Consider the following 144,179-nt stretch of genomic DNA (forward strand, 5'->3'; position numbering starts at 1 on the left):
AGAGTTGGACACGACTTAGTGACTGAACCACCACCAGCACCACCACAGCAGTGACTGAGTGGAATATGGGGCTAAAGGTCTGGCCATTTCAGCTCTATGTGGTCCACTTTGATGGCCACTATTTGCCCCATGGCTTACCCCCAGGCTCAGTGGAGGTGGGCAGAATGACAGTCCCTGGTGTGAGGTGGTGACCAACTGTTCAGACTTCCATGGAGTGAACTGGGAGTGGTATGTGGGGAAGGGACACATTAGCAGGAGCAAAGTATCAGGTTGCGATGGACACAGAAGAGTAGTTATAAGCATCACTACATTGTGGCTACTGCTAAAAGACTGATTTTCTACAGAAAGTAAACAGCTAGGACAAGCATCAGGCACTTGGTCAGGAATGAAAGCCAAGAGCCCCTCTGGCTGCAGACAAAGAAGTTCTCATGTGGCAGGAGGCAGATGAAGCCTGAGGCTCAAAGTGTCAGAACTTCAAAGGTGGGGGCTTCCCTGGTGGCTCAGCTGGTAAAGGCTCAGCCTGCAATGCAGGAGACCCCGGGTTGATTCCTGGGTTGAGACATTCCCCTGGAGAAGGGAAAGGGTACCCACTCCAGTATTCTTGGGCTTTCCTGGTGGCTCAGACAGTAAAGAATCCACTTGCAATGCAGGAGACGTGGGTTTGATTCCTGGGTTGGGAAGGTCCTGAGCTCCCAACCAAGGGAGCATGTTATGCTACAGTCAACAGCTACCAGCTGTTGTGCTACAGCTGGTTGGGACCTTGACAGTGGGGATGGGGTCATCTGGGTGCTCTCCTCAATGATGTTTCCACTTTTGGGGCTATTGTGAGTAGTGTGCGTATTACTGTGAGTAATACTATGGCCATTCATATTTGAAAACCTACTTTCAATTTTGTTAAGTACATGCTGAGAACTGGAATTGCTGGGCCCATGTGGTAATTCTGTGTTTAATTTTTTAAGGAAGTGCCAAACTGTTTTCCAGAATGGTTTCTCCATTTTACATTCCCAGCAGCAATGTATGAGTCTGGTGATATTTTCATTTTCTTTGGGGAACCACCTTCCTGTTTGGGCTCATGTGGATTAGACAATATTGACCCCTCTGCGTCAGCCATGTGCATCCAAGCAGAGTCTAGCCAACCAGCATGTGCCAAAGAGACTGCTTCAAGAATGGGCGTGTGCCCCAAGTCAGGGCAGTGAGATTCAACTCTGAATCTAGAACAACCCCTGGGCTTTCATTACTTGTACCAATAAATCGACCATCCTTCATGTATCAGGCCAGTCTGAGTTGGGTTTCCTGTCACTTGTGACCAACTGATTACACTGTATCTTAAGATTTGCTTGTAGAAAATCTATCTGAGATATTTGTCTCCACTGTGTGTTGGACATTTATTGAGCGTCGACTTTACATCAGGTACAGCTACAAGTTGATGCTGGAGTTGGGCTCGCGCCGTGAGGGTGAGAATGGATCAGTGAAAAGTTAGAGCTGCGATCTTGCAGACAAAAGGGAACTTCCGGCTGCAGGTGTTATCATTCCATGACCTCAGAGCTGTGGGGGGTGGGGGTGGGGGGAAGCAGAGACTGTGTGAAGGTACACCTACCACAGTAAAAGTATCCCCACCATCCCACCAAAGTAAAAGTCCTCTCCCATACGCCTGGTGTCTACACTGGCATCCCTTTCTTGCTGATGCTTGATGGGGCTGCTGTCCAGCCTTACTCTCTCCTAAGGCTAGTGTTGACTTGCTATTGTGGAGAGGCAGGACAAGCCTCACTCAGAGGCTTGACCCAGCTCTGACTCCTAGGCTCCCAGACGGCTCCCAGAATAGCAATTTGGTGTTCCATGCCTCCCTCCCCTAATCAGAAGAAGAAAAAGGAGCAGTTCAGTGTTTGGATCTGGAGTAGATATCAAAATCCAGCTCCATAAGTTGCTTGCTGTGAAAGCTCAAACAAATCACTTAACTTCTCTGAGCCTCAGTTTCTTAATCTGTAAAGTGGAAATATTAATAATTTTTATTTCTCAAGATTGGTATGAGCAGTGATGATGTTCATAATGATGGTGATGACTGCTGATAGCACATGCAAACCACTGTAGTCACTTTATGCCCCTTATCTTCTTTTTCCTTCCCGTCAACCCCTTGAGTTAATGGCAACCCATTCCAGTACTCCTGCCTGGAAAATCCCATGGACAGAGGACCCTGGTAGGCTGCAGTCCATGGGGTCGCTAAGAGTCGGACACGGCTGAGCGACTTTACTTTCACTTTTCACTTTCATGCATTGGAGAAGGAAACGGCAACCCACTCCAGTATTCTTGCCTGGAGAATCCCAGGGACAGAGGAGCCTGGTGGGCTGCCGTATATGGGGTCGCACAAAGTCGGATACAACTGAAGCGACTTAGCAGCAGCAGCAGCAGCCCCATTTTATGGATGAAGAATCTGAGGCACCAAGAAGTTGGCTACCCAATTTATAAGCGGTGGAGCTGGAATTCAGACAAGGACATTCAACTCCAGAGTCCATGCTCTTGCCACTAGGCTTATCAGCTGTATTTCCTTCAGTGCTCAGAAGAGCCCTGTGGGTAGGACCGATGATTAAATCCATTTTATAGACAAGGAAAGCGAATCTCAGAGAGAATAAGCTATTGCCTCAAGCATGCAGAGTTAGAACGCAACAGGGCCAGGACTTCCGCCCGACTGGGCACGCTTTTCACTACTGCGCCTGCGCACTCCTCCTGGCTTCCGTCTGTTCTAATGTCTATGAGCGCGAGCCACATTTAGTGCGTTGGTGAGCTGATATAATAGCACCATCCTTTGGTCTCTATGCAAGTTTCTTGCTTTCTTTTCATGCTTCTGTCTCTAATGTCTTTTCATCCAAATCACAGTTTGCATGTCAACAACACACCATTAATTATTATTTAAAATGCATCCACCACAGAGAATGGCCACGTCCGTAACACCCGCAAGGGACCTCTGGCCACTCTCCAAGGTGTTGAATAACTCACAGTGCCTCGACCATCCCTGGTGCCTCCCAGCACCCCTGCAAGAGCCCTGTCTCAGGGGCACCCACCGCTGGTGGGCCGGTACCATATCTGCACGCAGTCCTCCTCTTCTGGGTCTGCATGGACACCGTCGTCCGGCTGGCTCCCATCCCAGTAGCTGTAGTCATAGGGTGAGCCGTCCGTCCATTCAAACTTCCCTTCCTGGGGGGTCGCAACCAGGAGCAAGGAAGCAAGCCAAGGAGAGAAAGATCAGGCATTCAGGCCATCTCCAGCTTGGAGTAACATCTAATGCCTTCATATCTAACAGTGCAGAAGCCCTCGCTTTTATATGATATACTATTATTACCACCATAATTGGTAATGGTGAAACCCTGTGGGCACAAAAGCCCCTTCATGTCCCCTGCCTCTTGCTTGTAGAAAAGCTGTAGTCTCCCAGGCCTCTCGTGAGTCACAGAAGAGCAGGTTCAAACAGTTAATGATTAGGACACTGGAATCACAGAATCTTTAGTTCCTCCCTGAAGATAGAGATGACAGTGTCCAATGCACACACCTGAGCTGTTTTGCAACCTACTGAAACTGGCACAAGAGGGGAAAAGCTGACAGCATGAGGACCAGACTGCAGCTCTGACAAGCTTCTCCATCTTGGGCAGTACTGGATCTATGGCTGGCACAGTACCCAGAACTGGCTTCAAGGAAATAAGGGCAAACTGATCCTGGAGTTGAAGGATCAAGATGATGCTGATCTGACCACTGTGTGACAAGTTTCATGATGACTGTGGGAGCTGATTGTGCTGTTCTGCATGCAGCCCCCTGCCTGTGCACTCCTGAAACTCCCCTTGAAAACCTTTGCCTCCTAATCAGCAACTGGGAGACAGTTTGGGGGACCCATCCGCCATCTCCCCAGGTTTTCAGAATACAGCATCTTTCTTATCCCACCAACCCTGTCTCTCAAACACTGTCTTTTGAGCAATGAGCAGCCAAGCCTGAGTTTGGTTCCAGCTCTAGCTGGGAATATTACTAGCTGTTGTTTGTTGAGGGTTTATTATATATCATGCCAGGTGGGCATTTTGTCCTCACCATCCGGCAAAGCAGAAATTGTCATCTCCATTTTATAGATGAAAAAACTGGAACTTAGATTAGTCTACCCAAATTCACATAGTTAATAAAGCATTAGTGCCAGGATTTAAGCCCAGGTCTATCTGACTCCAGTACTCAAGACCCTAACTATTACATTAAAAAATTTTTTTTTCTACCAGTGAGTGGAAATCATCCTTCATCTTTTTTCTATCTGTCCAAATAGCGTGTATTTTTCTTGTCTGCTGTGGAACCACTCTGACCAATTACAAGAAAAGTCCTGTTGGGAATCTGATTGGTGTTGCAATAAATGTGCAAATTAACTGTGGAAAGAATGACTTCCTTGCAATGCCCTGGAACAAAAGTCATTTCTCCATTTATTCAAGTTTTTAGAAGGGTCTCTACTGAAACATCAATGATTATGGAAGCCACGTTGTATAATGGAAATTGCATGCACCTTCTGGGAGAGAGACTAGAGCCTGGGATTCCAGCTCCTCTCACTTCCTAGCTCTGCAATCTAGACAACTTACTTAACTTCTCTGAGCCTCAGTTTCCACGCCTGTAAAATGGACTGAATATCTCCCTCAGAGAATTATTGTGAGAACTGAATGAGGTTAAAAGCACTAAGAGATTTAACTAGTGCCTTGCATGTGGTGCCTAGGACTGAAAAGAAAAATATAAAAGCAAGTCCTTTTACTGTATCATTTGTTATTCTTATTCTGAAGTCTTGTAATACAAGTTTCTTAACTCTAAGTGTATTCATAAGCCAATTTTAAAATTACTATTATAATGGGACATTTTAGTTCTTTTTTTAAGTTACAACATCTATACAAGTTCTTGCCAGGTGAATTCTACTGATTGTTAAACTATCTTTACTGAGCCTGGCCACTGCTGTTACTTCTGCTTCACTGATAAGCGAGTTCAACCACCCTAAATGAGCTCTTGTGTCAAGAGAGCTTGTGCGAAGCGCAGGCTAAATCCTTTACATATATTGGTCCATTTACTTTGTACAACCAGGCACTGTTACTATCACTCCATTTTATAGCTGAGAAAACTGAAGCCCAGAGATATTAAAAAAAAAAAAAATTGTCTCAAAGTCACCTGTGTGTGTGTGCTAAGCTGCTTCAGTCATGTGTGACTCTGTGACACTGTGGACTGTAACTTGCCAGGCTCCTCTGTCCATGGGATTCTCCAGGCAATAATAATGGAGTGGGTGGCCATGCCCTCCTCCAGGGGATCTTCCCAATCCAGAGAATGAGCCCATGTCCCTTACATCTCCTGCATTGGCAGGTGGGTTCTTACCACTAGCGCCACCTGGGAAGGCCCGAGTCAGCTACCATAAACTAAATGGTAGAACAGGCGCTGGAAATGGAATCCTATTCCCTGCGGTGCTCTGAGGCAGGGTTGGAGGTGTACATATGGGAGCGAGGCTCAGGATGCAGCCTGCCCGGGGTAAGTCAGCAGACAACATCTCCAGGTGGAGTCTGCTGTGATATTGCCAGGTATGCGATCTGGCCCAAGCTAGCCCTCTTTGGCCTTGTTCTCCCACCATCATTCCACCTGCTCCTGCCCCACTGCCTCCCAGACACACTGGTCTTCAGTGTCCTTGAGTGTGCTGTGACTCTCTCACCTCAAGACCTTTGCCCATGCCTAGCTGCCTGGAATGCTCTTCCTCTGACTGACTCCTATTTGTCCACTGGACATTAGCTTAAATGTTTCTTCCTCAGGGAGGCTCCAGCAGCTGTAGACGTGCCCTGCTCAGAGCTCCTTCAGGAAGATCTGTTGAGGGAGCATGGCTGAGGGTGACAGCTCCTTGGACCCAGCACTGCATTCACAGGGAGAACATGCTTCCTTCCTGATCACAGGTATTTGTGCTGGCCCACTCCTGCCCAAGTGGGAGTCCTGGAACGGGCATCCTCTGCCAGGGGACATCCCATTGGCTTAGCCCAGACTTTCCAGAGTGTTCTGCAATCTGAGGCTCTCCCCATCCCACCCTCCCCCATCTCCTTTCACAGGGCTCGTCATGGGCTGAAAGTCTTCCCTCCTGCCACATACCTGTCTTCTTTTTCTCCTTTGCAGATATTTTCCCTCAAAAGCCTCTTACCCATCTAATCAAGTTTTTGTGTCTGTTTTTTTGAGAATCCAAACCTAAACGGAGCCCATCACTGCCCATCTGATATGTTTCCTTTCTCCTCTCTTTCACAACGTTTATCGTATTCTAACCGGGGTGTCTTGGCGTCTGATTTCTCTGTATGCAGGACATGTGGCAGGGACCCGGCACATTTCATGTAGGTTCCACGTGAAAAGCTGGTTAAATCAAAGTGGAATCTTGGCTGGAGCTTCCAAGAGGGCCTGATGGCCAGCACTTCCTCACCTGCCTGTGATCGTGAAGCCCTGTCCAGATGTCAGCTGGGATCCCAGGAACACAGCTGTTCACAAGGTCATATACAAAGACATTCTCCTCCCAGCTGCAAAGGTAAGAAACCCAGGTACATGTTACTCGTTGCCTCTTGGCGCAGGATTGAGTTACAAATCGACAGCAGCCTTTGTTAACCCTTCTGCTGCTGCTGCTGCTGCTGCTGCTGCTAAGCACTTCAGCCGTGTCTGACTCTGTGCGACCCCATAGACGGTAGCCCACCAGGCTCCCCCGTCCCTGGGATTCTCCAGGCAAGAACACTGGAGTGGGTTGCCATTTCCTTCTCCAATGCATGAAAGTGAAAAGGGAAAGTGAAGTCGCTCAGTCGTGTCCGACTGGATCAAAGTAAATAGAGGATGTGATGCAACCTGGCTTTCTCCTTTTTTCTTTTTTAACTAGGGCACCCACACGGGCTGTCCTGTCAGGGGCATTTCTGCATTTTTTCCATGCCAGTGCAAAGCAGGACTCAGCACTGTTATTCATCCTATAAATTTAAGTCTGTCTCAAAAACACTAGCAAATAAGGTAGATGATATTGAAGAGACAAAAAAAGGCATTGACATTGTATTGCACATACCAAATAACAAAAATCTCCACTGGATGTTCTGCTCTTTCTCAAAAGCCCCTGCCCCCTACAGTGCCAGTCCTTACATAGCCTCCTCTCTCCTAATTTTTTTTTTTCTCACAGAACGTCTTCAAAATCTTTGAGTTTGCTGGAAAATTCAGCTAGAGGCTTGAACTTGCAAAATCGACTCACTAAAACCAAATCCTGCAATTAACCATCCACCCTCTTCAACAGGTGTCTTAGGCCATTCAGGCTGCTACAACAAAATACCACAGTCTGGGTGGTTTATGAACTATAGGAATTTATTTCTCGCAGTTCTGGAGGCTGGGAAATGCAAGAACAGGGTGCCAGCATGGCCAGGTGAGTGCACCTCTGGGTGCATACTTCTTGCTGTGCCCCCTCATGGCAGCAGGGGAGCTCTGTGGAGCTTCTTTTATAAAGGCACTAATCCTATTCATGAGGGCATCATCCTCAGAGCTTAAGCATCTCCCAAAGGCCCCACTTCCTAACAGCATCACATGGGGCATTAGAATTTCACCATATGAATCTTGTGGGGACCAAAACATTTAAAACACAGCAGAAAGCATTGGTGCAATTCTCACCTCCTATTTCAAAGAGCTTATAAAGTAATTTACCTAACAAAAGAAATTGGTGGAGGACCCTGGAAGTAGTCTGCTGCCTAAAAGAACACTTAATCTATAACTCCTTTCAAAACAGGATTATGCTGAGGTATCCTTTATGTTGCAACAGATTACATCTGCTCCTGATGGCTTCTTCTAAGTGGCCACTGTCTATAGGCTGCCACCTTGTCTAGAACACCTGCCCATCAATTTCATTTTGCTTACGGTTTTGGTAGCAAGTCCAAGCACACATAACACTGTGCTGTGCTGTGTGTGCTTAGTCATGTCTGACTCTTGCAACCCCACAGACTGTAGCCTGCCAGGCTCCTCTGTCCATGGGATTCTCCAGGCAAGAATACTGGAGTGGGTTGCCATTTCCTACTCCAGGGGATCTTCCTGACCCAGGAATTGAACCCAGGTCTCCTGCATTGCAGGCAGACTCTTGACTGCTGAGCTATAAAGGAAGCCCTAAGCACACATAATAACACTCCTTAATTATGTGTTTGTGGAAGACATTACTAATCCATCCCAGAAGCACTCAGAATTCTGGTTCTCAGAATCTTTCTTACACAGTATTCTAGGCAGTCTCATACTAGGAGTTGCTAATCAAAATTGTTATAAATTGAATGTGCCCCTCCCCCAAATTCATATATTGAGATGCTAACTCCTGATGTCACTGTATTAAGAGGTGGGGCCCCTGGGAGGTGAGTAGTTCATGAGGGTGAAGCCCTCATGAGTGGGATTAGTGCCCTTATAAAAGAGGCCCTAGAGAGCGTCCTTGCTCCTTCTGCCTCGTGAGGATGCAGCGTGACGATGACCAGCTGCAAACTGGGGAGTGAGCCCTCACCAGAACTTGACAGCACAAGGCGCTCTGATCTTGGGCTCCAGAACTGTGAGAAACACATTTCTGTTGTTTATCAGTGACCCAGTCTGTGATATTTTTGTAACAGCAGCCTAAATGGGCCAAGATAGATATCAGAAGCAGTGGAGAGGAAAGATGGCGGGTGGGGCAAGGCTTACTTGCCCTCAGAAAGAAGATCTGATGTGGGCACACTAAGTAAGTGCTGACCTCTTGAGACATCCATGATTAAGTGAAAGTGAAGTCACTCAGTCGTGTCCGACTCCCTGCGACCCCATGGACTATATATATATCCCACCAGGCTCCTCCATCTATGGGATTCTCCAGGCAGGAATACTGGAGTGGGGTTGCCATGTCCTTCTCCAGGGGATCTTCCTGACCCAGGGATCGAACCCAGGTCTCCCGCATTGTGGGTAGAAGTTTTACCTTCTGAGCCACCAGGGTAGCCCATGATTACAATTAATAAAAATAATTAACAACTCTCACTATGAAGCATTGTGTTACCTGAGTGCTTGTGTAAGAACGTCAGATCCATTATCTCCTCTAAAATCCTCAATCTTAAAAGCTCAGTGTAACTATTGATGTTTCCCAGCTAAGGATTCTGACTCAGAGAATTTATGTGACTTGGGTAAGATCACCAGGCAGGAAGTGGTGGAGCGGGGACTAGCCTGTGGCTGCCTAACTCTAAAGCCCTCTTAATTTTTTCCTTTATAACATCTGCTGTTCCCATCCCCTAAGCTTCCCAAACCTTCAAGATCCTGATTCAGGACTAGTTCTTCCAGGAAACATTCTGTGAGCACCCTCTATATAATACTTGAACACCTGTAGCAGAAAGTTTCCATGCTCCCCAGGGTGGGCTGGATGGCTTAGTTTTCTGCTTCTCAAGGTTGTGTGTGCATGCTAAGTCACTTCAGTCCTGTCTGACTCTTTGTGACATTGTGGACTATAGCCTGCCAGGCTCTTCAGTCCATAGGATTCTCCAGGCAAGAATACTGGAATGGGTTGCCATGCCTTCCTCCAGGGGATCTTCCCAAAGCAGGGATCGAACCCGTGCCTCTTATGTCTCTTGCATTGGCAGGCAGGTTCTTTACCACTAGTGCCACCTGGGAAGCCATTTCTCAAGGTCTCTTCTCTACAAATGGGCTGCAAGGACCACATGGACCAATCTCACACCTTATTTCTATATGGCATCTTATCTCACACCACCACCAGTCTCTGCTCAGTGTTGATGTTCCAAGACCATGTGTTTTGTCTAACATTAGAGTGGTATGATTTGGGGGGGAGGACAAAGTATTCTTCAGTCCAATGTGTCTTTGCTGTTGGTCCTATCCAGCGAAGCACAGGCATTCCCATGTGCCCCTCTCATGCACAATTCATAGTGTCCTAGATTAACTGCTGAACATGTGTGGTGAGTGGTCATCTAGGGGAGTGGCTGCCCTGCCATTAAAAGGGCACTAGATCCACCTGGGCTGGATGGATGGATCCAACGCTGGGCTGGAGGAAGCACAAGCTGGAGTCAAGATTGCCAGGAGAAATATCTATAACCTCAGATATGCAGATGATACCACCCTTATGGCAGAAAGTGAAGAACTAAAGAGCCCCTTGATGAAAGTGAAAGAGGAGAGTGAAAAAGTTGGCTTAGAGCTCAACATTCAGAAAACTAAGATCACAGCATCCAGTCCCATCACTTCATGGCAAATAGATGGGGAAACAGTGGAAACAGTGGCTGACTTTATTTGGAGGGGGGCTCCAAAATCACTGCAGATGGTGATTGCAGCCATCAAATTAAAAGATGCTTACTCCTTGGAAGCAAAGTTATGACCAACCTAGACAGCATATTAAAAAGCAGAGACACTTTGTCAACAAAGGTCCGTCTAGTCAAGGCTATGGTTTTTCCAGTAGTCATGTATGGATGTTAGGGTTGGACTATAAGGAAAGCTGAGCGCCAAAGAATTGATGCTTTTGAACTGTGGTGTTGGAGAAGACTTTTGAGAGTCCCTTGGACTGCAAGGAGATCCAACCAGTCCATCCTAAAGGAAATCAGTCCTGGGTGTTCACTGGAAGGACTGATGCTGAACCTGAAACTCCAATATTTTGGCCCTCTGATGCGAAGTGCTGACTCATTTGAAAAGACCCTGATGTTGGGAAAGATTGAAGGCAGGAGGAGAAGGGGACGACAGAGGATGAGATGGTTGGATGGCATCACTGACTCAATGGACATGAGTTTGGGTAAACTCCAGGAGTTGGTGATGGACAGGAGGCCTGGCGTGCCGTGGTTCACGGGGTCACAAAGAGTCGGACATGACTGAGTGACTGAACTGAGAGCCACTTTTGTTCAATGGCACCTGCTTGGAAAACTATTTCAATATTTTATTGTGTTTTCCCCATATGTGGTCAAAATAACTGGGAGATAGAAATGCCCGAGGTGCTACTGTAAGTAATAACGAGCGAAAATCAAATGAACTTAATTCAATTCAACTGTCACTTGAAGCAAAGATGGAAATTATTAGGTAAGCTGAAACGATGAGAAACTTAAACTTTAATTAGATGCTCCATGAACATAAGTTGATTGTGCGTTTAATTATGAAGGAAAAGAACAAAATTACAAAGCATGAAAAAAATGCCAGAATTAGAGAATTGGATTGTGTCTCAGAGACAAGATGTAATTAGAGATTTTATAATATTGTCTAGCTTTATGGGAACTGAACTTGGTTAATAACAGATGAATGTGTTGTGCAAATTCAACTTTTCTACATGTTTTCAGCAAAGTATCATATGCCAGAGTGGAAAACTACCTGTATAAGATAGGAGATGCTAGCATAAAATTTGAGGAACATTTATATGAGAAAAAAAAAGAGGGATGTCAGGAATTCAGAAGAGAGAAAGGAGGCAAGTTGAGGCAGAAAAGAACAGAATTTGAGTCAGGGGCTGTTGGAAAACCCCCAGATCTACCTGGAATCCTTCCTAGTACCTATTAAGCCAAGGGATCCATGGGGCAGGCTGGGCTGTCCTTCCTGTGGACCACCAAAGGGAAATCATGTGGAATCACCTTTAAATTTCCTCTTTATTACATATATTTAATTTTCCTCTATAGGCCGGGAATTTGGGGGAACTTATTTTATCCATCCTTATACGTGCCAGTCATATGCTGCACTGAGCTCTGTATCACAGGGGATTTGACTTTGAAGACTGCCTTGCTCAGGCTTCCACGTCAGCTGCCCTCCATGCAAGGGGAGGCACTGATGGAGGCTGGGAGGGAGAGAGAAGCCAGGGTGATTCGTTCTCTCTCTGCCTGGGGAGGTGCTGGCAGGGGCTGCCTGGTTTCTGCGGCTCCAGCTCTCATAGGACTGAACTGCCCTCCAGTTACAGGTAGAGCTGGCTTCCTGCTGGTGTGAATCTCTAGAAAAACTACTGCATCTTTAAATACTCAAGAGTCCATCACTTGCGAATGTATGAGACTCCATGTTAAACATTTGTAGCGGTTCCTGTTTTCCTGGTCAGATGTTGATTGCCTCACTATATTCTTCAGCACCACCCAGGATACAGTGGATACACTGGTAGATGAATCAATGTGAGGACTCAAGAGTTTGTTTGTTTGTTTGTTTTTAACCAAGATTGAGGACCCCTTCCCCGTTTGTAACCAAACTTGGCAACTCTGAAGCATAAACAACCAACCAGGGTTCTAACTTCAAGGCTCGGAGATTCTTGGAAAATCAGGCAAGACTGTAAATTTGTAGCTTAGTGGCAATGGAACGCATCACACCTGGCTTCAAAGAACCCACAAATCAGCAAGGAAATCATATGTGAAAAGAAGTCACTAAAGTGATGAAGAAAGTGCTCCTGGGGAGGTGGATGTGTGCGGTCAGTTGCTACCAAGTCTGGAGTGACTTCAGTGCAGAGATGGCAGAGCTGAGTCTGGAAGGTTAAGGAAGAGTCTACCTGGAGAAGACAGGATGGGAGTTCCCAGTTGGGGGAACAGAATGTGCAGATATGCAGGAGTAAATGGGCTAGACCACACTGGAGAATGTCAAGATGGTCAGTGTGGCTGGGGCTTGGGAGGCATGGAGGAATGTTGAAGGAGGCTTGGTGGGTGGGCTATGGAACCCAGCTGCTCAGGTTCAAATCCTGGCTCTACCACTTCATAGCAAGATACCTTCTTGGAGCCTTAGGTTCCTCTCTGTGACATGAGGGTACCAACCTAATATGGTTTGCAGGAACTTGATGCTTAGCATGCATGCTAAGTCACTTCAGTTGCGTCTGACTCTTTGCAACCCCATGGACTGTAGCCTGCCAGGCTCCTCTGTCCATGGGATTCTCCAGGCAAGAATGCTGGAGTCTGGTGCCAGGGGATCTTCTCAACCCAGGGATCAAACCTGCATCTCTTGTGTCTCCTGCTTTGGCAGGCAGATGCTTTACCACTAGAGCCACCTGGAAAGCCCAACTCTTAGGAAATAATTGTCAGTTATTACGCTTTATGTTATGCTATTTACATGTATATTGTATGGATTGTTTCATTGGTTCAACCCCCCTGTGATACTGGAAAAGGCATGGCATAGTTTGGCACTTATAAAAACAGACCTTCCAGCCTGCTGTTTGCAACCCTTGCTAAATGCTTTGTCCTCTACTTCCAAGGCCAGTTTCAGTGACAATAACAGCTGAAATTACCAAAGAGAAATACCAATGGAAGACACCATTCTCTACATCCCTTTCCAAGGGGGTGCTTGACTGGGCTACAAAGGACAGAGGAGTCCACTCACCTGTGGATGGAGGCCAGTTTGGCAGACTTCCTGCCAATGGAGAACTCTGAGCAGTAGAAGTCAGCCTCAGCCCAGGTCTTATTGAGAGGGAAAAATCTGTAGCAGTGGCCTTTGAACTCCATCCAGAACAGTGGGCACAGGGAAGCCTGGGGCAGCTCTGGCATGGCTGGGGACAGAGAGAAAATGGACTGGGAAGAAGGCTGGCCATGTGAACATTGATACTATGGCTTATGACATCTTTTAAAGTATAAAAGTAAAAAGTGATCCCAGTATGATTAACACATGCCTAAAATTTACAAAATAGTAAAGGTAATATGTATTCGTTATAGAATCCTTGGAAAACGTTACTGCCTTGGAGTGTTTTTCTTCTTGTCATGTTGAAGGCAGTGATTTTTCAAAATGCAGTTGTGATTATATTGTCCATAAACCCCCATCGGTATTCTGATTTCTAAAAATTAGAGTATAAGCATTTCCCCTCATATCATTATAAATTTTTGTAAACATTGTTTCAAACAGCTCTTGAATACTCCCCTGAGTGTCCACCCCACCCCCCCCCCAAGTTTATTTAATCATTCCCTATTTTGGTCTAATTATATTGTTTCCTCTTTTTAAAAGAAACAATTAGAAAAAGTGCTGAGATGAACAGCCTTGTCTACAAAGCTTTTGCAACACTTCTGATTTTCTGGGGAGAGATTTTTAAGGCTTTGATATAATTTGCTAAATTGCCTCCTGAAAGCAATTTCTACTCCCACTGTGATGTCTGAGAATGCCCATCTCATCGTGCCCTTGCCAGCACTGTTACCACTTTAATGGCAATCTTTGCAAATGTTATAGGCAAAAAAAAATGATATCTTATTTCAATCTGCAATTCTGGACCCTCTGGCAAAAGCGGATATTTCCCTACATGTTTAATGACAAAGGACAGCCAAGATTATTTATATCTTTAGCCCATGACTACTGGGGTTCAGGACGTGTTCTTAATTCTGAAAGGGGACAGTAAAGTTCTCCAAACTCTCAGCCCCTCTGGGGGCCTCTTAGCGGGTTTGGAAAACCACGATTGAAGATGGCCAAGCCGGGGAAGACAGGTGTGCTGAGAATCTGCCTGGAACTTGGATGTGTGGTTCATCTGTAAGAGCAGGTACCAGGCAGTGGTGAAATTGTTAGACTGGAGCCCAGAAGCCTGGGTCCCAGCCCCAGCTGTGCGTCTCAATGCCATATAATGCTAGCACCTTCCTTTCCTTCTCAGCGGTCAGGCTGGCACCTCTTGTGGTGCCCAGGGTGTGGATCTTTGCCTTCAAAACCACTCTGTTAGCTGGCTGGGCTCATGAATAAGGAAGTAGTGGACCCCATTTACTGAGCATTTATGATGTGCCAAAGACTGGCTGGGGCTTCCCTCGTGGCTCAGGGGTAAAGAACCCGCCTGCCAATGTAGGAGATGCAGGTTCAATCCCTGGGTGGGGAAGATCCCCCTGAGAAGGAAATGGTAAGCCAATCCAGTAGTCTTGCCTGGGAAATCCCAGGGACAGAGGAGCCTGGTGGGCTACAGTCTGTGGGGTCACAGAGACTTGGACACGACTGAAGCTAATGAGTACAGGCCCAGTGAATGTACACATACAACTCTATGAGTTTTTCCAGGAAGGAAAGGGACAGTTGCTTTAATCAACAGAGCTGAGTTTCCCTGGTGGCTCAGACAGTAAAGAGTATGACCGCAATTCGGGAGACCCAGGTTCAGTCCCTGGGTCAGGAAGACCCCCTTGAGAAGGAAATGACAACCCACTCCAGTATTCTTGCCTGGAAAATCCCATGGATGGAGGAGCCTGGTGGGCTATAATCCATGGGGTCGCAAAGAGGTGGACACGACTGAGCAACTAACACACACACGTAGGCAGGCAGCTTCCAGCTGGGGGCTATCTGTCCCCAATGAAAGCCACTGGGCTTTTCTGTTTGACCAGAACCAGCCCTCCCCTCATCCCAGGCTGCTGTACTGGTCAATCCTGGCTTGTTCCACCCCTCCCCGCCAGTCCTGGCCAATCGTCTTTCAGAGTGCCAGTATCCAAACTGGGGTCAGCTGATCCAAAATCTGCTCTCTTAACCCTCCCTTATATGCAAAGGGCGTTATGGACTTAGTGGGCTCAGTACCCCTGTCCCTTCCCTGCTCCTCTCTGGACCTCAGTCTCCTTTCTCAGTCGAGAGCACTGGTCTAGGAGGGCATTGCCTCGAAGCTGAGAGGGCTGAAGGACCCCTTGTGAGGCTGGGTGTTGCTGAGCTCCCTGTGGGGACTTTGCCAGTGCCTTCCTCACAGAGAGAGGCAGCTGAATCACTCCCAAGGGTCTCCTTTTGGAGCATTTCCCCCTTTGCATGAATGAGAAGCAGCAAGCCATTTCCATCTACCATTCACCCATCACTTATAACCAAGGACACACATTGGTGAGCACTTGGCCATGTCTGTGCAGGAGTTGGCTGGAACAACTGGCCCAAGACGATATTTGCTGATGCTAAATGACTTTCCCCACTCTCACCCATCCTACAATTACTTTACATACTAAGTATTCATACTAGAGATGGAAGTAAAGGATATAACCATCCCAGTTTGCCCAGGACTGTCCCAGGTCTAAATCTGAAAGTGGCACATCCCAGCCCCCAACCCCCAACCCTTATTTGATCTCCTGGAGCACTGGTTCTCAACCAGGGGTGATTTCGATTCCCAGGGGACAGGAAGCAATGCCTAGAGACATTCTTGGTGGTGGGCCTATTGGCATCCAATGGGTAGAGGCCAGAAATGCTGCTAAACATTCTACAATGCCCAGGACAGCCCCCACAACAAAGCATTTTCACACGTGAAATGTCAATAGGGGGACTTCCTGGTTGTCCCCCTAAGGGGCTAAGACTCCACACTCCCAATGCAGGGAGCCTGGGTTCAACTTGCTGCAACTAAATATCCTGCATGACCCAAGCAAGAGCAAAGACCTTGCATGCTGCAGCTAAGAGCTGGGGCAGTCAAATAAATAAACAAACATTAAAAAAACCCAAAACCAACAACAAAATGTCCACAGAATTCCTGCCCTAGATGGAAAGCCGAATTCCAAAATGTAAAATAACCTCAGGGAGCCACAACACAAAACATCACAGCAAATGTCCACACTCCTCGGCCCATCTGTAGTTTCTTCAACAAAAACGCACCAGAAAACTGATTAGAAGTAGAGTTCGGGTTCTTTCGCTAATTTTACAGTTAAAATGTAAAACTGTCACAAACCCGTGGCTTAAAAGCCCAGGGCCTAGAACACTGTGGTTAAATTTAACCGTACAGACTTCACGGAAGGATGGGGCAGAGGCAGAGGGCAAGCCTTGCTTTTCATCCCGAGTCTGAAAGAGGTGACAAACTCTTTGTCATCTCTCCCACAGCGGGAGGATTCCCCGCTCCTCATCCGGTGTAATCTTCCCCCGAAGGTGAAACTTTTTACCTTCTCTCTGCTCTATGAGGGGATCCCGCTCTCAGTGTTCTGCTTCAAATGGCTCAGCCGTCATCCCCCGCGCCCCGGGTGGATGTAAAACGCTAGCCTCGTTATTAGGGAGGCCGACTCCGCACCCAGAGCGCTGCTGCGCATGTGCCCACTGCTTTGGTTTCTTTTTTTCGTTTCCTGCCCTTGGGCGCTCCAAACACTTTCTTGGAAGCCCAGCTTACTTTTCAGTGGATGTTTGTAAAGTTTATCTGCATTTCTAGATGTCTATAGGGGAGCCATTTTCTGCTCTCCAATTTACCATAAAGTCTGATCTGGAAGTTTCCACCCTCATTGTCCTCTCTTTTTTTTTCATTAAAAAAAAAAAAAAAAACAAACCACAACTTTTAATTTGGAATAAATTTAGCTTTACAGATAAGTTGCAAAAATGGTATACAGAGTCCTTGAATATACTTCATTCAGTTTCTCCTAATGTTACTATCTTAACATTTCCATGGTACGTTTGTCACAACTGAGAAATTAGCGTAGGTACGTACTCTTCGGGGCTTCCCAGGTGGTGCTAGTGGTAAAGAACCTGGCTGCCAATGCAGGAGACGTGAGACTAGGGTTCGATCCCTGGGTGGAGCGGGTGCCCTGGAGGAGGGCACTGGCAACCCGCTCCAGTACTCTTGCCCGGAGAATTCCATGGACAGAGGAACCTGGCAGGCTACAGTCCGTGGGGTGACAAAGAGTCAGATGCGACTGAAGCAACTTAGCATGCATGCACTCTTCACTAAACTACGCGTTTTATTCAGATTTCACCAGTTTTTTCTTTACCTGTTCCCAGATCCACCCTAGGAAACCCCATATATTCACTCTACCTTTGTGTTTTATTTGATATGAACTATTTTTGATATCAAATACTATCACTGTCTTGATTAAAGCAAGTGTTCCTTTCTTTCTCTAGAAACTTGCCCAGTGATGTGTATACACACACACACACACACACACACACAGTCTCCCCCCATTATTTTTGGCCTCACTGTGTGGCATGTGGGATCTTAGTTCCTGACCAGGCAATGAACCCTTGCCTCCTCAGTGGAAGCAAGGAGTCTTAACCACCGGACTCCCAGGCAAGTCCTATATACACACACACTTTTGATTAGACAAAACTGACAAGAATTGGCTGGAACTGGCCAGAACTGTCTGGCATTGTTGGATATTTCCCCAAAAATCATCTTTACCTCTTCTCTTTCCCTCTCCTCGTATCCAATCAGTTTTTAAGTCTTTTTGTTCCACCTCCCAGTGCCTCTCCAATTCCTCTCTTTCTCTCCTTCTTTTTCTTTCTTCCTTCCTTCTTTCCTGTCTTCCTCCCTCCTCCTTCTCCTTCCCTCCTTCTCTCTGTCTGTGTCTCTCCCTTCCACATTCTTCCTTCCCCCATAGTCTCTCACAGAAACCTCCTCAATTGTCTCTTGGCTGTTCTTTCTGCCTCATCTCACCTTGCAGATCCAGAGAGATCCTTCCAAAACCCTGAGCTGGTCCTCACAGACGCCCTCCAGGAGTGCCCGTCGCCTTTGGGAACAGCGCTCCCTCCTGCCCCTGCAGCTTATGCCATCGCTCACAACATGCTCCAGATTTGCTTCAGCTCTTGTGTGTTCAGCTCTGCAGACACTTGCCTTGGCCTGTCTTCAGCCGATCTGAGCTTCTTCCTTGAGTCTTGGCTGTGCAGTGGCTTCTTTAGGGAAGACGAGGAAGGAGCCTCTCTGAGAGCCCCTAGAGCCCCTGCCCCCGCCGTTCACATATCCCCAGGAATTCTTGTTCAGTCTGGCCTCCCCCTGCTCAAGGTCTTCTGTGATTATCCCTCTCCCCAGTGCCTGGCACATAGGAGGTAACTAGTTTTGAATGACTAAATGCATGCCAGGGAATCAAACACTGCTCCTTTGGGTCAACTGTCCCTTTGAGGGGTGGGGGGACAGTGGTGAGAAGGGTGTGGGCACCACCCATGTGTCCTGATGCCTCCAAACTGGTCTATCTTGACTCTAGGATGGCGTGGCTAGACTTTTCCAGCTGAGCACTGAGGGCATTGACTGACCCTGGTTTTCCATACTGTTTAGCACAATGGCTGCTGTGAGAAGCGGTACCAGCCTCACCAGGGAGCTCGTTAGCAATGGAGAGCCTCAGCCCCCACCTTCCCGCCCTCCTCCCCACTCCTGGTCCCTTTGATTTTCTCCACTGAGCAAGTGGTGGTTATGAATGCCTGGCGTGAAACCTACCAGAAAATGGGGCTGTGACAGGTCACTGCTCAATTAATCCCCTTTCCACCTGGGCAGGCAAAGGCCTTTAATTGGGAGGGCTTGGGAGGCAAAGGAGCCGCTTGCCTGCACTGGGATGGTAATGAACTCCACCCTGCCTGGCGTCCCCCACCCCCCCACCTCTTTTACCTCTGGGATTTTAGAAACAAGCATTAGAAGTGTTTCAGAGGACTTTCATCAACCTGGAGCTCAAAGTAGCCTTGGCTAAGCTGTGTCTCTTTTGTGAAGAGATGTCTATAGCTTTACAGCTTGACAGGGAGTGATGGCAACATAATGGCCAGGGCCCACCCTACTGAGCTTCCACCCGAGCCACGCAATGTGCCAGGTGCTCTGTACATGGCAATTCATTTAGCCTTCACACATCTTGTAAGGTAGGTATTCCCCGCCTCTGGCCTCATGGATCTGACATTCTATGGAGACTGACATTAAGAAAAATAAGCACAGAAATAAAATGTCATTAATACACAGGTAATATGGCTTTGTGTCATGCAGGCAAAAACTTGAGGGAGCAGCTCCAAATTATTTCAGAAATTTGTCATTTGTTTGTCCCTTTTCTCTCCCGAGTTGAACTGGGTGCCCACTGGTGATTACGATGACACCAGAGTGAGTCCCCTTCCCGGACGGGGAAAATGCAGGGTGTGTAACACCCGTTATACAGGATACAGGATCACCTGAAAGTGGTACATAATCCAGATTCAGAAACCCAGAGAGCTTCCTGGAGGGGGTGATGTGAGACCCCTACTGGGACCTGAAGGACGAAGAAGAGTCAGCAGAAGAGTGTTCCAAGTGGAGGGCAGAGCATGTGCAAAGGCCCAGAGGTATGAGAGAGAAGGGAGCATTTGGCGAATTGCGAATGGTTCAACCTGGCTGGGAATTTGAGAGAGGGATGAAGCTGGAGGTGATGCAGAGGAGGGGTGGGATATGGGGGCGGGATGCACAAGGAAGCTTGTTGCCCTGGAAACCAAGAAGCCAAACTACATGGTATTTTACCTCAATTAGCAGCACCGAAGGCCCCCAAGGTCTCCCAGCTGGGGTGGGAGTCAAAGCTTTTGGAAGCTTTGAGCTTGTTAAGGAAAGAGGACACGCCAGCAGAGTTTGGGGCTCATTTTTTTTAATCTCTCTTTTTTAAAAGAATAAATTGCCACCTTCCCACACTATCTTGCTGTTCGCTCCCCTGGCCCCAATCCAGCCTCCCACAAACACACTACCCTGCTGCCTGCTACCCAGATCAGCCTTGGGAGCCAGCCGGGAGAGAAGGGGGCTCTGGGAGCTACATTTGCCCCCCTCCACAACACTACTGGGCCCCAGATGTCCCAGGGGGTCAGAAGTGTCTCCCAGTGTCTGGGAAGGTGGCCCTTGGGAGAGCTCAGTCACCTTCAGTGCCTCCCTGGTCCATACACCCCACCCTCAGGGGGCCTTCCCACTGAGTCCTGGCTGTGGTGTGCAGAACTACTGGCCCCAGGCCTCTCATGCCTGAGCATTGCTTTCCCTTCTCCAGGGCTGCTCTTGTAGCCATATGATACAGAGGAGACAGCACTGGGTGGTTTTTTATTTTGCTTATAACGGTGGCCATTCATTGCATGCTAGGTATACCTGTTGAGACCAAACTGGGTGTGGGTATCTGTATCATCCCCCCTTTACAGATGCAGAAACTGAGGCTCAAACTGGGGGTGCATATCTGTATCATCCTCTCTTTACAGATGCAGAAACTGAGGCTCAAAGAGGTTAAGTTCCACTGCTAAAAAGTGGCAGTGTCAGGATGAAACTCAGGACTGAAGCACTCCAGTGCCTCCAGAAAATATCTTTTTTTGGTCTTGTTTTCTCATTTGTAAGACAAACATATTAAACACCAAATTTAACAGTGTAATGGACTGAATGTTTGTGCCCCACCCTCAGGTTCGTATGTTGAAATCCTACCCCCTAATGTGATGGTATTTGGAGATGGGGGCCTCCAGGAAGAAATTAGGGTCATAAGATGTCATAAGGGTGGACCCCCGTGATGGGGTTAGTACCCTTATAAGAAGAGAAGAGACAGAGCTCTCCTCTCTGTGGCCATTTGCAAGACAGGGAAAGAGCTCTCACCAGGAACTGAATTGGTCAACACCTCAGTTTTGGAGTTCCCAGGCTTTAGAACTGTGAGAAAGAAATTCCAGGGCGTTAAGCCTCCCAGTCTACGGTACTAGGTTCCTTTGGGATTTTCCAAAATGTCTTACAGAAAAACATGAATGAACTTTTTGGCCAGCCCAGTATTTTGTGATAGCAGCCTGAGATAACTAGGAGCATCATGATCAAGCAAATAATTCAGCGTTTCCTGGGTGCTTTTTTGGCTTGAGGTCTGTGCCCTCAAGTCACAGTCTGGAGGGAGGAACACGCTGCACAGCTGGCCATGAGTCCTTACAGGCTAAGGGACATTCTAGAAGTGTGCAGAGGGCTCTGGGACCATATAGCGGGGGCAGGGAATAGGCTAGAGTGTCCAGGTCGGGGCGAGGGGGGCACTCTAGGATCCAACTCTATGATCCAGACTAGAGGGTGCAGAGGGATGTACTCTGGGAAGCAGGGACTCTCTGTTGCCCAAGCCTCTGTGTGCCAGCCTCAGAGCTTAGACTCTGGAGTTAGATTACTCTAGTTAGAAACTCAACTCTTTGTGCCTCAGTTTTCTTCTCTGTAAAATGGGCATGATGATAGTGCCTACTTCACAGGTAAGCCAGTGCCTGACTCATAGTAGGCATTCTAGTAAACATGACATATTATTACAGCAGAAACAGCCTCGGCCCTGGAATATTCCTGGAGCTGGGAATATTCCTGGTGCAGGAGAAGAAGATGAACCAGGCCCACTGTCAATAAGGATGGGTTTTGGCCGTGTGCCCACCTTCATGGTCTGCACTCTCACCAAGACCCCAGCTGAGCGCTTTCTAGTCCCACATCAACACACACACACTCACACATCCAAACACCATTCCACAGTGCCAGCTCTTTGGAGGGGAGAGGAAAAGGCTACGGAACGTAACTGATTCTCCCTCCCCAACCCTGAAGCCCTGTAGAAGCAGGCTCTGAGCATCGAAACACTTTGTTAGAATTTCCTTTGCTGTGAAAAGTTCTTGGCTCATGAGCCAAGGAAAGGAAGCTTTTTGATGGTTATGCTTGAAGAATCATAATAGCAAATGTTTTGGTAGACATTACCAGGTGCCAGGCCCTCTTTTAAGCACTTAATATTTGTGAATCCACATAAACTAGGTGATCAAAGCCAGGTTCTGAGAAAGGTTTTAGGAAAAGGATCTAGTCTGGCTAAATCCTCCCAAGTCTCTCAGAATTGTCTAAAGCAGGAAGCATGGGTCCCCAACTCGTAGGGCATGGACCAGAACCAGCCTGTGGCTTGTTAGGAACCAGGCTGCACTGCAGTAGGTGAGCAGTGGTGAGTGAGCAAAGCTTCATCTGTATTTACAGCCGCTCCCCATCACTCGCACCACTTGAGCTCCACCTCCGGTCAGATCAGCGGCAACATTAGATCCTCATAGAAGCTCAAACCCTAGTGGGAACTCTGTCTGTGAAGGATCTAGGTTTGCGCGCCCCTTATGAGAACCATCCTACCCCTCCCCAACACTGCCTCACCCCTAGTCCATGGAAAACTGTCTTCCAGGAAACCGGTCCCTGGTGCCAAAAAGATTGGGGACCGCTGGTCTAAAGGTTTGTTTCCAAAGCAGATCTAGAGGTATGGCTGAGTTGTACAATTTGAATATATTTGCATGTTCATGAAAGATCCAGAGCAGTGGGATTAAGGGGGAATTTTACACCTAAAGGCTAGGGGTGCAGGAGAAGAAGACGAACCAGGCCCACTCTCAATAAGGACGGGTTTTGGCTGTGCGCCCACCTTCATGGTCTGCACAGGCTCACCAAGACCCCAGCTAAGCACTCTCTAGTCCCACATCAACACACACACACTCACACTTACAAACGCAAACACTTAGCTCACACATTCTCTTCCGAAATCACTTTGCTCTAGTGGATTTGTCCACTCAGGCTTGAACTGGGCTTTCCGCTGGGCTGGATGGATGATGACCTTGGCCAGATTATTTGACTTCCATAGGCCTCAGTGTGTACAACTGTAATGTGGAAGGATCAGGCTGAGCAGACTTCTGGGACCTGTCCTTCCAACTCTGACTCTGAGGTCTCCAAAGTTGCTGGGTTGGCAGGGATCTCAGTCTCCCTATCAGTACAGTGGGACTGAGGCATGGGGCTAGAGGTCAGAAGTGCCTTTTTGAAGGCATTTCTGTCACAGCAGAAAACTGTGTCTTCTGGCCAATTCTATCATAACATCAACAACCACCGTGGCAGAAGTAGTAAGGTAAAAGCTGTTTTTCAAATGCTTACTATGTGCTAAGCTTTTCACTTGCGTGATCTCCTTGAAGATTCTCTAAAACCATTATTATCCCCACTTTCCAGAGGAGAAAACTTTAAGCTCTAAAGAAAGGTCCCATGGGCACAAACTAGTGAGAGAGGAGGAGGACTTCCCTAGTTGCTCCCACTCTCAAACTCAGCCTCAGGCCTTTGCACTTACTGCTGGGCAGAAAGGCAAGATCTTGGAACACACAAATATCCTTTGAAGATATTCTGTCCAATTTCTCTCCTGTTCACCCATTGCTCAGATGAGAAAACTGAGGCACAAGAACAAGGATGCAAAGACACCATTATGGGCTGAATGTCTGCGTGCCCTCCCAAATTCCCATTGCAAAGCCCCACCCCCCAGTGTGATGGTGTTTGCAGGTGGAGCCTTTGGAAGATGATGAAAGTTAGATGGAGTCATGGGGTCCCCATGATGGGATTAGTGGCCTTATAAGAAGAGGAAGAGACCAGAGCACTCTCTCTCTCTCTACCATGTGGCCACTTGCAAACCAGGAAGAAGGCCCTCTCGAGGTAACAGATCAGGTGGCACCTTGATCTTGGACATGAAGCTTCCAGAATGCTTCTTGTAGTTGAAGCCACCCAGTCTGTGGTGTTTTGTTATGGCAGCCTGAGCTGACTAATACAAACACTCAGAAAGTTTATGGCAGACCAGAGCCCCCAATGCTTGCCCAAATGAACTGACCACCCTTTACATCCCCCATCACTAGGGTTGCTAGATTAAAACATGTCCAGAAAAATTTGAATTTCAGATAAACAAGTAATTTTTAGCATAACGTGTGTCCCATGCAATATTTGAGACACATTAAAAAATGATTTATTGTTTACCTAAAATTCAAGTTTACCTGGACATCTGTTAATCCTATTACCCTTCTATTTAGATTCACCCCAATACTGTAACAGCTCAATAATATGGTTTTATGGGGATCTTACGGATGTTTTATTACAGTATTAGTTCCATTTTAATAGAGACAGAAATAGTATCTAAGCCATAGAGTTATTGTGAGGATTAAACAATTCCATATATAAAAAGTGCTTAAAACAGTGCCTGGCATATAGTGAGGGCTCACAAGCATCAGTTGTTGTTATTGGTATTATTAATAGTTTTAAAACAATGTTTGGAAAGCACCCTCCTGGTAGAGGTGACAGGCAAGATCCTCTGCCTTGAAGGGATTAAAGGCCTCAGGACTCTTCCTACCCTAGAGTCAGCACCCCGACCTCCCTGTTGAGTTGAAGCCCAATGTCCTTCAAGTGGGACACTGGGAGGCCACATGCCTGTGTCTGATGGTTCCCAATCCCAGGAGATCCAAAAAATTTGCAGAGCTGAGTGTCATTAGGCCAGGCGCCAGGGAGGTCACTAGAGGGACCCCCATGTCCTCCTGTGTGCCCAACGCTATGGCACAGCAGCAAGTCTGAAAGCTCCCTGGGAACAGCTATCACAGCCAAGGTGAGGGTGGGTAGCTCAGATGCCAAATCCCTAACAAAAACATCATTTTCAGATCTTATAGTGCCAGGCACTTTCCTCACATTATCTCATCTTCCTTGCATAGTAGCCCCAGAGGGGGCCATTGTGACCACTGTTTTCTAAAGGCAACCGAGGCTCAGAAAGGTCAAGAAACTCGTGCTAGGTCACACAGCTTTCAAGATGCAATGCTGGGCTTTATCACCAGGTCTCTTTGGGTCTGGCCCTAGGACAGTGTCCATCAGCTGGAGGGAGAGGAGCTGGATGGGGGCTGTCAGGAAGCTCGGCTTGGCCCCCCAACATTCCTTGGGTCAGGCAGGCCTGCAGCCTAGTCAGTGAGGCTTCAGTGACAACTCAAGTATTTGCAGATGTCCTCCTGTCCACCTGCTCCCGGCCCTGGCCCCAGTACTCACCTGGGCTGATGTTGATGTCTGTCTGTGGAAAGGCCTGTGCGGAGAGAAGGGTCAGGACGGACACGGTCCACAGCCCCCACTTCTGCATCCTGGGCCCCGAGAAAGCCACCTCCCAGCTTGAGCAGGGGAAAGAGGCCCTGCCGGGTCCGATGGCTCTCCTGCTCGGAACTCAGGAGGACTGGGTAGAGAGACCCCAGTCTCCGCCCTCTCCCCTCCCCTCCTTCTCCCACCTCCCTCCTTCCTGCACACCGAGTTCAGCTCAGAGTGACAGCCCGAAGGCTGCCCCTGGCCGGCCCGCTTCGGAGATCTAAGAGGAAGCACAGTCCTGCTTCCAAGCCACGAGTGACCTTGGGCCTGGGTTTGCATCCCTTGGGACTGTAAGATGGGACAATAGCAACATGCACATCCCAGCCTGGCACAGGAGACAAAGCATCTTGGTGCCCTCAGACAAAGTGAAAACATAAGCTAGCATCTAGAGCTGAGGTCTCCTGGGGCAACTCAGCCCTGGATGTGATTTGTTGGGTCCATGCTGCGTTGGCAGCGCTAGTGGTAAAGAACCTGCCTGCCAATGCAGGAGACATAAGAAACGAGGCTTGATCCCTGGGTCGGGAAGGAAGATCCCCTGGAGGAGGGCATGGCAACCTTCTCCAGTATTCTTATCTGGAGAATCCCATGGACAGAGGAGCCTGGCAGGCTATAGTCCACGGGGTCGCAAAGGGCGGGACACGACTGAATCGACTTAGCACACACACACATGCGGTGTTTTAAAATTTCTAAAAATTTGTTATCGGGGTATACAATCAGGAGATTTTAAGTGTAAGTCCAAATTTATGCACTTTGTTGAGAATCTGAAGATCTGACAATACTTAAGCCTCATTTGCTCACAGGAACAATTTCGCGGAAGTCGCTTTAGTTGTGTCTGACTCTGTGCGACCCCATAGACGGCAGCCCACCAGGCTCCTCTGTCCCTGGGATTCTCCAGGCAAGAATACTGGAGGGGGTTGCCATTTCCTTCTCCAATGTATGAAAGTGAAAAGTGAAAGTGAAGTTGCTCAGTCGTGTCTGACTCTTTATGACCCGATGGGCTGCAGCCCACCAGGCTCCTCTGTCCATGGGATTTTCCAGGCAAAAATACTGGAGTGGGCTGCCATTTTCTTCTCCAGGGGATCTTCCCGACCCAGAGATCGAACCCAGGCCTCCTGCACTGCAGGCAGATAATCTTGACTGTCTGAGCCACCAGGGAAGCCCCCAGTAACAGTGCCTAGCTCACCAAGTTTAAATGTAATCATTTGTCTGAAATACTCAGCATAGAAGCTGGCAAATAGCAGGTGCTGAACGCATGACAGCAAATTTTGCTGTGATTGTCATTGATCTTGTGCAGGTCTTTACCTGGCCTTCTTTGAACACTCCCCCCTTTCTCTCCTGAAATGCTCAGCCAGGTGCCTTGACACTTCGTGTGGCTGGCATTCACGGGGCACAAACGTGTCCCAATCACTCACTTTCTCTCTGCAACACCCGGCTGTGCCTGCGAGGAATAACTTAACTCGTGCCCACATAGCATGCTTTGCCAGCCCACGCAGGGCTGAAAGCCTGCCAAGGCCTGACTCACGCTAGGAGCACAGCCCAGGCCCGTTTTCAGCCACAGCAGAACTCTTGTCTACCCCTGTCTCCAAGCTTTGTGGGGGTGTGCCCCGGAGCATGCACATTTATTCATTTAGAAATGACATGTTTATTATATGTGATATGTACATACAACTTACTGTACTAATATACCCTGTTACAAAACAGCCCTCCCTGAAATTGACTTATTTTAAAAGTTGATACAAAAACATAAACACGGAAGACAGTTGGGATGCTTTCTCCCCACTCTCCATCATCTGGTGCACTGACTGTCCTTCGGGGCCCCTGCTGTCGTGTCAAACACTCTCTGTGTGAATGGACCAGGTGGACAAGGAGGGTCATCAGACAAAGGCCACTGGGAATGCTTCTGAAAAGTGGAGGGTCCTTTCATTTGGCAAGTAAACCTCCTAAATGATCCGTGTTGATAATATGTGGTGGCTGGAGATTTTGGTAAATGGGATCATGACCCTGCTCATGGAAGGAAACACGACAAGTACTTGTGACATGCTCAGCCCAGCGTGTGGTTCATGGACGCGCAGCGGCGGCATCTCCTGGGAGCTCATTAAAAGTGCATAATCTCAGGCCCCAGCCCTGACCTGCTGAATTGGAACCTGCGTTTTGACTAGATCCCTGGGGAGTCATACGTACATTCACGTTACTTTGCTCTAGACAGGGGCAAACAAACTTTCTTAAAAATTCTATTTTTTAAGAAGAATGAAGAATTCTTTTAAGAAGAATATATTTAAGGAGTACAACATGATGATGTGAGATATATATATATATATATAGATATATATATATATAGTGAAATGATACGGCAAACTAATTAACATATCATCTCCTTTTGTGTGTGCTGAGTGCACCTGAAATCTACTCTTTGCAAATTTCCAGCATTCAGTACTGTGTTGTTAAATATAACCATCATGCTGTACCTTTGATTTCTAGACTTATTCATCCTACATAACTGCAACTTAATTTTTTTTTTGTAAAGAGCCAGATAGTAGTGGCTTTGCAGGCCACAACTCTGAATCTTAGGAATGAGCCTGACTGGGTTCCAGTAAAACTTTATTTACAAAAAAGAACAGTGGGCTAGATTTGGCCTGTAGGCCATAGTTTGCACCCCCCACTCCAGACTTCAAGTTTACTGTCTAGAACATAGACAATTTATTCACTTAACATATAGGATCTTTGCTGCCATTTGGAGGTGGCAATGGCACCCCACTCCAGTACTCTTGCCTGGAAAATGCTATGGACAGAGGAGCCTGGTAGGCTGCAGTCCCATGGGGTCGCTGAGAGTCGAATACGACTGAGTGACTTCACTTTCACTTTTCACTTTCACACATTGGAGAAGGAAATGGCAACCCACTCCAGTGTTCTTGCCTGGAGAATCCCAGGGATGGGGGAGCCTGGTGGGCTGCCATCTATGGGGTCGCACAGAATTGGACACGACTGAAGTGACTTAGCAGCAGCAGCAGCAGCAGCAGCAGCAGCAGAGATCTCTGTAACACAAAATATATTTTCTGGTTTCTTAAAGACATTACTCTCCCCTCGACCCTCTACATGCACACATACACCCACTGTGCTCACGGTGGCCTGCGGGTTCAGCAAAGATCTATTTCTTTCTTCCTATCATCTATCTATCATCTCCTTTAATTTCTTACCTTTTAAAAATTGTCATTTATTTACTAGTAAGTAAAATAAAGTTCCCTGCCCCCCACCACCAATATAAAAGGGACAGTAGAGGCTAGTTTATTTCATACTTTCTAATTCAGGCATATCTGTATCTGTGTTCAAATTTCAGACCTGCTTCTGTGTGACCGCACACTGATTATTTAATCCCTCTTAACTTCAGTTTCCTCATCTGAAAAATGGGAACAAATCAATACCTTCCCTCATACAAGTGCTTAGAACAATGCCTGACACTTAAGTGCTCGATACATGTTAAACTACCATGAGATCACTATAGGACCCTCAAAAACACTGAATTGGAAGGTATAAAATTGTAGCAAAATGACCTCCCAAAAGATAACCCCCGCGACCTTCAGGGCAACGTCTTCCAGTCTTTTTTCTAGGCATAAGTTTAAAATTTTTGCTTTGTGGTGCTCATTCCTAATTATTTTAAATGGCATTTTTGACCCTGAAAAAAGGAAAGTGATCCCATTGGCAGTGGAAGACAGGCCACCCAGAAAGGAAAGGAATCAGGAGGCGTGGATGGCTGTGACACCTGTGTTTCACTGTTCTGTCTATAATCAGCAAACACTGCCCGATGCATGTCCCGTAGGAACAGCCAGCAAGTGCGGTGCGTTAAGACCTTGCCGGCATTATCCTGGCTCATCCTCATACCACCTGCAGGCTTGCGGGGTAGAAACTGTCATCCTATTTTCAGGTGAGTCAGTCCAGTACAGTGATGAGCCACACTGGCTCTGAGTTAAGTGTGTTAGAGCTGCTGCAACTAAGTTCCAGAGATGGGGTGGCTCAAATAGCCCAGCTTCACTGCCTCACAGTTCTGGAGGCCAGAAGTCCCAAGTCCAGGTGTTGGCAGAAGCGGGTCCTGGGAAGACGCTGTCCTCGGCCTGGGTCTCCAGGCCTCTCTCCTTGACTTGTACATGCCGCTTTCTCCCCATGTCTCCGCACATCGTCTTCCCTCAGTGAGTGTCTGTCTCTGTGTCCTCACCTCCCCTTAAGGTAAGGACACCAGTTGTATTGGATCAGGGCCCACCCTGATGACTTCATTTAACCTCAATCACCTTTAAGGAGCCCCATCTCTCAACACAGTCACACGCTGAGGTCGTAGGGGGGGTTAAGGTTCCAGTACATGAGCTTGGGGGAGATACAGTTTAGCTCACACCAGGCTCTAGAGTCAGCAAGGCCTTGCCTGGCATTCTAGCTCCACTGCTTACTCACCACTTAATCTCATGATGCCTCAGCTTCCTCATTTATAAGAGGGAACTAACAACATCTCCCACGTGGGTTGCTGCGGGAGGATGAAATGAGACCCTTAGCACTTGGCCTGGTGCTTGGTCAGCCCTCTAGTTATCGGGAACGAGGGTAGCAGGTGCTGGGGATGCCCCACCTGCAACCCTCAGTTACCCAAGTGCCCATGAGGCTGCCGTGGGCTGGACCACCCATGGGGACAGCTCACCTGCTCGAGCACACCCTCCTTCTCTGCCCGGGGAGTTCTCTATGCTACCCAAGTTGGCTCAGCCCAACAGGACAGTGCTAAAGTGTCCAACACTGAACGCCAACGGGGGCACCCCTCAGGCCCTGAGCAATAAGATGCAGTGGTTAAAAAGTCCAGTTTCCCTGCAGCAGTCACTCTCAAGTGTATTCTATTAATATCTGGGTCCCCAGCATGACTGAGCCCTAGCTGCCCACAATGCCAGTTAAAGCAGGCTTTGACGGTCTTCCTCCTTCCCCTGACTTATCCTTCCGTTTATGATTTCTGGGGTCATCTCCCAAATAAGCCATTACACCCAAGTCAATCCTAAAGGAAATCAGTCCTGAATATTCATTGGAAGGACTGATGCTGAAGCTGAAACTCCAATACTTGGGTCACCTGGTGGGAAGAGCTGCCTCGTTTGAAAAGACCCTGATGCTGGGGAAGATAGGTGGTGAGAGAAGGGCATGACAGAGGATGAGATGGTTGGATGGCATCACCAACTTGATGGACATGAGTCTGAATAAGCTCCAGGAACTGGTGATGGACAGGGAAGCCTGGTGTGCTGCAGTCCATGGGGTGGCAAACAGTCGGATACGACTGAGCGACTGAACTGCACTGAACTGAACCCAAGTCCTTCCCTCAACATCAGCTTTGAAAGTGCCCCATGTAAGATAATGAGGAACCTGGGGCCCAGAGCAGCTCTAAGACTTGATGAGGGTGCAGGCAGGGAGTGCTGGGCCTGAGGTCTGAACCGTGGCTTCTCTGGCTCCAAAGCCAATCACCATGTAACCTCATCTCTAGTCCTGTCTTCCCTCATTCTGTTTATTCTCTCCTATTTCTCTCCTCTTCTGTGCAACCATGGGCAGGAAGCCGTTTCATAAAGAAGGAAAAGCTTCTCCTTTTCTCTCCTTAGAAACATAACCTAAGGCAACCTCCCTGTCTTTCCCCCTTGACCTTCATGCCACCTCCACCCCAGAGCGGAAGGCACCAGAGGACCCACGAGGGGACCCTGGAAAGCCCAATGCGGCCAGGAGTGGACCCAGCTCAGCCCACGAGGTTTACCTAGGTCAAGCCCCTTTTACTGGGCACGGCCAATAGAAAGCTAAGTAGCCATGGCTCTTGTCCTGAACAAGTGAACAGTTTTATAGGAAAAAACTCTTCCTTTCCTCACCTGGAAAATGGGGATAATAGCTCCTTTGTCAAGAGGTTGTTGTGAGAATTAAATAAGGCTGTGCTGGCATTGGGCTTAGCACGCAGTAAGGCCTCAATTAGAGGTAGTTGTTGTTACAAAAGTTAAACAGAAATAAAAGCTTCTTGTGGGGAGGACAGGAAGGAGCTGTCATTTCTGTCTTGGCAATTGAAGCTGGGTCTTAATGATGAGTATGAGTTGAAATCATTAAGCTGCTGGTAACCATGATGCTCCCTGAATGGGGAAAGCCTGTCCAGGAGTGATAAACAAAGCCCTGATTACTTCATTTGAGCCCCTGGATCCAGCTATGCCTAAAGCCAGGACTCCCTCTGTGGCTTGAACAGAGTTCCCATTGATTGCAACAGGAGGGACCTAACATAACTCCTTATCTTCTTTTACGCAACTTCTGTCAATTGTCAGATGAATATACCTTAACGTTTCAACTGTTCTTTCTGCCTAGACCACACACAAGTCTTACCAACAATGTCCAGCATGATTGGCCGTCTGGTTGTACCCACTGTGGCCCTCGAGTGTTCCAGCTGAGACCCTAGGTATCATGGGGCAGGGACAAGCCATCCCTGTGCCTGGTCTGAATTCTGGACCCATGAGATCTGTGAGCATGATAAACACCAGTGTTTTGAGTTTTTACACAGAGACAGTAACTGAAATACCCTCCTACCCTCCATGCCCGTGTTCATGAAGAAAAAGATAACTCAAATGCATGGCACAAATAAATAATCTTTAATTTCAATAAACAACTCTCCATTATACCAGACAATACGCTGTGAGAAAAGATACAGAAGCATCCAACAGAGAGAGAGAGAGAGATCTATTCTAACTACACTAATTTCTTAGCATGAGAGAAATGACTTTGGTTCACACACAAAACACAGCGAGACCCTCAGAGTGTGACAAGGAGGGAGACTCAGGTGGGGGCGTGGTGGGAGTGGTGGCCTTTTTATTCCATGTCCTCTGCAGGTCTTCTGGGAGTTTCAATCACCATGATTCGCTCAAAAAATGTTTCGTCTGCTCTATCACATTCTATTAACTTGCTATTCACACACGCTACTGTTACTGAAGGTGGGGTCTTGACACACAAGAGGGCGGTGGGTGAAAACTTCACTGACGGGCAAGGCAGACAGTGCTCAGGCCTGAGGTCCCAGCCAGCACCTTGCTCACCAAGGGGACACACAGGCACACACACACACACACACACACACGCTTACCTGAGGGCATACACGCCAGAACATCCACACACATACCCACGGGGAGTCCCCACGGAGAAGCTAACACAAGGACGGCTTCAGTGAAGCCAGGAGAGGCTTCTGACACCGGACTATTTTTTGTTGCGGTTTGGTTTCTTCAAATAGTCTAATCTATGTATCACACCCACAAAGAGGAGACAAAGTACTTACACGATGGGGCAAAGGTAGCAGGTTCGAGGAACCTCTGGAACAGCAGACTGTTCAGGAGTCACCCAGTGGGTGCGCATTTTGGGTTTGGGGGGTCAGGCCTCCCAACACTGGCCAAAGTGAAAGTGAAGTGAAAGTGTCAGTCACTCAGTCGTGTCCGACTCTGAGACACTGGCCAGACTCTTGGAAAACTTCATCTCAGTGGAGGCTGGCACCCTCGGGGAGGTCTTTTCTCTGGCCTGAGGGTTGAAAGAGCATTTGGGGGCAGAAGGATCCACAAGAGCAAGCACTGCCCATAAGTCTCAGGGCAGAGCCCGCTCAGCTCGTGGCTGATGGATGGATGGGGCTTCTGGAAAGTTCTCAGGCCTCGCTCCTCAAGGGCGGCCAGTGTGTGATCAATAGTCAGCGTCCTCTTGGTTCTGAGAGGAGCTGGGTGTGCATGGGTGTGTGTGTGTGTGGTGTGTGTGTGTGGATGGAACGGTATACACATATGGCATTTTTTTGGTCCTAAGTTTTCTTCCTTGTTTCCGCAGACGACAGCTGCCGTCCCCGCGGCCCTCAGGTCACCTCCAGCGAGGCAGGGGACACGCGGTCGCACTCGGCCCGGGACCGCAGGCTGTGCCACTGCTCCACGGCCGTGCGGTGGGCGCTGAGCATCCGCCGCCAGTGGTTCGATTCCGAGGGGCCGGAGGAGTACTGGCCGATGACGATCCTCCCGATGAAGTCGTTGCTGCTCTTCATGTTGTGGCCGAACACTAACCAGAGGGGCGGGGGGGCAGGGCAGAGTGTTAGTCTCCATAGGCTTCGACGGCGGGCGCGAGCCCTTGTTTTCAGGACACTGTCTCTTCTAACCCCTGAGAATCCCCGATTCCCTCCTCATCCTCCCATAAGTCCCTTGGCTGCAGCTTTTGACCTCTGACCCGGCAGCCTCACCGCGCTGCCCTGGTAGTCCCGGTGGAACCGCGCAGCCATCACTGGAGTCCGGCTGAGTGCTTGAACCGGGTTCTGAAGGCCGCACTGCTGACGCCAGGGCCTCGATAGTTCTCTGTGGGGGCAGCCTGTGAGCTGTAGGCTGTCCAGCAGCACTTCAGGCCTCTACCACCAGCTGCCATTTGCACTCCCAGCCCAGAGGTCACAATCCCCAAATCTCCACACAGGGCCCAGTATCTCTAGGGGGTCAATTCACCCCAGATAAGAACCACCTGGTTAAGCTGTAGGTCATGAGAACAGACATCCTAGGTGAATCCTAGGGCTTCCTTCATAGCTCAGTTGGTAAAGAGTCTGCCTGCAATGCAGGAGACCCTGGTTCGATTCCTGGGTCAGGAAGACCCTTTGGAGAAGGGATAGGCTACCCACTCCAGTATTCTCGGGCTTCCCTTGTGGCTCAGCTGGTAAAGAATCCGCCTGCAATGTGAGAGACCTGGGTTCGATCCCTGGGTTGGGAAGATCCCCTGGAGAAGTTTGGAAAGGCTACCCACTCCCGTACTCTGGCCTGGAGAATTCCATGGACTATACAGTCCATGGGGTCGCAAAGAGTGAATCCTGGCTCTGTCATTCGACAGCTCTGGGACCCCTGAGATAAGCAAAGGAGCCCCTCTGACACTAAGTTTCCTCCTCGGTTACACGGGAATCTTAACTGCCTTATGAGCCTGCAGTGAGATTCTGGCACTTACTGTTGTTCAGTTGCTAAGTTGTGTCCGACTCTTTGCAACCCCATGGACTGTAGCACGTCCGACTTCCCTGCCTTTCACTGTCTCCCAGAGTTTGCTCAAATTCATGTTCATTGAGTAGGTGATGCTTTCTAACCATTTCATCCTCTGCCACCCTCTTCTTAGTAAGTGCAACCTTGACACTTAATAAGTGCTCAACAAACACTACACTGCTCTTTCAATCCTCAGTTTCTACCTGTTGACCTTCATGAAAGAGACAGGCTGCAGAGGCAAGGTTCCTGAGAGAAAGGGCTCTGGCAATTTCTTCTCCCTTTGTTGTGCTGTATGTCCCTTCAGAAGGCTGTTAATTCCCATACAAGCTTAATTCGTGTCTTTCAAGCCTAATGAGATAGCTTGATTTATCTTCCCAGCCGGGTTCTGCCTAATTCCTTATCTGCATGTGGGGAGTCGGGGCATGCCATCTCGCTGACGGGAAAGCAGGCTGTGTTTGTCTGTGTTATAAATGAAGGACTACAGAATGGGGACTATCAAAGATTCACCCAGCGTGAGCAGAGCACAGGCGAGCAAAATCCCAGAAGGGGTGCCCGTTATCACACAAACCAGCTAAAATATGCAACCCAAAACAGACGCTGAATGCTAACAAATCTCTGTTCTCCTCTGTGGGATTCACATCAAGAATTCCAAATGACAAAAATAAGGGGAAAAGAAGAAAAGTGGAAAAACAAAAACTCTATCCATTGTTTTAAGCCCCAAAAGACCAAGAGTGAACTGGGCTAAGTGACAGCTCCATCAACAGTGTCCCATACCTATCAGGTGCATGAACAAAAATTGGACCATGTTCATTTTTCGAACATCCGATAAAGTGGTCACTATGCATAGGTAGACCTTATTTATAGGGAAACCCTTTACAGAAGAGAAGAATTAGGACTAGAATCTTTGCTTAATAGAGGAAATTGCTGAGAAGCTCTCTGATGCATCTGAAAAAACAAACAAGCGCAACTTTTTTGAATAGGCAACATGCACGACTCTTGAATCACACCTTGTAGGGAATGGAAGGTTAAACTTTCACCAAATGAAAACAAGTTACCAGAGTCTCTTTCCCTGTAGGCCTCACATCTAAAGCAAGATATCAGGAGACCATTTCAGGCCCCATTTGGACTTTTCCCCTGGGGATAAAATGTTCTATCTTCCTCTGCCTCTCCAAAACTCAAGAATGAAAATGGAGAAACAGCCTAGCGGTTTTGCTTCTTTGGGAAGTCTCAAATGTTCTCAGGTACTGTTGGTGAAAGAGGAAGCAGTTTCATCTTTTGGGCAGAGTATCTGCTCAAAATAAGAATGTCATTGCTTAAGACCCAGCAATTCTACCTCCAGAGATCTGTCCCGTAGAAATACCTGCACGAAGGGACAAAGATACACATAAAAGAATTATCCACTGTAGCAGGGACTGACAAACTGGAGCCCTCAAGCCAAACTTGGTCTGTACCTGTTTTTTGTAAATAAAGTTTTATTAGAATCCAGTCAAATCCGTTTTGGTTCACACAATGCCTGCAGCTGCTTTTGTGCTATAGCAGTAGAGTTGAGTAGCTGCAAGAGGGACTGTGTGGCCTTCAAAGCTGAAAATATTTGCTACCTGGTCCTTTACAAAGACGTTTGCCAATCCCTCCTCTAGAACATCATTTATGAGCATGAAAAATGGAAACAACAGAAACACTTCATGAGCAAGTGTGACTGAGGCTGTTGATGTCCTGCCCACCCTGGAGGCTACCCCTAGCCTTTGTTGCTAGCATCCTACCATGAGCGCCTGCTGCTCTCTGCCTGGGACATGCCCGTGTATGCTGACCACGTGACTTTCGTAGGGGCCTGGGGCCACACAAGAGCAACTTGACCTCAGAAAAGGCTGGGGACTAGGGTCAACCACCCGGACTGTCAGTCATGCTTGCAGGACTGACCCCTAAGCCAAATTCTAGACACAAAGCCTTCAGTGAGCTTCCCTGGTTGGTGATCGTTATTGGGAGAATGAAATGCTGTCCACATGACATTTGTAGCTCATGCCTGGTCTCTCCTGGACTCTGCCTTTTGCTGGTTTGAGTCTGTATCTTTTCACTGCTATGAACTGTAACCATGAGTATAACAGCTTTTCCAGGATCAGTGAGCCTGACAGTGCTCCTGCCTCCCAAGCTCCAGTTACCCACTCATGGATCATCCTTCACTGGCCTGCCTCTTTCTGGTCTCACTTGCCCAATCTCTTATCAGTATTTCCTGGGATCACCTTCCTAGTAGCCTGCTTGCACCCAAGTCTTGTCTTAGGATCAGCTTTGGGAGCACCCAGACGAAGCCTGGCGAGGACTAATTAAATAATTTCTGATGTGACAATACCATGGAAACCAGCACCATGGTTAAAAATGAGACAGACCTATATATACAAGATGGAAACGTCTCCAAGACATATTGCTAGGAGACAAAATCTAGTTGCAAAATAGTATATGTAAACACAATCTCTTTTTGCTTTGGAAAAAAAAAAAAGTGATATTGGGTTGGCCAAAAAGTTCATTCAGCTTCTTCCATAAGATCATATGGAAAAACCCAAATGAATATTTTGGTCAACCCAATATATAGATTAGAAAACAATATCTGGAAGACTATTCACAAAATTGTTAAGAGCAGCTCTCTCTAGGGAGGGGAAATGGAACTTTCTACTTTCTGTACTTATTATATAAGTATGTACAGTTTGAGCTTCTAACAAGAATATACAATTTGGGGGGAAAAAAAACAAAGGAAAAAAGTAAGCTTCTATTAGAGAATCTACATCGAAATCAGCAGAAGGGGCAGAAGTATGAACGGAAATCTGATAGCCTACGCTTCTTATCCCAACGTGCAAAGTAACTTGGCTTGGTGACTCATTCAGCTCTTGAAAGGTGGTCGCTCTTCAGCGATTCAGCCTTTCTGAAGGGAAGCAGTCGTTGCTACGGCCATCTGAGCTAATTGGCAGGCTTCGGGACTTGCAAATCACTTGGAAAAGTTATGGCAATCTTAACAGTCTTTTAAAAGCCAAACATTTAAAATGCAAATTGTAATACCCTGAATAAAACTAATGACTTCTATCATAAACGTTGCCTGGGAGAACATCAAGTTTGCCATCTCTATCAATTCCAGGGATTGTGCTGGTGGAGAGCATAGGGAATGACACTGGATATTGACTGAATCCAGAGAGCGGCTCAGAGACAGAAGGCTAAATATCCCTGCCCCCCTCCACCCTGTACATAAGGAAGCCAAGTCACTGAGCGAGCTGGTGGTAACATGCAGTATTTGCGGCAAAAAAAAACCCCTGTATACGAAGTGAATTCCTCATAACTAGATCCCTATATTTCTCCTTTTCAAAAACAATAATATCTAGGAATTTTACTGTGAAGCACCCCAAATATCCACTGACTGTCATGGGGACTCATTTTACTGCCGTCATTAGCATATATCTGCACAATGTATATGCTCTAGTTTATCCTCATCATCTGGAGGGATTTTCCAAACAACCTGAATAATCCAGAGAGTGACAGAAAGGCACAGATGTCAACAAGGACCTACTGTAAAGCAATAGGGAACTATACTCAATATCTTGCAATAACCTATAATGGAAAATAATTGAAAAGAATGTGTCTGTATGTGTATAACTGAATCACTTTGCTGTACACTTGAACTTAACACAACACTGCAAATTAACTATATTCAATGTTTTAAAAGTTATAGATGTCACAAAGTCTAAGCACAAAACCTATGTAGAGGGGGCCTCAAGTTTTCTCTTAGATCTTACTCTTCATAAATTTAGACATAATTCAAATATACTTGGTCATCTGCTTTCCCCATCTGGAGTTCAGTTCAGTTCAGTTCAGTTCAGTTGCTCAGTCATGTCCGACTCTTTGAGACCCCATGAATCGCAGCACGCCAGGCCTCCCTGTTCATCACCATCTCCCGGAGTTCACTCAGACTCACGTCCACTGAGTCCGTGATGCCATCCAGCCATCTCATCCTCTGTCGTCCCCTTCTCCTCCTGCCCCCAATCCCTCCCAGCATCAGAGTCTTTTCCAATGAGTCAACTCTTTGCATGAGGTGGCCAGAGTACGGGAGTTTCAGCTTTAGCATCATTCCTTCCAAAGAAATCCCAGGGCTGATCTTCAGAATGGACTGGTTGGATATCCTTGCAGTCCAAGGGACTCTCAAGAGTCTTCTCCATCTGGAGTAACTTTAATCAATTTAGCGGACCATGACTACCAGACAGATACCAGAACTTAAAAAAGTACAGTAGTGCAGTCCATTCTAAAGGAGATCAGTCCTGGATGTTCGTTGCAAGGACTGATGCTAAAGCTGAAACTCCAATCCTTTGGCCACCTCATGCGAAGAGTTGACTCATTGGAAAAGACTCTGATGCTGGGAGGGATTGGGGGCAGGAGGAGAAGGGGACAACAGAGGATGAGATGGCTGGATGGCATCACCAATTCAATGGACATGAGTTTGAGCAAGCTTCGGGAGCTGGTGATGGACAGGGAAGCCTGGCGTGCTGCAGTCCATGGTGTTGCAAAGAGTCGGACACGACTGAGAAACAACAACAACAAATATTCCACTGTATGTATGTGCTACATCTTCCTTACCCATTCCTCTGTTGACAGACATTTAGGCTGCTTCCATGTCTTGGCTATTGTAAACAGAGCTGCAGTGAACATTGGGATGCACGTATCCTTTCTGATCATGCTTTTCTCTGACACATGCCCAGAAGTATGGTAGCTCTGTCTTTAGTTTTTTAAGAAATCTTCATACTCTTCTCCATAGTGGCTGTACCAATTTACACTCCCACCAACAGTGTAGGAGGGTTCCCTTCTCTCCACACCCTCTCCAGCATTTATAATTTGTGGCTTTTTTTATGTTAGCCACTCTTGCTTGTGTGGGGTGATATCTCATTGTAGTTCTGATTTGCATTTCTCTAATAATTAGTGATGTTAACATTTTTTTCATGTGCCTATTGGTCATCAGTATCTCTTCTTTGGAGAAATATCTGTTTAGGTCTTCTGCCCACTTTCTGAGTGGGTTATTTGTTTTAATAATGTTAAGCATCACGTGATCATTTGTTTTTATAATTTAAGATTCTGAATCTGTAAGAAGGCTCAGTGTCCGGGTTAATGGGTCAAATGAAGTACAAACAGTTTTCTATCAAACAGTTAAAACTTTAAAGCCTTTTTAAAAGTGTAAGTGGAAAGCATCTGTGAAGTAGAAAATTTACTCAAACCCCTTTACTTCTCCTCCCTGCCTGATCACAGGAGGGTACCAGCTGTGCCAGGAACAGCTCTGAGCTGTCACACTGCTCTCCCTTCAACCTCAACAGACCTCAAACACCCTGACAGCCACAGTCTCCAAGCATCGCCCTCTGTGTGGACCAGTGAGTCACCGAAGTCCATCTCTCTCCACCCTCAGATGCAGAGTAGACACAACCGGCACATTACACTTTCTGGAATTTCTCTCTACAGAATCACCAACATATGTGCCTCTGTGGTGCCAGTCACCATGGCCATGCAGCTGAGGAAGTCCCAACTGGCAAAACCAAAGCAGGATGAGAAGCTCAAGGCTTTGAAGGAGTGTGGAGAGTACCACTTCTCTACTAAGCACCTACTATGCATATAGCCAGGACTAAGCACATCACATGGATTAACTCACTTAATCTTCACACCAACCCTCTAGAGTGGCACTTTCTACCCTTTGCACTGCTGACATTTGGGGCCAGATCACTCTCTGTGATGGGGGCTGTTCTGAGAACTGCAGGATGCCCTGTAGCACCCCAGCCTCTGCCCATGGACGCCTCTAGCAGTCCTCTCCCAGGTGTGACAACCCAAAGCAACTCCAGACTCAGCCAAACATAATCTACCCCATCCCCTTCCACTGAGAAACACTGCTCTAAGGCAGCTGCTGTCATCGGTCCATTTTACAGTTGGGAAGACCGAGGCCCAGAGGTGCAGGGAGATTCCTGCTCCAGTCAACATCTAGGTGCCCCGAGTGAGTCAGGGACAAGATGAGGCTTGCACATGTTGATATTTGCTGTAAAAACGATTTTGTTCTTTCCTGAAAGAGCTAAACTCTTGGTTGCTAATTTAGTTTGCCAAGGCAGACGGTTCTGGGAGGGAAGCTAGATGACTTAAAAGTGTGGGTGTGATAAACACTGCAAATGGAAAAAAAAAAATCTTGATCTTTTACCAGCAGGAGCAGACTTGGCTGCTCCCCACTTTGCATGCTTGGTTCACAAGGTGATGTCCCCATAAGCAGGGAGGGCCCCACTCATGGAACCCCACCTCTTGGGTGATGAGTGGAGCTGCTCCCCCATTTTTGAAAAAACTGCACTAAGCGATAAAAACCCATCCTCACTGTTCCACAGTCCTCCCAAACTCTTCACTGGGGAGGGATCCTCATGCTTCATCAGGCTGATGTGACTTAGCTCTTGGGGGAACCCAAAGCAGTCTACATGTCCCTGCTTCCTCTCCTTCCCCCTCCCCATGGGTCAGCACTGACACCCCACAAGTGTGGTACCCATTCAACTTCTGCAAAACCTCCTCAAACTTCAGTTGGTCCCCTGCATTTGTGGACATGGAGGCTGAGCGTACTCCACCATATAGTATAAGGGGCCTGAGCATCCACAGAGTTTGGGATTGGAAGTGAGCCTGGAGCCAACAGTCTGCAAATACCTCTTTTTTCTTCTCCCTGAGACCTAGAAACTGTTCCAGGTTTTTCTTTAAAACCAGGTAGACCATATTCTTTTCTGGGGCCTTGGTTTCTCCATTTACACAATAAGTGGGGGTTTAAGGTCCCTTTCAGCTTTGAGATGTCTTTGGTTCGAAGACGTTTCATCCATGACTTAAGGATGATGTTTTTTACCCTTTCTTGGCTCATTCTGTGATTCACAGCAGCTGCTCGGACAGAACTTTTTCTCCATGTTTTCATTTCTAACAGTCATCATGACTATTTAGATAACAGGATTACAATAATTTAAAATCAGCAATGCTGAATCCTGACTTCCTTTTACTAGGCACTGAGTAAATATCAATACCTTACTGACATTTCTGACTTAACACCACTATCCTGTTAGGGAAGGTGCTATTTATAGCCCTGTCTTACAGATGGGGAATTAGAGGCTCACAGGGCTTAGGAAACCTCCAAGCATGGGCCCAGAGGGAAGTGAAACTCAAAGCTCATTTCTTCTCCTCCCATCTCAGAAAGAAGAGACGTTTCACCCATTCCTCCCTTCCACGGACCCTGGCACAAGACAAACACAAGATGAGGAGTGAAAATATTCACAACAGGTCCTCAAGCCTGCATGTCAAGGCCAGAGGTGCTGAGAGTCAGAATAGCCCTAAATCCCCTCATGATGGTGCCTGGCTGGAGACCTTCACACCACCTCTCTGAGGCCCAGCAGGGCCAGGTTCACCTCCAACATCTGAATGGATGGCTGCTTCTTCAGGGGCACAGCAGCCAAGGGAGCTGTCTCATGCTTAGGGACTCTTGAGAAGTATAATAATAGCAGTTAACGCTTATAGAGAGCTTATCATGTGCCAACCCTGTTCTACAGACTATCAATACACTGAATTATTTTGTCCACACAGCTCTAGCTACAAGGAGAGGATTATTATTATCTGCTCGGGTCTAGAGGTCACACACTGGCATCATGGCCTGCCTCCCAGATGGACCTGGACAAAGCCTTAAGCAGGCTTGGGTCATTTGGGTGAAAAATTCTGGGATACCAGTACTCTGAATTGATCTAGAAAGGGAGATGTAGACACCAGGTGGGGACAGCTCCTGGACTCCCTAGACTCCTTGCCTTCAGACCTGTCACCCCATTTAAAGTACAAGGCTTAGGAGAGAGGCTCCTCTTGCCCAGGTGTGCAGGCGATGCTGGCTTAATGTGTTGGATTCCTTTAATGCAACGGTTCTCAGCTGAGGCCAATTCTGTCCCCCAAATTTGGCACTGTCAAGAGACAACTGGTTGTCACAAGTAGGGGTGAGAGGTAGCCACTGGCATCTAGAGGGTAGAAGCCAGGGATGCTCCTAACCATCCTACAATGCACAGGACAACCCCCCAGCAAAGAATTGTGGCCAGAAGCTGGCCCCAAATGCCAACAAGTGCAGGGGTTAAGAAACTCTGCCTTAAGGGAAAAGCATGTGTTTGGGGTTTCCTTTCTTTAAGACCGAATCCATCAACATCAAAGGAAAGTCACTGAGACCCAAGAAGCTACAAAGATCTGCAGGGAAAGAGAGCTGGGAGGGGAGATGAAGGGAGAGAAGCCACCTCATTGAGCTCAGGAGGGTTTGGGAGCTCAGCAGAGAAGAAATTTCAGAGTAAATTCAGGGAAAGAGGAAACTGAGGTGAAGGGGGAAGGTGCTGCTGAGAATGTCGCCGTGGCTTATGAATCAGATTGTCCTCCTTTCCCAAGAGAAAGAAGTCAAGGTTGAGATTTGTTTGACAATTCCTTCAGACCACAGCTGGACCATTTCTTCATGCCTATGTGGAAACTGAGCCATGTGGAGCCCGCATTTACAGGGACAACATATGGGTTGGAGAATCACATTCCGATCTGTGTGTGAATCACACCGTCTAGGAGGAAGCATTTAAAAGTGTGACTATAATGTAATGTGCTTGTTTTTACATGAACAACCAAAACTTACACATCTGAATGAGGATCATCTTTGTATATTTGTCTCAGAGATGCTGGCCCTGCTTTGGGAGAAAATGTTCACGGCAAACTGTCTTCTGAGCTGGTTACGAGACACCTGTTAAAGCTTTAGAAGATGCCCCTCGTCTTCTAAAATAATTGAGGAAATAAAGGAGAAATACCATGAACATGATAATCACTTGGAAGGCTTTTAAAGAGACCAGTGCCTGGGCCTCACCCCAAGAAATTCTGTTGACTGGTTCAGGAGTGGGAGACTGGATGCCAGTGTCCTAGAACTGTTCCCCAGAGGATTCTCACGTGTGGTCAGGTTAGACACTCTGTATCAGAAGCAGATCAAAATATTCATTGGATTGGTAGCTGAACTGGGGAAAAAAATCCCACGTTTGGTGTCAGAAATGTGAGTATGGAAAGACGGATTTTTGTTTTCACTGTGTTCCAATAAAACTTTATTTATAAAAACAGGAAGTGGGCCAGATTTGACCCAGGGGCTGTGATTTACCTATCCCTGATCTATATGAGGCAGTGATGCTCAAAGTATGGTCCCCAGACCAGCAGCTTCATCATCACCTGGAGCCTGTTAAAAATGAAAGTTCTCAGGCTCCATCATGGATCTACTGAATCAGACCCTTGTCCTATATAATTTTTCTTGTTTCCCAACAGGCACTCTTCCTTAACCTACAATGTGGGTCAATGCTGCATGTGTCTTGAATCCTAGAACAAGACAAGGTATCAAATCCTAGTGACAGGTGGAGGCCTACGTGGGATCCAGCCAGCATGACAGTGGTAGAGCTGGGGGTGAACTCAGGTCCTGATGACCTCCTGGGTCTCTATTCTTAACTTCTCTTGGCACTTACAACATCCCAAATTATGCTTTGAAAGCCATGACACTAATTTGAATGGGCACATTCATTTTTTTTTGCCACACCCTGGCATATGGGATCTTAACTTTTCTAACCAGGGATCGAACACACTCCCCCTACATTGGAAGCACAGAGTCTTAATTACTGCACCACCAGGGTAGTCCTAAGGGCACATTCTAGTATGTTTAAATATCACTCTACTTTTAGAATAGATACATAAATTGTTGTATAGTTACACACTGAAATACTATATTAAAAATGTGATGAAAAACTACAAGTATACATAATTATATGAATAAATTTCATAAGGATAATATTGAGTGAAAGAAGTGGTATGATTCCATTTCTATAAAGGTCAAAAAGAAGCAAAATGAATGTATGGTAAGAGAAGTCATCACAGTGGTTCCCCTGGGGAAGGAAGCAGTAACTGAAAGGGGCCCAGGAAAATTTCTGGGAACATTCTCTTTCTTGAGCTGAGTGCCAGTCACATGGGTGTGTTCATTTTATAAAAATTCATGAATTGTATGCTTAAGACTGATGCACTTTTTCTATATGTATATTACACTGCAACAAAAAGTCAATTTTAAAAAACACGAAATGGGACTAATGTCTATAAGTGACCTTGAAACGCATGAAAGAAAATGAATTAAGAGACAGAGAGATGGAGATATGTGATGATAAAGCAAGCAGAAATCTAGGTGGTGGGAATATGGATGTTGATGAAACATTCTTTCAAAATGTTTAAAGTTTCTTAATAAAATGTTGAGATTTAAACAAAGAACCCAGGGACTTCCCTGGTGGTCCAGTGGCTAAGACTTCATGCTCCCGATGCAGGGAGCCTGGGTTTGATCCCTGGTCAGGGAACTAACCAAGACCTGGTACAGCCAAATAAATTAAAAAATTAATGAAAGAATTGAAAAACAAACAAACAAACATATAAACAACTCAACTGTCCTACTTTTATATTTCATAGCCTTTACTCGCTTTTTTATAGCACAGAAATATCAACTTCCAGGTCTGGATGACCACGTGGTTCGTAGGCTGGTCACAGGGGCTCTGGATCCTGCAGCAGGAAGGCAGCGTGGTGACTCACTGGGGACACAGACAGGAGCAGGACAAGACTCCCTAGGGAGGTGGTGAAGAGCCCCCAGTGGGTCCTGCCAGCTTGTCCCAAAGACCACAGTAACCAGACCCCACTCTGCCAGAAACACTGTCCTGCACTTGAACTGAGGGGTCCCGCCGCCTGAGGATCTGTCCACTCACACCACCAAACAAAATTCACGTTGACTTTGGACCACTGACCACAGAGCACACCCCTGCCTTCAGTGTCTTCCTCCTTCCACATGAAAAGCTGATCCACACCATGAGTCACTGGGGAACTGCAAATCAAAATCACAGCCACTTGTTTCATTCAAAAAAATCACCTACGTAGAATAAAACCCATCCATTTAAGTATATCAAGTTTTCTCCCTAGCACTTAACATCATTTCTACCCGGCATAATTCAGCCATTTTGTTTACTGCCTGTTTTGTTTACAACGTTAGCGCATTCACCCGGTGAAACTTGACTTTGTGTCTGATTTGTTCATTGTTGCAAGTACAGCACCTGGCTCACAAGAGAGACTCCATGAATGTTTGCTGAATGAATATATACATTAATATGGAAAATATCCAAGATATATTATGTGAAAAGAGCAAGTTGCAGAAAAATATATTTTATATTCTGGATGTTAACAACAGAGGATGGAGATCTATACACACACACACGTGCACACATATCACACACACACACACACGTAGGTGCACACATTCGTGGAAAGAAAGCTACAGTAAATTGTTGAGTTGTGACCTTTAAGTAGGGGGACTGAGGGACTTTTATTTTTTATTCTACTCTCTCCTGTATGTTTGTATTATATACACATATGTATTATACATACATATAAGTATATATATTTATACATACATAACAACATAAAAAAACCTCCTGTATTGGCAAGGGAGAAAGAGAAAGATATACTCAAATGAATGCAGAGTTCCAGAGAAGAAGGGATAAGAAGGCCTTCTTAAATGAATGATGCAAAGAAATACAGGAAAACAATAGAATGGGAAAGACTAGAGATCTCTTCAAGAAAACTGGAGCTTTCAAGGGAGTATTTCATGTAAGGATGGACATGATAAAGGACAGAAATGATAAGGACCTAGCAGAAGCAGAAGAGGTTAAGAAGAGGTGGCAAGAATACACTGAAGAACTATGCAGTAAGGTCTTAAAGACCCAGATAATCACAATGGTGTGGTCACTCACCTAGAGCCAGACATCCTGGAGTGCGAAGTCAAGTGGGCCTTAGGAAGCATTATAATGAACAAAGCTATTTGAGGTGACTGAATTCCTGCTGAACTATTTCAAATCCTAAAAGATGATGCTGTTAAAGTGCTGTAGTGAATATGTCAGCAAATTTGGAAAACTCAGCAATGGCCACAGGACTGGAAAAGGTCAGTTTTCATTCCAATCCCAAAGAAAGTCCAGACTACCATACAACTGCGCTCATTTCACAGGCTAGCAAGGTTTGCTCAAAATCCTTCACGCTGGGCTAAAACAGTATATGAATAGAGAACTTCCAGATGTACAAGCTGGGTTTAGAAAAGGCAGGGGAACCAGAGATAAAATTGCCAACAGTCATTGGATCATGGAGAAAGCAGGATTTTCCAGAAAAATAGCTACTTCTGCTTCATTGACCACACTAAAGCCTTTGACTGTGTGGATCATAACAAATTCTTAAAGAGATGGGAATACCAGACACCTTACCTGCCTCCTGAGAAACCTGTATCTAGGACAAGAAGCAACAGTTAGAACCAGACATGGAACAAGTGACTGGTTCAGAATTGGGAAAGGAGTTAAGACATTGTATATTGTTACCCTGCTTATTTAACTTATATGCAGAGTATATCATAAGAAATGCTGGGTTGGATGAATTACAAGCTAGAATCAAGATTGCCCGGAGACATATCAACAACCTCAGATATGCAGATAAAAGCACTCCAATGGCAGAAAAGTGAGGAGGAACTAAACAGCTTCTTGATGAGTGTGAAAGAAGAGAGTGAAAAGGCTGGCTTGAAACTCAACATTCAAAAAACTAAGATCATGGCCTCTGGTCCCATCACTTCATGGCAAACAGAAGGGGGAAAAGTGGAAGCAGTGACAGGGTTTCCCTTCTTGGGCTTCAAAATCAGTGCAGATGGTGACTGCAATCATGAAATTAAAAGAGGCTTGGTACTTGGAAGGAAAGCTATGACAAACCTAGACGGTGTATTAAAAATCAGAGACATCATCTTACCGACAAAGTTCTGTGTAGTCAAAGCTATGGTTTTTCCAGTAGTCATGTACGGACGTGAGAGTTGGACCATAAACAAGGCTGAGTGCTCAAGAATTGATGCTTTTGAATTGTGGTGCTGGAGAAGACTCTGGAGAGTTCCTTGGACTGCACAGAGATCAAATCAGTCAATCCTAAAGGAAATCAACTCTGAATATTCATTGGAAGGACTAATGCTGAAGCTCTAATATTTTGGCCACCTGATATGAAGAGCTAATTCATTGGAAAAGACCCTGATGTTGGGAAAGACTGAAGACAGAAGGAGAAGGGGGCAGCAGAATATGAGACAGTTAGATAGCATCACTGACTCAATAGACATGACTTTGAGCAAACTCCAGGATATAAAGGAGCCTGGCATACTGCAGTCCATGGGGTCGCAATGAGTCGTACTTGACTTAGTGACTGAACAACAACCAACAGCATTCCATGTCCCGTGTGACCCTGTCCCATCACCACACGAGAGTGACAGGGACCCATAAGCCACAATGTGGGGTGGAGTAGAGACCAGAGTGAAAAGTACTGCACTCATCTTCCCAGGAGGGTCACCGGGCCCCACCTCCCACTGAGTCAGGCTGCAACACCTGTGACATGGGGCTTGTTTGCAGAGCGAGATATTTCTGTCTGACCCAATGTTGATGAGCAGAAACAGGAAAGCCGTTTGCAATTGCACAGATGAGCAAGAATTCAGCCAACATGCCCTGCCTCAGAACTCTTCACACTCAGATGGCTAAAACAAAACCTCGAAGAATGATGAGAGGCCACAACGCCATAAGGAGAAGAAACACGCCCCGAACAGGTGCATTACAGGAGCGGACCGGCTCCGAGTCCATGCCAACCTGCCCTTCACAGTTCCTGGAGGCCACGACCCCACCCACAAACCCCAAGGAGACCAGCAGAGTCACTGCCTCCCGCTCAGCGTGTCCCAGCCTCAGCACCCCTGATGTCCTCCCCTGTTCTGTGCACTGTAGGATGTTGAGCAGAATCCACGGCCTCTGCCTCCTAGATGCCAATAGCTTCCCCCAAGTTGTGACCACCAAAACTGCCTCTGGACAGCGCCAGACGTCCCCTCAGTGACAAAAATTAGCTCAGCTGAGAACCACCAGTCTAACTGCTTTTCTAAGTCAGTAGGTGCCCAGGGCCAGCCAGCCAAAATGTGTTTGGTGAATTCAGTGCAAGAACTGCTCTTGTTAGGCTGAATTCCCCAAACCTGGAACTCGGTGGTAGGGGATCTCCTGCTGACACTGGCCATGAACCCAGAAGTACACGTGCTTAGGGAGGTAGAGGAGCGGGGAGGTCCAGGGTCTGGCTCGCTCTGTGCTTTGCCTCTTGGGTGCCTGCGGCAGAGATAGCCGTGTGGTCTCCAAAGCCTTTTCTCCCTTGACAAGCAACTGGACTACATTTCCCAGCGTCCTCTGCAGGCAGCTGTAGCCAAAGGAGTCTGAGCGGAAGCGGAAGTGATAGTCGTAACTTCAAGGTCCGCCTCATAAAAACCTCCCACGCAAAGCGCAATCCTCAACTCTCTCTCCCCCAACCACCAGCTGGAGATGAAACCCTCCAAGGCCTGAGAAGATGGCAGAGCCCCAAGATGGAAGGGGTCTGGGTTGCTGAATCACTGCATGGAAGGCCACAGGGGAGAAAACCCACAAAGGACTTGCAAGCAAGAAATAAGGACCACAAAACCTTGGCGGCTGATCTATTGGCAGCTGTTACCCTTAAGTAATAATGGCACCTTTTAAAGAGCGGGTCACTTGAGCTCTCCAAGCTTCAGTTTCCTCCTCTGTAAAATGTGGATAACACCAGTACCTTCCTCATTTGGTTGTGAAGACCAACTGAGAGAGCACTTGGGACAGTGCCTGGAGTACAGTAAGGCCTGACGTGTGCATGCTCGGTCATGTCCGATTCTTTGCAATCCCATGGACTGCAGCCCGCCAGGCTCCTCTGTTCATGCGGATTTCCCAGGCAAGAATACCACACTGGGTTGCCATGCCCTCCTCCAGGGGATATTCCCAATCCAGGGATCAAACCAATGTCTCCTGTGGCTCCTGCACTGGCAGGTGAATTCTTTACCACTGAGCCACCTGGGAAGCCGGAGCCTAATGATTAGCGCGGAGAAGAACCACAGCTAAACTCTTGCCCCTCACATTATTCCTTCCATGAATTCTCTTCCAAGTCACACTCAGCCACACTCCAGATCACTGGAGAATGATCTGCCCCGTCTTCAAATGCCTTAGGGACACGTTGGCATTTTACGGACAATTCTTGGGCTTCCCTTGTGGCTCAGGTGGTAAAGAATCCGCCTGTAATGCCAGAGACCTGGGTTCAATCCCTGGGTTGGGAAGATCCCTGGGAGAAGGGAAAGGCTACCCAATCCCGTATCCTGGCCTGGAGAATTCCATGGACTGTATAGTCCATGGGGTCACAAAGGGTTGGACACTCATGACTGAGTGACTTTCACTTTCACTTTTCTTGTAAGGAGGCTAGGGACCCTTGTTTTATCACATGGTTGTCCAGGCATTTCTTAAGCATCTTGGCCCCTCTGTACCAAAGGAGCCACTGAGAAGTCAACGTGACCCTGAACAAGGATGGAAGAGAACCTCACCCATGAACCAACACTGGATGTCTCTCCTCTGCTTCTCCAGCCCCAACGAAACGAGGCAGAATAAAATCTGAAAGCAGACACATAATGGGGTCTTTGGCACCAAGCCAATGGACACCCTTCCTGGATGTCTGTAACTCGGGATCCTAAGGGGAGTGGCTGAGAGTTAAGCCCCAAAGACACCCCTCCCCACCCTGCTGCTCCTCTTCTCCAGCCAGTGTAGACACCAGCTCCTGGAGACAGAGGGAAGGCTGAGCCTTTCCGCCCACTCTGCCTATTCTTCACCCACTTGTGTGTTTTTTTTTCTCCTGGTAAATCATGTCCTTGCCTAAGGCCATCTCTAGACATAATTGCCATTATAAGTCAACTACAGTCTGTCCTGATTTAATGCAGGGGGTGGGGGTCAGGCAGACACCCAGGGAGGCAGTTTTCATGTCAACTTACAAACAGGGAAAGAAAATTACACCCCCTGTGCATCTGCTGTGTGCCAAGTGTCCTGCACTCGTGTCAGCTCACCCACCCTCCGTGAAGGCAGGAGCCACATCTGCCTTGCTCACCTTTGCGTCTCCAGCGTCTCCAGTGCTGCACAGCCTTGGGTGTGCGGGAGGTGGTGAGTAAGTCCTTATCCCCTAAGCCCCCTCCCTCGGCCCCTACTTATCACTGCCATCACTGCATGAGTTACTCCCCTCATTAATGTGCTCTGGTCACTTTACCGTCCTTCTTTTCTTTGAACAAGGTCATTGTTACCTCAGGGCCTTCGCATATGCCATTTCTTCTGCCTAGCATGTCCCTCTCTCCCATCTCTGCAGGGCTGGTCCTCTCTCAGCTTCCCTGGTGGGACTCTGTAGCTCCCAAAACAGGGGGTCTGGGTTCGATTCCTGGTCAGGGAGCTAGATCCCACATGTCACAACTAAAGATCCTGCGTGCTGCAACTAAGACCCAGCTCAGCCAACTAAATAAATATTAAAAAAAAATAATAATAAAGTAATGCTCCAGGTCCCCTCTGTTGCCTTCCTTTACTCTTCTTTAGGTGTGTGTTTGTTTCTTGTTTATCTCACCCCAACTAGGATGCCAGCCATGAAAGGATGGATCATTTCTACCTTTCTGTTATTTCTCTAGCAACTAAGCACAGCACCGCAGCACAGTAGGGGCTTGATAAATATTTGAGGCAGTGGAGAGCCCAGATTCTGGATCCAGACAACCCGAGTCTGAACGCTGGCTCCAGGGTCTCGAACCCGGTCCCCATCCCATCAGTCAGTCTCCTCACTAACCTGATGACGACTCCCACATCTCAGTGTTTCCGTGAGGATTAAATAAGTTAATTCATGTGAAAACAGTTGGAGTAGCTCCTGGCATATAGGAGATGCTATATGTGCCATTATCCTTGTTAAAAACTGAATGAACAGGGTTGGGGAGGGGAGGGGTGAGGAAGAAGGCAGTCAAAAGGTATAAACTTCCAGTTGGAAGATAAATAAGTACTGGGCACGTAACGTACAACATGATGACTATAGTTAACACAGTATGATACACAGGAAAGTTAAGAGTTCTCATCACGGGGAAATTTTTTTTCTTTTATAAAATTGTATCTATAGGACATGATAGATGTTAGAAACCTATTGTGATCATTTCACAATTTATATGTAAATCAAACCATCCTGCTGTACGTCTTAAACATGCGCACTGATGTATGTCAATTACTTCCCAATAAAACTGGGGAAAAAAAAAAAAACAAATTCAAAATAAGAAACCAGGGGGGAAAACGAACAACTCCAAGATAGTTTCTATATGCGTCTGCAAAATGAAGAATGGCAGCTCAAAGATATTAAAAGGCATACAGCGACCAAACTCTGGAATCTGGTTTTCTGATTTTGAAGATACAGCAAATAGCTCAGGAAATGTCACTAGAGCAAATGCTTTCCCTGAAATATAGAGAGACAGCTTGTGCTCTGCAGGCCCTGGCATTTTAAAGGTTAAGCCTTCTCCAGCTGACTGGAAGCTCTGGGTTGGCAGGGCCAGGAGGAGGCAATGGACAGAAGGGATGTCTGAAAGGATACTCTCGATTTCTGCCTTTATTCCACACACAAGCCCACTCCCTCTCCCAGTTGCTGGCCTCGGCTGCCGAGCCTGAATGCTTGCAGCCAGCACTGAGGTACAGGCGAGGCTGAACCTGGCCTCCACTGGCTCCCCTTTCTCACTCCATGTAGCTCAGGCCCTTAGGGACACGGACGACTGGATAAATCCCCAGCCCCCTGATGGTGGCCCTCATGGGGACTTGTCAGGAATGAGGCTTCATCCAAAGGCACCAAAACCATTAAATAGCCATGCAAGTGGAATAAAGGTCCCCAGGAACTCGGGCAGCTGGCCTGGTCTTCAAAGGCTGCCACTGCAATCCAAAATGAATGTTTAAGATCCAGCCAAGTTATACCCCCTGAGTGGACTCTGGTAGCCTCAAGGAGCTCTCTGGAGAAGAGGTGAGGTGGGAGTGCTGCTGGGGGCTCCATGTCCTGCCAGGGGAGCCCCACTATGACAGGTCTTCACCCCCACCTCCTGATGACTTGGCCTCTACCCATGTGCAAGGTCAAAGCCACAATCCACAGAACCCCCACCAGGCACTGGGCCAAGCATGCTGCAAACACGATTTCCTTTTGTCCCTGCAACAACACTCTGTGAGGTGGCAGCTGAGATCTACAAACAGGGAAATCCTAGTTCACAGTCAAGTAGCTTGCCAAGATAGCGAATTGTCCTTTACATCTAACCCACTGGCATGTTTTGTTGTCTCTGCCAATGTAATTACATCCCATGGCCTCATTTCTCTGAAACCCTTCTGCCACCTCCCTGGCCCAAGCCACCTTCACCCCTCCCCTGGATCATCAGCATACAGCCTCACACATGGACTTTTCACTCCCTTACCAGCTCCTGACCGCCCATTCTCAACTCAACAGCTGGAATGAAACTTTAGAACATTATCCAAATCCTATCACTTCCCGGTCAACACCCACCCCCGCCCCGCCCCCGTCCCCGCCCCGCCCACGCCCCGCCCACGCCCCGCCCACGCCCACGCCCAAAAGTGTCGCAAAGCACCTGGAAAAAGTTGCAAGCTTCTGGCCCTACAGGTTCTATTTGATCTGCCCCCTCCTGCTTCTCCATTACTCTTGCCTGGAAAATCCCATGAACGGAGGAGCCTGGAAGGCTGCAGTCCATGGGGTCTCTGAGGGTCGGACATGACTGACCGACTTCACCTTCACTTTTCACTTTGATGTACTGGAGAAGGAAATGGCAACCCACTCCAGTGTTCTTGCCTGGGGAATCCCAGGGACAGGGGAGCCTGGTAGGCTGCCGTCTATGGGGTTGCATAGAGTCGGACACGACTGAAGCGACTTAGCAGCAGCAGCAGCTCCTGCTTCTCCATGTATTGGAGTAATGTGGGAGAACAGAGGAGGGTCTTCTTGCTATTCAAACTGTGGTCCTCATACCAGCACTGGTGCCATGCAATGTATTAGAAATAAAGATGCTCAAATCCTATCTCAGACTGATTGGGAATCTGCATTTTAGCAAGATTCCCCCAGGTGATTCATACACACATAAGTGTATGCTGAAGAGTCAGTTGGAACCAAACAGACTGAGTGGGAAGCTTGGCTCAGCCACTCACCAGCTGGGTGACTTGGCACAAGTGACTAGTTACTTACTGTGCAATGAAGAATTCACTTACCGAAAGCGAGGTCTGGTCTAAGCCCTTGGCTCCCGGGAGGTGATCTCCAAGACCCTGGAATGTCCGGCAGGCATGCCTTTGTGTGCCTGGGGGCTCTGGCCGTGGGACTAACAATGTGATTTATGAAGGGAGCTTTCAGTCGCTCAGTTCAGTCAGACCCCTGATGATTGAGGCACAAGTTGGACCTCCAGGCGGCACTGGAGACGGAAGGTCGGCCACTGGACAGAGTGTGATCAAGCCCCAGTTAAAACTCTAGATCAAAGGCTCCTTGGTTGGCAATATAATGCACACTGTCACCCCCTTGTGACCAGGTGGAGGTACTGCCACCCATGACTCCACACGAGGAGGATGACAGGACCCTCTGGACTCTGCCCTGAGCGTCTCTTTCCTCAGTTCAGGTCAGTCGCTCAGTTGTGACCCCATGATGCGCAGCACGCCAGGCCTCCCTGTCCATCACCAACTCCTGGAGTCTACCCAAACCCATGTCCATCGAGTCGGTGGACGGATTTTAATTTGCATCCTAAGGCAATGGCACCCCACTCCAGTACTCTTGCCTGGAAAATCCCATGGACAGAGGCGCCTGGTAGGCTGCAGTCCATGGGGTCGCTAAGAGTCGGGCACAACTGAGCGACTTCCCTTTCGCTTTTCACTTTCATGGATTGGAGAAGGAAATGGCAACCCACTCCAGTGTTCTTGCCTGGAGAATCCCAGGGACAGAGGAGCCTAGTGGGCTGCTATCTATGGGGTCGCACAGAGTTGGCCATGACTGAAGCGACTTAGCAGCAGCAGCAGCTATCATAAAACTGTAGTCGTAGGTAGTGCTTTCCTGAGTCCTGTGTGTCGTTCTGGTAAATTATTAAACCTGAGTGTGGTCACAGGGCTTGTGAATTTGTAGCCAACTGGCCTGAAGTGAAGGTGGTTCTGGGGATCCCTGAGCTGGGTGTCTGAATCGAGGACAGCCTTGTGGGGATGCTCTCTCAGTCTTTGCAGTTGATTCAACTCATCGCATTTCCCTTCTCTGAGCTTCAGTTTCCCCAACTGAAAAATAGCCATCAAACAGATCATACCTTATATGGTGTTGAAAGATAAGTGAGATATAGGAGGCTCACGATAACTACAAATATTACTGTTCCCACTGTTCAGACAAGAAAACTGAGGCTCGGAGAGGTAAAGCAACTTGCCTGCAATCACACAGAGTGTGAAGCTAGATCTAGCTGACCTTGTCCACATGCAATACTGTCTACTCATGACGTGCTGATGCTTTCTGGGAAGGGAAAGACAGTACTGGTTCTGTTGAGCTGGAGTCATTCACCCCCATCCCAATGCTCCCCACTGTTTCTCTTCTCTTCTGAGATTCATGTGACATGAATATTAGACTTTTTAATATTTCTCCATAAGTCATTTTTTCTATTCTTTCCCTCTCCCCTGCCACCACGCAGAGAATTTTTTATTCTCTGTTGTTCAGATTGCCTAATTTCTCCTGATCTCACTTCAGGTTCACAAACTCTTCCCTCTGTTATTTCTATTCTGCTATTGAGTCCATCCAATGAATATTTTATTTCAGTTATTGTACTTTGCAGCTCTAAATTTTCCATTTGGTTCTTTTTTATACCTTCTATTCTTGTATCTGCTGGTCTGCTGATCTTCTCTATCTTATAGTTCTTTTCAAGATGGTTCACCCTTACTTTCTGAAGCATGGCTATAATAGCTGTTTTAATGTCTTTGTCTGATCATTTCAACATCTGGGTCATCTTGTGGTTAATGTTTGTTGATTATATTAACTCTAGGAATTTGTCAAATTTTGCTCAGTCTTCATACATCAGGTAATTTGGGATTGCAACCTGGGTATTTCAAATCTTATGACAGTATAGGTGTTGTCCCAATTCTACTGAATATGTTGATCTTTTTTACTTGTAGCAGGCAACTGATCACAGGCTAGGCTCAGAGCACAAGTTCTAACCTGCCTTCCTGTGCCGTTACTCCAGTGACAGGCCAGTTTTCAAAGCCTTTGCAGTGTTATTACTATCTGCCCATCACCTGCATCCCCCAGGGGCCAGCTCAGGACCTGGGTGGTGGTCTACCCTGCGGTTTTGGGCTCAGCCTCCGATACACTGTGTGGGGTCATCTCCGCTCCTGCACAGCCTGAGGATAGGTTTAGGAGTTCACACACAAGTTCACTGGATCCCTTCTGGAGCTGCGTCCTCTCTGCATCTTTCCCACTCTGGCTCCCAGGGATCCACTTTCAAGCCCCTCTGGCTAGAAAGCCGAGGCTCTAGTTTCCCCACTCTGCTGCTCACTGCCCATGACCAGGTCTGGGTGGAGCCAAGTGCCCACTGCCAGCTCCTCACACACTTCCACCCCCAGGGCACTGCAGGCAGCACAAGCTGGCCTGGTTCTGGCGCTGAGTCCACACAGCTTTAGTGTCCAGCCCTGGCTCCCGGACACTATAACTTCTGGCAGATGCAGGATGCTGATGTGTAGGTGAGGAGTCAGATGCTGGGCTGAGCGGCTAACCTCAAAAATGTCAGCGTTTTGATTCTCATGCACTTTGCAATGATTAGAACAGCAGATATGAATTTCCAAGCGGTCATTTCTGGATGGAAAGGTCCACAAGCTGACCTGTGTTTAACTCCCATAATAGGAATGACGTGCTGGATTTTATACAAGAGAAAGCTGGCATTCAAAGAGGTGGAGTAATTTTCTTGAAGTCACACAGCTGGTTCATAGTGGGGCCAAGGTTCAAACCCAAGTCTGGGTCATTCCAGGGTCCACTCACCATCATCATCATAATCAATCTGGGATTTATTGAGCAATAACTATGTACAAGGCATTGCCCAAAGCTTTTTACCTGAATTGTTGAGACTGGAAGAGACAGAGGAGGAACCTGAGGCTCAGAAGAGAGATCTCAATTGCCCAAGGTCACACGCACTTGCTGAGTGGTAAAGGTGACATCTGAACCAAATTGCACACTTCAATCCATACTCTGAGCAACCATCTCTCTAGGAGGCAGAGATGGGCCTGCTGCCCAGTGAGTAGGTCTTGGAGGGGAGAAGTCAGAGCATGCAGGAGGCTGCAGAGAGGAGGCAGAGCATAGGTGGGCCAAGGCCAGATGTTGGGGAACATGTGTACCCTGGGACAAATCCACAGCATCTTGATCTCAAGGGGGTTTCTGGCTCTCACAGAATGGCTATGCCCCTCTCAGACTGGCTGGCCCTCCTCTCTCCTCCACTGGAAAACCACTGCCCCACGTCCCAAACCCTGGCACCTTTCCAGCATGTCCTCTGGTGCCCATTCAACTCTGAGGTCTTTCCAGGCAAGAGGGTGGCACACTGCGCTCCAGACCTCCCTTCTCATTCTCCTCCATGCCTCTCTACCCGTCTCATCTCACCAGCAGATTCAATTAACCAATTTGATGCTACAGCTGCAGAAAGCCAAGCAATTATGGAAAACAGACCAGGTGCCTTGGAACTCACTATCAGAGAGGGGTCTGGGAGGCCTCCAAGCAGACAGCGGGATGGGGAGGGAGGCAGAACAGGAAGGCAAATGCTTGCCAGTCCAGACTGCACAAGAGATCCACTTAGGGAGCTTTGAAAGATATACCCACCCCATCCAAGATACAGGTGCTCTGGCTGATGTAGTTGCTCTGGGCCTGGGCATCAGGATATTTTTAAGACCCCATGTAATATTAACATAGAGATGGGGTTAGAAAATCTAATGATGTGCAGAGGTTAGGATCACTACTGGAGAGTTTGATTCTTTCTAACACAGGCAGAAAGATGGTCACTCACCCTAAAGCACTTCCTGGGTCTCTATGTATCTCTTCCCCAAAGTGTGGTCTGCAGACCTCAGCATCTGCATCACTTGGGCGCTGTCAGAAATGCAGAATCCCAGGCCCCACCCCAGACAGAGTCAGAATCTGCATTTTAACAAACCCCTGGTGAATGCCTGTGCATGTGAAAGTTTGAGGTACCAAGTTTTCTAGTTCTCACTACAGACGCTGAGAGTTGGTAAAAAGCTAGGAGTGTCAGTCATTGCCTGGTTTCCCTTCCCAGGTGCTGTGCAGCTGCTCAGCACTGGTTATTACTGAAGGCTCCCTTTCTAAGCCTATGTACAGGTCAGTTCCTGTAGCAGCTGCCTTGAGAAACTCTAGCAGGTTTGGGGGGTCAGCAGGGCACGGATCTTCCCTGTTGACCCCTGGCAGCTCGTGAGCACCAGGCTGCCGTGTGAAGTCAGGCTCGGTTTCTCCTCCAGCCCTGCCTGACCTCGCCTCCCTCCCTACACCCTACAGTTCCCAGCCCCCACATTGCCTCCTCTCACTGCCCAGACTGACTCGGGCACTCTGCAACAGGCCCTGCTCTCCGCCTCATAACTCTCAGACCAATTCACAATGAGTTTGTTACTGATGTGGCATTTGATTAATGTCCCTCTGCTAGAAGTAAGCTCCGTGAGAACACGTGTCACAAACGCCTGGTGGTCTACTGAGTAAGGAGCATCTAGCGGCAGAGGATGAGATGGCTGGATGGCATCACCGACTCAGTGGACGTGAATTTGAGCAAACTCCGGGAGATAGTGAAAGGCAGGGAAGCCTGGCATGCTGCAGTCCGTGGGGTCACAGAGAGTTGGACATGACATACCGACTGAACAACAGCACACAGTATTTGCTCAAACAAAAGTCACTCAGTGGGGACGGATGCCTGGATGGCTCCTGGCCCAGGGAGCTGCACCCTGCCGGTCCCCAGCTCTGGCATCAGAGGCCACCTGTAGGCAGTGGTCCCTACGGCTGCCCCCAGGTGCTGGGAACCTTTTCTAAGCTAACTGCCTCTTGACTACAGTCACCAGATGAGGTCAAGCTTTAAATGCTTTTCAGAAGGCCGGGTCAGAGGATCAGGACATGAACTTCAGTTACTTCTAATCTAGTAAGCGCCCCCAAACTTCACCTCCAAGCAGACAGACGGTCTTCTTCTGGAAGTGACTGGAAGAGGAGAAAATACCCCACCCAGGTAAGTCTAAGTCTACGAAATAAGTGCTTCCTTCCCTTTTTGAGCTTTCCACAGAATCTCAGACTCCAAACTGACGAAGTGGCTAGAACAAAGTATTTATTTATATATAATAACCCATCTTCTTTCAGAAGCTTTAAGATGGCATCTAGCTGCATAAATTTGGTGTCTGTCTAGTAGTAATAATAGTAGCCAATACTTAAGGAGCATTTTCTCTGAGCTGACCACCATTCTAAGCCTTCGTATGTATTAATTCATTTTGGGCTTGACCACAATCTACTGAAGTCAGGACCACTGTTCCCATTTTACAGATGAGGAAGCTGAGGCAAAGAGAAGCTGAGAAAAGTGCCAAGATCACGGAGTGAACCCTGGGAATCTTGCTCAAGGATCTGGCCCATAACCACTGTTCTTAACCCTTCAGAGAGGACAGTCTGAGAGGGTCCGGCCTCAGCCTCCAGGAAATACTCAGAAACCCTGGGGTTCTACGGAGCTTAAGCTGCATTTCTTCTCTTTCTCTTGCTTTTTAAAATTGTGGTAAAGTGCATGTAACATAAAATGTACCATTTTAACCATTTTAAGGTATGCGTGCATGCACAGTTGTTTCAGTCAAGTCTGACTCTTTGCACCCCTATGGATCACAGCCCAGCAGCCTCCTCTGTCCATGGGATTCTCCAGGCAAGAATACTGGAGTGGGTTGCCATGCCCTCCTCCAGGGGCTCTTCTTGACCCAGGGATCGAACTCGCATCTCCTGCGTCTCCTGCACTGCTGGCGGACTTTTCACTGCTGAGCCATCCAGGAAGCCCCGAGGTATACAGTTGCATTAAGACAATCCACAAGGTGCAGCCATCACCACCATCCATCTCCAGAATCTTGACATGCTCCCAGACTAAAATTCTCTACCCATTAAACACTAACTTTCCATTCTCCCCTCCCCTCCACCCCTGATAACCTATGCTGCTTTCTGTCTCTTATCAGTTTGATTACTCCAAGTACCTCATATAAGGGGAATGATACAGTATTTGTCCTTCTGTATCTGGCTTATTACTTAGCATAATGTCCTCTAAACTCATCTATGTTGGAGCATGTATCAGTTTCCCTTCTTGTAAGGCTGAGCAACATGCCACTGTATGTATACACCATGTTCTTTTTATCCATTTATGCCCCCATCAGTGGACACTTAGGTTGGCCACTCCTCAACCCCCACCCCTCCTCCTCTGCTCTTTTTAGCTGTTGTAAATAAGGCTTCTATGAACACGAGTGTGCAAATGTCTTGAATTCTGCTTTCAATTCTTTTGGGCATATACCCAGAAGCAGAAATGCTAGATCATATGGCAATTCTATTTTTAATTTTTCAAAGAGCTGTTATCAAGCTACATTTCTTTTTTTCTTTCCTTTCTTTTTAGCTCCTACTTTCAATAACAGGCCAATAACCTCAGTGGCCAACTCCACTTTACTTTCTAGAAGGTCTCTGGACTGCACACTGCTGTCTCAGGAATCAAAAAGCCATTTCCCCCCTCTTTTCTTTTAAACTTCAGCTGCAAAAATTACCTGATTGAAAACTGCTGAAGAACCTCATCCCACACAGGAATGAACTGCTCAGAAAGCCCAGCCCACCAGCTAATTACAGGCTTTTACCAGGATTCTCGGCAAATGCTTAAATTGCAGATCAACCTTCCCTTTGTTAGGAAGTGTTTGGAAACATGCTAATGGGCTGGGTTTCAGATCCTTAGCCTGGAGGTGACAGCTCTTTCCCCAGCTGATAAATAAAGCAAGTTAGAACCTCATGGATTTGAATTCCGGAGAGTCACAGTTTTGCTGAGATAGCTCCCAGCTCAATCCACATTTCTCTATTATTCCAGCCAGTGGTCTTTCTGCAAATGCCACCCCAGCGGGGATTTTCACTCAAAGCTGTGTGTGGTTCGGAACCCTGACTGAGCATTAGAACTGTCTGGGGTGCTTTAAAATACAGATATTTCTAAAGAGCCCAGGACCCCAGCTCTGTGGTGGGATCTGGCCACTGGCAGCAGGTGAAAACTCCTAGCTGATTCCAAAGCACACCCAGGCTTGAGACTCCCTCGCTTAGGAGGACACAGAAATCTGCCATCCTTCCTACTCTGCAAAGAACATTTTCAATGGGCTTTTAACCTGAAAAATCTGAGCTAAGGCCTTTGAAGGAGAGAAGCAGGTCTCCCACGAATGGAGAGTACAGCCCTTGTCTGATGGCCACAGACGACAACAGCCCCCTGGAGCTGGGGGTGGGGGTGGGGGTGTCAAAACAGGGATGCAGGGCGTGAGCTGGGGTGGGGGATGGGAGTGCCGCTACGGTTTGAGACTTCAGCTGTATGGGCTTCACATATGGGATCTAAAGTGGCACAAAAAATAAATAAACTCAGAACTGTATGCAATATTTTTCTGTCCTTCTGTGTATTTTTCCGGGGAGGGTCCTCCAGAGTTCCTATCACGGGCTCTGATGCTCTGTCGCACACTTCCATCCCTGCTCCTTGGCTTTTTTTTATCATAGTCTGCCACATGATGCTATATGATGCAGTTATTAAAAATAAGGACTTAGACCCATCCATATCTGCATTGATCTGGAGGGACTGAACACACTCACTGTTGCTGAAACAGGAGCAAGTGTCAGAATGGTCCAGAAACCTCCACAAGAGAGCAGGGATTGCTAAATACACAGTTTGGGAATTAATGAATAACTCTTTAAAAGAACTGACTCTTCCATATGTGGATGACATTTGTGTGAACAAGGAGAAAAATGTGGAGTGGGACACACCAGGGCATTAAAGGTGGTGACTTCAGGGAGAAGGGCCTGGAAGGAGGTGAGGAAGAGAGTATAATTTCCTGAGGGCTGAGGGCTTGCTCTGTGCTTGACAGAGTGCTCAGCACTGATTATGAATGGATCTCTTTTAATCTAGGTAACAATCCTTTGAGGTCTCCTTGTATGGTTTCCCTGTTTTAAAGATGAGAGAACTGAGGCACACAGATCTCACCCAAGGCCATAAAGTTAGGACCCAGGCTGTGCAGTGAACCCTTCTGTTCTTCTGATTCTCCATTCAGACACTTCTTTCAGTTGTATCACTCACAAGCCTGTGATACTTTGGTCATAACATTTTAAGTAAAATATAAAAGTGTCAGGACTTTCCACATGGGCTCTCTCAATGCCCCTGCCCCAATCCCTTCCTAATCTAAACATGCAATAAGTCCTTTATTCTCGGGAGGGAGGTAGGATTCGCATTCCATGCTTGGATCCAGTCTGGGTCAATATGGTTCCCACTGCCCGCTCGCCACCTTTAAGGACTCAATGGAATCCCTGTCTTCCGTCTTGACCTGAAACACTGTGGAGAGCGGGGTCCCTGTCTGTTGGTAACTCAATCTGGACAGAAGCCATCACAGGTTCTATCAGAAATCATTACCTCTGCTAGGGCAGGCGGCCCTGATTGGATGCAGACTCTCGGGGTGACAGGTCTTGACAAACCCCAGGCCAGCCTGCCTGGAGGGGTCTTGGAACATGGAATATCTGCAGTCTTGTGGATGAGAGGCAGTAAGGTTTCAGTGCAAGGACTGCACGTAGGATTTTTCAGTTATGGCCTGCTTTCTTGGGAGACCTGTAAGCCAAGGATTCTAGACTGGATCTAAACAGATGATGGTTTCCAATTACTCTGGAGCAAGACTCCTCAAAATATGAGGTCAGATCCCTAATGCCATCATGACCTTAGTGCTTGAGGAAATGCAGATCCCTTGATCTTAGGAGCTAGCAAGATCAGAGCTTGAATCCTGTCTACCAGCTGGAGTCCCTGGGTTGATTGCTCATGTTTTAAGCCTCAGCCCCTTGCCCTGTAAATTGATGAGGATGATGTTGACTTGACAGGGTGGACTATGATGAATATTTGCAATAATACAGGTGAAGTCTGTGAAAAGGACACAGGAAATAGTAACCATTATTTCTATTCAATCTATGTTGTGGTGGTGGATGAGGGCAGCTTCTAAATGGCTTCAGTGATCCTTACCTCCCAGAATCCACCCCCTTGTATAATCCCCTCCTCTTGAATGTAAGCTGGACCTAGTGCGTTGCTTCTAATGAGTGGAATATGGCAAAAGTGATAGGTTGTCACTTCCAAGACTAGGTTACAAAAGGACTATAGCTTCCCTCTTGCTCATCCTCTCTTACCCCCTCATTTGCCCACTTTAAGCCAGTTGCCACATTGTAAGTTGCCCTAAGAAGCGGACCATGCGGTAAGTAATTGGGCAAGGTCACTGGCCAACATCCAGGAAGGACCTGAGGCCCCAAGCCAACATTCTGCAAGGAACTGAATCCTGCCAACAACTATGTGAAGAAGATTGAAAACAGATCCCCACCCAGTCTTCAGGTGAGCCTTCCGATGAGACTGCAGTCCCAGCCAATACCTTGGCTGCAGCCCTGTCAGAGAGCCTCAGCCAGAAGCACCGAGCAAAGCTATGCCTGGATTCTTGACCCACAGCAAATACGGAATAATAAATATTGATTGTTTTGAACCACTAAAGTTTGGGGTGATTTTGCAGCAGTAGATAACCAATACATCCTGGAAACAGTAGATGAAATTATACTTTGGAAACAATAGATTCAGCCAGAGTGTGGCACCTGAAGTCTTTACTTAAATGCCATGTCCCCTGGGAAGCCTTTCAAAATCCTCCTCTCTGAGTTAGGTGATCGTTTATGTTTCCCTATTAGACCATAAGCTACGTGAATCATCGTATCATCAAACTCACATAGTACTTAGGATTATCTCAAAGTCATAAGTCACTTCATCTTCACAACAAACCTATGAAACAAGTACTATTATTGCCCACATTTTGTAGATAACAGAAACTGAAGCTCAGAGAGGCTAAGTAATTTGCCTAAGACTTTAATAATTATGTGGAACTGCCAGGAAATCTGGCTTCAAATTTTGCATTTGTAATGATTATTGTTTTCGGTTCTATAAATCTTTTCCAAATTCACAAATGGCGAGTTCAAACCCAGGCAGTTAAATACCAGACATGAAGTTCTTAAATATCACCCTCTTGAGATCACCTTCTATCCCTAGGACAATATGTTGAACATGTCTCACCTGTAGTTCTCAATGTCTGGAACACTACCTACCTGTAAACACTAGGCTGGCATTTTCCAGTTCTTCTTGGGGAACTTTGAAGCTGAAGGATTCATTGTAAAAGGGATCAATTGTGCCTCTTAAGAAGGATGTCTTCTTTGTTTTCACAAGCTTGAGTCCATGTACCAGCTGAATTTTCACAAATGGGTCTGAGAATAGAGTGTTGGAGATCATGAAACCCAATCCATCCATTCACCTAACTTTCCAACCATTTGACCCAGTGGCCTACCCATTCTTTCATCTTTCATCAGTCCATCCATTCCAGGTTTCCACTTCTTTCATTCATCCATTTCCCCATCTATCCACATATTTTTTTCTTTTTTCCATCCAGCTTCTTCTCTGCTCACCCTTTTCTCTATTTCTCTAAGCCATGCAAGAGTTACTGAGCTCCCCGCAAGTGTTAGGCATTGTGTTCATTTAACAGATGAAGAAACTGAGAACTCAAATAGGAAACGATTTGTGTTAAGATAAGACTAGTGGAAGAATAGCCAGACCCAGAGCCTGTTCTAGTTTTTCTGCCCTTAGAAGCCCATCACCATGTCATGAGCCCAAAGCCCATACAGGGGGAAACAGAGATGGCAGAATTATAACTATTATTCTTAGATCACTTTACAGCTTACAGAGAAATTCATGTACATTATCTAATTTTATGTTCGTCTAAACAACCCAACGAGATAAATACTGTTATCTCAATTTTTCAGACAGAGAATTGAGCTTTATAGAGGTTAAGTAACTTCCCCAAGGCCACATCATTTATAAGAAGTAGAACTAGGATTTGGTTCCAGGCAGTTTTACTCAGGAGCCCTTAATCATCCTATCATATTGACTCTCCCACTGTGGTGAATCTGAAACTCTCCAGCTTTAATACCATTCCCTCCACTGGCCCCTTCAAAATCTGTTTTTAATATGTGGTTTTTGAGAATACAAGTTGTCTTCTAAATTCAGCTGTCACTTTATAGCAAAAGTAATTTATTTTAGCTATTGCACTTAGAACAGACTCTATTTCCACCACTGAGCTGAAGAGATCCCAGCAACCATGACTACTTTCATGATAATATCCTTCGCTGTCATGGGAAAGCTACATGAGGAGGGAATGTAATCTGTTCTATTTCATTAAAAGTCACGTTCAGATTGGTGTGTTATAGACACTTGAAATACAGCAGTGTTTTCAGAGCTGGGATTTATAAAGATGTATGCTACACTTGAAATGAGCTAGAAAAAGAACCCCAGAGGGTGTCCACTGGTCTCACGGACTAGAAAGCATCGTCAGTGCACACTACGGCCACCTGGATCATGGTGTCTCCACCGGCATAGCATCTGGAAAGTGAAAGTGGCTCGCTCATGTACCACTCTTTGCGACCCCATGGACTATGCAGTCCTTGGAATGAATTCTCCAGGCCAGCATACTGGAGTGGGTAGCCATTCCCTTCTTCAGGGGATCTTCCAGACCCAGGAATCGAACCGGGGTATGCCGCATTCATTGCAAGCAGATTCTTTACCAGCTGTGCTACCAGGGAAGCGTAGCATCTGGACAGGCAAGTAACTTCCTCCAGGCCGCATGTGTACAAGGAGGATCTAGATTGCAATAGTTACCACACTTGCTCTCGATCAAACCCCCATTTCAAATGGAATGGTATCATTTACCTGCCTCATCCTAAGAGACATCTGATCATTTATTTTATCTCTTGAACTAACAGACTAGATCAGGATACTATTTTATCCTCATAAGGTCCTATTAATCAACAGCATCCAAGATGCAGAAAATCAGGTCCCTTGTGTCAAACAAACATAGATGCCTTGTTAAAGCAATGGCAGAAGGAGGGGCCACACTGTACCTGAACCTTGGCTCACATCTGTCTGAAGAAGTTGCTTGGCTCGAATGACGTCAACATTCAGCCTCCCAGCACTCGGGAGATAATTCAGCGACAGAAGCAGCTCCCCGAGTTCTACCTCATTCTGTGGAGAAAGGATAGAATCAGGAAGCTGCATTTTCTTGTATTTCTTTTGCACCTCTCATGCAGGAAATTGATTCCAGCAGCTCACAAATGGACTTCTATGGGTGGATCAGCTGACAGAGGGTACCTCTTTTTCTGACTTCTTTTAGCCTCTTTCCCCAATTATTTTCTTCCATCCATCTCAGAAAGTTTGTTCTGCTTTTAGAATATTTAAAAGCAGCAACAACATAGTAAGAACAAAGGTATCAATAATGATAATAAATAAATGCCACATGCCAAGTACTGTGCTGAGTACTTTACATGAAATTATTAGTTCAATCTTCACATTTAACAGAAGAGGAAACTGAGGCTTGGAGGAGACAGAGGCTCAGAAACAGGTCCCAGGCCACACAGCTAGAAAGCAGTAGTGCGGACACTTGGACTTAGGGAGGCTGATTCCAGACTCTTTGACCACTGTGCTATTCTGCCTCCCAGCAGGAAGAAAGCGGTAGTGCGGACACTTGGACTTAGGGAGGCTGATTCCAGACTCTCTGACCACTGTGCTATTCTGCCTCCCAGCAGGATGCCGGGGAGGCAGACCAGCCTGCAGGGAAACCATCCTGCAGGTTCTCATATTGTTTTGAAGTAATTCCCAGACACTATATTATTTTATCTGTAATATTTTACCGGTTGAGAAATCTGTTCTCAACCTGCAGGCTGAGCCCACAAAAAGCCTGTGCTTTTAAAGCCTCACCACAGCAAGCTCGGACTGGGACGTCACTTGTTGAAGAGCATCCGTTCCTTTGTTGTTAATACAACCAAACTGTGGGAAGCTGTGGGCAGTTCACATACGCACCTAGTACATGACTCCATCCTCCAACAGTACCAAGAAACAAGAGGCCCCCACTTCTTTATCCCTGTAAACATTCTTCTAATTGTAGAAAATTTCAAATGCAAGTTAAATAGTCCAGTTTAATTAATCTCCATAGACCCATCACCCAATTATACCAGTTATCAACACGTTGTAACACGTTTCATCTTGTCTTAGTCCATACAGGCTGCTGTAATAATAAAATGCCACAGACTGGGGAGCTTATAAACAACAGGAATTTCTCTCTCACAGTTCTGGACGCTGGTAGATCAGGGTGCCTGCGTGGTTGGGTGAGGGCCCTCTTCAGGGTGGCAGACTCCTTAGCAGAGGGCTGGGAAGCTCTCTGGAGTTGTAATAAGGGAACAAATCCCATTCATGGTGGGCTCCACCTTCATGACCTAATCACTTCCCAAAGGCTGAGCATTCTAACATCTGTTACATTTCACATTAGGATTCCAACATGTGAACTTCCCAGGGGCTGGGGGGAGTGGACCACAGACATTCAGACCACAGCACATCTATACCCTGACTTGTGAAAAACCTTAGCTGCATATTTTAAACCAAGTCCCAGACATGATGCTATTTTACCTATGTATCTTTTAGAGTGCTTTTCTGATAAGGACATTAAGACAAATATTTTGGACTTCCATCATGATTCAGTGGTTGAGAATCTGCCTGCTCATGCAGGGGACACGGGTTCGATCCCTAGTCCAGGAGGAGTCCACATGCCTCAGAGCAACTAAGCCCGAGCACCACAGCTACTGAAGCCTGCACCCTAGAGCCTGGGCTCTGCAACAAAAGACATCACAATGAACAGCCCGTGCACCGCAACAAAGAGTAGCCCCCATCTGTCTAAACTAGAGAAAGCCCACGAGCAGCAACGAGGACCCAGCACAGCCAGAAGTAAATAAATAAAAACCCAAGCATTTCTAGTATGGGAAATTTCCAATCACACTTAAAAGAAAACAGAAGCGTATAAGGGGCTTCCTCATAGCACTGCCACTCAACTTCAATAATTCCATCAGATGGCCAATAATTGATTCACCTAAACCTTCATCCAACTCCTCATCTTTTTCTGAGTAGTAGTTAGTCGCTCAGTCATGTCTGACTCTTTGCGACCCCATGGACTGTAGCCCACGAGGCTCCTCCCTCCATGGGATTCTCCAGGCAAGAGTACTGGAGTGGGTTGCCATTTCGTTCTCCAGGGGATCTTCCCGACCCAGGGATTGAACCCAGGTCTCCCGCATTCCAGGTAGACGCTTTAACCTCTGAGCCACTGGCGGGGGGGGGGGGGGGGCGCGGGGGGGCTTCCTCATAGCACTGTCACTCAACTTCAGTAATTCCATCAGATGGCCAATATTGATTCACCTAAACCCTCATCCAACTCCTCATCTTTTTCTGAAGTAATTCCCAAATATCACATTATTTTATCTGTAATATTCTAGCATGTATCTCTCAATGATGAGATTGATCTATCTGTCTATCCATCCACCCATCCCTTGTCCACCCACATACTCACCCACCCATAATCTCTTATCTCTTTTGGTATCAGTCATTTGAACAAGTCAATACCAAGTGGCAGCTCTAGAACAATGCTTGGTACATGCAGATACTCAGTAAACATTTGTTGACTGGATGAAGAGTCAAACCGAAATATTTCTGAACCCACTGAGTTAGTCACCAAACATGAAACAACCTTGGAAATCAACTCAGAGGATGCTGACTGGCAGCCTATAGATATGTTTTGTTTGGTTCACATCATGTTTAAACAGATAATTTGGAGAAGGCAATGGCAACCCAATCCAGTACTCTTGCCTGGAAAATCCCATGGGTGGAGGAGCCCGGTAGGCTGCAGTCCTTGGGGTAGCGAAGAGTCGGACACGACTAAGCGACTTCACTTTCCCTTTTCACTTTCATGCATTAGAGAAGGAAATGGCAACCCACTCCAGTGTCCTTGCCTGGAGAATCCCAGGGCTGGGGGAGCCTGGTGGGCTGACATCTATGGGGTTGCTCAGAGTCGGACACGACAAGTGACTTAGCAGCAGCAGCGAACAGATAATTACTTCCTAACATTTATAAAATTCAAGAATCAAGATTTTTCACACATAAAAAAGCCTAGATTTCTTGCCTTTCTTGTAAAACAGGAAGGTCTGGCAAGGCTGAGCCCACATCCCGACCTGGCAACACCTGGGCACAATGCAGTGCCCTCCAGACGGGATCTGTCTCTTCATGTCACAAGGTTCCCACTTGTCTTCCTTCACCTTTTACATTCTTGCTGTCCAGCTCTGGGCACACAAGCTTGCAGATTTTTCAAGAAAGAAACGGCCAACTCAGTGTCTTGAGTAATCAGAGACGTTCAGAGTCCTTTACACATTTGCTAAGGGTTTCCTTCCTGTTCTCGAAGCCCTGGAATATGTATTTGTCCCCAGGCAACGAGTGCTGTGCATTATGCTGGTGCCCAGGCTAGGGAGAAGCCATCTGAAAGTCCTGTGGGCTTGGTTTCTCCCAGGTTCGTAAGTCAGAGTGATGCCTTCCCTGCTTCTAAAATGAACCAGCATCTCATCTCATAATGCAACTGTATACACAGGGATCAGGATTTGTAATTCAGTCAGCTGAGCTGCATAAACAGGACCAAAAAAAAAAAAAAAGACAGATTCAACCAATCTAGTCATCGAGGATAGTTTAGAGATGGGCTCAACTGAGGAACAATTTAGGATGGCAAGAAATTAGCCTATGTCTCAACTGGGGACAATGTTGCCCCAGGGCACTTTTGCCAATGTCTGAAGACATCTTAGGTTGTCACAGCTACGATGGGGGATGCTCCTGGTACCCCCCCTTTGTAGAATACCCATATCTAGTGTACAGCCACCACCCCAAACAAAGAATGACCCAACTTCAAATGGCAACAGTGCTGAGGCTGAGAAATGCTGAATAGACAAGAGAAAGGGAGACAGCAGTCTCCTCTGTATTAACAAAAAGAGTAAACATTCTTGCACCCAACAGTTCCATTTCCAGCAACCTACCCTACAGACATCGTCACGCAAAATGTATCAGGATGTGAGCACACAAGGGTAGTGAGTACTTATCATGGCTTCCATTGATTGCCTGTGGGCCTACTATGTGCCTGAGCAGGAATGAGATATGATGCCTGCGTCATGGAATATACCTTCTAGAAGTGGAGACAGTAAACTAAAAAAACAAAAGTCATGAATGAGGTGATTTCAGGTGCTGATGCTGAGTACTAGGAAGAAAACTCCAGGGGGGGCAAGGGAGATGCAGGGTCCTTCTGGGGAAGATGATATTCTGTATCTTGACTGTGGTAGTTGCTCCACAGGTGCAGTTGCCCCCAAATCAATACACTATATACTTAAAAATGTATGTGTTTATGGCCTATGGGCTTCCTTGGTGGCTCAGACGGTAAAGAATCTGCCTGCAATGCAGGAGGCTGGAGTTCAGTCCTTGGGTTAGAAAGATTCCCTGGAGGAGGGCATGGCAACCCATTCTAGTATTCTAGCCTGGAGAGCTGCATGGACAGAGGAGCCTGGAGGGCTACAGTCCATGGTGCCACAAAGAACTGGACACAACTGAGTGACTAACATTTCTACTTCTCATTTATTGTAGATACATTATACCTGAGTAAAGTAGGGGGCGGGAATCTAAAGCGAGCACGCAGAGCAGAATATTAGCCCTTGTCAAGTCTGGGAGATGGGCAGGTGGGTACTGTTGTATTGTTTTCTGTTAGAAATATTTCATTTAAAAACACAAATAAAAATAAATAGTAAAAAAGAAAGCAAGAAAATCAGGCAGAGATGGTGACTGATGGGGCACACACAGGGCTGCCACGTCAGCCAGGGTGGTTGGCGGGCAAGGCCTCTCTGTGAGGCGAGATTGTTCAGTTCAGTTCAGTCGCTCAGTCGTGTCCGACTCTTCGCAACCCCATGAACCACAGCACGCCAGGCCTCCCTGTCTATCACCAACTTCCGGAGTTTACCCAAACTCACGTACATCGAGTCGGTGATGCCATCCAGCCATCTCATTCTCTGTCCTCCCCTTCTCCTCCCGTCTTCAATCTTTCCCAGTATCAGGGTCTTTTCAAATAAGTCAACTCTTCGCATCAGGTGGCTAAAGTACTGGAGTTTCAGCTTCAACATCAGTCCTCCCAATGAACACCCAGGATTGATCTCCTTTAGGATGGACTGGTTGGATCTCCTTGCAGTCCAAGGGACTCTCAAAAGTCTTCTCCAACACCACAGTTCAAAACCATCAATTCTTCAGCGCTCTGCTTTCTTTCTAGTCCAACTCTAACATCCATACATGACTACTGGAAAAACCACAGCCTTGACTAGACGGACCTTTGTTGACAAAGTAATGTCTCCTCTTTTTAATATGCTGTCTAGGTTGGTCATAACTGTCCTTCCCAGCAGTAAGCGTCTTATAATTTCATGGCTGCAATCACCATCTGCAGTGATTTTGGAGCCCCCCCAAATAAAGTCAGCCACTCTTTCCACTGAGGGGAGATTGGAGGCATGTTAAACGCAGAGGGGGACACGCCAGGCAGAGAGAAGAGCAAGTGAAAACAGGGAGGAACAAAGCCAGTGGGTTTGAGGGTGAGAGGAGGTGGATTCTGGAAGGGTCCACGGAGCCAGAGAAAGCTGCCCTGTGGCTGACCCAGTGGGAGCCTGCTCACGGCCCAGCTGCCAGTGCAAAGAGATGGATGAAGAGAGTGGGACCCGAGGCCAGTTCCCAGCCCTCAGCTCCTAAGAGGCCCTCAAGCCCTCTCTAAGTAGAGTGCTTCCTGGAGAGGGCTGCTCGCCTCCTCCCTGGGGCCATTGACAGAACCCTCAACAAGGCAGTTTGCTGGTGTCATCACCTTTCTGAGAAGGTTGTTTTTCATCTAAAGGAAAAAAAGTGAAGCTCTCTTAGCCTTCACTCCATTAGTAGGATACAAGCTGGCAGCCCTCTCCCGTGCCCCCCACCCCCACCCTACACAAGCACATCAAGGTTTTCATGCTGTTTTTCCAGGAAAGCAGGTCCATTGATCTAGCTGTTCTTTCTCTCTGTCTCAGGAGTGATCAACTTGCAAGACAGTTGTCTGGAATTCGGGGAACAGTTGGTAGAAATCAAAAAGGAGACTAACTGAGCAATATCGAAGGCTTGATTTATTTAACAAACATTTATTCAACAGTTACTGGGGCCTGGGCCTGGGAAGTCATGAACATGGTAATTAGAGCAAACCTTTATGAAGAAAGCACCCTGGACCAGGCATTGATCCTGGCAAGCTAAGGCTCAATCTCATTTCTTCCCCTAATAGCCTAGAGATTTCCATTTTACAGATGAAGAGATTCTAGCTGAGGCACACCAATGAGGAAGGACAGGAAGCAAGCTCAGTCCCTGTATTAACTCTCACATCGCGTTGCTGCTAATTAAAGGGTGAGCCCAGCCATCAACATATCAGTCAGCTGGGGAAGACTAGGGAAAATATGAAAAAAGAAAGAAAAGAATAAGTGTTGGCACAGATGTGGAGAAACTGGGACCCTTGTACACTGCTGCTGGGCACGTAAAATGTCATAGCCACTCTTCTACGAAACAGTTTGGCCATTCCATGAAACATACAGATATGGTATGACCCAGCAACTTCACTCCTAGGTATATACCCAAGAGAACAGAAAAATGTGCACATGAATTTCAAGTTGCACCATTCACAGTAGCCAAAGGGGGAAACAGCCCAAATGTCCATCAATGGATGAATGGATTAACAAACTATGATTCATTCAATGGTGTTGTTCAGTCATGAAAATGAATGAAGCAGTGATATGTGCTTCAGTATTGTGTAGTAGAGCCTCAAAAACATGATGCTAGGTGAAAGAAGCCAGACACAAAATCACATATTGTGTGGTTCCATTTATGAGATACCCAGAATCAGTAAATCCATAGAGACAAAAATCAGATTAGTGGTTGCCAGGATCTGGGAGGAGGGGAAGATGGGAGTGACTGCTTAGTGGGTACAGGGTCTCCCCTGGAGATAGAAATGTTTTGGAATGAAAGGCGATGGTCTTACAACATCGAGAATGTACCAAGTGTCACTGGAATGTATACTTTCGGATGGTTAAACTGATGTTATGTGAATTTCACCTCAATTAAAAACTATAATATGTCCTGGGTGTTAATAAGCCATATGAACCAGACCAAGTACAAGACTGAAGCACAATCCACTCTGGGAAGGGGCGTGATCAGGGAAGGCTTCTTCACTCAGGATGCATTTGAGTTAATCCCTAACAGACAGGTAGGATGTGTTGACTCAGCTGGTCATGGCAGTCACTTCAAAATACATACAAAGTTCTATATACGTCATCACATTGTATACCTTAAACTTACACAGTGTTATATGTCAATTATATCTCAATAAAGTTGGAACAAAAGAAAGGGATGTAGGATTTTGTCCATCAAATGATGCAGGAAGGGGCACCCCTTGCAGATAAAACGGAATGAAGGAATCCTTCACTGCAGCCCTGCACCCTTTGCTGCTCTGGTCCTGAACAATCTTGATGTTACTAACACAAACTCCCGAGTTGTTGCTGTTGTTTAGTTGTTAAGTCATGTCCAACTCTTTTGTGACCCCATGGACTGTAGCCCACCAGGCTCCTCTGTCCTTGGATTTCCAAGTAACTTGCTATTAATAACAAAGTAGCCAAAGAGGATTAATAATTTATATTTCTTAAATAAATTAGTGAGGATTCTCGTTAAAAAAAGGGGCTTCCCAGGTGGCTCAGTGGGTAAAGAATCCGCCTGCAATGCAGGAGACACGGAAGATGAGGGTTTGATCCCTGGATTGGGAAGATCCCTGGAGAAGGAAATAGCAACCCACTCCAGCATTCTTGCCTAGGAACCCTCATGGACTGAGGAGCCTGGCGGGCTACAGCCCATGGGGTCACAGAGTCAGACACGACTAAAGCAAGTGAGCATTCGTTAGTGCTCACTGCAGGTAATATTATCTTCACTCATTTGCCTTCTTGGTTTGTGTTTGTCTGTTTTTTAAGCGGGAAAGACAATGGTGCCTGAAGAGGTGTGCTCTGAGCCCCTACAAGTGGGGGATGCCCCCCATCTCCACTCCAAGTGAAAAAGACAGAAATATATTTTTTTGGCAAGAATTTGATATTTCAGAAGTTATCCTGAAGTGTCCCTTGCAGGGAATTTAGACCACTGGCTGGGATAAACAGTTGAGAATAACCATCTTGAACAACAAAGGATGAGAGGCTCTATCATTATCTCAAGGTCAAGCCTTAACCCAGCTCTGAAAGTGGAGCCTCTTTGCTACCCTGGGGGGCCTCTGCCCATGACTGTGCCCACATATGGACAACACGTACTGGACATCAAGCCCAAGGGCGGAATATTCTTGGAGGGTTTCTGAAGCCAGTGTCCCCTTAGTCTCTCTTCCCTAGAAGAAGAAGTACCTGGTGCTAAATTTAAAAGCTGACCAGCATAGTTGGTAAGGAGCTCAGAACATGGCCACAGAAAAAGCAGGACCACCTACGTTAGTAGCTCCCCAACCTGACCCCTGCCCTGAAGGGTCATGGAATTTATAGTGATCTTTGTGGACACCCATGACATACTGACTCATTAAACTTTCATCAATCTTGGGCAATTATGCCTTCCCTGCAACCTAATTCTGCCATCTCCACAACCTCCCAAGACTGGGAGACATTTTTGGTTATCACAATTGGGGAAGGGGTTGCTACTGACACCTACTGGGTGGAGGCCAGCAATGCAGCTACATATCCTACAAAACACAGGACACCTCCCCCCTCCCCCCACCCCAACAAACACACACACACAACACAGATTGATCTGGCCCAAAATATCAATAGTGCTGAGGCTGAGAAATCGTAATAAAACCTAAGAACCTTGTACTGGTTCAGATTCTTCTCTTATACATGATTCTAGCCTGAACAAATGTTCACAGCAACTAAAGACTTTGAATTTTACTCCAACGACTAGGAAGAAAGTCCATTCACTGTCTCCGCTGAACTTGTCTTGGGTAGTCTCTCCAGACTGGAAGACGCCAGAGCACCAGCTGTAAGTCAAAGATCAAGCTACAGTTCCCATCCTTTTCTTCACTGCAAGCAGGAACCCAAGCAGGAACCAGATACAAACTCCTTCTGGGAGATGTGTTCAACCAGCCCAAGGAGAATGGATTGCTTACTTTGAGGGGATCTCCAATGCTATGAAGTCTTCTTTCTCCAACTCAAATTTCATCTGATGGCATGTCAGAGCTGGAAGAACTGGATTCAGTACTCTAGGTTTATAAAAGAAAACAGAGCCAGGCCATTCTCTCACTTCCTTGCTTAATACCCTCCATCACTCTTGGAATGAAATTCAAAATCCTTGGCCTAGTCTTCAACATGATTTGTCAGCCTTGGCACTACTGCCATTTGGGGAAGGATCATTCTGTGTTGCTCACCACCAAAAAGCCGTCTCACTGGAAAAGACCCTGATGCTGGGAAAGATTGAGAGCAGGAGGAGAAGAGGGCAACAGCGGATGAGATGGTTGGATGGCATCGCTGACTCAATGGACATGAGTGTGAGCAAACTCCAGGAGATAGTGAAGGACAGGGAAGCCTGGCGTGCTGCATCCATGGGGTCGCACAGAGTTGGACACAACTTCGCGATTCAACAACAACAACGTTCTGTGTCGTGGGGCTGTTCTGGCCACCGGAGGATGTTTATCAGCATCCCTGGTCCCCACCCACTAGATGCCAGCGGCACACCACCCCTAACTGTGACAACCTGAAATGTCTCTAGACATTGCCAAAGGTTCCCTCGGGGCAAAATCACCCAGTTGAGAACCACTTATCTACCAGGATCTAAATAATCCGACTGCTGCTTCCATCTCAGACCTCATCCGGCTGCCACAATTGCCTCTGCTTTATTCCTTGAAAACACAAGGCCATTCCTACCCCAGAGCTTGCTGTTCCCTCAGCCTGGGAATCTCAACTCAAATGTCACCTCCTGCGCTAGGCTCTCCATGACCACCCAGTGGACAAGAGCCCCCCGCCCCCACCACTTTCTACCACGTCACCTTGTTCTCTTTCCTTCATGGCGCTCATCCATGTCCGTCTCTCCACCACTATCTGCAGAGCACCAGGAAGAACTTGAGGCCAGAGGCCATGAGACCAAGCTGGGTGGCCCCAAGGGGGAGGCCCCCTGCACCACATCCCAGACAAGAGGGGTCATCGTCACAATCGTAGGGTCTGTCACCAGCCCTACCCAAGAAAACTGAAGCTGACATGGGAGAAGGACCTGGGTGACTGGCACCACACCTGCCTTCTCCCGATTCAAGGCAACGTTGCAAATAGGTCTCATTTCCTTTTTAAAGGGCCCGATGAACTTCATTTGGTTGAACCACGTTGGGTAGGCTTAGGAAAATGGAAATGGTTCATCTGTAAATTACTCAAATGAATCCAGAAGCCACCCTGCCAGCCCCTCAGCAGCCCTGCTTTCCACCCAGAGAAAAACTCTGCCTGCCTGCAACCTCTGATCACAGCTAAGTCTTCATCAATAAAAGGGAAATCAAAGAAAACCATTTGGGACAAAAGATACTTTCTGGGAAAAAACAGCAGGCTCTCCTCCTGACAGACATCCTTTGAAGTGCTTTGAGGGCACCCTTGCTCTCACTCACCTAGCAGAGGATTTCAGATGTGTGCGCACACTTTTAATGATGCCCAGACACAGCTGCTGTGTGCTCATGCCTTTGTTCCCATGAGTCAGGAGAAACCTTTTGTCTCTTAATTTACTGCACGAACAATATTAAATTAGGACTGGATTTTTTTTTTTAAAGCAAAATTCAGCCACAATCCCAGCACATTACACATTTCATCAAAAGCTTTCTTTTCTCCACCGCCACCCTTTCAGATTCTTCTTCCAGTCCTTGTCAATAATCAAAACAATATTTGCATAGCTGCATTGACAACACCGGTGATTTCTGAAATATCACCACTGGCCTTTTTAAGACTTAAATAGACACACACATTTTCCAAGTTACTACCCAGACATCACAAATATCTTTTGTAATGTCTACTTAGAATATTCCATTAGGCTGAAACACTGTAATTTACCTTAACCACTTTCTATTGCTAGATACTTAGGTTATTTTTAAAGACGTAAAATAGGGCACTTTGGCACTTTTCCTCTTTTAGACTGCATTCCTCTAATAAAACCCAAAGGTGATATCACTGGGTCAAAGAATATATTAAACCATGAAAAACGTCCAGATACTTGTCTCCTGTTCAGTATGAACCACCAGACCGTTTGTCAAAAGGGCTGAACTAACTTCACAGCCACTAAGAAAGGGAGAGGGCAAAAATGGCTTCACAGCATCCCCAGCACTGGGTATTAACATGTGACGGAAGGGCGAGGGATCAGCGTGGCTGCCAAAACATTTTTTGTTTGCATTTCTTTGATTGAATATCTAGCCACATACTGAATTACATTTCCTCCTCTGCGTGGAAACACTGACTTTCTTTCTGTGTGAGTTCAGTGCTCCTCCTTGCTATGCTCATGGCATGGCTGACCACACACATTTTACACTGGATTGTATCTGTCACTGGCAGGCTTCCTAATTATTCCTGTCCACGGGATATCTTATGATGGATTCGGTTTGTATTTCTCTGCCTGCTAAAAGGACTGTGCGTCTTTTCATGTTCATCAGCTATTCATCTTTTTTCCTCTTCTCTGAAGACTCTGTTCAATTCTTTTGGCCCATTTTTCTATTGGCCACCTACTGATTTATAAGAAGGCCTTCAAATATTTGGAAAACTCAGCAGTGGACACAGGACTGGAAAAGGTCAGCTTTCATTCCAATCCCAAAGAAAGGCAATGACAAAGAATGCTCAAACTACCGCATAATTACACTCATCTCACATGCTTGCAAAGTAATGCTCAAAATTCTCCAAGCCAGACTTCAACAGTATGTGAACCATGAACTTCCAGATGTTTAAGCTCAATTTAAAAAAGGCAGAGGAAGCAGAGGTCAAATTGCCAACATCCATTGGATCATAGAAAAAGCAAGAGTTCCAGAAAAACATCTACTTCTGCTTTATTGACTACGCCGAAGCATTTGACTGTGTGGATCACAACAAACTGTGGAATATTCTTAAAGAGATGGGAATACAGACCACCTGACCTGCCTCCTGAGAAATCTGTATGCAGGTCAAGAAGCAACAGTTAGAACTGGACATGAAACAGCAGGCTGGCTCCAAATTGGGAAAGAAGTATATCAAGTCTATATATTGTCACCCTGCTTATTCAACTTCTATGCAGAGTACATCATGTGAAATGCCGGGCTGGATGAAGCACAAGCTGGAATCAAGATTGCCGGGAGAAATATCAATAACCTCAGGTGTGCAGATGACACCACACTTTTGGCAGAAAGCAAGAGGAACTAAAGAGCTTCTTGACGAAAGTGAAAGAGGAGAGTGAAAAAGCTAGCTTAAAGCTCAACATTCAGAAAACTAAGATCATAGCATCTGGTCCCATCACTTCATGGCAAATAGATGAGGAAACAGTGGAAACAGTGAGAGACTATTTTCTTGAGCTCCAAAATCACTGCAGATGGTGACTTCAGCCATGAAATTAAAAGACACTTGTTCTTTGGAAGAAAAGCTATGACCAACCTAGACAGCATATTAAAAAGCAGAGACATTACTTTGCCGACAAAGGTTGGTCTAGTCAAAGCTATGGTTTTTCCTGTAGTCATGTACAGATATGAGAGTTTAATCATAAAAAAAGCTGAGTGCTGAAGAACTGATGCTTTTGAACTGTGGTGTTAGAGAAGACTCTTGAGAGTCCCTTGGACTGCAAGGAGATCAAACCAGTCAATCCTAAAGGAAATCAATCCTGAATATTCATTGGAAGGACTGATGCTGAAACTGAAGCTCCAATACTTTGTCCACCTGATGAGAAGAACTGACTCATTGGAAAAGACCCTGATCCTTAGAAAGATTGAAGGCAGGAGGAAAAGGGGACGATAGAGGATGAGATATTTGGATGGCATCACCGACTCAATGGACATGAGTTTGAACAAGCTCCTGGAGTTGGTGATGGACAGGGAAGCCTGGTGCGCTGCAGTCCATGGGGTCGCAGAGTCAGACAGGACTGAGTGATTGAATTGAACCTCAAATATTATGACTATAAAATTATTCACCAGTTATGGGTTAAACTGTGTCCTTTCCCAAATTCATATGCTTAAGCTCCACTTCTGAGAGCCTGAGAATGTGATATTATTTGAGAATAAAGTACAAAAGTGTTAGTCTCTCAGCCACGTCCAACTCTTTGTAACCCTATGAACTGTACCCTGCCATGCTCCTCCATCCATGGAACTCTCCAGGCAAGAATACTGGATTGGGTAGCCATTCCCTTCTCCAGAGGATTCTCCCAATCCAGAAACTGAACCCAGGTCTCTTGCACTGTAGGCAGATTCTTTACCATCTGAGTCACAAGAGGAGAACACGGTCATTGCAGAAGTCAGTTAAGATGAGGTCGTACAGCAGTAGGGTGGGCCTTTAACCCAATATGACTGGTGTTCTTACAAGGAGGGGAAAGTCTGGACACTGATATGCACACAGGAAGAATGCCACGATTCTCAAGGAACTACCATGAGCCAGCAGAGAGATCTGGAGTAGATCCTTCCTAGAACCTTCAGAGGGAGTGACCCTGTTGATCTCTGGATCTTGAGAACTGTGCTATGGTAAATTTCCATTGTTTCAGCCAGTGCTTGGTACTTTGTTAAAACAGCCTCAGCCAACTAATGCATGTTTATAGCTCTCCCAGTTTGTGGTTTGTTTTAAAATTTTTTTCTACCACGTTTTCTGATGAGAAGTTCACAGCTTTAAAGTGGCAGAATGCAGTCACCCTTTTCCTCTATGGTTTACACTCTAGGATCTTTTCAGATATGCTTTGCTCTACTTAGGTCATAAAGATATTCTCCTTTTTTCCCTTCTATCCTTTAACTTGAAGTTTGGCTTTTCAAAAAGTAAGTGCTTGGACCACCTGGTCTTGGCTTTGGTGTGTGGTGTGAGGTAAGGCTCTGTTTTCATTTCTGAGGGAGTGCCCCTCTTTTCTCCTATCTCTCTTCCTATCAGGCTCTAAGTTCTTCGAAGGTAGTGATTTTATGTTACCTCCAGCCATCTCCTCAGGTATAGAACAGACCCTGGGTGAATGTGAGCCAAGAGAAACATCTGTTTATATCCTGTGTGTGAAGCTAAACCTTTCAGGGAAGATGGGAGAGAGGCTTAATCTCTTGGTGTCTGAAGAACTTAAGGGTCAATGGCCATCCAAATTAGTAACCTACTTCAGATCCATTCAAGTATCTTGAAAGAATGAGATACTGACTCTCCTCCAAATTGGGCCCCCAGTGAGCATCTTGTAGCAGGGACAGCTGTTCTAGCAAAGATGGTTCCAGAATATGTAACACTATCAACCCAAACCTGAATGGCAGGCATGAGGCTACCCACTGTCTATAATGAAGGACCAACAGTGGACAGTTAGGGAGAACCGCCTCTAGTAGAAGCAGTGGGAGCAGCCAGGATACTTACAAGGAAGTGGCTAAGGGAGGGCCTCCGAGTCAGCAGGGTCCAGCCCCTAGACCTTTCTTCTGTGAGCTCATCCCACTTCTGCATAGAAAACCCCCCTTCGGCTTCTCGGCATCTTAGTCACCTGATTAGACCACCCCTTACCCAACCATCCAGTCCACAGATATTTAAAGTGTCTACCACATGTCGGGCACAGGGCAAGCATACAGTAGGTGCTCAGTAATGATCTGTTGATTGGGCAGTCGTGCTAGACACAGAGGACACAGCAGTAAGCAAGACATAAGGTCACTGTAATGTGGTTGCTGATAGTAAACATTCTTCAGTGAATTATTATGTAGAACTAATTCATTATAAGATGATTTAATTAGCAGTGTGGTGTGTGTCATGAAGACTAACAAGGTGCTGTGGGAACCAATCTTCCTAAAACTCTCCGGCAGAAGTAGATAGAGGGCCGAGAGGGCAGGCCCACTGAATAGTGGAGAAGGCCAGCATGGGCAAGTAAAGGGGGTCCAGGGGAGGGCTGGGGCTGGGGCAAAAACAGGTCAGCTCATGCCTTGCAGCCAGGTAACGAGTCTGGACTTATTCCTAGAAATAGGGAGCCACTGGAGGCTTCAGATAGTCACCAAATTAGATGTGCATGTTAAAGAGATCTCTCTGGGGCGCTTCCCTGGTGATCCCAGTGGTTAAGACTCCATACTTTCACTGCAGGGCATGGGTTCACATGCCCCATGGTGAGGTCAAAACATAAAATACAAGTTCTCTCTGGCTGCACTTCCTTCCTCTTCCAACTGAAGAAGCTGTCTCTCCTTCTGACTCCCCTTTCCACTCATGTTGTAATTAGTTACTTCTCTGCATCTCGGTAACAAGCTCTCTTATGAGCCTATGTTACTTTTCATCTGCTATCATTTCTCCAGGGCAAGACCACACCTTCTATGTTCTCACTTCTCTTTCCTACTCCAAGTATTTGGAGGTAGGAGGGTTGTTACATGTTGAACTGTATCCCTCAAAAAGATCATGGAACCAAATCTCCCTCAAGGCCTCCAGAAGCAATACGACTCTGCTGACACCTTGACTTTGGACTTCTAGCCTCCAGATCCGGGAGAGAACACATTCCTCTTGTTTTAAGCCACATGATTTGTTGTCATTTGTCACAGCAGCCACAGGAAACTGATGCCATGGCATGCTAAGCAGGCCTGAGTCACAGCCCTACATCCCAATGCCAGCTCCATTGCGGACCTACTGTGTGACCTTGGACATGCTGCTGAACCCCTCTGAGCCTCATTTCCTTTCCTCCTGGGGAAAATGGGGGACAAACCACAAAGTTCTAGGGGAGATCAGCTCTTCTTTTTTTTCTTTTTCTTATAAACTTTCATTTCTTTTTTTTAGAGAAATCAACCTGATGGAGTTAATCAGTCACTCCAATAAATTCTCATTTGAAATGTATTTTGAGTAACTGACATAAGCTTGTGATCATTAAATTTCAATCTAGCTTGTTTTGGCTGTTTAAGTCTTTACAAACTGTCCTTATATTTTTAACCTTGATGACTCACATCTTTTATTTTTATTTTTTAAAGTTTCTATTCGAGTATAGAGACCAGCTCTTCTTACACTTCTGTTGCCATGCATGACAGGGTTCTCGCCTACCTTCCCTCCCAGTCTAGCTTCTGTCTCCTGGTCTTCATCATTCCTAATCCTTTTCCCTTGCCTACAAATGCAGTTTTTCCAAGAATTCAACTTGTGGTCCCCTTTTCTTCTCACATTATATATACAGTGTTTCTTATATAAGAATACTGTTGATGCCTAGGGTTTCAACTATCATACTTTCCGTGTGTCCCAAACATGCTGATTTCTTCTGAGCTCTAGTCTTGCCTAAGCCTTATATGCTTTCTTTCCTCCTTCTCCTTTTCTTTCTCCCTTACTTGATTCTCTTCCATAAATGCTTTTATCGAACATTTATTATGTACCAGGCACTGGAGAACCAGCAATGAACAAGACAGGAAAAAAAAAAAAAAATCCCCATCCTCTTGATTTTCGTATTGTAGAAGAAGAAAGAGACAGTAAAGAAACCAACTTGTAATGTCTGCTAGTGGTAGGTACTGTGAAGAAAAATAAAGCTGCCTAAGGGGATAGAAAGTGACAGGGCTGCCCCTAAAGAGGGAAGTCAAGGACGGCCTCTCTGAGATGGTGACACTGAGGCCAGAACTGAATGAAGAAAGAAGAGAGCCATGCAGGTATCTGGAGGGACAGCATTCCAAGCAGAGACAGCACGTGCAAAGGCCCTGAGGCAGGATCATGCTGATGTGCTTGAGAAACCCAACAAAGTTGGTATGGCTGGAGCAGAGTGAAGGAGGCCACCAACGGGGTAAAAAGGTTGGAGGGAGAAAGGATTGGGTCTTGTTTACATTTTTATCTTCAATGAGATGGGAAACCACTGGAAAGTTAGAAGCAGGAGAACGACCTAAGCTGATTCTCATTTTACTACCTTCTCCTGGCTGTTCTGTTGAGAATATATTGAGGGCGGCAAAGAGATGAAGCAGACAAACCCAGAAGGAGTTATGATAACCCGGGTCAGAGGTGATGGCGGCTTGGACCAGCTGGTCAGAGTGGAGGGTACTGGAGTGGTGGGTAGGGCTGGCATGGTTTGCTGATGGGTATAAGATAAGACTTCTAGGTTTGACAGTAAATGGCGATATCACTGATGGATATGGAAAGCATGCAGGCAGAAGCAATTTAGTTCAATCCTGAATGTGTTCTGAGTGAGGCATCAGCCACCATCCAGGCATGGGACAGGCCTAGGCTTATGAAGTTCCATGTTTCCATAGCTACCCTCCTCAGAAGCATCACTGAGGATGCTTATAAAACACAGGTTTGTGGGGCCTCCTCAAACCTACTTGACCAGATTCTTCAGAGGAGGAGACTGAGAATTCATATTTTAAACAAGTGCCCAAGGAAAGCTGATAACATGGGTATTTCTAGTGATGGGATCAGACCTAAATCCAATCTCTTATGATTATACAGTGGAGGCGACAGATCGATTCAAGGGATTAGATCTGGCAGACAGAGTACCTGAAGAAATATGGACAGAGGTTCATAACATTGTACAGGAGGTGGTGACCAAAACCATCCCAAAGGAAAAGAAACGCAAGAAGGCAAAGGGGTTGTCTACTGAGGCTTTACAAATAGCTGAGGACAGAAGAGAAGCGAAAAGCAAGGGAGAAAGGAAAAGATCCACCCAACTGAAAGCAGAGTTTCAGAGAACAGCAAGGAGAGATAAGAAGGCTTTTTAAATAACAATGCAAAGAAATAGAAGAAAATGACAGAAAGGGAAAGACTAGAGATCTCTTCAAGAAAACTGGAGTATCCAGGGAATATTACATGCAAGGATGGGCATAGTAAAGGGCAGAAACATTAAGGACCTAACAGAAGCAGAAGAGATTAAAAAGAGGTAGCAAGAATACACAGAAGAACTTTACAAAAAAAGGCCCTAATGACCAGGATAACCACAAAGGCATGGCCACTCACCCAGAGTCAGATTTCCTGGAGTGTGAAGTCAAGTGGGCCTTAGGAAGCATTACTATGTACAAATCTAGTGGAGGTGATGGAATTCCAGCTGAGCTATTTCAGATCCTAAAAGATGATTCTGTTAAAGTGCTGAGCGTAATATGTCAGCAAACTTGGAAAACTCAGCAGTAGTCACAGAACTGGAAAAGGTCAGTTTTCATTCCAATCCCAAAGAAGGGCAATGCCAAAGAATGTTCAATCTACTATACGATTGCACTTATTTCACGTTACTAAGGTTATACTCAAAATTCTTCAAGACAGGCTTTATGGGCTGCCGTCTATGGGGTCGCACAGAGTCGGACACGACTGAAGCGACTTAGCAGCAGCAGCAGCAGCAGTATGTGAACTGAGAACTTCCAGATGTACAAGCTGGGTTTAGAAAAGGCAGAGGAACCAGAAATCAAACTGCTAACACTTGCTGGATCATAGAGAAAGCAAGGGAATTCCAGAAAAACATCTATTTCTGCTTCACGACTATGCTAAAGCCTTTGACTGCGTGGATCACAACAAACTGGAAAATTCTTAAAGAGATGGGAATACCTGACCACCTTATCTGTCTCCTGAGAAACCTGCATGCAGGTCAAGAAGCAACAGTTAGAACCGGACATGGAACAGCAGATTGGTTCAAAATTGGGAAAGGAATATGTCAAGGCTGTACATTGTCACCCTGTTTATTTAACTTATATGCAGAGCACATCACGAGAAATGCCAGGCTGGATGAATCACAGGCTGGAATCAAGCCAGGAAAAATATCAACAACCTCAGATATGCAGATGATATCACCCTACAGGCAGAAAGTGAAGAGGAACTAAAGAGCCTCCTGATATGAATAAAAGAAGCGAGTGAAAAAGCTGGCTTAAAATTCAACATTCAAAAAACTAAGATCCCCTCATTTCCTGGCAAATAGATGAGGAAAACTGGAAGCAGTGACAGATTTTCTTCTCTTGTTCTCCAAAATTACTGCAGATGGTGCCTGCAGCCATGAAATTAACAGACGCTTGCTCCTTGGAAGAAAAGCTATGACCAACCTAGACAGAATATTAAAAAGCAGAGGCATTACTTTGTCAACAAAGATCTGTATAGTCTAAGCTATGGTTTGTCCAGTAGTTATATATGGATGTGACAGTTGGACATTAAAGTAGGCTGAACACTGAAGAATTCATGTTTTTGAATTGTGGTGCTGGAAAAGACTCTTGAGAGTCCCTTGGACAGCAAGATTAAACCAGTCAATCCTAAAGGAAATCAAACTGATGCTGAAGCTGAAGCGCCAATACTGTGGCCATCTGCTGCGAAGAACTGACTCATTTGAAAAGACCCTGATGCTGGGAAAGATTGAAGGCAGGAGGAGAAGAGGATGACAGAGGATGAGATGGTTGGACGGCATCACTGACTCAATGGACATGAGTTTGAACAAACTCCAGGAGACAGTGAAGAACTAGGAAGCCTACGTGCTGCAGTCCACAGGGTCACAAAGAGCTGGACAGGACTTAGCGGCTGAACAACAACAATGGAGTAACAGAAAACGAACGCCGGGTACCAGGCTATGTATGAGCTGGTGAGTGGTTGTCTAACAATAGTTAAGAGTCTATCTGAGTTTTGCAGAAAGTGAAAAAGCAGGCCTAGATGACAAGGCTTGAGTCCTTCGATCTAGTTGTGCCTGAAGCTCAGGAAACTTCTGGGGGTCTTAGTTCCCTGAGCCAGAATCTCTCCTCTCATCTCCTGTAAAGGACACCTGAGTTGGGATTGTGTCCCTGGCGGTCCAAAGAGGCTCAGCACACTTCACTAATGTCACAGCAGGCAAGTCCCAGCCCCCATTCCTGTCAGAAGATGAGGGGTGGCCAGTCTCTCTGTGCTACAGATAAGCAGCCTCCGTTCGCACTGTGTTGCCAACCAGAAACCAATTTCCCGTATCACGCAAGCTTGAAGTGCAGGTTGCATGGTCACCTGGACCATCCAGGGGTGGTCAGGGCCACCGTGGGCCTGCTGCTGAAGGGGACCTCTGCCATGGGCCTTGAGAACATGGGAGGGGCCAACGAGAGAGCCCTGGATGGTGGGAGTCAGAGCTATTCTCCAGTGGGTTCCCCCCACTGGGATGTGCAGCCTTTCTTCCAGATGTGTTTGCAAGCTGATCTGACCTTCAGCCTCCACAAACCGACCAGTCTGCCTGGTTTAACTCCTAGGCCAGTACAGAGCCAAAAGAGCTGGAGTTATCAGCACAGGCAGAAACGCTTCAGGAAGTGAATCGTGTGTCCCATCTCTCCTTCTCTCCTTCCCCCCAGCACTGGGATGACACACATCTTGAGGCCAACGCCAGGAGTAACTTTCCAGATCAAACAGGACCATGCCTTCTGGGGGTGGCTGAGCAGCCCCTTATATCCAACGGTGCAGTACAGCTGCCTTCTGTATCCATGGCTTCTCATCCACAGATTCAACCAAGTGGATCTGGATTCGGAATTCGTGTTTATGGAGAGTTGTCTGTATGGTGATGGAGTCTTAAAGGCAGGGACCAGGTCTCACTCACATTGGTAGCCCTAGAACCTGCCATCTGGATGTGTTCAACCAACTGGGACAGTCATGGAAATTTTCAGCCTCTCCCTCTTTCAACAGAGCCCCAGCATCCTTGCTAATCCTCTCTGAGGGTCACCGCCAGATGCCTGGACCACCCACCCTGCTGGCCACTCAGAGCGAGAGCCTCATCTTCTCACTGCCAGCTTGCTTGGTTGGCAACAGTTGCTTTAATTTCCTTGGTCAATCTGAGTTGCAGTCCTTCGGCTGGGAAGGTTTGAGCACGATCTTCATGGTAACAATGGACAGCGACATTCACTCAGTGTTAACCAGCAGTGAGTGCCAATTAACTGAGGCCCTGCCACGTGGGGGCCTGGGTAGACAGCACAGGCGTTATCACATGCCACAGTCTCTGAGCGTGGGGTTGCTGTTCCTGTCATTTTCCAAAAAAGGAAAGGTAAACCTCAGTGAGACAGGGTGGCGGCCAAGAGCAGATGCTGGCATCAGAGCGGAGCCTCCTTTCTTCACTCACTGCATGACCTTGGGCAAGTCACTCACATTTTCTGTCTTACTTTCTCTAACTGTTAAATGGGAATACTGAGAGTCTCTGGTGGTGGTTTTCAAACTTACATGGAAAGCCCTAGAATGGTTTCTGGTCTAGGGGAAGCACTCAGGAAGAGTCAACAGTTTCATTACCAGTGACCCTGAGTAACTGGCCAAGGTAACCCCCACTGGAAGTGGTGGGACTGACTCCAGCCTGAAGATTCTGGGGACTGCAGGGTCACGCTCTTGACCACAGCATGCCACCACTGTATACACGTGTCAGGCTCTGCGGTTTGAATCTCACGTGAACTAGGTTTATGGCTGCCCATTAAAACATAGCAGTATTACTACGACCAGTGGTCTGCTGGTAAATGTTTAATTCTTTGGGGAGGGGAGCATGAGGGGGGAGGTTCTGATTAAAATACTACAGTATCTGTCAATTTCATACACAATAGCTGATTTTCAATCTACCAACATGAAGTCAGCTGGCTTGTGAAATTCCTGAAAAGTCCTCTACAAGCCAGTGCAGACTAGTTCCAGCATACCACACAACCCCCATTTTATAGACAAAGAAACTGAGGCTTAGAAATGATAAATTAACTTTCCCAGGCCCCTATCTGTGGAAGGTGGCAAAGCTAGGACTTGAACCCAGGTCTGTATGACTTTATGGCCTGTGCTCTTAGCCACCATCCCTTCTCTTGTGGGGCAAAGCAGTATGTGCTAGTGGTAAGACCTCCTGCCTGGTGATCAGGCAGGACCTAACTCTAGTGAGTTAGGTGACCTAACTCTAGTCTCCTTTCTGTCACTGAGGGCTGTGTGACCTTGGACAAGTCACTTAACCTCTCTGTGCTACAGTTTTCTCATCTATAAACTAGGACTGGTTCAAACCATCTCTGGCTCCCCTTCTAATTCACATTACAACTAGGAATCAAAAGCTTGTGTTAAGGCCTGAAATGTAACCTACATTTCCCTTTTAGGAGGAAGAAATAAGAAGGACCACATAGATAGAAACTTCTAGTTAATGCTACCTTGTAAGGCTCTGGACTGAGTCCAGCCCTGGCTACACAGTGTTGCCAAAAAACAGCTGTTCATCAAACCTGGGCAGGAAACCCTTTTAACACACACACAGAGGCCAGGATTATGCCAAGAGAATCAAGACTGACAATAGCTCTGGACAAGTTAAAGACGGATTCTCATTAAAAACCGGACATCTGCTTTGTTGAGGGCCTTGCCTGTTAAGGTATCAGGCGGTGTGTGTGGGTATATGCTCAGTCGGGTCTGACTCTTTGCGACCCCATGGACTGTAGCCCACCAGGTTTCTCTGTCCATGGGATTCTCCAGGCAAGAACACTAGGGTGGGTTGCCATGCCCTCTTCCAGGGGATCTTTCCAACCCAGGGATCAAACTCTCATCTTTTATGCCTCCCGCACTGGCAGATGGGTTCTTTATCACAAGCACCATCTGGGAAGCCCCATCAAGGGATGAATGATCACCAAATACAGTATGCAACCAGGGAGGCTGGGGCATGCATGGCCCCCAAGCAGATTCCAGCTACTAGGCCCAATCAACACATGACTCTGGGTGCTTCAAATCATCACCATTTTTGCTATTAAAAGATGTCCTAAATTGGCTGGAGCATGGTTAAGACCAAAGTAAATTATACACTGAAACACCAATTGGATTCTACGGCCAGTTCCTCACAGCTCAATCTCAATTGCTTCCCAACGTCTTCTCCCTCTTTTTTGGCCTCCTCCCTCCTCAGTTCCCTCTCCCAACCTTCTGGTGCCTGAGTACCTGGTCACTACTATTCAGTGCAATAATATATGCCAGGTGCTTTGCCAGCCAGATCTTGGTTTATTAAGAGGCAACGTAGTAAAGTAGCTAAGAGCACAGCCTCTGAGGTGAACCAGCATGGGTTCAAATCCCATTTCTTGTGGCCTTGGGCATGTTACTTCATACATGCCTCAGTTTCCACATCCATAAAATGGGATGATGACAATAGTGACTACAACAGAAGCTTTAGCACTGTGCCTAGCACATGGTGAGTGCTTTGTCTCAAATTACTCTTATCTTCACATTACTCCCCCAACTCCCCTCACAGTAGAATTATCATCCCTAATTTACTGGTGAAGAATAGGACCCAAGTTTATGCAGCTGGTAAATGGTGAAGCCAGGACCGTAACCAGGTCAGTCTAACTCAAAAGCTAATACTCTTTACACAACGATATTCGTTCAATTAAAAAAAACACCTATCAAGTTCCTTCAAGTTCCTTCCTATCAAGTTCCTTCTAAAAAGATACAAAGAATGAATCACAAAAGCTGATGTCACAGAGGGTCTGGCCAAGCCTTTAGCTGTACATGGACAGAATGCAGTGGGGGGTGGGTAGACTTTGCCTATTGACCACAGAGCTGGCTGCCCGGGCCCAAAGCTGGGGAACCAAAGAGAGGCAATAACGGGGCCAGCATCAGCTGGACCCAGTGCCTCCCTTTGGGATTTGTAAGAGGCAGAGACTGGGTCCAGCAGTTTTCAAAACCATCCCCCTTCCCCACCTCTATGAGCAGAGGGGAGACACTGGCCAGGTGGGAAGGGCTGGTGACTGTCCCTGCCCTCCCACTCAAAACAGAGAGAGATGGCTGCCTGGAGGGTCACTTGCAAAGGTCAGGTGCCTCCTCAAGGAGGGGAGACCAGAGCCTTTTTCTCCATGGGCATCTGCTTGGTCAGCGGTCTTGCTCACCTGCTTCACACCTTCCTGCCCAGGGAAAAGGAGAATGGAGAGGGAAGGGGGAATGTGGAAGACCCTACACTCAGAGCCCTCAACATGACAAGGTCAAGTGTGGTAATACTGTGGATGCACCACAGCCCCCAGCCCTGGCCAGCCCTCAGACTCTCTGCCCATGGAGTCTCTGGATGCCAGGGTCCTCTTGAGACTGAGTTCCCCCTAAAACTGAGTTTCTCTGCTGAGTTTATGATTAGCCTCTCTATCCAAAACTTTACTTCCTTTCTTTTTCTGAACCTGCTCCCCTCAAGACTGTGGAGCATCAAAGAAAAGGGGGCACTGAAACCACACAGAAGACCCTGTGTCCTTGTCCTTTGAAGTCAAAGTCTCTTGCTTAGCTCTACCAGGCCTCCCTTGAGTCTCTAAAGACCGGCTCAGAAGTTGATGATTAGGAAACTGAAGATGCAGAAACAAAGAATAGCTACTGGACTCAGAAACTGGTAACAATTTAGACTATAAACCCACAGATCAAAAAACCCCCGATTCCCTGAAAGATATGTAACAGATAAAGACTTGACACATATTCCTAAGCTGTTTTTACAGGAAGTAGACCTCCCCCCCCAACAGATGGAAAAAGCTGACTGCGAGAACATAGATCCTAGACTGGTTGAAACCAGAAGGCCTGATGATGCTTGAAACTTCACCTTGATGCCAACCTACCTGAGAATCGTGCACAAGCTGATTATGTACCCTGAAGCCCCCTTCTTCACAACGCCTTTAAAACTTCTTCCCTGAAATTCATTCGGAAGTTTGGGTCTATTGAACATGAGCTGCCCATTCTCTTTGTTTGGTGTCCTGAAATAAAGGCTGTACTTTCCTTCACCACAACCTGATGTTAGTAGACTGGCTTTACTGCTTGAGGGCAAGTGGACCCTAGTTTGGTTCAATGACACACTCTCCTTGGGTATATGGATTCCTGGAAGCATCCTTCAACCTGTGTCTGTTGGGCACTGGTGAACATATGCTCCACCACCCTCACCCCAGGGGTAACCTATACTGAGAACCCAGGAGGATCATGATCCTGATGCCAACAGTGGTAACTTGCCTGATAACACTGGCTTTTCCTGACAAGACCCCTCAAATAAAATACTTGCACTTAAAATCTTGGTCTCAGGGTCTACTTCTAGGGAACCCAACCTAGCCAAGAGATGACTCTCATAGGGGGTAGTGAGCCCCAGAGAAGGTAGCTGGGATTGGACCATCTGACCCACGCCTACCCTCCAGGGCCGCCCTTCTAGAGAAGGGACCCCAACAGTAAGAGGCCATGGGAGACACTCCCCGGGCTAGGAGTCTACCCATTGCCAGGACCTTCCAAACAGCTGACAAGTGCCTGCCACCAGGACCAGCTCTTGAACCCCCGCCTGCCAAGGTCCTTCAGTGGGGACATCGGTCAGGGCAGAGGCAACAATAACAAAGAGAAAACTGTGGCCGTGGTTGCAAAGTAAGGAGACAGTCATGCTCCTTCTCTGAAACCACAGTCCTTCTCACTTCCAGGCCTCCAAGGGCTGTGATGAGCCAGCCTCCACTGTGCGTGAGGAGGGTGGGGTGAGGGGAGCCAGGCCCCTGAGAATCCTCCCTGGGACTTCTGGAACTTTACACAAGTACTGCCCAACTGGCAGGTAAGCCCGGGGCAACTCGCGGCCACTTTTGCTTCCCCAGGGGAAGCGCCTTTCTGAGAAGAAAGACAACAGAGGGCGGCAGGCTGAGGAACACTCCAGCTGAGGGCTCCCAGGACAACCAGACCCCTCAGACTCGGTGGTAGCTGGAGCTCACACAATCAGACTTTCGTCTTTGGCAGAAGGAAGTTTGAGACAGGGTTCTGTCAGTTGTAACCAAGATTTGGGGCCACATAAGAAAGTAAATTTATTTACTTCAGAGTCATGCAATTTTGGAGAAGGCAATGTCACCCCACTCCAGTACTCTTGCCTGGAAAATCCCATGGACAGAGGAGCCTGGTAGGCTGCAGTCCATGGGGTCGCGGAGAGTCAGGCACGACTGAGCGACTTCACTTTCACTTTTCACTTTCATGCACTGGAAAGGAAATGGCAACCCACTCCAGTGTTCTTGCCTGGAGAACCCCAGGGACAGTGGAGCCTGGTGGGCTGCCGTCTATGGGGTTGCACAGAGTCGGACACGACTGAAGTGACTTAGCAGCAGCAGCATGCAATTTTGCTTCTATTGCTCAACCAAAACAGAAGTCCCCACACTGATATTTCTCTTGGTTACCAAATCAGACTGTCCTTTGGCCATTTCCAAAGATCCAATCAGTTTGGTGTCCCTAAGGACGGCCACCAGCTCACTCCTTAGACTCTGAAGGCACTTAAGAGGTTCCAAGCAAACAGAATTTTTTTAAGAAAGAAGCAAGATACATACTGAGATAAAAATCTGGGTATACTTATGAGGAATACAGTCTTATCACATTCGAGTTACGCTTATCAAGTTAAGTCAGTTTTGAAAGTCCTCAGCCAGGATTTCCCCTTTATTAGATTAATCTGTAGTGGTCATGCATGTGGGCTTGGAGTGAGTCTCAGGTTCAAGTCCATACCACAGCTGTGCAATTTTGGGTAGGTTTCTCAACCTCCCTGAGGCTCAGAAAAGTGAAAGTGAGTCACTCAGCCATGTCCAACTCTTCGTGACCCCATGGACAGAATGCTGGAGCAGGTAGCCTTTCCCTTCTCCAGGGGATCTTCCCAACCCAGGGAACGATTGCAGGCAGATTCTTTACCAGCTGAGCCATAAGGGAAGCCCTCCTGAGGCTCAGGGTCCCCAACTATAACATGCAGGTGCCAATGGCATCTATCTGGAGGGGTATCATAAGAGTCACACTGAGCCCAGGGTCTGGCACGTGGTGAGAACCAGAACACAATTATTGCTACAACCTCTGCATTTCTAAGCTCCAATACTTTGGCGACCTAATGAATCTGATTTATTGGAAAAGATCCTGATGCCGGGAAAGACAGAAGGCAGGAGGAGAAAAGGACGACAGAGGATGAGATGGTTGGATGGCATCACCAACTCGATAGACACGAATTTGAGCAAGGTCTGGGAGTTGGTGATGGACAGGGAAACCTGGCGTGCTGCAGTTCACGGGGCCACAAAGAGTCAGACACGACTGAGTGACTGAACTGAACTGAACTGAACTGACTTTTCTGCAGCAGAGGAAACACACACAGGCTTCACTTCCAAGGCCATGGGATTCTGAGTTATAGGCATCGAAGATCTAAGAGGGGTTCCTTTGGATAAAACAAGTCTCACATTAGTTTTCAAAACATAAATAAGCAGCCAGGTGTGCAAATATCACTTTTCACTAAGCACATTTTCTTCTAGGCTCAAAGCAAATATTCTTCCTCAGCAGGCAATCTGGCTTTCTCATAAAAGATACCACACCCCACACGAGTCAGAATTATCTCCCAAGAATGTCTAAGAGCACATCACCCTGAGCCTGCTCGAATGGCTCCATAAAATACCATGGTGACAGCAGCCAGACTGGCTCGTTAAACCATCATCCAGCCGACCAGCGAGACCACACCTCAGACGTGTCTGTCCAGCTCTAACAGCCAAGCCCTTTCTGCCTTCCACCGGCCACCCAAGTGCTTCCTTCCCAGAATGAGGTCCACAGCTCACCTGCATCAGAATCTCCCAGCACGTTCCCTCAAGAGCAGGTTCACTCAAGTCTTAGGAAACTGGAATCTGGGAGGCTGAGATCTGGGAGCCCCCCGGCCACAGCTCCTGACTGATTCTGATTGCTGGTGAAGACAACAGTGGCATCCCCTGTTTGAAAATCCCCCCTCTGCTTGAAAGCCCTCAGGAACAGCACCCCTGAAACTGGAGTGTAAAGTCTAAGCGCTGGCTCTGGGCATCAAAGACTTTGCCTTCAAATCGTCTCCCAAGCTGGCCACTTGTCTACTCCTCCTACCCGGGTCCAGCCAGCACCACCTCCCACCTGGAAGCCCGCAGCATATTACTCCTAACCGGTGTTCCCCAACATTTTCTTATGAACTTTACCAAACACAGAGAAGCTAAAATACCTATACTATGGACGTGTTTAAATATATCACCAAGACCCTAAAATGAACAGTTATTAACGTTAATTCTGCAACTAATATTTTAAAAGCATGCTGTAACTGCTTTCCTGCATATCTATTGATCTGTTTTGAGTGCATTTTAAAGTAAGTTGCAAGCACTAGGGCCCTGAACACTTCAGCAGGCATATCATTAACCAAAATGCAATGTTTATGGCTCTTTCATTTTGCAGGTAAAATTTATATGCAACAAAGTGTAAAAACCTTAAGTGACGAGTTCGAAAGCACATACACCTGTGTATCCAATGTCCCGATACTATGAGTCCAGAAATTTCCGTTTGGCTCCTTTCCAGTCAATCCCCTTCTCCATTCACAACCACCGTTTCAATTTTTCACCATAGATTAATTTTGTGATTCTTAAACTTTATATGTATATAACTTTACACAGTTCTTAAACTCTATATATATGCAAGTCATGCTTTCTTGGGTCTGGCTTCTATTTTGCATAATGGTTGTCAGCAGGATGTTCTACTTAGCATAATGTTTGCGACATTCATCCATGCTGTGTGTATCAATACCTGTGTGTATCCTTTTTCCTTTATTGCTGAATAATGTTTCATTATATGAATAAACAATAAATTTGTTATCCCTTACTCTGTTGATGAGCACCTGGACAATTTCTAGTTTGGGGCTATCTATCACATATAGAGGAGAAGGCAATGGCACCCCACTCCAATACTCTTGCCTGGAAAATCCCATGGATGGAGGAGCCTGGAAGGCTGCAGTCCATGGGGTTGCTAAGAGTCAGACACAACTGAGCAACTTCACTTTCACTTTTCACTTTCATGCATTGGAGAAGGAAATGGCAACCCACTCCAGTATTCTTGCCTGGAGAATCCCAGGGACGGGGGAGCCTGGTGGGCTGCTGTCTATGGGGTCGCACAGAGTCGGATGACTGAAGCGACTTAGCAGCAGCAGCAGCATCACATATAGAGTTTTTCTGAATGTGCATGTACAAGTTTTTGTGTAGACATTACATTTTCATTTCTCTTCGGAGTGGCACTGCTGGTGCATGGGGTAGATTTGTTTAGTTTTACAAGCAACTGCTAGAATTTCTTCCTAAGGGGTCACATCACATGATGCGCCCACAACCCTGTCTGAGAGTTCCAGTGGCTCCACGTGCTCACCAACACTGGGTGTTGTCAGTCTTTGTGATTTCAGTCATTCTGACAGGTGTGGCCTCACTAAGGTTTTAGCCTGCATGTCTCTAATGGATAATGAAGTTGAGCACTTTTCCACGTGCTTTTAGATCGTTTGCATGTGTCTTCTGTGAAACATCTGTTTGAAACTATCGCCCATTTAAATACTGAATTCTGTCTTTTCTTTATGAGTCATTGGAGTACTTTATATATTTTGGAAGTAAGTATAGTGTCTCCTCCAGGGACAGGTCTCTCCAGGCAGCCTGGCTGGGTCACCCCTCCTTCTCAAAACACTCCAGGGAATAAACACTCCACACCCTTAGGAACAAAATCCAAGTCTTTACCTCAGCCTACAAGGTCGAAGTGATGTGGCCTTTTTTCCCAGTTCAACCTCACCTCCTGATGCTCTCCCCTCACTCACTCTCTAGCCTCACCCCCTGCCTCAGGGCCTTTGCACTTTCTATACTCACTGTTTAAATGCTCTTCCCTGAACATCTCCCAGGCTCACTCCCTCAGTCCTCCTGGCTCTCTACTTAAATGCCATCTCCTCACCCACCTGGAACAGCTTCCCCACTCTCGCCACCTGGCCACCCCTCTCCAGCCCCTAATCCTGCTTTATTTTTCCTCTTGGCAGAGACAGTGCCAAGAGGCATGATGTGTTAACTCATTCGCTCACTGCCCACCTCTGTGCACTAGAACATAAGCTCCCTGAGGTCAGCGGCTTTGTTTTGCTTGCTGCAGAGAACCAGTCTAATGCCTTGGTTATGACATATTATTTTTTAGGCCAAAGGGCCTCAGTTCTACTACTGAGCATGGACAAATCACTTAACCTTTCTCTGCCTTAAGGGGCTGAGAGAACTTACTGAGGTCTGGGAGACCCACAGCCCATTTTCCCCCTTTGTAAAATGAACGCTTGTGAGATAAACAAGTGAGCATGTGAAGAACATTGCTTAGCTCATAGTTGACCCCCATGAGTGTAAAGTGAAATTAGCAGCCCCAGTCCCTAGAAAATGACAAGCACCCAGCAAATACTCATTGACTACATATATGGATGGTTTATGTATGTACAATACTTTTACTGCATATTTATAATGTACAGTCTATTTACAATTTTCCTTAATTTGAGAGGCTTTCACAGTCATAAGTTAATTTCTCTTGAGGATAGTTTACATTCCGAGAGATGCACTGCAAGGGAGGGGGGAGTAGGTACCATGTCTCCACTTGACATGAGCAAACCAAGATTCATGAGGTTACATGGCGCCAGTCCCAGTGGAACTAGTGAAAGGGCTGGAACAAAAACTCTGTTTCCTCCTAAAGCTCTGTAAGTTTCCAGCATGTCCACGGGGCCTCTGTTCTCTCCAGCTCCCTCCTCCTTCCTTCCCCAAACAACACAATCTTTAGAGAAATGAATATCCTTCATCCTGAATTTTTTTCTGACTTAAAAAAACCTTAAAGAAATAACTGTACATCCATGTTCACAGGAGCATTAATCACAATAACCAAAAGGTGGAAACAACCAAGCTTCCATCAATGGATGTATGAACAAGCAATATGTGATCTACCCACACAATGGAATACTACCCAGCCTTCAAAAGGAAATCCTGCCACCGGCGACAACAGGGATGAACCTTGCAAACATTATGCTATGTGAAATAAACCAGCCTCAAATAGAAAACATTGTGTCATTCCACTTATAGGAAGTACCCAGAAGAGTCAAACAGGAAGTTGAGTAGTGGCTGCCAGGGGCTGGGGCCAGCAGGGTGTGGGGAGCTGCTGTTTAATGAAGACACAGCTTTATTTTGTGAGATGAAGAGAGTTTGGATATGAATGGCGATGATGTGTATGTACTCAATACCAATGAACTGTACTGTACACTTAAAAATGGATAAGATGGTTAATTTCATGTTACGTGTGTTTTGTCACAACTATTAACAATTTTTTAAAAAAGAGTTGAGACTACATGGATTTCACCTCTAAATGGCCAAAGCAGTAATTCATTTCAATCCACTCGGATGAGAGAATTTCTCTTGGCGTCCATTTTAACTTCATACCACGTCAATCATCCCACACCCTTCATATTCCCTCCCTATGTCTTCATTTCCACTATCTTTTGAGCCAACCTTCTCAGTGAGGCCCAGTCGGCAGTAGTTCCATTAGCTGCTGATTTCCTGAATGCCAAGATCAAAGACATACTCATGTCTTGTGTTCAAAGGCACAAAACAGCTGAGACATTCTGCATGAGCCAAAGGATGCCTACATGCTGATCCTACAACCAGCAGCCCATGTCCACTTGGGGTCCCCACGGTGGAGACTGTAGGACTAACAGATCCTAGGAGTCACTCTGACCCACAAACTGTGAAGTCAGGCTGAAAACGAGAAACTGCTTCCACCCCACACACAGCTGCGTCCTCGGAGCGCTTTGTTGAAGGCAGACGCCCGCCTCCAGCGGACATCAGTGGCGACGGCCATGTGGCCGCCTGCGCACACTGTGTGTGGATTTTATTTTCTGTCTCCAATGCAGGCCTATTTTGCCTGATGTGGATTTTTGTTCAAAACCAGTATGTCCTTTACCACATTTGGAATGACAAGCAAAGCAGTTCCCTGGAGCGCTGCCCTGTGGCCTAACCCTGACCACTGTCTCTCCCTGGAAAACCCTCCTTCCCCAACAGGGAACAGCCCAGCTCCCATCTCACCTTTTCATGGGAGACCCTGTTCTGTCCTCCACCCTCCACCCTCTCCTTCACCACACAGCAGGCTTTCTCATCCTCAGCACTATGGACCATCTGGGGCTAGATCTTCTGTGTTGTGGGGTCTGTCTTGTGTATTGTAGGGTCTGTCTTGTGTATTGTAGGCAGTTTAGCAGCATTCCTAATCTCTACCCACCAGAACTATCCCATCCAACAAACCCCAGATTTCTCCCAGCACTGCCAAATGTCCTGGGACTAAAACTATCCCTGTTTAGAACCACTGTTTCAAAGAAACAGAGGCTTCAGGGAGGCCCAGGGCTGCCCGGCTAAAAATCAGATTTCCCAGTCTGGTCCCCACCAAAGACCTGTGATCAGGGCTGGCTGGCTCCCTTATCTAAAGGAAGAAACGCTGCAGTGAAGTCCAGGATCCAGAGTTCCCCTCCCAACCACACACTAGGCAGAGGCTCAGCCTCGCTCGGTGGTCACCCTCTCACCTAGGCCCCTTCACAGCTTGCCTTGCAGGGTTTTCTCCTGCATCCCCTTTGTGGGTTGAATTGTGTTCCCTAAAGGTGACCCGACATCCCAGCCCCCAGGACCTCAGAATGTGACCTTCTTTCCAGATATGATTAGATGAGGTGATCCTGGAACAGGGTGGCCCCTAATCCAACTGATGTCCTTATGAGAAAAGACACAGAAACACACATAGAGAAGGCCATGGGAGGAGGGAGGCTGAGATCAGAGTGATGCAGCTATAATCCAAGATTGCCAATAACCATTAGAAGCTGGAAAGAGGCAAGAAGGATCCCCTCCAGGCTTCAGAGGAAGCACGGCCCCGCCAGCACCTTGATCTTGGACTCAAAACCTCCAAATTGTAAAACAATAAACTACACTTTTAAGCCACCCAATTTGTGGTGCTTTGTCACAACAACCCTAAGGAAACTAAGCCACCTCGAAATTCTATCTCAAGCTCTGCTTCTAGACACCCCAACAGAGAGCGGACGTGCCCACTCAAACAGCATATACTCCAGAGCAAGCTTGAGATGAGTCTAGACTCTCGCCTCGATTTCCACGAGCCTCTCATTGCATGAGAAGGAAGAAGAAGAAGGAAGGGAGGAAAGAGGGAGGGAGGGAAGAAGGAAATTCGCTTTGGGGATCCTTCCATCCTCCACTCATTCAGTAAATATTGCTGAGCACCATCAGCTGCTCATCACTGTTCCAGGAGCAGGGGAGAAAGACGAGAACAAAACAGACAAAAGTTACCGCCCTCGCGGGGTTCACATACCAGCAGGGGAGACAGACCATAAAATGCCCAGTCTATGGGATGGTAAGTGCCATGGAGAAAAGCAAAGGAGGAGAAGGGGATGGGGCGTGCCCAGGGCAGGGGTGAAGCGACAGATGCTCCACAGCCCAGTCTCAGTTCAGGCAGAGAGCAGCACGCCTGGGCGCCTTCTCTTTTCTGCCCAGCCCTCCTGTGAGGTTTGGGGAGCCCACCTGGCCACTGGGCAAAGATGGAGTCTACGCCCACCCCAGGGCCAGAATGGCGCCCTTCAGAACCACCCCTGGCTTTGACATCCCTCCTTCTCTGTCTCCTCCTCAACCCTTCCTCTTGCTTCCTGGGATCACCTCCTAAATTAACGACCTGCACCTACCCCCAGCCCCTGGCCCCAGCTTTCAGGAACCATACCAGGGCAGGTGCACCTGGAACTTTCCATTTCAGCCACGATAACACTTCAGCCAAGACCTAGGGGAGCCAACCTGTGGGCATGTCCAGGCCCTCCCCCTCCAGGGCTCTGCCCTGACACAAAGAGTGGAATCTGGAATTTATCATGTTTGGTGGGTCTCCCTCTGTCCACATAATTTACTTGACAGTTGAAAACCTCGATCTCAAATATCGAAGAGGATACACGACATGATCCCATATATCCTGCTTGTGTGATGGGAAGGCAAACTTAGGATTACAGCAGACACTAACTACCTTCTCCTGACCGTGATCATTCCTGCCTACATGAATCTGCCAGCTCTTGTACATATTTTGCATCTGTGGATGTCAAGGGGCTCTGTACCCACCAGTGTCACAAGCCAGAAATATCAGGAAATGAACCTCCCCTCCCCCCAGCCCTCGTTCAGTGACTGACAGGAGGTGGTGTATTAACACCCCAGCTCCCTCACCTCTTGGGAGGAAAGGCTCTTAGACCTATGTCCGACACTGGCTCCTGGCTCCTCTAACAGGTTTCTGCTCCAGTCACCACAGTGGTGGCAGGCCTGATATCTGCATCTTTTAAGTGACATTCCTACCTGCTCTTGGTATTTCCTCCGGTGTCACCTCCCTATTAAATGACTTCCTTGCCTGAGAGTCTTCTTTTTCTTGGGGAATCCAAACTAAGAGAGTGATAGTTTCGAAGATGGTGTATATACACACATACAATGTAGCAGCCCCTCCAGTCCTCGTTTAACACGTGCATCCCAAATGTGATGCTGGATGATCAAATCCCTGGACGCGGAGCTCAGCTTTAGAAGCACCTTGGTGTATTCGATGCAAAGTAATCCTATTTGCATTACAAGGATCAATGTCTGACGTGGATGGTCTTGACCAGCCTCCAACAGGATCTTTTCCCCTGGACTCCCCCCACATCTTTCCACCCACAGTGAGTGCACTGCTATCCTCCAGCCCATAAAATGCCCCAGAAAGGGACCCTGAAGCCCACTGGGGAGAGAGTTTGGTCCATGGGTAGCTCCCCAGGCAGCCCAATGTGTGTCACCGCGCTGGAAGAGGGAAGGAAGCTAATCTTACAATTCACCTGAAAAGCAATCATCCATTATCCCGGTCTTCAGCCCTCATCTTATTTTTCCCAGATCAATTCCTGAAAGTCAAAATGACAGATAGCTTCATACTCTGGACAATAATTCTTCTTAGTAAATAAGCCAGCATCAATGACAAAAAGTTCCCAGGGTAGTGCTGGTTACCTGAATCCATACATGTGTTATAATTTCATAGAATCACACACACACACACACACACACACACACACATGCACACGCACACAGAAGATGCTGGTGAAGGGACTTCCCTGGTAGTCCAGGGGCTAGGACTCTGCACTCCCAATGCAAGGGACTTGGGTTTGACCCTGGCCAGGGAACTAGATCCCACACTCCACAACTAAAGGTCCTACATGATGCAACAAAGATTCACAATCTTGTGTGCCGCAACCAACACCCAATGCAGCCAAAGAAGTAAATAAACATTTTTAAAAAAAACTGGGGAAAATTGCATAAGGTCTAGTTTAGCTACCAAATAGCAGTTTCTTGGTGTCCTAGCGTACACAGATCGTATGAGATTTACCAGCCAGGAAGGTGGATGAAGAACACACAGGACTCCCTGTACTGTTCTTGCAACTTCTTGGGAGTCAAAAAATTATTTCAAAATCAAAAGTTTTAAAAATGCAAAAAAAAAAAAAAACCAACCCAAACAAACAAAACTTAAATTCTGAGATTAAAAAAATAATAATCGTTTTTTACAAAGCTCCCAGCAGGAGACACTGCCAACCCACCCCTTACCTGAGAACTGGGAATCAGCGCCTTCCACCAGTGACCACCCTTCACCAGGTCGACCTCGCACAAAGGCACAGCCACCTTGCCGATGACGCAGTGGCGTGAGAACTTATCGAAGTCCAGCACCGTCAGGAGCAGGGTCCTCCTCTGAGCCTCCAGGAAGGGGATCTCGAAGGTGTAGCGCTCCTCGAACACGGGCTTCTGGGTCTTGCGTTTGACTCCGGTCTGCTTGGAGTTCTTCTGGTCCGGCAGGAGGCAGATCTTGACGTAGGGGTTGGAGTGCGCCATGTCCTGGCGCGCGCCGTCGTGGGAGATGGGGGGCGGCAGGTCCCGGGCCTCGATCACGCGCACCGTCAGGTGGTTGTGCAGCAGGTCGTACTGCGTGCTGAAGTGCAGCATGCCCAGCTGGTACTTGGACAGGATCTCCGCGTCCGTCAGGAAGTCCACGTCGTCACTGTTGGAATCGAGGGAGTATAGGCGGGGCTCGAACTTCCTGAAGTAATCATCCGGCGTATAGGTCCGTCTGAGCACCGAGGGCTGGATGGGCTCTTTCTTGGCGCTGAGAACGCCGAACTCGATGGGCTTAATATCAATCAGTGGAGAGCTGGGCCGTCTGGACTCGAGACCTACACACCCAGCAGAAATAACAATTAACACCACCAAGTACTGGACTGGATCTGGGCCGATGTGTGAGATCAAGGACCTTTCATAGATTCTCACATTGTTTGCTCTGCTTCATAATGCTCTTTCCATATGCTCTCCACTCCTGGAAATCCTCTTATTTACTCTATGAGAGGAAGGGCAGCGGCACAAATATCCCCATCTCCACGACAGCTAATTGCCAGGCACTGCTCTAAATGCCCTGCGTACATGGAGAAGGGAATGGTTACCCACTCCAGTATTCTTGCCTGGAGAATTCCATGGACAGAGAAGCCTGGCGGGCTACAGTCCATGGGCTTGCAAAGAGTCGGACACGACTGAGCGACTAACACTTTCACATTCATAACCCTCACAAGGCATTAGCCAGTGACTATTACCTTCACCGACTCGATGGACGAGAGTTTGAGTGAGCTCCGGGAGATGGTGATGGACAGGGAGGCCTGGCGTGCTTCGATTCATGGGGTTGCAAAGAGTCGGACACGACTGAGCGACTGAACTGAACTGAACTGATGACCTTCGCTTTACAGAAGAGGAAACAGAAACTCTAAGTAACTCACCAAAGGGCACCCCACTGGTAGGAGGAGGAGCCAGGATCCAAGCCCCACCTATCTGGCCCCAGGGTCCGACTCTAACCATTCCCAGCCTCCGATTTCACGGAGTTGGCTCTGGGGCCAGTGTCTGGGTCAAATTCCAACCCAGCTACTTCCTCGTGAACCACGTGACTCTCTAGTAACGAGCCAAGTGACTCCAGGCACATTTTACACACTCGGTTTTCCCATCTGTAACATGGAGCCAATCATAGCAGCCACATCAAAGATGGTGGTGAAAACTCACTGAGCGATGCGTGGAGAGAGCCCAGCACAGAACGTGCATGTGCTGAGAGGCACTGAATGGTAACTGTTATTCACCTTCAAGGCTCACATTCACAGCTCGTCACTTTCGGGGTGCCTCTCCCCTCCCCATTAAGCAGAAGAGTTCACCGCTCCCAGGTTCATTGTTGCCTTCTTTGCTCATCTCTCTATTCTAGCAATAACCTCATGGTACTTTTTTCTCTTTCAAAGCACTGAATTGAGGTATGACTGACACACACAAAGTTGTCGGTATTCAATCTACACAACTTGATGGCTTTGATAAGTATGCACCCACGAATCCATCACCACAATCTATGCCATAAACTATCCATCACTTTCAAAAGCTTCCTCCTGCCTTCTTTATTTACTTACTTTTGTGTGTCTGTTAAGAGCATAAGATCTACTCTCTTAGCAAATGTTTAGGTACTCCACATAGTACTGCTAATTTTACACACTCTGCTGGAGTGGATTTCTAGAACTTACTCATCTGGTATAAGTGAAACCAACACCTGCCTGGTTCAAGCTCCCTGGGTAACCATGTCCTACTCTGCAGATGCTTGGAAATCTGACTATGAGATTCCTGTTGTTGGGAAAATTACATAGTATTTGTTCTTTCGTGGCATCTTGTTGATTGCCCAAATACCTGCCTGTTGTCTAAAACCATGAGCCCTTGCCAGTGCATGGTTGCACCCTGATAACTGTGTGCTAAACGCGGTCATCTCTATATAGAGCTGGAAGTAAGATTTAGGAATTATCTAGACCAGCGCTATCCAAGAGAAAATAAAACGTGAACCAGATACAGACATACAAGGCCACAGTTCAGTTCAGTCACTCAGTCATGTCCGACTCTTTGTGACCCCGTGGCCTGCAGCATGCCAGGCTTCCCTGTCCATCATCAACTCCCGAAGCATGCTCAAACTCATGTCCGTCGAAGCCCACAAAGGTAACTTAAAATTTTCTTGTAGCCACAATTATGTAAAAGTACAAAGAAGCAGGTGAAATTTTTATATTTTATTTAAACCAATATATCCAAAATACAATCATTTCAACATGTAATCAATATAAAAACATTTTAGTGAGACATTCTAAATTCTCTCTTTTTTCATACTGGCTTCAAAATCCAGTGGGTATGTAACACATACAGTGCATCTCAATTCAGCTACATGCCTGTGGACACTGTATTGGACAGCGGGCTGCACAGGGCAGACAGGCCCTCTTATTCTACAGATGAAAAGATGGAGGATACAGAAGCCAGACACCCATTCTGTTTCACTATTTCAAGCTCTTGAAATTTACTTCTTTCTTCTTCCCCATCCACTCCCAGAAAAGATCAGAGATCTCAATCATTTCCAGCTGAGTGGATTAGTTTCATGAATTTAAGCCTTTTCCCTCTGTTAAGTGAATTTCAGACATCAGCTGCATGAGACAGAGGAGACACACTTGGCTAGTAACAAGAGGCTGGGAGACTCTGGGCTTTTTATCACCCTTTCTCTTCCCCACCCAAATCACACCCTCTGGTCTACACCCAGGCTACAGAGTGTGTGTGTGCTGAGTGCCCACTCTAGAGTGGGCCAAGGGCCATATTCAACCCAGAGATACATTCTGTTTGGGTTGAAAAGTAAGGAAGTTTCATATGAAAACCCAGACTGCCAGTTTCTCTTTAGAAAGGTCAGGTAATACAATCCCACATGGCTACAGCTGAGTAGCAGCTGCTCCCCTTCAATAAGACACTGGCTTCCCAACTGGCCCCAGTCCCCACCCTGCCCTAGTGCCAGGTCAAGAGTCGGCTGCCATTTGTCACTCACTAGGGTGATATTTATCTCCCTCCAGCCCTTGGCACTTAGCCACTGACACAATCCACCTGGGCCTTCAAGTCACTTGAATCTGCAGGCCCTGCTGTGCAACATGGTAACTAACACTTGCCTTTCGGGGTCTGAAATGATATATGCTGACAACGTTACCAACTGAGCCAATTCAATGAAACCTGTGATCAGTATAAACAAAAATCAATCAAAATGATTGCTTCTGCCTGAACTTGGCAGAAATCAGGTACAATGCCCTCCTCTGTCACACTGTCACCTCTCCATCATCCTGTCTCCTGGACTGTCACGCCACACTCCACACCCCCACCAGAAGCAACCCTGTCCTTCATGTCTCCCCCTGGGGGTGTTGTTGAGCATCTGGGAACGCCAGCTCTTTCCCTTTATCCTGGGGGCCCAGATAACAGGGTTGTACTTCATGGACCCCAAGGGGCAGCTGACTTGAGCCAGGACCCCTGACAGTCAGAGCAGAGAGGCTTACTTGAAATCCTCCGGGTCAGGCTGTATGTAGACTTAGATGTGTCTGAGGATGAGCATCTCCGATCTGGGGAGTTGGTCCGTGGGGTCAGTGGGACGTCACTGGCTGTGTGCACAGAGTCCCCGTCCTTGTCACTGCTCCGGCTGGCCAACCTGTAGGAGGGAAGAGGTCTCAGGGACTGTCAGAGAATCCCCAGGGACTGGCACCTCTGTCCCATGGGGGACAGACCAAGGATGAAATTGCTCTCAGGCCCAGTCTATGCAACTTGGAATAATGCAAATTTGAAATAAATTCTCAATAGCCCTTAATTCTTAATAATGTCTTGCTTTTTGCACAAAATGTGATGTGAAGTAAATAACTATTTCCCAATTAGAACAATCTGCCAAGAATTTGCATAATTTCAAAGCTGAGGCTGGGCTGGGGAAGGGATATGTAAACTTATTCAAGATATTGCCACATGGGCACCACCTGACTAAACCAAGATCAGTTCAGTTCAGTCGCTCAGTCATGTCTGACTCTTTGCAACCCCATGGACTGCAGCACACCAGGCCTCCCTGTCCATTACCAACTCCTGGAATTCACTCAAACTCATGTCCATTGAGTTGGTGATGCCATCAAGATGGGACCTCTCAGTCTTCAGTCTGGAAGGAACCACGTGGCTGTTTAAATGCATTAGAACTTCTGCAAGTAGTTTTCGGTAAGAATTATCTTGTTATTTCAATAGTCACTATGTCAATAACATCTTGAAAAAATATCCTGTAACGATGTCACTCAAAGGTTCTTGGGACTTTCCTGGTGGTCCAGCAGCTAAGACTCTGAGCTACAAAATGGCCCTGAGAATCAATGATTTAAGAACAACAGTTCAGTGCATAGAAACACCAGTCAATAGCAGCATCCACAACTTAATGTTCTCCTAATAAAGATTAGAAATGCTGGAAAAATAGAAAGTACACTCTTTGTGGGTTGGGGTACAAAGTAGTACTTAAGGGCTGGCTCAAGGCAAGTCTCTCTCTCTCCCTCCATCTCCCTGTCTGTAAAATGGGACTAATAATAGCACCTGCCTTACATGGTTACTTTGAAGGTCGAGCTAACATATATACAATGATTAGAACAGTGTTTGGTATGTTCTAGGTAGATGCTTAATACATTTTAGCTGATGTTAGCAATATCATAGCAGAGGCGGCTTTAAGATCCCCCAGTACTCACACAGCTAGTGAGGATGCTGGGAGTGGGGGTAAGGGGAGGGGAGAGAGCTGGCAAAGGGGCCATGAGATTGATGCCATTGATAACAAGCCCCTCAGCCATCACAGCCACAGACCAATACCTTCCAAAACTGCATCCCCCAAGTTGACATTTAAACCTGCGGAGAAACCAATCTCGAAAAATGCAACTTTCAAGTTCTGGGAGGTCAGACGCATGCTGTGCATGACATGAAATGGATCTGATGTTCTTCCAAAGCTAGGGCCACAGCTGGGACAAGCAGGCATGTTACAGGGGCAATGCCCAGTGCCTCCCACTCCTGGTCAAGAATAGGAGAACGTAGCAGATGAAACGTGGGGCCAGCGGAGGGATGGAAGGGAGACGGGATCACACTGGATCAATCTTTCTCTCCCGTAAAGGAAAGCAGCTGCATCTCCCCAGGAAGGCGGCAAAAACGTGTGACGGCCACTGGGGCCCTCCACCTGCATGGCCTGTTTCCCGGCTGTCACACCTCATAGTGGCCGCTGCCTCCAGCTGCAAACTCCCATCAGTCTTCAAGAGTCAGCTTAAATGCCATCGCTTCCTGAAGCCTTGGCTGCCTCCTCCCAGACATAGTACCAGGGTATACCTGGGCCACCCCTGCCTCCTCTGCCACCACCAAACCTCCAGGCCCTCTGTCCCTCCTACCTGGAATGTTCGTCCTGCCCCATCACCTGTCTTGTTCCTCCTTACCATTCAGATCTCAGCTGCCACAGCACCTCCTCAGAGGGGACCCACCAGTCCAGTCGCCTCCTCCCAGCCCGTCTCCCCTTACCCCTGCACCTTTTTTTTGTCCCCCTCCAGCATATACCTCTTTAAGTGCTGCCTGCCTGCTTCTCCTCTGCATCTGACACTAAGCCAGAGGCCCATGCGGGCAGAGGCAGTGTCTTCTTCGTTCACCACTGCCCTCCTAGCACAGCACCCGGCACGTGTAGGGTGCTCTGATTTATTTTTTCAGTGAATGAATGAACACACATTTCTGGTGGCTTTTATCTGACTTATCTTGAGTCACAATCACCGGAGGGCACAACTTGTCGCCCCTCCCATAACAGCCTACAAATCTTAATGTTGGCATCTGCTTTATTAGGATCAAAGGTAGCAGTAGCTACTGAGCACCTACTGTGTGCCAGGCACTGTGCTAAATGCTCTATCTGAACCGTCATTTCAGGCTTGAAACAATCCAGGAGTTAGTTGTTACGAACCACTCCTACTGCTTTTACAGACAGGGAAATGGAGCCCTGGTCAGGTGGCAGGAGGGAAGGAGAATGGATCTAAACCACTGAATGGCAGAACCCCAGTGAAGTCCAGCAGTACCAGACTCCGGACTACATGCCCCACACTACCAAGCTGGGCATCCCCTAGGAGGCTGGAAGAACCCTGCACATAGTAGGTACTCAACACATGCTTCTTGAACAAAGAAATAACCTAATTCACTCTTCAGTGGGGGTCTTTCTGGCACTGCCACAGAAGGAGCCAGTCGGATGGTACCATATGGTGAGTTGGTTTTCCTGACTCTCATCAGCCCAGTCCAGCCCAGGAAAGCTGCAGGTCCCACATGTCAAAAGCATATGTGACAATTAATGGTGTGTCCCCTCTGATCACACAGGCAAAGACCCAGCTCACCTGCCACCTGCCACCCCACAGAGAGGCACATTCTGTGGTTCCTGGCTCAAATGGCACGGTAGGAATGGTACTGCAAAGCCTGTATGCTTGACATTTCTGCTCCCTGCCTGTTTGATAACATGCAACTGCCCGCTTGGTAAATAAATCTGGGGAAAGCACAAGCTGTAAATTCTCTTTCTGGAGGATTTAACCTGCCTCCTCTTTACAGATTTCTCTTAACATTTGGTATGATGTTGACTATCAAAAATGTCCTCAGTGCTATCCAGGATTCAAGGAAGACCTGGGTCACCTTGGGAAGCACACAGGTCGTGTACAGCTGTTCAGACGGTGCACTGCACAAGTCTAGATGGTCTCGCTCATCATGATCACCATGTGAAGGATGCCCCCTGAAGCCATGTGGTGAGTTGGCTCCTGGAAAGTTCTCTGCTTGTAGCATAACCAAAATAAGTGTCTTCCCTGAGGATGCCATCCCAGAAAGAACACCCTGCTTGCACAAAGGGTCAGCGACCTGAGCAAAACGCAACTGTCCTTCAGCTTAGTAACCATACATCTGTAACACTCAACATCTGAGGCAAACAGGCTGTGATTTTCAGTGTCTATCAGGGGTCTCCTGTGGTTCAAAGGAAAATCCAAATTCCTTAATCTGGCATTTGAGACCCCACACAACCTGAACTTGCAGGCTCATTTTGTCTGATTCCCCCAACTCTTCCGAGATGCAGTGTCCCATCTGTGGTGTTTGTCTTCCCTGGATCCAGTCACAGCATCCAAACTGTTTATTACCCAGGTCAGCAATCTTGGGGCCCACTCCCTGGTTTTGTAGAAGTGTTATGAGAGCATAGCCACACCCATTCACTAGTGAATTGCCTATGGTTGCTTTCACACTACAAGGATGGAAGTGAGTGGCTGCAATAAAAATTAGTCCATGAGACTAAAATACTTACTCTCTGGCGCCTCATAGGAAAAGTTTGCCAACTCCTGTTCAACTAGCTTAGTTCATGTGTTTCAGGAGGAATAACGCTTTCCCTCGTTTCAAGTCCGGAAACCCAGATATTATCCCAGCGCTTTTTCCTCCAAGCAAAAGAGACTGGATCAAGTGATTGGCATGTGACCCAAACCAGAGCAATGAGAGCCTTCCCTGATATTTTGCTGCTGTCAAACATAATGCAAAGGAAAAAGAAGGCTTAAGAATGAGGCCAATACAGAAGAAACAGAAAGAGAGAGAGAGCACATACACGCACACCCATGACACCGTCTGAGCCCCTGGATCCAGTCATGCCTGAAGCCATTTTCCCAGAACTTTTCCGTAACAAAACTCTATGCAGAACTGTCATATGTGTGTGCAGGATGTGAATACACAACTAATTTATTTACCTGCTTTATCTCCTATAGTGAAGTGAAAGAAAGTGAAAGTCACTCTGTTGTGTCCGACTCTTTGTGATCCCATGGACTGTACAGTCCGTGGAATTCCCCAGGCCAGCATACTGGAGTGGGCAGCCATTCCCTTCTCCTGGGGATCATCCCAACCCAGGGATTGAACCCAGGTCTCCTGCATTGCACGTGGATTGGATTCTTTACCAGCTGAGCCACAAGGGAAGTCCAAGAATACTGGAGTGGGTAACGTATCCCTTCTCCAGCAGATCTTCCCAACCCAGGAATCGAACTGGGGTCTCCTGCACTGCAGGAGGATTCTTTACCAGCTGAGCTACCAGGGAAGCCCTTATCTTCTATACCAGATATTAAATCCCCTGAGCATGGGAACAGGACTCCATCTAGTCTTGTGCCTCCCATAGTGCCTGGTACATAGGGAAGCCTCAAGAAATAACTACCAAAAAAACTGAGCTTAACTTCCCAACAGCATAATTGACACTTTCAGGACTCAGTTTCTGCCTTCAGGTTAATCAGCTGGGCAATAACTAGTTTTTGGAATGAAAAAAGACAGATAATTGCCGTGCCATCACAGAGCTGGAATTCTTCTGAGCACGGCTTTAAAGACACCAGATGGGCTGAGCCAACCTCCGTCACTAGAACATGGGAACAATCCCTTCATTAATGAGCTGGTTTCACCAAACATCTCAACTCTGTGCACAACTGCAGGATTCAGGCTACAGCCTGTGAGTCAGGGAAGGTTCCTTCACATAGTTGTTACATCAATTTAAAGAATCTCTCAATAACTTAATAATGATAGAGATGAATACTTACTACTGTGCTAAGCATGTTACATGCATATGTCACTATTATTAATAGCAACCCTATAAAATATGTTCTATTACTTCCCCTACTTTACAGATGAGGAAACCCAGACCAAAATAGGGTAAAAAGAATCACTTATGTTTATGATTGCCAACAAGGTATTTTTCCATAAACTAATTCACGCAATCATCGCAACAACTTTATAAGATAAATACTGTTTTATCATCCCCATTTGACAGATGGGAAATCAAGGCACAGACAGATCAAGCAAATTGCCTGAGGTCATAGAACTGGAAAAAATTAGGAGAAGTAGGATTTGAACTCACAGATTGTGACCCAGAGCCATTCTGCTATGAAAATATTTGATACTTGCTTCTCAAAAAAAAGAGGATTGAGGCATGACCCCCAAGGAAAAGATGGGGTGCCAGTGGCTTCTGGAATCTTAGCCCAAGGATTTACCTGAGATAGCACAGGATCCCCACTGAGGCTCCAACTGTGGGCCCTCACACCATCTTCCTGCCTCCCTCTTCTCTACATCATGGGAAGCTGTACTGGGCGATTCCCAGGCCCTGGCCCTCTGGATTCAACCCAGACTCTGGCCACGCTCCTCTCCCAGCCACAGAGAGGTGGCCCAGACACGTGGCTGAAAAGCTTCAAAACTGCATTCCCAAAATATCTGAGCGACTGGCAGATGGAGATGTTGTATGCAGGCGCGGGAGGAGAACGAATTGGAAATAAAACGAAAGATGCCAGAGAGAGCATAAACAGCGTTGGAGGACACGATGGAGCCTGGAGGTGTGTTCTGCTTCCCTGTTACTGAAGTTCTTGCTCAGATCAGCAAAGAGGCACTTGTTTGTTCATGTCATCCACACCAAATACTCACTGAGTGTTTAGCATGGGCCAGGTGCTAGGATGGTTCGTCATCCTGACTTGAATGGAAAACCTTTAGGATCTGGACATCCCTTGAAGAACAGAGACGCTCACAGATCTCTTTTTCCACTTGGAACGACATTCAATATGATTAAAAGCGCCCACATGCTTAGCATTACACTGCTCGTATCTCAGAAGGCCGGTTGTGAAAACCAGCTGAACTGAAGCCCCACCCCGAGCTGGTCTCACCAGCTTGCCAAACGCAATGAGGCACACAGTACAAGCCATCAGCGACTAAGAGGTCAATGGAAACTCAGCCTTTCCCCCCTCCATACCCCTAGATGTCCCACACTCCTCGAAGAAACAAAGAAAAGAAAGGTCTTAAGGTGGCTTTCCAGGAAGTTCGGAGCAGTTTTACTTACAGCCAGGGGGGAGTCTGGGCAGGGAAAGGTCCCAGAATCTCAACTTCATCCTCACTCGACTGGCAGCAGCTGGACTCATAGCACTTCTGACAGCAGTGGCGGCAAGTCCATCTGCAGAGCAGCAGGTCGGAGATTCTAGAAAGGAAACCCTGAGCCCACAGGGGGCAGTGGGCAGAGGAGAGATGGGAAGGGGAGGAAGAAGAGGAAAAACACCCACAGTTACAAGCAGCCGATCCCTGATGAGAAATAACGACATTCAGGAGGTCTGTCTCCACGGCTGATCTCTTAGAACAAACTGTTTTCCATTCCTATTTACCAACTGCAGGTACAAAGATGGCAAACACCAACCGGCTCGAGCCATTAATAGCAAGCAAAACGTTTGCAGGTATTTTCCTTTGTATATGAACGTCTTTCTTGACATGTGGGTGGTTTATTCAACATCGTGAGGGCTATGCAATATGTTCGTAAAACACAATGATTATTACTCTTTTTGAAAGCGAAGCACAAATTTTTTTTTTTTTAATAATTTTATGACATTAAAGTAAGCAGAGATAATCAAATGGAATAGTAGAGGGTGGGAAGGGAAACCTAGTCTCATTAACTAGTATCTTTTCACCGGGATCTCCCTTCCCTAGAATGGCTGTTATCAACATCCGGTTGTTGTTTAATATTCAGCATCCCCACAGCCCCACGAAAGGCTCCAAAATGAAAAGCAAGCATTTCTTGATTAGAAGCCAGACCAAACAAATCACTGAATTCACTCACCTCGTTTAAAGGTTCCAACTGCCCTTTTAGAGATCCACATGAAGCCAAGGGGCACAGGGGGCGAGGGATGACACAGAGAGAGAGACAAGACCAGTTTAGCAATATTCCTGCAACTCAAAAAAAAAAAACCAAACAAACAAGCCCTGCTTCTTTCCACTTACCATCCTGGGAAGGGAGCTGACCTCCTAACAAGGTGCTGCTACCTTCAGGGCTGCTGGTAGCCTCCTGGCTAACCAACACCGAATAAATGGGAAACTTTAGCATTTCGATTTGATTTGCACCGTATGCTGTTATGAATCAGAGCGGGTGGATAGATAGTCATGCTATCCAATGCAGCCACACTTCAAGAGAGGAGCAAACCTTCCTATACAGAAATAGCCATGAAGCCAACCCAGAAGGACATGATTAGCTAACTTGCAGGCAGGCACAGCATGGATGTCACTTGGTTCCCCCGCCCTCCCAGAGGCCCTACCTTCCAATTCTGCTCCAATGGTGGGGAGCTTCGTATGACCACCCACAAATAGAGGGAGCAGAAAAGAAAGCCATAGTCTGGTCCCCGGAAAGAAGGGAGGGGCTCCCTTCCATCTTCAGCCCCACCTCCACCCCAGCTTCTTCTCACCGGTTCCCAAGACACAGGCTCCCCCCACCCCCTTTCTGGGAAGGGTCTTCACAGTTTTCCAAAAGGCCAAGTAAACCAGATAGGTTAGGAGGAGTCTCCTATGGAACTCAGAACTTTGAGTCAAGGAGAAAGCTAATCATGGTTCTCAGTTCTTTTGCAAGGTGAAGAAGGTCTTAATTTGGTACCACTATATGTAACATCTTTTTAACAGTTGCAAATCCCACCCCTGCCTTCCTTTATAAACAGACAGCAGACCCCAGCTCAGAGCCTCGCAAACAGACTAGCTAGCTAGAATCCAAGAACGTGGCATTATTCTCATTATTTTTCCTATTGCCTTCAGTTTCTATCAGGTGACCCTGGTTTTCTATTATGGTAGTGACATGATGTTTCCTTTTCATATTAAAGTTAAAATAAAGCACAAGTCCATTTATAGAAAAGAAATTAAGTAAATAACATCACAGGTGGTACATAGTTCGTGAAAAACTCAAAATCCTTGAAGTGATAAGGGATTTACTACAGTTTTGGTGGGGCGGGAAGGGGGGGGAAGTCTTGGACACCAATCACAAGGTGCAGGGGGAGGGACAAAACTGAGAAAAGAGGTACTCGTCCCGGCCTCATCAGTGGCCAGTCATGTGACTCAGGCAAGTTGGGAGTCTGCGCCTCAGTTACATCTTTCCTTTGATGGAAGGGCCTAGCTAGGACACTATGAAAAGGCTCTGTGCTGTCTAGTATCTGCATGCTTTCTGTGGCTTATGAGAACCAGACAGTTTGTCAAGTCCAATTGGATCCTGCCAGGTACCGGGGACTGTCCTGGCCGACAGAGTGGTGAGGCGAAGAAAGCAGCAAACAGCTATGCCCTCATGGGGCTTACATGAGAAAGTACTTTAACATGCTTATGGTAAAGTGCAGGGTTAAAGGGATGCTTTTTCACAACGATCCAGGCTCGCAGGAAAGCATTTCCTGGGTATATAGTGATCAAAAGAAAACCATTTCTAAAACCATGATGAGCAGAGGCAAGGCTACCTCAGGGGTCCTGCCTAGGTGCAAGGTGAGTGCTAGGGGCCAGAGAAACCAAGGAAGACGAAGAGGAAAGGGGAGATGCGCTGAGGCTCCCAAGCGTGCTGAGCCTTTGGGCCTCAGGCTCACGTGTTTGACCCAATGGAGAATTGATTCAAACCAGAAAAAAAGAAAAGGAGGAAGGAAAGTCCAGATATTCTAGAACAGGGGGTGCAAGCTAGGACTCAAAGACCCAAATTCAGCCTGCAGCCTGATTTTCTATGGCCCTCCAGCTAAGAAGGGTTTGTATATTTTTAACTGGTTGAAAAAGCTTTAAAGATGAATACTTCTTGACTCGTACAAAGTATATGAAATTCAGTTTCAGCGTCCACAAAGAAAGTTTTATTTAAACATAGCCATGCCCATGCATTTACTAGTGTCTCTGTGTAGTGCCATAATCAAAAAGTGAAGTGTTGCGACACAGACCACTCAGCCCTCGAAGAAAAACAAACATTTACTATGTAGGCCTTCACAGAAAAAGTTGAACACCTTGTTCTCGAAGAAAAGTCAACATCACCGGGCCATCCTCATATCAGATGCTTCACAAATCCCTCACCAATCCCCATCCCACCCCCGGCTAGGCCTCACCACAACCTCTAAGCCCCTGAGTGGCCTTGGGCAAGTCACTTCATTACTCATTACTCTTCATTACTGTGCAGAAGACAGTCATTAAGAACTGTAGAAGCCCGTTCTCACGTGGTTCATGTCCCAGTGCGTGGTCCCTGACGGCCAGGGACCATGCTGCTTTCTCAGCTGTGTTCAAAGTGCCCACACATATTACACGTCACCCAAATGTTTGCTGAAGCTGTTCAGTGGCCACTCCCCCCAACAACATCCCCACAGTAGGTGAACAGTAAATGTGACCTTCACTGAACTTGAAAAGATGACAAGGATTCCATGAAAGGGAAGTCAGTGGAGCGATTCTAAGCCAGGAGAGGGATGGGGCGGCCATGGGCGGATGGCAGGTCAGAGTTCCTGGCAGGTGGAAAAGACTAAGGCAGGAGGAGGTGGGGGGCTGTGAGCCAAAGGGGAGGAGGTACCAGAAGCCCCTCCAATGGTGGGCGAGGGCAGAAGCGAGCCCAGAGGCACCCGTCTGCCTCTGGGGAGGCAGAATGTAGGAGCCCGTCGGTATCACTGCCAGAGGCAAAGGACCCAGTGCCAGAAACAAGCAGCTCAGCGGGTCTGACCGCATGACCTTGGCGCTGACCCGTCGCCGCTTCCCCCTCCTAAGGAGAAGACAGGTCTCTTAGTCAAGCATGCCCTCCTCAAGAAAAGGTGCCTGGAAATTATTTCAGCCTAAGGATTCTTGCGGGGTGTCCCCAAGATGAAGGGAGGGAGGGTCCGCAACTCCCGAGGCAATGGCCCAGAGTAATCGGCTGCCCCCCAACCCCACCAGCGCGCCTCCGGGGTGTCCCCCACCTCTCAGCACCCAGTGCCCGGGAGAGACGATGTCCTTGTCCCTCCTGGCCGGAACAGCTGCCTCCGGCTCGCTCCGCCGGCCAATTAGCCAGAGCCGTCACCAAGGCAACGACAGCTGGCGGGCCGGGCGGCTGGCGCGCCCCGGGCCGCCCTCCCCGCGGCCCCTCCCCTGGGGTGGGGTGCCCGAGGGACGGGGTGGGGGAAGGGGGGAAGAAAAGTCCGCCCCACCCCCATTCCTTCCCCGGGAGGCGAGGGCGCGCGTGCGGAGTCCACTTGGGGCCCTTCATCCCGGGGTGTGGGGGTCCCCAGCCTCTCCTCCTGGGGCGCACCCCCGCTGCTGCACAGGTTGCCTTGCGCTCAGGCACCCTTTTTCTCGAGGCAAGTTTGTGGCAGCCTAGCCTTGTGCCCTCCCTTCCGCGCGCTCACAGTCGGAGGGGGCGCGGCACCCCCCAACCCCACACCGCGGACCTGGCCCCCCGGCCTCAGCCCTACCTGGATGTACGCCATTTTCGCCCGCGCGCACTCACTCCGGCCCGGGCATGGCGCCGCCACGGCCACTTTGCCCTCGCCAACCGGAGAGAGGGGAGAAAGCAAAGGGGGAAAGGAAGAAAAAGGCAGCCGGGTGGCCCCAGACGTGACTGGCGTGGCTGATGAGCGGCGCCCGCCCCTCCGCCGGCCGCCCCGTCCTTGCCTTCCCCTGCGTTCCGGCTCCGGGAGTCGGGGCCGCCTCCCAGATTGGGAGAGCTCGGGCGCCCAGGGCCCCCGCCTCGGCCTCCCTCGCCGTCCCGCGCTCCCCCCGAGGCGCTCCCCAGGCGGGATTAAAGCCGGGGCGCCTGGGGAGGGAGCCCGGGGCAGCCGCGGGGACTGCAGCGACCCCAGCGCAGGCGGGGCCGGAGACGCTGGGGCCCGGGCGCGCCAGAGGCGGGGGAGGGGACCGGGACGGGCAAGGAGGTGGGAGGGGGCGGTGCGCGGGTCAGCCCATCCGGTCGGCACCAGGGCTGGCACCTACTGAGAGCAGGGCCCCCGGGGCGGCCGTGAAGCTGAAAGGGCACGGTCCAGCCCGCCGCAGAGTCTGGAGCCGGGAGGGTCCTCCCCATCCAGCCCTTTCCTAGACCGGGTTGGAAAAACTTTATTCCCGCCCCAGCTGACGCGCCTAGAACTGTTGCGGCGAGGAATGCAGAGGCCAAGCGAATGGAAGCCTCAAGTTAAGATGGGGCCTTGGGCGCCCCGAGGGAGATACACTGGCGAGGGCGGCAGGGGCGCGCGGAGAGACCCGAGCGTCCCTTTACCCTAAACCTGCTCGACTTGCGCCCTGGGCGCAACAGGTCTGGCGCGGGGCGGCCCAGCAGCGCCACCCAGCGTCGCGCCCTGCGTCCTGCGCGTCTCTGCCCGCTGGAAGCTCCGCGCCAGCGAGCGTGCTCCCCCGGGCGTGTCCACGCGCCAGCCTGCCTGCCCACGTGGCTGGGCGCCCTGGGCCTGGAGGCTTCCCCCAAACCGGTCCTCCCACCCCAAGGCCACTGCGCTGGGTCCGGCTCTCCACTGCGGCATCTGAGGTGGAACATTGCCCTCCGCAAGTTCTCTTTTTTAAATGTCCAGACATCTTCAGTTGCCAGTTTACCAACCATTTAACCTTCCGGCGACTCTATCTTTTCATCAATAAAAACAGCATAAAATCTCTGCCCTGCCTATCCTCCAGGACTGTTTTTGTGAGAGTAAATGAGGAAATGAACGTGGAAGTTATGAACAAAAGGTGTAATACACATATGTGTAAATATTTCGTGTAAATATCTAGCATACATATACATTTCTAAGTATGATATTTCATTTGTAGCACATGGCATGTAACATATGTCGAGTGCTTAGAATTTCGCAGGCATCTCACTCAAGCATTTCGTCTTGTCCTCCACTGCCTTGCTCATTCCTGTATGTCTGGCAGAGTGCTAGCGTGTGTGGATGCTCAGTCAAATCCTCTGACCATGGTATTTTCCAGGCAAGAATACTGGAGTGGGCTGCCATTCCCTCCTCCAAAGGATCTTCCAGACCCAGGGATTGAACCAGATCTCTTGTGTCTCCTGCCCTGGCAGGTGGATTCTCTACCACTGAACCCACCTAGGAAGCCCAGCAGAGTGCTTGACTCCTCTTACCTTTCCGAGGGGGGCACTGCAGCTCTCCCCAGTTTACAGATGGGGAAATTGAGATGCACAGAGGGAATGTCACTACCAAAGCAGGACAGCTGGCAGCTGGGGGCACTGGCATTTGAACCCACGTGGTCTGCACTGGTAAAACTTGGTGTGTATCCACGATGTTTCTTTTGCAGTGATGGGAAGTGATGCTTGGTGAGGAGAGGGCTTCACAGAGGAGGGGTTCCTCCTGGGATGGGTGCTCCCCCCGGGGTACTTAAGGGAAGTGGAGGAGTTTCCTAGGTGTTCCCGTGAGGAATAGCTAAGCTGTTTGAGACTGTGCCAGTCTCAAACCTTTTAACCTTTAAACCTTTTAAAACCTTTCACAACAAATTCAATCTTTTAATTCTCTGATAGGCTTGAGGTGGGTACTGTTACTGTTCCACTCTTTTAGATGAGAGAGAGAAAAAAAAAAAGGAGGCGCAAAGCAGTGAAGCTGCCCAGGGGCTGTACATACAGCATCAAGAAGCTGTAATTCAAACCTAGACTCCCTAAACCCAAATCCTTTCCTAGCCACTGCTGGTTATTGGGGGGAGGGGGATGAAATCCTTAGGGCTAGTTTCATACTTTAATCTGTAAAAATTTACAGCTGTCTCAGAATATCAAACACCCCTCCTCCAATGAAGAAGTTTATTTGAAATGGGGATAAGAGCACATACCCCTGGAATTACATCAATAAAACACTTTCATGTCTGTCAAGCACCTGGCAGGCAATGGGTACATAATAAATGCTTGTTGAATAAATACATGGATGGTATTATTAGCTTAATGTGGGTGCCTCCAACTCACTCACATATGTTCTTGTATAATCCCCACCAGAGCCCTACAAAGTAGGTACTGTCATCATCATTACAAGTGAAGAAGTTGAAGTTCTAGAGGGGAAGGGAGTCACCCAAAGTAAACAGGGAGAATGTGGCAGAGCCAGGAGGAAAGTGGAGATCTTGTTGACTGGCAAGGTCCAGCTCTTTAGGGCTGCACCATCCTGCTTCCAGCGAAAGAAGGAACAAAGGAATGGGTCCTGCGTCATTCATCAGGGGAGTGTCAGAAGTCACTTCGGGGTCCCCAGCTCTGTGAGTCTCTCCCTGCCCTAGAGAGGACCCGCAGTCCAGCTTTGAGGTGTAGCCTGGACTCAGACCAAGGCTGCGCCTGTTTGGACCAGGCAGCTGGCACTTTCACGGATCTCAGTAGAGAAGCCCCAGGCCAGGACAAATGTGTGGAATCGCATGTGACCTGTGGTGGGATAAAGGGAAGTCCAGGGGCTGTCATGGTACCAAGTAGCAGTGGCCCCAACTAATGTGGTGAGAGTCAGAGAAAGCTTCTTGAGGTGTGACCTTAAGTGTGAAGTGTTAGTCACTCAGTCGTGTCCAACTCTTCAACCCCATGAACTGTAGCCCACCAGGCTCCTCTGTCCATGGAATTCTCCAGGCAAGACTACTGGAGTGGGTGCCATTTCCTTCTCCAGGGGATCTTTCTGACCCAGGGATCGAACCTGGGTCTCCTGCATTGCAGGCAGACTCTTTACCATCTGAGGGTGATCTTAAGCTGAATCCCAAAGAACTGAAAATGGAGAGATTATTCTAGACCTCAGAGGTGCTTAATTGGGGTGGGGGAGTCCATAAACTTATAGAAAGGCATAAAGTTACATCTGCATGGTCACTGTAAAGTGAAAGTCACTCAGTCATACCCAACTCTTTGTGACCCCATGGACTATACAGTGCATGGAATTCTGCAGGCCAGAATACTGGAGTGGGTAGCCTTTCCCTTCTCCAGGGGATCTTCCCAACCCAGGGGTCAAACCCAGGTCTCCCACATTGCAGGTGGATTCTTTACCAGCTGAGCCATAAGGCAAGCCCAAGAATACTGGAGTGGGTAGCCTATCCCTTCTCCAGAGGATCTTTACAACCCAGGAATCGAACTGGGGTTTCCTGAATTTCAGGCAGATTCTTTACCAGCTAAGCTACCAGGGAAGCCCTACCTGGGACTTTATCACCAACAGAAATCATGTATATTCCTATCACATTACAGTTGTTGCAAATAACTTGACATTTCATTGACACTCTTTACTGTTTGAAAATTACACCCATTATTGGGCCTCCACGCTAGATCTTTCTGTTTAATGCATTAATGAAGAAGCACGTGTGGTGTGCTTTGTTGCTCAGTCGTGTCTGACTCTTTGCGACCCTACGGACTGTAGCCCACCAGGCACCTCTGTCCATGGGGATTCTCCAGGCAAGAAAACTGGAGTGGTTTGCCATGCCCTCCTCCAGGGAATCTTCCCAATCTGGGGATCAAACCCAGGTCTCCTGCAATGCAGGTGGATTCTTTACCGTCTGAGCCACCAGGGAAGCCCAAGAATACTGGAGTGGGTGAAGTGAAGTGAAGTTGCTCAGTCATATCCGACTCTTTGCAACCCCATGGACTGTAGCCCGCCAGGTTCCTCCATCCATGGGATTTTCCAGGCAAGAATACTGGAGTGGGGATCTTCCCAACCCAGGGATCGAACCCTGGTCTCCCGCACTGCAGGCAGACTCTTTACCATCTGAGCCACAGGGGAGCCCAAGAATACTGGAGTGGGTAGCCTTTCCCTTTTCCAGGGGATCGAACCAGGGTCTCCTGCATTGCAGGTGGCTTCTTTACCAGCTGAGCTACCAGGGAAGCCTGAAGAAGCACATATATTACCATATTTAAATTTAAATTTGGTTTTAATATTTTGATACATGTATATCAGTATAATTTCACTTTAATCCTATATATCCTACTCTATGTTGAAAAGACATTATTCCAAGGTGGGGTCTATAGGCTTCAAAAGACTGGCAGGATCTCCGTGGCAGAGAAAGGATTAAGAAGCCCTGGAGGTTGCTTAGAGCTCAGAGGGCAACTCCAAGTAGCTCTTTAGCTAAAGTGAGGGGAGGGAGGTGCCAGGTGAGATTTAACAAGTAGGAGGGGCCCGATGTCTGGTAGCCTTGTAAGTTACCCAGTAGAAGATCAGTAGGGTGAGGTTGAGAAAGGTTTTGGCATGAGTGTGTGTGTGTGTGTCTGTGTGTGTGTGTGTGTCTGTGGGCACGGAGTAGACAAGCCTGAAGGCAGAGAGACTGGTGCAGCAAACCAGGTAAGAAGCAGTGTGAGTCTGAACCAAGGTCATGGCAATGTATCAATGCCTGAAAGTGAATAGACAATGATAAGGGTGTGGAAGGCAGGAGAGGCTGGAGGAGGGCAGGTTTGCCAGGAGAGGAATTCAGGTTTTGTGTTTGAATATGTTGAACCTCAGATATGCATTGCCTAGGGTTCCTGAAAGAAACCCAGTTCAATTCAACTTGAGCTAAAAAGTACTTATGGGCTCATTAACTTGGAAGGCCAAGGGCAAATCCCAGTCATGGCTGGATTTAGGGCTGCAATGAAATCGCTTTCTCTCCATATCTCACCTCTTCACAGCTTCTCTCCGAACACTGGATTTTTTGCCCCCTGAAGTAGGCTTGATTCACACGGCAGAAAAATGGCTCCTAATGCCTTGAGCTTATATTTTGACAGTTTATGCTTCAAAGGGAAGAGAGACTTTGTACGCAATCTTAGGGAAAAACTCAAATTGGTCCTGCTTAGGTCACGTGCCTACTTCCCGACAAAGCACCGTGTCCAGAGGATCCAGTACTGTGTCTGAGTCAGCCTGGACCAGGTGACCAGATATGTGTGGGTATCATGAACCAGCATGACCTCACAAGGACCCAGAGAGGAGGAGAAGTAGTTCTCTAAGAAAGATTCTGGAAGACAAAACAACAACAAAAACGTCCATAATGATATGCAGTGGAACACTAAGATGGAGATACCAATGGTTCATGTTCAGCCCCTCCTTACACAGAAGGACAGAGTTGAAGATCAGGAGATGAGGCTTCAGTCACCTCCTGGTGGCACTCCTGGGCTCATCTCTATCTACAGGGTCTAAAAGGAACCTGGCCTCTCACCTTCTTCCCTCAGAGACCCAGCCCTGGACGTCAGAGGCAGGCACATAATAATGATTTTCTCTTTATGATCCCTAAGAAGGTAGTGAGAGGTGGCACTGCAAACCACAGACCTCAGGATACCGATTATAATCAAAAGCACCAGAACAAAAGCAGTCGGTGGCATCCATATGGGCAACACACATTCTGGTTAGGTGACTTTCTATTTCTGCCCTACGGGCTGACGGCATCGTCTCCCAAGTCAGCTTTAATTATACAGCTTCCAGAACATGCCATTTAGCGCCAACCCTGGGCAGTGTTTCTGAACACCGTGGAAATAAGAAGTCTCTGGGTTAATTAAACAGCTGGTCTGGAAATAGGAAGGGCAGCCCAAGGGCTGACATCCCAGAGTAACCCTCTGAGGAACCCTGCATAGGAGTCAGACCTCTTTCATCCCCATCCTCATCAGGAGCAGTATGGTCTGAAAGCTTTGAGTCCAACTTCACCCACAAAATAACTGTGTGGCCTCAGGCAAGCCATTTAATCCCTGGGGAACCTTAGTTTTCCTCGCCTGCAGAATGGGTATAATGCTTCTCTCCCAGGGAGAGATATGAGATGAGGCCAATGAGAAAAATGCATATGAAACACTAGCATATAATTCAGAACTAGTGGCTTCTTTCCCCCAGAACATATGCTTAATCTGCAACCATGGTGCCTCTTCCTGCTTTACAGTTGGAAGGGAAGAGCGTGTTAGGGAGGAGGCAGGGATAACTTGGAGGTTAAAGTCCTCACCTCTGGGGACAGTTGGACCTGGGTCTAAGTCATGCCACCTGCCATTTAGCAGCTGTGTGATTTCACACCTTCTGAGCACCTCCACTCCCTCCTCTGTGAATGGGATGCTAAGAGTCACTATTTCCTGGAGATGAGGATTCTACAGGCCACCTTCTATTCATTCCTTAGTACAGTGCCTGCCACCAAGGAAGGTCTCAAGAAATGCTATTACTACATTTTACTTTCAAAATATTATACACACCACACAAACAAGTCACTCTATTATTACTAGTCGGTGTACTAGATGTTTTGTTCACCCTGAACCATTGTCCTTTTCTGTTCACGGCCAAGAAAGGGGAGAGAGGGAGCCGGATCACACACTAGGACATTCGTTCTCAAACCTGACTGCACAGAAGAGTAAGGGAGTGGCTGTCTTGTTAATTTCCGCATTCTTAGACTCCTAACCTGAAATTCTGGTGCAGTGGGGTCTGGGGAATGTGCATTTCCTAACAAGCTTCCTAGGGTACGCTGATGCAGGTGGTCCAAAGATTGACCTTGACCTCTGCACACTAGAACATTATCTTTATGAAGGTCACACACTTCCACTGAGGAAGATGATCACCATCAGCCAGGCTACCCCGGGAGCATCTTTACATTGGCTTCAAAGGATCAGGGTGGGAGGTTGCATGGAGGCCTGATGGTGCCCATAAGTCCCGAAGTTGTCTGACTCATCAGTGATACTTGACCTCCAGCTGATCCCTGCATCCCACTGAACATCTCCTTATCTTGCCTGCTGTCTGCTGGCATCACTTCTCAGGCTCTTGCTCAGATGAAGGAGTTTGAAGGTCTCAACTTTGAAACTCCGCTGAAGCCCCCACCCTGTATCACCTCCAGCCCCCACACAGATTCAAGAATTTCTACCACATACGGTCCTAACTGAGGCTGGTAGCTATAGTCAGCCCAACCCTCTCGGCCCCGTGATTCAGAGAAGGGTAGATAATTATTTAGCCTTCAAGAAGGAAAATCTGAGGGCGATTTAATAACAGGCTGCAAACATATGAAGAGTTATTAGCAGGGAGCTGGTGACCACCTGTTCCCTCTCTCCGCTGTGACTAGGAGACACAGAGATGGGATTTAACTACAGAAATGAAACAGGACGCCAGGGTAAGCATGAACCTACATCACTGATGTGATTTCAAGGGGCAGCATATAAAATCTACCTTCCTGGAATTTATGGCAGGGAAGGAGCTTGGGATCTGAAGTGTCATCTCCCTCCCAGAGGCTGTGAGCCACGTCAAGACAGGGATTTTATCTTACTTGGCCCTAGGCCTCGGCACTGGGCACATATAGACCAGCGGTTCTAAAGAAGGGCCCTGGCGCAGCAGCAACAGCATCATCTGAGCTCTTGCTACAATTGCAGAATCGCAGACCCTACCCTCATCTACTAAATCAGAAACTCGGGGAGTTAGGGGGACCAGCAAGCTGTAGTTCAACAACCGCTCCAGGTGATTCTGACGCCACTGCTGTGCATTCCTCTCACCTGGGGCTCTTGTTAAGTACACTTTCTGATGCAGTCGGTCTGGGGTGGGGCCTGAATTCTGCATTGCTAGTGAGCTTTGGTGGGCTTCCCTGGTGACTCAGTGGTAAGGACCCAGCCTGCCAATGCAGGAGACCCAGGTTCGATCCCTGGGTTGGGAAGATCCCCTGGAGAAGGAAATGGCAACCTGATCCAGTGTTCCTGCCTGGGAAGTTCCATGGACAGAGGAGCCTGGTGGGCTACAGTCCACGGGGTTGTGAGAGTCGGACACGACTGAACGACTGAACAACCACAATGCAATGAGCTTTAAGTGATGCCGATGCTATTAGTCCCTGGATCAAAGTTCTGAGTATTGAGGATCCAGAACTATGCCAGTTCATGTCATTGCTCTGCTTCAAATCCTCCAGTGACTCCCTTCTCATTTAAAGTAAAGTCAAGAGGTCCCATGTAACCTGGCCCCCATTATCTACCCTGCTGTGCTCATCTCTGTTCCCCTACCCTTTTCTCACTATGCTTTAGCCACACTAGCCTCCTTGCTGTTCCTTGAACACCCCAGCAAGCTCCCACCCAGGACTTTTGTATTTGCTCCTCCACCTGGGCTCCACCGTGGCTCACTCTCACCTCTGTGACAGGGAGCTTCTCTGGTGGCCTCTTGCTGTTGACACTTTCTTCTCATCTCCAACCACTGAGTGTGAGTGGGGTCTATCATGGGCCTGCAGATGCCAATTCTGTGATTAGGTTACATAAAGCAGTAATTTCTACCTTGGTAGCATGGCACCCCACTCCAGCGCTCTTGCCTGGAAAATCCCATGGACGGGGGAACCTGGAGGGCTGCAGTCCATGGAGTCGCTGAGGGTCGGACACGACTAAGCAACTTCACTTTCACTTTTCACTTTCATGCATTGGAGAAGGAACTGGCAACCCACTCCAGTGTTCTTGCCTGGAGCATCCCAGGGATGGGGGAGCCTGGTGGGCTGCCGTCTATGGGGTCGTACAGAGTTAGACACGACTGAAGTGACTTAGCAGCAGCAGCAGCAGCAGACACTTTCCCTTGCTGGCTTTGATGACAAAAATTCCCATGTGAGGACTGACACTGAAGCTCCAATAATTTGCCCACCTGATAAGAACAGCCGACTCATTGGAAAAGACCCTGACGCTGGCAAAGACTGAAGGCAGGAGAAGGGGGCAGGAGAAGAGCATGAGATGGTGTGATGTGGCTTCATTGACTCAATGGACATGAATTTGAGCAAACTCCAGAAGATAGTAAAGAACAGGGAAGCCTGATGTGCTGCAGTCCATGGGGTCACAAAGTGTCAGACAAAATTGAGCAACTGAACAATGACAACAACCTATGTCAGAGAGACCCACACGACAAGGAAATAAGGGGTGGTTAATTCTGAAAAGGAACTGAAGTTCTGACAACAACCATGTGAACTTTGAAGCAGATCCTTCCCCAGCTGAGCTTTTGAGTGAGACCCCCAACCCCATTAGACATTTTGATTAAAACCTTGTAAGAGACCCTGAAGCGAAGGGTCCAGCTAAGCCATGCTCAGCCCCCTGACACACAGAAACGGTGAGATTCAGAATAAATGTTGTTTGAAAGCAGCTTAAGGCTGTGGTAATTTGTTAGCATTAGATACATTCAGGTTTGGCTCAGATGTCTCCATTTCAGTTGAATCTTCCTGACTTTCCTCTTTATAATAGCAACCTCCACCTTCTGCCAAGAACACCCTATTCCTTTTCACCACTTAATTTTCCCCCATAATACATATCACCATGTGATAGAGCTTATATTCTTCATATTTTTATGGCCTGTCTCTCCCACTGGAAGTAAGCTTTCTGATCTCAGAGTTTGCTTTTTTGTTTGTTTTCTGTCTTTTTCTCCCATACCTGTATCCCTATATCCCTAGTACCAAGAGTAGTGCCGAGCATGTAGAAAGCACTCAGTAATATTGTTGAATGAATGAATGAATTCAGCTGACTGTCTTCCTCCACACAGTGGGGAAAGCCTTACAGTTTTTCACTATAGCAACCCGGTGAAGAAGGAGGTTTTTCCAGACATCTGTATACAGTAGTCCTCCCTTATCTGCAGTTTCAGTTACAGGGGTCAACTGTGTTTCAAAACTATTAAGTGAAAAATTCCAAAAATAAACTATCCATCTGTTTTCAATTGCGTGCTCTTCCAAGAAGCGTGGTGAAATCTTGTGCCGTCACACTCTGTCCTCCTGGGCCAAGAACCATCACTTTGTCCAGCATCTCCTACCACTGGTCACTTAGTGGCAGATCAGTTATCAGGTGGACTGTTGCTGTATACCAGTGCTTGTGTTCCAGTAACTCTTCTTTTACTTAATAATAATCCCCAAAGCCCCTTTCAAGTCCCCAAGCCCTGTTGTGGTGAATAGGCTTGCATAACTCAGTGAAGCTATGAGCCATGCCATGCAGGGCCAGCCAAAATAGATCATAGTGAAGAGTTCTGACAAAATGTGGTCCACTGGAGGAGGAAGTGGCAACCCCCTCCAATATTCTTGCCTGGAGAACCCCAGGAACAGTAGGAAAAGGCAAAAAGATAGGACGCCGGAAGATGAGCCCCCCAGGTTGGAAGGTGTCCAGTATGCTACTGGGGAAGAACGGAGGGCAATTACTAACAGCTCCAGAAAGAATGAAGTAGCTGAGCCAAAGTAGAAACAAAGCTCAGCTATGGATGTGTCTGGTGGTGAAAGTAAAGCCTGATGCTATAAAGAACAATATGGCATAGGCACTTTGAATTTTAGGTCCACGATATAGTCAAGCAGGAGATGGCAAGGTTGAATATCAACATTTTAGGAATCAGTGAACTAAAGTGGATAGGAATGTGCGAATTTAATTCAGATGACCATTATATCTACTACTGTGGGCAAGAATCCCTTAGAAGAAATGGAGCAGCCCTCATCATCAACAAAAGAGTCTGAAATGCGAAATGTAATACTTGGGTGCAATCTCGAAAACAACAGAATCATTTCAGTTCCTTTCCAAGGCAAACCATTCAACATCCCAGTAATCCAAGCCTATGCTCCAGCCACTGATGTCAAAGAAGCTGAAGCTGGCCTTGGAGTCCAAAATGAAGCAGGGCAAAGGCTAACAGAGTTTTGTCCAGAGAACACGCTGGTCATAGTGAACACCATTTTCAAACAACACAAAGGATGACTCTACACATGGACATCACCACACAGTCAATACCGAAATCAGATTATGTCTTTGCAGCTGAAGATGGAGAAGTTCTATATAGTCAGTAAAATGCAAGACCTGGAGCTGACTATAGCTCAGACCATGAGCTCCTTATCGCAAAATATTGGCTTAAATTGAAGAAAGTAGGGAAAACCACAAGATCATTCAGGTATGACCTAAGTCAAACCTCTTCTGATTATATAGTGGAGGGGAAGAATAGATTCCAAGGGTTAGATCTGGTAGACAGAGTGCCTGAAGAGCTATGGACAGTTTTATAACATTGTGCAGGGTGCAGTGACCAAAACCATCCCAGAGTAAGAGAAATACAAGAATGCTAAGTGGTTGTCATGAGATGGTTGGATGGCCTCACCGACTTGATGGGCATGAGTCTGAGCAAGCTCTGGAAGTTAGTGGTGGACAGGGAAACCTGGCGTGCTGCAGTCCATAGGGTTGCAAAGAGTTGGACACTACTAACTGACTGAACTGAACTGATACCCAAATGAATGCACACTTCCAGAGAATAGCAAGGAGTGACGAGAAGGTCTTCTTAAATGAACAGTGCAAATAAATACAGGAAAATGATAGAATGTTGAATGACTAGAGAGCTCTTCAAGAAAATTGGAGATACCAAGGAAACATTTCATGCAAAGATGGGCGTAATAAAGGACAGAAACAGCAAGGACCTCACAGAAGCAGAAAATATTTAGAAGAAGTGGCAAGAATATATAGAAAAACTGTACAAAAAAGGTCTTAATGACCTGAATAACCACAGTGACAGTGGTATGGTCACTCACCTAGAGCCAGACATCCTGGAGTGTGAAGCCAAGTGGGCCTTAGGAAGCATTACTATGAACAAAGCTAGAGGAGGCAATGGAATTCCAGCTGAGCAATTTCAAATCCTAAAAACTGATGCTGTGAAAGTGCTGCAAATTAAGAAAACTCAGCAGTGGCCATAGGACTGGAAAAGGTCAGTTTTCATTCCAATCCCAAAGAAGGGCAATGCCAAAGAATATTCAATCTACTGTAAAATTGCATTCATTTCACGTGCTAGCAAGGTCATGCTCAAAATTCTTCAAGCTAGGCTTCAATAGTTTGTGAACCAAGAACTTTTAGAAGTACAAACTGGTTTCAAAGAGGGAGCAGAACCAGAAATCAAATTGCCAATGTCGGTTGAATCATAGGAAAAGCAAGAGAATTTCAGAAAAATATCTACTGCTGCTTCATTGACTGCACTAAAGCCTTTGATTGTGTGGATCACAACAAACTGGAAAATTCTTAAAGAAACGGGAATACCAGACGACATTATCTGTCTCCTGAAAAACCTGTATATAGGTCAAGAAGCAACAGTTAGAACTGGATATGGAAAAACAGACTGGCTCCAAATTGGAAAAGAAGTACATCAAGGCTGTATATTGTCACCCTGCTTATTTAACATATGCAGAGTACATCATGCAAAATGCTGGACTGGATGAATCACAAGCTGGAATCAAGATTGCTGGGAGAAATATCAATAATGTCAAATATGCAGATGATATCACTCTAATGGCAGAAAGTGAAAAGGAATTAAAGAGCCTCTTGGTGAGAGTGAAAGAGGAGAGTGAAAAAGTTGACTTAAATCTTGATATTTAAAATATTAAGATCATGGCATCCAGTCCCATGTTTTTTGGAAGTTAGTTCTAGAAGGTCCTGTAGGTCTTCATAGAATCAATCAGCTTCAGCTTTTTCAGCATTACTGGTTGAGGCATAGACTTGGATTACTGTGCTATTGAATGGTTTGTCTTAGAAACGAACAGAGATCATTCTGCCGTTTTTGAGACTTCATTCAAGTACTGCATTTTGGACTTTTTGTTGACTATCAGGGCTACTCCATTTCTTCTGAGGGATTCGTACCCACAGTAGTAGATATAATTAAAAAAAAAAAAGATGTCCTTTTCATTATAGGGGACTGGAATGCAAAAATAGGAAGTCAAGAGATACCTGGAGCAACATTCTGTACCTTGGAGTATAGAATGAAGCAGGGCAAAGGTTAAGAGAATTTTGCCAAAAGAATGCACTGGTTATAGCAAACATTCTCTTCTAACAACACAAGAGATGACTCTACACATGGACATCACCAGATGGTCAATACTGAAATCAGATTGATTATATTCTTTGCAGCCGAAGATGAAGAAGCTGTATACAGTCAGCAAAAACAAGACTGGGAGCTGACTGTGGCTCAGATCATGAACTCCTTATTGCAAAATTCAGACTTAAATTGGAGAAAGTAGGGAAAACCACTAGACCATTCATGTATGACCTAAATCAAATCCCTTACAATTATACAGTGGAAGTGAGAAATAGATTCAAGGGATTAGACCTGATAGAGTGCCTGAAGAACTATGGAGGGAGGTTTGTGACACTGTACAGGAAGCAGTGATCAAGACAATCCCCAAGGAAAAGAAATGCAAAAAAGGTGAAATGGTTGCCTGATGAGGCCTTACACATAGCTGAGAAAAGAAGAGAAGCTAAAGGCAAAGGAGAAAAGGAAAGATATAAGCATCTGAATGCAGAATTCCAAAGAATAGCAAGGAGAGATAAGAAAGCCTTTCTCAGTGATCAATGCAAAGAAATAGAGAAAAACAACAGAATGGGAAAGACTAGAGATCTTTTCAAGAAAATTAGAGATACCAAGGGAACATTTCATGCAAAGATAGGCACAATAAAGGACAAAAATGGTATGACCTAACAGAAGCAGAAGAGATTAAGAAGAGGTGGCAAGAATACACAGAACTATACAAAAAGATCTTCATGACCCAGGTTACCAGGATGGTGTGATCACTGACCTAGAGCCAGATATCCTGGAATGTGAAGTCAAGTGGGCCTTAGGAAGCATCACTAGGAACAAAGCTAGTGGAGGTGATGGAATTCCAGTTGAGCTATTTCAAATCCTAAAAGATGATGCTGTGAAAGTGCTTCACTCAATATGCCAGCAAATTTGGAACACTCAGCAGTGGCCACAGGACTGGAAAAGGTCAGTTTTCATTCCAATCCCAAAGAAAGGCCATGCCAAAGAATGTTCAAAATACCACACAATTGCACTCATCTCATATGTTAGCAAAGTAATGCTCAAAATTCTCCAAGCCAGGCTTCATCAGTACATGAACTGTGAACTTCCTGATGTTCAAGCTGGGTTTAGAAAAGGCAGAGGAACCAGATATCAAATTGCCAACATCTGTTGGATTATCGAAAAAGCAAGAGAGTTCCAGAAAAGGATCTACTTCTGCTTTATTGACTGTGTGGATCACAACAAACTGTGGAAAATTCTTCAAGAGATGGGAATACCAGACCACCTGACCTGCCTCTTGAGAAATCTGTATGCAGATTAAGAAGCAACAGTTAGAACCAAACATGTAACAATATAGACTGGTTCCAAATCAGGAAAAGAGTAGATCAAGGCTGTATATTGTCACCCTGCTTATTTAACTTATATGCACAATACATCATGTGAAATGCTGGGTTGGATGAAGCACAAGCTGGAATCAAGATTGCTGGGAGAAATATCAACAACCTCAGATATGCAGATGACACCACCCTGATGGCAGAAAGCAAAGAAGAATTAAAGAGCCTCTTGATGAAAGTGAAAAAGTTGGCTTAAAATTCAGCATTCAGGAAAACTAAAATCATGGCATCCGGTCCCATCACTTCATGGCAAATAGATGGGGAAACAATGGAAACAGTGAGAGACTTTATTTTGGGGGGCTTCAAAATCACTACAGGTGGTGACTGCAGCCATGAAATTAAAAGACACTTTCTCCTTGGAAGAAAACCTATGACCAACCTTGACAGCATATTACAAATTAAAGACATTACTTTGCTGACAAAAGTCTGTCTAGTCAAAGGTATAGTTTTTCTAGTGGTCATATATGGATGTGAGAGTTGGACGTTAAAGAAGGCTGAACACCAAAGAATTCATGTCTTTGAATTGTGGTGCTGGAAGACTTTGAGAGTCCCTTGGATCAAGGAGATCAAATCAGTCCATCCTAAGGGAAATCAACCCTGAATGTTGGAAGGACTGTTGCTGAAACTGAAATTCCAATACTTTGGCCACCTAATGAGAAGAGCTGACTTGTTGGGAAAGACCCTGATGCTAGGAAAGATTGAAGGCAGGAGGAGAACAGGATGACAGAGGATGAGATGATTGGATGGCATCACTGACTCTAAGGACATGAGTTTGAGCAAGCTTCAGGAGTTGATAATGGACAGGGAACCCTGGCGTGCAGTCCATGGTGTTGCAAAGAGTCAGACACCACTGAGCAACTGAACTGAACTGATCCCGTCCCATCACTTCATGGCAAACAGAAGTGGAAGCAGTGACAGATTTTCCTTGGTTGGGCTACCGAATCACTGCGGACAGTGACTGTAGGCATGAAATTCAAGGACACTTGCTCCTTGGAAGGAAAAATATGACAAACTTAGGCAGCTTAAAAAGCAAAGACAAAAAAAAAAAAAAAAGCAAAGACATCACATTGCTGACAAAGATCTGTATAGTCAGAGCTATGTTTTTCCAGTAGTCATGTATGGATGTGAGAGTTGGACCAGAAGGCTGAGTGCTGAAGAATTTATGCTTTTGAATTGTGTTGCTGGAGAAGACTCTTGAGAGTCCTTTGATCTTGAGAGATCATATTAGTCAATCCATGGTGTTGGAGAAGACTCTTGAGAGTCCCTTGGACTGCAAGGAGATCCAACCAGTCCATTCTCAAGGAGATCAGCCCTGGGATTTCTTTGGAAGGAATGATGCTGAAGCTAAAACTCCAGTATTTTGGCCACCTCATGCAAAGACTTGACTCGTTGGAAAAGACTCTGATGCTGGGAGGGATTGGGGGCAGGAGGAGAAGGGGACGACAGAGGATGAGATGGCTGGATGGCATCACTGACTCGATGGACGTGAGTCTGAGTGAACTCCGGGAGTTGGTGATGGACAGGGAGGCCTGGCGTGCTGCGATTCATGGGGTTGCAAAGAGTCAGACACGACTGAGCGACTGAACTGAACTGAAAGAAAATCAATCCTGATTATTCATTGCAAGGACTGTTGCTGAAGATGAAGCTCCAACACTTTGGCCATCTGATTCAAAGTGCCAACTCATCAGAAAAGACCCTAATGCTGGGAAAGATTGAGGGCAAAAAGAGAAGGCAGAGGATGAGATGGTTAGATAGCATCACTGATTCAAACAAAATGAATTTGTGCAAACTCTGGGAGATTTGAAGGACAGGGGAGCCTGGAGTGCTGCAGTCCACAAAGAGTTTCCACAGTCGCAAAGAGTTGGACATGACTTAGCAAGTGGACAACAACCTCAAATCCCCAAAACACAATTCATGATGTTGGCGACTGGGATATACCAAAGAGCAGCTGTGAGTGCTTCGTTTAAGAGGAAAGTCGAAAGTCCTTGACTTAACAAGAGAAGAAAAAAAAACTGTATGGCTAGATTGCTAAGATCCACAGTAAGAATGAATCTTCTCTCCGTGAAATTGTAAAGAAGGAAACAGAAATCCACTATTTTCGCTGTTGCACCCCAAACTAAAAAAGTTACGCCACAATGCGTAATAAGTGCTTAACTCAGGTGGAAAAGGCATTATATTTGTACAATAAGATATTTTGAGAGAGAGTAAGCACATTCACGTGACTCATTATACTGTATTGTTAAACTTTTGTTTCATTATGACTGTTATTAATCTCTTACTGTGCCTAATTCATAAATTACTTATCATATGTATGCATAGGAAAAACAGTATACAAAGGGTTTGGTGCTATCTGTGGTTTCAGGGAAATGTACCCCCACCCTGCTGACAAGAGGGGACTAGTGTATGTTGATCCAGCAAAGGACTAATTGGACCCAGGTGGCTTTGGTCCCGCCTTGTTGAGGGAAACACGGCAAAATCTCCTGTACGGTGCCTAAGACCTTCTGACATCTCAGGCACCGCGTATCAGTCGGCCTCCTCAGAAGCAGGGGATCATAACACTCTGCCCATCATTGTCGAGCAAGGCTCACCCAGAGGCCTGGGTACGTCCTCTTCCAAAAAAAGAGAGCTTGCGTCTCTGAGGTGAGGAAGGAGAGCTCGCATGGTCTACAGAGCCCTTGTCCTGCACGAAAACTTGTAGGTGAACATCCAGAGCGGCGCTCTTCATAATTGCCCCAAAGGGAACACGCCGAATGTCACTTAGTGGCTGAATGGAAAAGTAAAGTGAGGGTTAGCCATTCAATGGCTAGCCTTACGGCAATAAAAAGAAACAGCAAATGACAACATGGATCACCTCAAAAGCGTTTTACTAAGGGAAAGAAGCCGGACAAAAATGACCATGTACTGCCTGACTCCATTCATATGAGATGTCCAGACAGGCCTCACCTGCAGAGACAGGAAGGCGATTAGAGGCTGCCTGGGGCCGGCGCTGGGGATGGAAAATGAATGCAGATGAGGGTGGCGTGCGGGGCAGCAGTGATGGAAATGTTCTCAAACCATATTGTGGTGGTAGTTACATGACTCAGTGAATTCCTAGAAATCACTGAATTCATCCTTAAAAATGAATGGATTTTATGGCGTGTCCATCAACAAAGCTTTTTTTTTTTTTTTTCTGAACTGCATCTGCGCTATGGCACGTGGTCTTAGCTGCTCCTTGGCATGTGGGGTCTTCGTTCCCCAAGTGGGGATGGAACTCATGTGCCCTGTATTGAAAGGTGGATTCTCAACCACTGGACCACCAGGGAAGTCCCAGCAAAGCTCTTTTTAAAAAGAAAATAAAATGAAAAGCCCTTGAGAAAAATCTTTTTTTTTTTTTTTTTTTGGTTCAATCTCCGAAGGACCTCCTCTCAAATTCTCTTTGAGAATTACACTTTCCTCACTTTTTAGATGACTGTTTCTCTGAAAGGTCAGTGAAAATCCTCCCACTGGTGTCCTAAGTCATATAAATGAAAATAATCAATAATCAGGCCTTGTTTCTGCCCTGAGCCAATAAAAAGGTCATAACATTGAGACCCTTTGAAGTGGTTTTCTGGTCACGTGTGCAGCCCTTTGTCTGCTGACCCTGTCCCTGGGTGAACTGTGCCAGCTGTGGGGATCTGTGCGTATCGAGCAACTGAAGAATCCAGATTCACGTAGCAACAGGAACAGCACAGTAAAGTCTTGCACTGTGATTACAGGAGATTGATGAGAAAGAGTGAAATACTCTGATTAGTTGTCTCAGTGACCTGCCATTTCCATCTCAATGCAATCAGAGGCCAGAGGTACCTTCGACTTTGGCAGCAAGTGCAGATACAAGGGGGATGTAGCCCTAGGTCTGGCCCAACCTGGGTCCAGTGCCCATGCCTGCCCTGGGGACAGCTCACCATGAAAGGCAGCCCACTGCAAACACAAGGAAAAGAGAAGGGACGTTCCCACAAAGGAAATAAAGATGGTGAGAAGGTAGAAACACCAGATAACCATTGTACTCCTCCCATGTGCAGAAAAAGAGCAAGATGTCCTCTGGGCAGGGGAAGCCGGTGCGGACTTCAGAGAGCACAGGTCTAACAGCTGCTCACAGGGAAATGCCCTTCTGGTTATATTCAGATCCACCTCGATCAGGGGCAGCTAGATTTTCCTTTCTATGAGCCAGCCCCAAATGTATCCAGGTCCTCTCTCTCCATTCAAGGGACTTGCAAGTGTTGAGGATTCTGGGATAGCCCGTGGTCCAGAGGTGATGGTCTCTGGATGATCCACACGGGCAGTGTGAAAACAGAAGCCCACATTAAAGCATATATATGAAAAAATAGAATAGGGCGGGACGAACTGAGAAAGTATATACACTATAAAATAGACAGCTAGTGGGAGGCTGCTATAGAACACGGGGAGCCCGGCCTGAGTTATGACTGATTCATGATATTGTAGGGCAGAAACCAGCACAACATTGTAAAGCTGTTATCGTCGGATTAAAAAATTTTAAAACAAAATAAAATTGAGAGGCCAGAAGGGGGCGCTCTCAGGCACTGCTGCTCCGTCTCAATTGCCTGCCCCACAGGAAGAAGGCACCTTGCTCTCTGCAACAGGAGACGTCAAGGAAGAATTTCTCCTTGCTCAGCAACAGCCCAGCCAGTGAGAAGTGTTGCGGCTCAGCTAATGAAAAGCCATCACCGCCCCGAACTCCTGAAAGTGAAAGTGTGAGTCGTGTTCAACTCTTTGCAACCCCATGGACTGTGGCCCGCCAGGCTCCTCTGTCCATGGGATTCTCCAGGCAAGAATACTAGAGTGGGTTGCCAGAACTCCTACTTTTCCCCCAGTGAATTTTACTTAGAACAGCCCCTTCCAACTCCCTCTGCCCCCCTTTCCCCTTATTTTGTTTTTTGGACATGCTTATGGTTTACCAAAGATTGCATGTCCCCAATCACAATTCTTTGCTATTCCCAGATAAAGTCACTTTGCTGGCAAAACAACTTGCTGTTTTAATAATTTAATCTCAAATATTTTCAAGGTCCACAGCAGGCAGCTCAGTGTCTACCAAGTCCCTTCCACCTTTACAGTTATGCAGGACTGGCTATCTATATACTTTTCAGGGCTCAGTGGGAAATGAAAATGAGGGGCCCCTTGACCAAAAATATTAACAGTTTTAAAACAATGACCAGCAGAACATGAATGCAAGCACAGGGTCTTTCTGAGCATGGGATCTGTGCCACTGCCACTAAAGCTGGCTCTGTCCTTATGACATAAATGTCTTCTTTGTCCTGCTTAGAAGACTCCAGTACTGCCCTACCCCACGAGTCCCACTCCTCCCAGTCACTTGTGATGCCCCTTTTCCTTTACCCTAGCCTCACTGTTATCTAGTATTAAAAACATATTAAAAAAAACAATAAAAACAAAACCAAAACCCCACCTCCCCAGCAAGTTTAAATCCAAGTATCTCTGAGGCTAGAGAGCTCTGCCAAGAGAAAGAGTTTTGCATGTTGAGTACCTCTAAGTGTGCGTGTCTGACAGTGCTTTTCTTCATCCTTGCCCAGAAACAACCCTAGCATTTTTCGTGGGCCTCAGGTTGAAGAGGAGTAGCTGCCTGAATGGAATCCCAATCAGCAGGGCTGTCACCACTTGGTGATGTTTAATAACTACTTCCAGGCTTCCCTGGTGGCTCAGTGGTAAAGAATCTGCTTGCCAATGCAAGAGACAAGGGTTCGATCCCTGATCCAGGAAGATCCCACATGTAGCAGAGCAATTAAGCCCATGCACCACAACTATTCACTGTCTGGGGGACCACCTTTTGCATTCTTGACCGCCAGAGCCACAGACCTCCCTGATGAGATCAGAGGCCCCATCACAGTCTCGGAGTGGATGATGTCTGACACATAAGCCTACATACCCATTGTCTGGGGGTATATGATCAGGACACCCAAGATGGCCACTCTCCTGTTCTCCTTGCCCCTGCTCAATCAGTCCCTGCTTCACCTACACCCCACTCATAGGACTGACTTTCCCTCTTAACCATGGAGCCTAATCAGATGATGCCAGCATCCTTGCTCTGACCCCAGCTTGTAATCGCTCTGATCTTCAGATGAGAGCTGTCTCCACTATGATAGTCAGTCAAAGAGGCGCGCCCCTCTGCTGGTTTCCCTGGCAACTGATGAGCCAAGCTGGTTCCAGTTCCCTCTATAATGGTAACCACCTCCCTCCCCTCCACTACCCCCATAGCAAAGGCTGCTGCTACGTCCTGACCCCTGTGCACCAGAGATGGTGGGGGGTCACTCCAGGCACTTGCTTCAGACCTGTATGATCCCCTATCCATTAAACCACTGAGGCCTCTGTCACCGACTCTGGGCACTTCCTTCAGTCTTGCGGCTGAGCAAGAACAGTAATGTTAAGTCTGTAACCCTAGGCTTTTCCCTGGATCTGGCAAGACCCGGAGATTGTCCCTGCCACTAAGGGGCCCTCCCTCTCCAAAGGAAATGCTGCTGACTGAGTGAGTAACCAAATAGTTCCTGAGAGGGCTGGTCTGCTTAATCCCAGACCTGCTCTCACACCGTCGGTTCAGCCAGTTTCTCAGAGAGGCACGTGCACCCACCTACCGCCCCACCTTGCTCAGGCATGTCTGAGCTTCCCAGCAAACCCCTTATCCAAGTCTTCTGAGGATCAAACTCTTTCTTGCCTCAGACAAATTTTCATTTGTCAAAACCTGTTTTTGCAATTATCAAACATTTTTTAAATTGAAGTATCATTGACTTGGGCTTCTCAGCTGGCGCTAGTGGTAAAGAACTCGCCTGCCAATGCAGGAGAAGATATGAGACTTGGGTTCAATCCCTGGGTCGGGAAGATCCCCTGGAAGAGGGCATAGCAACCCACTCCAGTGTTCTTGCCTGGAGAATCCCATGGACAGAGGAGGCTGGCAGGCTACAGTCCATACCATCCCAAAGAGTTGGACATGACTAAAGTAACTAAGCAGGCACCCACACATAACTGACTTACAGTGCTGCAGCTGTGGGACCTCAGTTTAGAAGGGGTCTCACCTCCCCTCTTGTGTTTGTGTGGGGCCTAGGGTTACAGTGAGCGCTGACCCTGCACTTGAACTTTGGATACTAAAGTGCCTCCCTTGCTTGACTCTTGACTCTCAGCCTCTCTTCTTGCTGCTGTCTGCTATGGAGTAGCCCATCTACACTCGCCTGGACTGCGTTGTTTCCTAGATTTTGTGCTGGAACCAATGACTGCGACTTCTGCTGATGTTTCCATCATCCTGTCCCTGTGATTGCATCTTTACAATCCCAAGCTTTGTCAACCACAGTGACCGCTGTGCCCCCAAGGTCGGGGGGCGGGGGCGGGTGTTGTAAACCTTTGGAATGGAGGGAGTTTCTGCAGTGGTCCAGACCCTGGGAGGCCACCCTCAAGTTCACCTTCACCCCAGGTCCTCCTCAATCTTTGTCAATCTACCATTCTGGAGCCACCTTGAATTTGATTCCCTGAACCAAAGCAGGTTTCTCTTTGGAGACTTATGGTCTCCCTAGGCTGTGTCATGGAAAGCTGATTTCTTTCAGATCCCCCAGAGCCTTTCTGGAGACCTCAACAACTCACTGGCCTTTGCCACTTCTTCCAGGAAGCGAGGAGTGAGGACTCTCTGTTCTCTTACCTCACTTCTCTCTCTCTGTTCCTTCCTCCTCCCAGTGGATCCTACTTCCCCATTCTGTCTGGTAGGAATCTTCTTTTATCATTACCTCATAGTTCTTTTCTTCTTGTGGTCCCAGACCAGCAGCAGCAGCATCTAGGAACTTGTAAAAAGCAAAACAAAACAAAAAAAGCAAGTGATTAGGACCCAGTCCAAACCTTCAAAATCATAAATTCTGAGAGTGGGACCCAGCAATCTATATTTTAATAAGCCGTCCAGGGAATTCTGTTGCATGCTCAAGTCTGAGAACTGCTACTTTAGGGTCTAAATCAATAGTTCTCCATCCTGGTTGTATTAGGATCTCTAAGCCCCATCTGCAGGCCAACTAAATCCCAGGCCCATAAAAACACCAGATCAAAATCAGCCCAGCCAGGTGTAAATCAACAGAACTGCCCAACTGACCCACAAACAATAATACCAGGTGTCAGCATTAATAATGGGTCTTGTTTTAGGCAACTAGGTTTGGGAGTAGTTTGTTATGCAGCAGTAGCTAACTGACACACAGAACATTGTGAACTTCTGGTGGAAAGGTGATTGATCTCCTTACTTCCTCTAATCCATCCCTCATTTCTGTTTCACATCTATTTTCCTAGCTGCCCCAGTCACTGGGATGATTCCTTATCCTAGACTCCAAGTCGGACCTCCCCACTGACCCTGCCCCAGTCTCAACAAGGCAATCAATCAGGACCAGATGGAGGCTCCAAACCAAGAAAAATATAAAATAAGACACACTTAATTTTATATTTGTTACTAGCCACTTTCCCACTTTTAGTTTTTTTTTTTTTTGGCTGTGCTGGGTCTTTGTTGTGGCATGTGGGGCATCGTGGCACACAGGCTTTTTCATTGTGGCACTTGGGCTTAGTTGCAAGTGGGATCTCAGTTCCCCAACCAGAGACTGAACCTGTGTCCCTTGCATTGGAAGGCAGATTCTTCCCTCTGGACCACCAGGGAAGTCCCTAGCCACATTTTCTAAAATGGTAAAAAGAAACAGTGAAATTAATTTTAATAATGTATCTTGTTACATATTTTCTTATATAGTTCCTTTAACCCAGTGTATCCAAAATGTTGTCATTTCAACATGTGGCACTAGGCACATTGCAAATGTTGACTAGCCACACACAGCTAGTGTTTTGGACAGAGCATGCTGACCCCTACTCATGTCCCTTCCAGAGCAACAGTGGCAGCAGGAATGAGTAAGAAGCAGAGGGAGCAGAGAGAGCAGAGCCTCCACCAATCCCACGTCACTCTGAATCCTGACCAAAGAAAAATTGTGCCCAGCACATTGCCACATGTAAGACATCTGCTCATGCTATCCCCCTGCCCTATACTTCTTCCCATTCTGCCCAGCCGCTCACATGTCCCCATCTCCGTGAAACCTTCCTTGAATGCCAGTAGCTCTAACTTCAGAATTCTAAAACAGTTCTTTAAGACATACAATTGGCCAACAGGGACATGAAAATTACACTCAACATTGCTAATGATTAGAGAAAGGCAAATCTAAACTACAATGAGGTGCAAGCTCACACCAGTCAGAATGGTTATCATTAAAAAGTCTGGAGCTGGAGCAGAGCCGGAATGCAAATTGGTGCAGCCACTATGGAGAACAGTATGGAGGTTCCTCAGAAATCTGAAAATAGAGTTGCCATATCATCTAGCAGTCCCATTCCTGGGCATATATCCAGTCAAAACTATAATTTAAAAAGATACATGTACCCATATGTTCATAGTAGCACTATTCACAATAGCCAAGACCTGGAAACAACCTAAACATCCATCAACAGATGAACAGATAAAGAAGACGTGGTACAAATATATAATGGAATACTACTCAGCCATCAAAAAGAATGAACTAATGCTATTTGCAGCAACATGTATGGACCTAGACATGATCATACTAAGGGAAGTAAGCCAGACAAAGACAAATACCATGCAATGGTATACGTGGAATCTAAAATATGACACAAATGAACTTATCCCTGAAACAGAAACAGACTCACAGACATAGGAAACAAGACTTGTGGTTGCCAAGGGAAAGAGTGGTAGTAGAGGGATGGATTGGGAGTTTGGGATTAGCAGATGCAGACTGTTATATATAGAATGAATAAACTACAAGGGCCTGCTGTATAACACAGGGAACTATACTCACGATTCTGTGATAAACCATAATGAAAAGGATTATATATATATATGTATATATAGGTATAACTGAGTCACTTTGCTCTATAGCAGAAATTAATGCAACATAGTAAATCAACTATATTTCAATAAAATGATTTTGAAATTAAGAATTCTGCAAAATGCACAGAAAATTAATTAATTAAAGAATTCCTAATCGCCTTTCCCAATAACAGCTACAATTTAGTGAGCGCTTTGTTGTTGTTCAGTTGCTCAGTCATGTCTGACTCTTTGCGACCCCATAGACTGCAGCACGCCAGGCTTCCCTGTCCTTCACTATCACCCAGAGTTTGCCTAAACTCATGTCCATTCAGTCAATGATGCCATCCAACCATCTCATCCTCTGTCATTCCCTTCTCCAGCCCTCAATCTTCCCCAGCATCAGGGTGTTACCCAGTGAGTCAGCTCTTTGCAACAGGTGGCCAAAATATTGAAGCTTCAGCATCAGTCCTTCCAATGAATATTCAGGACTGATTTCCTTTAGGATTGACTAGTTTGATCTCCCTGCTGTCCAAGGGACTCTCAAGAGTCTTCTTCAGCACCACAGTACAAAAATATCAGTTAATCAGTGCTCAGCTTTCTTTATGGCCCAACTCTCACATCCATACACGTTGCTGGAAAAACCATAGCTTTGACTAGATGGACCTTTGTTGGTAAAGTAGTGTCTCTGCTTTGTAATATGGCGTCTAGGTATGTCATAGCTTCTCTTCCAAGGAGCAAGTGTCTTTTAATTTCATGGCTGCAGTCACTGTCCGCAGTGATTTTGGAGCCCAAGAAAATAAAATCGGTCACTGTTTCTACTTTTCCCCATCTATTTGCCATGAAGTGATGGGATTGGATGCCATGACCTTAAGTTTTTGAGTGCTGAGTTTTAAGCCAGCTTTTTCACCCTTCTCTTTCACCTTCATCGAGAGGCTCTTTTAGTTCCTCTTTGCTTTCTGTGCTTATTGTGTACCAGGTACTGGGCTAAGCACTTAACCTGAATTATATCATTTGATGATGACACGATACCCTGAGTAGGAATTATCATCTTCATACAGAAGAGGAAACTGAGGTTCAGGGAGCTAAAGGAACTTCCCCAAACTCAGTCAGCTGGTAAGTGGAGGAGTCAGGATTTGAATCCATTTGAATTAGGCTCCAGACACTATGTGCCTGGCCCCTTGCTAATCCAAGTGTGGTCTTTAGATTGGCAGCAGCTGTAGCATCACCTGGGAACCTGTGAGAAATACAGATCTCAGGCTCTTTCCCAAATCTACTTCTCAGAGTCTGCATTTTCCAAAGAACCCAGGTAGTTGTGAATGTCAAATTATGAGAGGCGCTGGCCACAGCTAGTCAGTATTTTAGTTACTTGTCTTTATGTCTGTTTCATCCCTAGGCCACCAGCCCTGCAAGGACAAAACTGCACCTCTTCCACTTGTTTCCTGAACACCTGCTACAGAACTTGGCGCAGTAAACTGCTGGGACCACCTACTTTCTATCAAGTAGAGTGTGCATGCTCAGTCATGTCCAACTCTTTGTGACCCCTTGGATTAGCCTGCCAGGCTCCTCTGTCCGTGGGATTTTTCAGGGAAGAACACTGGGAGTGGGTTGCCATTTCCTTCTCCAGGGGATCTTTCTCACCCAAGGACTGAACCCACATCTCCTGTCTTCCAGGTGGATTCTTAAGCCACCTGGGCTGGCTACTTCCTTTTTTTTTCTTTTTCTTCAAATCCTGCCCAGGGAAAAAGAACAAGAATCCGCATCACATGGCCGATTTACAGCATCTACTTGTATCCTCAACAATAGCCTGTCCCACTTTAAAAAGCATGACAACGCCCTGGGGTCCCTGGTTGCGGAGCTAACCCCCCACCCCCCACCCCAACCAAAGGTGTTGGAAGGCAAGACTCAGCTATGTCACTTGGATGTTTGCTTTTGAGGAAAGTAGTTTTTCAGAATGGAACCCATTCCGCTCCTTTTGGAAGTGAAAATCTTTGGAGACTCCTCAGCAGAGGTAGTCCCGGGATTTTTATGGAAGGAGGGGAGTTAGGACGCTGGTGGAAAGGAGGTTTGACGATGAGGATGTTGAATAGCACAGTGGATTAAGAAAATGTCAGCTGCCCATATTAAAGAGTGGTGGACGGATGGAAACTGAAGGATGGGGAAAACGAAACTCCCCACAGTACACACACACACACACACACACACACACACACACACACACACACACGCACACACGCACGCACGCATATAATGCTGTCCCCTGGGAACCACCAATGGTATTTGGATCTTAGGAATGGAAACCACAAACCACTGGAAAGATAGCTATTTGGGATTCAGGGTTGATCTCAAATCAGTCTAGCAGGATTTTAGGATCTTAACATATCAGAGCTGGGACATGGCAAAAGATAAGTGTTTCAGAAATACTTCTTAAAAATTCAGCAGTGTTTGTGAAACTCGGCCTCTGTTTACCAATGCTGAATAGTAATGCGGAGACAGAGTTTTGGATGAAGTAGAAAAGAACAGCTTTATCGCTTTGCCAGGCAAAGGGGGCCACCGTGGGCTAATACCCTCAAAACTGTATGTCCCCTCCTGGAGGGAGCAGTGAAGAGTGTGCTACAGTGTTCAAGGGGCGGGGTGTGATCAGTTCGTGGACATTCTTCTGATTGGTTAGTGGTGAGGTCATCAGGAGTCAGCATTGTCAACCTTCTAGTTCCAACCGGTCTGGAGTCTACATGCTTGTGGGCAACACACAGTTAACTTATTGCACCTGCTGGGGGTTTCAGTATTTAGAAAACAGCTCAAAGGACATGGCTCAGAATATTATCTATTGCTCTTGAGGGAGGACTAAGTGTCCTTGACTTGGTTTAATGGCTAAAGTATTATTATTTTTTGTCTTGCTTGACAGTTTTCCTTTCTTTCTGCATTTTCTCACTTCTCTGATTGAAGTTTTTCTTTGACTCAAGTTTTCCTACAGACAAAACACAGGCAGTGGACATGGGTGGGGGTATATTCTGGGAAGGCCTCACAGGGTCCTACCTGGTCACAGTAAGAATTAGCCTGAGTTGAGATTTTGCTCATTTTTTAGATGCTACAGAGCCCAGGGATCCAGGAAAGCCTAAATCTTCCCCCTGTCAATCTCCTTTTACCACCCCTCTTCTCCTCCTCCTCCCTCTCAAAGTTACTTAGGGAGCTGCTGTGAAAGTGTTAGTCGCTCAGTCATATCCGACTCTGTGACCCCATGGACTGTAGCCCGAGAGGCCCCTCTGTCCACAGAATTCTCCAGGCAAGAATACTGGAGTGGGTAGCCATTCCCTTCTCCAGGGGATCTTCCCAACCCAGGGACTGTATCCAGGTCTCCCACATTGCAGGCAGATTCTTTAGTGTTTGAGCCACTAGGGAAGGCCAGCACTTCTTTACTATAGAGAGTCGCAAGCACTTTATTAATAGTTGAACATAGACCTAATAATCATCAATGTAAAATTTCCTTTAAATATGGCACAAATAAACCTACCTACAAAAGAGAAACAGACTCACAGACATAGAAGAATAGCCGTATGACGGCCAAGCTAGGGGAGAGTGGAGAGGGAGAGGGGTGGACTGAGAGTCTGGGGTTGGTAGATGCAAACTACCACATTTCAAATGGATAAGCAACAAGGTCCTACCGTGCAGCATAGGGAATTATATCCAATCACTTGGGATAAACCGTAATGCAAAAGAAAATTTAAAAGAATGTATATATGTGTATAACACTTTGCTGTACAGCAGAAATTAGCATAACATTGAACTTAACTATATACTTCAATTTTAAAAAAAAGAATAAAAAATTTCCTTCTAAAATTTAAATTAGAGCACTCAGTTTAAGCTCTAGAATAAAATGGGTGTCTTAATCCCCTACCCCCATTCTTGAATATAAATCTTGGAGCTGGCTCAGCCTCAGGGAGCGGGGGTAGAGCAGAAGTGCAGCCGTTGCTCCACAGTGACCTCTCCCACTAGTGACACATGGCCCAGGGAGTCCAGGATTCTCGGGGAGCTGGCTAGCATCTTGCCCTCATAGAGGGGCTAAAAGGGAAATGGGTAGTAGGGCCAGGCAAGAAGTCTGAAGACTGCTTTCTGAAACGAAGTGAAAGTTGCTCAGTCGTGTCCTACTCTTTGTGATCCCACAGGCTATACAGTCCATGGCATTCTCCAGGCCAGAATATTGGAGTGGGTAGCCTTTCCCTTCTCCAAGGGATCTTCCCAACCCAGGGATCGAACCCAAGTCTCCTTCATTGCAGGCAGATTCTTTACCAGCTGA

General features: G+C 47.0%; 2 protein-coding genes across 2 annotated transcripts; both read right to left on the reverse strand.

Moving 5' to 3' along the window:
• Positions 1–927: 927 nt before the first annotated feature.
• CLEC19A (C-type lectin domain containing 19A) lies at positions 928–16,885 on the reverse strand. The gene is made up of 5 exons (XM_027961772.3): positions 16,740–16,885; positions 13,279–13,444; positions 6,437–6,530; positions 3,057–3,189; positions 928–1,545 (listed from the first exon to the last, which is right to left on the reverse strand). Exons 2-5 carry the CDS (start codon positions 13,440–13,442, stop codon positions 1,466–1,468), a joined length of 471 nt encoding a protein of 156 aa, XP_027817573.1. The 5' UTR covers positions 13,443–13,444; positions 16,740–16,885; the 3' UTR covers positions 928–1,465.
• A 15,102-nt stretch (positions 16,886–31,987) lies between these two features.
• On the reverse strand, positions 31,988–115,701 carry SYT17 (synaptotagmin 17). The gene is made up of 8 exons (XM_015104101.4): positions 115,457–115,701; positions 111,871–111,888; positions 111,106–111,254; positions 104,765–104,913; positions 100,959–101,578; positions 65,554–65,674; positions 63,712–63,867; positions 31,988–33,436 (listed from the first exon to the last, which is right to left on the reverse strand). Exons 1-8 carry the CDS (start codon positions 115,469–115,471, stop codon positions 33,240–33,242), a joined length of 1,425 nt encoding a protein of 474 aa, XP_014959587.1. The 5' UTR covers positions 115,472–115,701; the 3' UTR covers positions 31,988–33,239.
• Between the last annotated feature and the right edge of the window lie 28,478 nt (positions 115,702–144,179).

This window comes from Ovis aries, chromosome 24 (assembly GCF_016772045.2).
Source record: "Ovis aries strain OAR_USU_Benz2616 breed Rambouillet chromosome 24, ARS-UI_Ramb_v3.0, whole genome shotgun sequence".
NCBI lineage: Eukaryota > Metazoa > Chordata > Mammalia > Artiodactyla > Bovidae > Ovis > Ovis aries.

Coding starts and splice junctions, on each gene's coding strand:
- CLEC19A (XM_027961772.3), bottom strand. CDS start 13,442: ATGCCAGAGCTGCCCCAGGCTTCCCTGTGCCCACTGTTCTGGATGGAG. Junction 3,190..6,436: donor GGCTTCACGATCACAGGCAG/GTGAGGAAGTGC, acceptor GCGACCCCCCAG/GAAGGGAAGTTTGAATGGAC. Junction 1,546..3,056: donor ATGGTACCGGCCCACCAGCG/GTGGGTGCCCCT, acceptor CACCCCCCACAG/CTCTGAGGTCATGGAATGAT.
- SYT17 (XM_015104101.4), bottom strand. Junction 104,914..111,105: donor GCCCAGACTCCCCCCTGGCT/GTAAGTAAAACT, acceptor TCCCTCCTACAG/GTTGGCCAGCCGGAGCAGTG. Junction 63,868..65,553: donor AGATGTGAGCCAAGGTTCAG/GTACAGTGTGGC, acceptor CTCTATTCTCAG/ACCCATTTGTGAAAATTCAG.